The 131,546-nt window shown below is 46.7% G+C and overlaps 1 protein-coding gene across 3 annotated transcripts; it reads right to left on the reverse strand.

The window, feature by feature from the left end:
- Positions 1-53,551: 53,551 nt before the first annotated feature.
- NT5M (5',3'-nucleotidase, mitochondrial) lies at positions 53,552-110,437 on the reverse strand. Of its 3 annotated transcripts, none has more exons than XM_027626624.2 (6): positions 110,007-110,432; positions 106,682-106,782; positions 94,889-94,949; positions 67,016-67,148; positions 64,708-65,628; positions 53,552-59,468 (listed from the first exon to the last, which is right to left on the reverse strand). In XM_027626624.2, the coding sequence occupies exons 1-5, from the start codon at positions 110,274-110,276 to the stop codon at positions 65,486-65,488; spliced, it is 708 nt and encodes a 235-aa protein (XP_027482425.1). In that variant the 5' UTR covers positions 110,277-110,432; the 3' UTR covers positions 53,552-59,468; positions 64,708-65,485. The 3 variants fall into 3 exon arrangements, with proteins under 3 accessions (XP_027482425.1, XP_027482426.1, XP_027482427.1); XM_027626625.2 differs by having other exon boundaries at positions 53,609-59,468; positions 67,034-67,148; positions 110,007-110,425; XM_027626626.2 differs by lacking the exon at positions 53,552-59,468 and having other exon boundaries at positions 65,586-65,721; positions 110,007-110,437.
- Between the last annotated feature and the right edge of the window lie 21,109 nt (positions 110,438-131,546).

Genomic DNA, 131,546 nt, shown 5'->3' on the forward strand with positions numbered 1-131,546 from the left:
GCGCCTGGGTGGCTCAGTCGTTAAGCATCTGCCTTCGGCTCAGGTCCTGATCCCAGGGTCCGGGGATGGAGCCCCGCGTTGGGCTCCCTGCTCAGCGGGGAGCCTGCTTCTCCCTCTGCCTCTGCCATTCCCCCCGCCCCCCCCCCCCCCGTTCTTGTGCCTTCTGGCTCTCTCTCTCTGTCAAATAAATTAATTAAAAAAAAAAAAAAGAAAGAAAAGTGTCTTTAGAAGTCTTGCACGCTACCCCTCTGGAGAGCGACGTTCCTTTTTCTTGCTGGCTCCCTCCCTTGTATACAAGCTATCTCTGATAAACTCTGCCTGCTTTCTTTCTCTCAAGGTCAATGTTCATTCTGATGGCATTGAGACTCAAGAACCTGGTCCTGGGGGTCCAGTAACAGGTATACCACACTTTGTTGATCCATTCAAGTGATGGACACTCCTGATGGACAGCCGCTTACTGGGTGGGAGTTGAGTCAGGGCTCCCCCGACAGATAGGGTGCAGCTTTCCAGTCCTCCCAGCTCTGTCCCCTCACCGAGACTGTGGTTGGGCGTTTATCATTGCTCTCACACATCTGTTGTCTTATGGAAGAGTATTTCTTGGTTTCCAGGTCTCTAATAAAAGCAGAACAAAAGGTCAACAGAGACAGTCATGTACTTCTCTTCCATCCAGCCGTCGCGCCCATGAAGTTCCCACCCGGACCCTGTGGGCATTTGGAATTGGTCTGGTTAAACTCATCATTTAAAAAATGACATTAGGGACGCCTGGGTGATACAGTTGGTTAAGCATCCAACTCCTGGTTTTGGCTCAGTCGTGATCTCAGGGTCGTGAGATCGAGCCCTGCGTCAGGCTCCGCTCTCAGCATGGAGTCTACTTGGGTTTCTCTTTCCTGCTCCATCTGCCCCTCCCCACTCTGTTTCTCTCTCTCAAATAAAAAAATAAATCTAAAAAAAAAAAAAGACATGGGGGTGCATGTCTGGTTCCCTCTCCGAGGACTCCCTAGCTGGTTGATGTTCCTCTTAAAGAGCAGGAGGGAAGGAAGGCATTCAGGGAAGGAGATGGTGCCAGGTTGAGGGGGCCCAGTGCCCATGAGAGAAGAGGACACATTCCTAGCTCTTCCCAGGAAGGAGGCAATGAGGCCACAGTCTCCGGGCTTCCCTTCCCTCTCTATCAGCTGGGAGTGAGAAGGGCCCAGACCCCCACTCTGGATGTAGCATGTGCCCAGAGCTCCACTCGGCTCTTGCAGGCAGCCCCCAGGTGTGGAACGCCAGGTGCTACAGAGAATCCCTTTCATGGACGGGAGCACAGTGGGTTAGGACTCCGGTCCAGTTCTTCCTGCCTGTAGTTTGTTCCCGACCCAAGGGATTCCCAAAGACCTGTCCCTGATGAGGGCTCACTGGGACTCCCAATTAAGGGCAACATGATCTGCACTGTGCATGGCTGTTTACCTATGTCATTATAGTCTGAAACTATATCCTACAGTTGGGGCTTTTTTGGGAGTGTGTTTGTTTAAAAATAGCCTTTTCTCCCGGACTATACTGATAGCTGTGATAGGTAGTAATTTGATTTTTAATCACCTTAATGGATGATGCAAAAAATTGGCAGCCTTACGGCAGTCCCCAAAATGTTTTTTCTTTGTTTCTTCATTTTTATGAATCCAGAAACCCTTAAACTGGGAATCACCCCATACCACAGAGTGCTTTAAGCCTGTCTCATTTTGATCTGCAGAAGAAAGCTGTAAAATGCAGAGGCTGGGTGTCTATCTACCTCTCCACTTTACAAATGACAGACTCCACCCGATTGGATGATCTGCCTGAAGTCCCTGGCAGGTCCTCAGCAACCCCCACCTCCCCACCCTGCTGCCTCTGAAATCTCATTGGAGATCACCATTTCGTCAACATCTTCAAGGTCTAGGGACTTGTAGATCAGTGACGAAGTGGCAAGTAAGGGGACTTCATCTTAGTCTTCTGTTACTGGCGAGGCAGCTGAGCACTGCCCTCCCCTCTGCCGTCCCATGATGGGGACACAGTCAGGGCCAAGGGAGGCGAGTGCTGACGCAAGCACCCTGAAGTTAACACCCTATGCTCTGGCTCACGCTGGTCCATTTGGGAGCCATGCCAAGAACTCTGTCTTGCTTTGTAGCTCGTGGGGGGAACAAAACGAAACTCTTGGTTCAGTCTGAGGTTTGCAAATTAGCATGCATTATTCCTGGGCGTTAGGTTCCATTGAAACCTCTGGAACAAGGAAGCGGGTAACCCTGCAGGCCCCCAGGGACTGCTGTGCCTTCTGGTGCAATTGTCTTTAATTGGCAGAAGGACAGCATTCTCTGCCTTTTCCTAACTCCTGGTTTTTCGCGAGCAGATAAACAGCAGCGCTGAGTCAGAGCTAAACGATCGCCCACTCTTATGGCCTTTGGTGGGCCAGGGTTGGGGTGGAGAGAAGCAGGCACGAAAGCTGAGCTAGTCCTCCTACTGGGATGCTCCTGGGACAAACCGATGGGACGTGCGTTAAACCTATGGGATGTGCGTTTCCATCCTTCCTTACAACCAGCCCAGATTGCCGCTTTGTCCTTTCTTTTGGAAGTGCTTAAAAGCTCCAGCTGAGGGTTTCCCTGGCAGGTCACTGTCAGGGTGGTGGGGGGCCATGGATTCCTACTGATAGCTTAATCCCTAATTGTTCCCTGTCTTCTTATCACTGGCATGGCACAAACCCCAAGTGGGAGACGGGAAAAAAGAACCCATTTTGAACCTATTCTGTGAGACACCTCTTCCTGGTCCACAAGGCGGGGGTGGGAAGGAGAGAGAGAAATGGTGGTGAGGACTTGGTCCCCCAGTGATCTTGCAGTGCCTGATGCTGGGAAATTTGGCTCCCTGGGAGGACCAGAGTGTGAAGGGTGGCTGAGGAGGTGGCATTGTCCCTTACAGGGGAATGAGAGAAGGCTTCCTGGAGGAGGTGCCATCCCCGTGAAGTCTGGAAGGGTTCCAGGCAGAAGGAAGAGCTTAAACGAGAGCAGGTAGCTAACTTCCACTTAAGAAATGGCAGTGGGAGAGAAATCAGGAAAAATAACTGCCTGGAAAACATTGAGTGGTGAATAAACACATGAATCAGGGAGATGCAAATGAAGACCAGAGGACGCTCTCTTCTTACACCCACTAAATTGGCAAACACAGAAATCTACCGTGGTTTGGCAAAGATTCGGGACAACAGGAATGCTCACCCACAGTCAGTGGGTGTAAACTGTTAGGGGCACCTTGGAGAACAACATAGCATTGTGTTGTCAGCTGGAATGTTCACATTCCCCGTGATGCAGCGATTCCTCTCCCAGGTGTTCACCCGCTTCGGGCAGCGCCGATCACCGTAGTAAAGACTAGGTTCACTGGAGGGAGGGAGGCTCACACATGGAATCCGATGCAGCAAGAAATGAAGGAAATGAGCCTGGTCTTCTCTCCCCAAACAGATCCTGGGCCCAACCCTAAATCAATCATTTGGGCGGAGGGGGGCGGGGCATAGTATATGCTAATTGCTGAAGCCAGGCAGGACTCCCTTCTGAGGCCCCACCCAAAACTGAAGGGCTGGGCTGAGGGTGGGGGGCAGTGGGTCCCCGGAGGAAGGCAGGACTGGGGGGGGGTACTGTAGAGGACACTTGTTGGTGCCCCTCCCAGAGCCCTCCACAGGTTGCTAGGGTGCCTCTGTGCCCCTGTCGCAGCTGGTGTGTGTTCTAGGACTCCTACTTGGGCTCCTGGAGCGCTTCCCGTCCCAGGGGAGGGCTGTCCCTGCGCCCCTTCCCAGGGCAGCCTGTGGCCAGTGACCAACCCGTGAGGGGAGGGGAACCCCAGCTCCCTTGCTTCGGGGCAGGACAAACTAGGGGGTGCGATTTGCACCCAAGAGCTGCCACAGGGTCAGGCCAAGGCGGGGACCCCTGCAAAATCTCACCCTTGGTTTCCTGCCCTTCCTTCACTCCCTGGCCAGGTTTCTCCTAGAAGCCTTTGACTCTTTCACTCAGCCTCTGTGTCTGGGGGAGTCCAGGTGCTATTTTATCAGAAGAGAAGTGAACAGAGACTGAGCTATCAACTCGACAGACGCCAGGAGGAAGAGCAGCGAGAGCTCGATTTTATCAGCTTGGAGGAACCGCCAACCTCTCTGGACTTCAGCCTCGTCATTTAAAACCAAAAGACACAACCAGGCAGTTTACAGAAGAAACTATGGTCCGTGGCCAGGAAACATGGACATCACACAGTGTCGCAATCAGAGAACCCAAAATATTTCTCATCTGTCAGAAGGCAGGGGTCAGAGTGAACATTCTCCCCAGTTTAGGCAGGGTGTGGGGAGGGGGGCCCTATCCTACTTTACTGATGGAAGTATAAATTGGTGTAATCTTTTGGGAGGGTAATTGCACAGTATCTATAAAAATGCTAAGTGTGGGGGCGGCACCTGGGTGGCTCAGTCAGGTAAGCATCGGACTCGACCTCAGGTCAGGTCTTGATCTCGGGGTTGTGAGTTCAAGCCTGGCATCCAGCTCCACCTGAGTGTGGTGCCTACTTAAAAAAATAATGTTAAATGGGAAAACCCTTTGACTTAGCGATTCCATCTATGAATGTATGATGCAGCAATATCTGCACAAGAATGCAAAGACATGTGTACAAGTATATAAATTCAGCACTGTTTGCGATGCCAACCACTTGTGAACAACCTAAATGTCCTTCAGTTGGGGGTTTGGTTGAAAATGGCAGAACAGGGGCCCCTGGGTGGCTCAGTCCGTTGAGCGGCCGACTCTTGATTTCGGCTCAGGTCATGATCTCAGGGTTGTGAGATCCAGCACCGTGTCAGGCTCTGCACTGGGCGTGGAGCCTCCTTAAGATTCTCTCTCTCCATCTCCCTGTCTCCCTCCCACCACCTTGCTTTTGCACGCTCCCCCCCCCAAAAAAAATAAAAAAATAAATAAAAAAATAAAACTGGCCGAACATTCCTGAGATGGAACATTAGACGGCCATTAGGAAGATAGTAGTCAGGCTCTGGGTCCCGTGGATGAAAGTCACCCACGACATACGACCAAGTAAAAAAAGCCAATTGAAAAGCAGGGTAGACAGTGCAATTCCATGTTTGTAAGAAGTATTTCTAAACATAAATATTATAAGTTAGCAAATGCATGAAGCACAATCTGGAAGAATATATACCAAGCTGTTTTAACTGTAGTTCCTCTTGGGAATAAGGCTGTCAATCTTCTAGACAGTTTTTGGATGCTTTTGTAGTATTTCTTTGAATTTTTTTAGGCACATGGGTCACTTTTGCCATTTTTTTGAATTTAGAAATTTAAAATAGGAGTGCGTGCCTGCTGAGAGCTATACTACAGATATCGCTCTCTAGTCTTCACAAAAGCCTTACTGAAGTAAGAATCACTGCTGCCCCATTTTTACAGAAGAGGAAACTGAAAGCCAGAAAGTCCCAGAAGTCACAAGTTGCAGAGCCAAGACCCAACCCCAGTGGCCTGACCCCAGGCTTCAAACTCTTAACCATGATGCTCCCTTGCCTCAGCAAAGAAAAGTGAGAGTTTATCCCACTTTGGTTATTAGCCCCAGAACTCCTTTCTTCAAATAAAGTCCTGCTTGGAAGCCCAGTTTGTCAAGCAGATGAGAGGGAACTGCTCTGGTAAAGAAGTGAGCCTGAGAGAAGCCATTCTGCTCTCTCTGGCCCCTTCCTTCACCGCACATGCCCTCCCCAGGCCCGGAGGGGGTTCCTAGGACTCCAGTTTGAAAATTGCTAAGCTAGGTGACTGGGAAGGCCCCTTCTCTCTCTCTCTCTCTCTTTTTTTTTTTTGACACACCGCCAGGATTCTAGTAATACTGCTCATTGAAAGGGAAGATGAAAATGTGTTACCAGGCCATTCAAAATCAAGTGAAGGGTCATCGTGCTTTAAATAAAGAAGTGTCAAGTTGCCCGTGATTTAGCCTCAACAAATAGATGGAAACATTGCTCTTTGCAGAAAGCTTTTGTGCGGGCAACACTCTTAGCTTGGTGAATGCTGTTTTGATAAAAAAGAAAAATCTAGACCCTCACCATCACCAGCCTGAAATAGCACCTCCCTGCACCCCCTCATCTCCTCCACCCACGCCACCCACACTTTATTTTTTGTCTTTTCTCAGAACAGGTGGCAATTTCTGTCTTGTTATGTTCACGGCCATGTGCTAGATGCACAGTAAATGCCTGTTGAAGGAGTGAATAAACAAATGAACAAATGAACACAGGTTTGATTGATTTTCATGCAAATGGCACCAATAGACAGTCCTTAGCCACACTGGCTCTGAGACTTGAGCAACAAATCAATAGGAGTTTTGGATTTTAACTCATGAATAAAATAAATATCCATGACTCCAAGCTGCTATAAATGGATGATTGCATAAAGAAGTGGGGAGGAAGGGACATTTCTTCCTTTCTGAAGAGGTCCATTTAATAAATGTGGAAGGAAGAAGGGAAACAGCAAGTCGCCATGAGAACATTCCAGTATTAATGGTCGAGGAGGAGTTTCACTCATGGGTGCTAAAACTAGTGAGAGAATGGTTAAGGAGAAACAAGACTTGCACAGTTGTAAAGTATGTCCCTCCCAAATGTTTACTAATTACAAAGGAAAAGAATAATAACTTTACAGTGGGAGAGACCTGGCAGACACCGCTTTAACCAAGTGGTCAAGGTTAACCTCCTCAGCAATGGGACACCCTGATACCGCGTAACTCCGGATGTGAGGCACCGAGAAGGAGATACATCATCACGTATGTGACACTTTTTCCAAAAATGCATAGCCTCAGTCTAATCATGAGAAAACATTAGACAACATGAGCAACATTTTACAAAATATCTGACCAGTGCTCTTCAAAAATGTCAAGGTCATGAAAGACAAGGAAAGACTGAGGAAGTTTTACTGAGACCGAGGAGACGTGACAACTAAAGGCAGTGTGGGATCTGGAACAGAAAAAGAACATGGTATATAGGGGTCAGCAAACCACAGTCTATGGGCCAAATGTGGCCCTCTGCCTGCTCTTGTAAATAAAAGTTTATTGGCACACATCCAATCCCATCCATATCCGTATGGTTCATGACCACGTCGTTGCTACAAGAGTAGCGTTGAGTGATTGCAACAAAGATCACATGGCTCACAAAGCTGAAAAAAACTACGTGGTCCTTACAGAAAGTGTTTGCTGACTCTTGCGTTAGAGGAAAAGCTGATGAAATCCAAGTAACATCCATGGTTAATAGTATTTTAACAGTGTTTATTTCTGCGTTTTGAGACTTGTACATTAGGCAAAACTGGATCAAGGTTATATGGAAACTCTACTATCTTTGGAACTCTTCTATAAATCTAAAATTATTTTAAGGGCCTTGGTGGCTCAGTCGGTTAAGCATTTGCCTTCAGCTCAGCTCGTGATCTCGGGGTCCTGGGATCGAGCCCCACATGGGTCTCCCTGCTCAGCGGGGAGCCTGCTTCTCCCTCTCTCCCTTTCCTCCCCGCTTGTGCTCTCTCTCCCTCGCTCTCAAATAAATAAATAAAAAAATTTTAAAATAAAATAAAATAATTTCAAAATTGAAAAAACTGTTATAAAAAACAAATAGCCCAGATGCTTGGGCAAAGGAGGCTAGGCTCAAAGCCGGCCCTGGGGAGTCACTGTGGGTGTCGGAAGAGGGACTTCTCTCACTTGCTTCGGGGTTGCAAGACCCAGAAACTCAGCCCAGACTACTCGGGGCACGGGAGGGTGTCATTCCAAGCTAAAGGGGCAGGTGTAGCTGCACCAGGAACCAGGACCTTGAAACCAGGACAGCCACGGTGTGTGAGTGTGTGTGCGTGCCCGTACTTCTGAGTGTCTTTCTCTGTATCTCTGTATCCTGAGGTCTCTCTGTTCTCCGGGTGTCTCTTTTGCTCTTACCTCTCCTAGTTGTCTGAGCCTCTCCTTGTCCCTTTCTGCTCTTTCCCACTTCTCTGGTCTCTTTGTGTCTCTCAGTGTCTCTGTCCTGGCCTTTCCTTGTGTCCCAGCTTCTCCGTGTCTCTCAGTCTATCCCTTTTAGTGTATCTCCCTATGCCTCAGTCTCCCCCTGTTCTCTCTGTCTGCTCGCACATCTTCTTGCGTGTCTGTGTTTCTTCCCATTGTTGTTAAATTCCTCCCCAGTCTGTGTCTTCCCGGGTCTGCCGTGTCTCTCTTGTCTCATGAGGCTCCTTGTCTCTCTGCCTCTCTCTGGACACGCCCAGCATCCCTCTCTCCACACACTGTGAATGGCCCTCCGGGGGGCAGAGCCACAGAGCTGCTGCCCCAGTGGAACACTGGGCTCAACTCAATATTTCCCAGAGACGAGATCTAGCTGCCCATCCCAGACCAGAGTTCATGCCTGGCCCAGTCAGTGGTGACCGGGGGCAGTCATGGGGCACAGCCTGACCACTGGGGCCTGCACCTGGAAGGGGGATTATTAAAGCAGAGAATACCCCAACACTGTGGTGCGGAAATGACCAATCTAGCAACAGGTAAATGATCCATCAGAGGGAGGGGGAGAAGAAAATAGATGTTTAATGATCACATTAGTCTCTGTAACAAACGACCACACGTTTAGTGGCTTATGACAACAAACATTTATTTTATTATATCCTGAAGGTCAGAGCCCAACACAAGTAGGCAAGTTTATGTTCCTTCTGGAGGCTCTAAATGGAATCCATTTCCTACCTTTTTTCAGCTTCTAGATGCTGCCTGCATTCCTTGGCTCAGGGCCAGCAGTGGTGCACCTTCCAATCTCTCTCTCAGAATCTGCTCCCATCCTCACTCTGTCCCTCCTATTTATTGAGAAATGGAGGGACAGAGTGAGAGGGAGAGAGAGAACCTTCTCTCTCTCTCTCTCTCTCTCTCTCTGACCTCCTGCCTCTGTCTTTTAAGGACCTCTGTGATGATTTTGGGCCCACCTGGATAATCCAGGATATTCTCCCCATCCTAAGATCCTTAACTTAATCACAGCTGCAAAATCTCCATGTAAGGCAACATATTCCCAGGCTCCAGGGATTAGGATGTGGACATCTTTCAGGAAGGGAGATCATGGTTCAGCCACCCACACTGATCATCCACTAAGGCCAGACATTTTGCATACAGGATGCCTACCCTACCTCTGGCCTCATGTGCCCATTCCAGGAAGGAAGATGAAAGAAGAAGGAAGGAGAAGCAGCTCTGTCAGATAAGGAAAACCTTTCCCGCAAATCATTAGCAGGTTTCCACTTGGGTCTGACTGGCCAGAAATCTGTCCATTGGCATTGAATTTTGTCAATGCTTTTTCCGTATCAATTGAGATGAATATGTGATTCCCCTACCCTAAACTTCATTCTACTAATGTGTATTACATTGATTTTCACATGTTGAACTGTCCTTGCATTCTGGGAATAAATCCCACTTGGTCATGGTGTATAATCCATTTTTTTTTTTTAAGATTTATTTATTTGAGAAATGGAGGGACAGAGTGAGAGGGAGAGAGAGAACCTCAAGCAGACTCCCCGCTGAGCACAGAGGCCAACGTGGGGCTCCTTCTCACGACCCTGAGATCACAACCTGAGCCAAAATCAAGAGCCAGACACTTAACCAACTGAGCCACCCAGGCGCCTTTATAATCCTTTTATATGGTGGTAAATTGGTTTGCTAGTGGATTTTGTTGAGGGTTTTTGCATCAAAGTTCACAGGAGATATTGATCTGTAGCTTTCTTTTCCCATAGTGTCTTTGCCTGGCTTTGGTATCGGAATAAGACTGGCCTCTTAGAATAAGTAAGGAAATCTTCTCTCCTCTTAAATTTTTTGGAAGAGTTTGAGAAGGATTGGTGTTCTTTGAATGTTTGGTAGAATTCACCAGTAAAGTCATCTGATCCGGGCTTGTTGTGGCTGTTGTTGGGCAATTTTTGATTACTGATTCAATCTCCTTACTAAAGATGTGTCAGAATTTGAACCCGGTTTTATATACTTTCACAGTCTTTGGTTTTATGACTATGTTTACTCTGTGTGAGTGTGTGTGCAACCGCAGATAACAAATCCATTAGGACTGTGTGTGCTTTGAGGGTACAGACTGTCTTATTCATTGTTTTACCCCCAGTAATTAGCGCTCAGTAACTATTTGCCCAGAAACAAACCATTTTCCCCAACACCTTATGCAAAATGACATATCATCCTCCAATATTTATGGGCCCTCCTTCACCACATCTTAGGTTGCACCGAAAGCGGAGCCTGCAAGAGGGCCCTGGATGCAAGGAGTTTATCTGAAAGAAAGGTGACCCCAGGAAGGGAATGGGGACATGGGAGAAGCCATTAATAGCTGTGTTCATGAGTGGTCAGCAGCTGTGAACGCTGGGGTGCATTCCTGCTAAGGACACCCTGGGACCTGTCTCTGCACAGTGCGGAGGCCGGGACACTGGTTCACCGACTCCGGATTCCTGATGGTGAGGGCGGCCCCCAGGGGAATTAACTGTCCTGATTTTCAGAATTGTGCCTATTGGGGGTGGGGGTGGGGGTGGCAGAGAGGTTGCTGAAATAAAGAAAAGAGACTCAAGCACTCGACTTAGGGTTCTAGCTCTCTACTGTTGCCAACAAAGTACCCCCAAAATAGTGCCTAAAATGGCAAGAGTCGTTTTGCTATCATCTCTTAGAACTCTGGAGGTTGGCTGGGCTCAGCTGGGCGGTTATCGCTCAGGATCTCTCCTGCAGTGATAGCCAGGTGGAGGCTGGGGCTGGGAGCGTCTTGAAGGCTTCTTTCCTAACAGGTCTGGTGGCTGGTGCTGGCTGGTAGCTGAGACGTCAGTGGACGCTGTCAGCCAGAACACCTCCTGTGGCCTCTCCGAGTGGCTTGGGTTCCAACAGTGAGTGTCCCAGGAGAGCCAGACAGAGTTACCTCATGACCTGGCCCCAGAAGTCACATTGCATCACTTCTGCTCAGGTCCCAGAGCGCGCAGATTCAAGGGAGGAAACAGAGCTGGCCTCTTTGTGGCGTGAGTGCGACCATTTTGGAAGTCTTAAGCACCACAGGCAAGTGGCTGACACATGTTGGGTACTGGCGCAGCGAGTGCCCTCAGACAGACCGAAGGACACAGGTGAGGGGGCAGCAAGCACCTCCTCTACTGCCCCTCATGTGTGGTCTCATGTGTTTGAGTCCCTGAGCAGCTCCACTGTCCTCTGATGAAGTATATCTTTGCATCACTGATAGTCGCCAAACGTGTGGATGAACAATGGGTGTGGCTGGGTCACCCCTTTAACTGGCACAGAGAGGACAGCAGGGGCAGCTGAATGGGGGTGGTGGTTATGTTCTGGACATTTCTCCAGAACATGACAGATGGGTGCAAATGAGGAGCTAGGAGATCTGGATTCAAGGCTACAAAAGGGAAGGACCCAGCGAGCAGGAGACCTGAGTTCTAGCTCCAGTTCTGACCGTGGGCATGGCCTGACCATTCTGCACCTCCCAGCCAGACTTGAGGCCTAAATCCCCTTCTAAGCTCTAATGCGCTTGATGCTTCATTAGCGACTAAGAGTTACTTGGTCCCAGAAACTCTGATGAGCTCACAGTGGGGTCGTGTTAGTTTGGGGGGACCTTGCTGGCCACAGAGCTTGCATCGCTAATTACAGATGAGGAAACTGAGGCTCACCGAGCCCCTTGCTTGTGATATCACCAACAGGAGGGAGAAAGGAGATGTTCAGGCATTCCTCCATGTGTCAGACACCACGCTTGGAGAGTCACAAATACCAACTGTTCAGTCGTCATTGGAACCCTGTGAGTCAGATCATGTGTCCACTTTACAGATGAAGAAACCGAGTCTTGGCAAGTTGAAGTGATAGTGCCCAAAGTCGGGCAGGGAGTAAGGGGTGGAGCTGATGTCCACTGCCCTTCAGGCTTTTCTCATGACAGTGCATCCAGGTTGGCTAACTCCCTCGAACTTTCCTCTCTACGCAAGTCCCTCCCAATTCCCAGAGGAGCAGGGGACCCACTGCCAAGTTGGTTATTTCCCCATGTGCCCACAGAGATCTGGGGTGGGGGTGGGAGGCAGGGACGGCATTTTCTCCTTGGGAGACCCGTAAGTGTGTCCCCCTCACACGTTGGGGATTTTCCATCGGAACCGATGATCCGGCTATTTCAGGGAAGGCTTCTACATCAGAGCAGTGGGGAGTGAATGCAGCTCTGTTTGTTTTGCTTTTTGTCTCCTTTTTCCCAAGATGTGTTTGGCAATAGCATATGAGCCCCGTAATCCTCCCTCTAGCCCTGCCTCAGCACAGCGTGTCCCTAAGGACGCCAAAGGTCGCCAGACAAAGTGGGGTGGGGTTAGCTCTGAGCTGGCTAGACACAAAACCTCCCATGACACCATTAGGAGTTACATCACTGGGACAGGCAGGTGCCCCAGACAGCACCAGGCCTGGGAGGGACTCAGGAAATCCACCTCTGCTGGGGCTTGGCTACACCCCGGGGAGCCCCAGATGCCCCAGAGAGGAGGCTGTGGCTCTACACAACCGATCTCTGCCTCCAACAGGCCTCTCTGCCTTCCCCGCTCTTTTCTGTTTTTTTTTTTTAGATTTATTTATTTATTTATTTATTTGACAGAGAGAGAGAGAGAGACAGCAAGAGAGGGAACACAAGCAGGGGCAGTGGGAGAGGGAGAAGCAGGCTTCCCGCTGAGCAGGGAGCCCGATGCGGGGCTCGATCCCAGGACCCTGGGATCATGACCTGAGCCGAAGGCAAACGCCTAATGACTGAGCCACCCAGGCGCCCCATGCCTTCCCGGCTCTTATAAGCATCTGTGTACGTTCTGTTTGGAGAGACAAGTCTAAGGGGGGAGGGGGTGCAACCCATCCAGTCTTCATCGCTCCCCTGGACAGGATAGGAAGCAGCCCAGAGAGGGGACAGGGTTGCCCAAGGTCACGGGGAAGTGGCCTCTGCCCACCATGCGCATTCTCCACCCACCAGGAGCAGACCCACGTGGGGATGGCCCACCAAGCTCATCTTGTTGCTGGCTGACTTGTCAGAACTGACTCTGGTTTAAAGCAATTTGTGCTTTGTGCCCCATCTCTCATCAAGAACCGAAACTAGGTCACGGGGAGGGCTAGACGGAGGCGTCTCATGTCTGTAGGAGCCCAGTAGGGCTTCTTGGGGTCACCTCTGCAGGAGACCTGGCTTCCTCTTCCCCCACATCGCACGGTCTCCTGGTTCCTAGTTCCCCACCACGTGGGTAAGAGGGGTCACACAGCCGCACCTGCGGGCCTTCCAGTGTTGAGCCTTAATCTCCCGCCATCTTGGAGTCGGGGACTTAGAGACACAGTCGTTACAATGCTTCCCATTTTCTGGATGCTGCCCGCTGAGTCCTGGAGTCCTTTCCCGGTCCACAGTGCCTTGGATCCTCAAAACAAGCAGGGGGCCGGGGTGGTGGTGGTGGAAACCACCCTTTACTGAATGCCCACTGTGTCCCCGACACTCAACTCTGCACCAGCTACCTCCGTTTTGCCCTCATAACAACCCCTACGGGGCTCTACACGCCTTGTTTTCTGGCTGGGGAACTGAGGCCCACATTGGTGACACAGTCGCCATGCTGCCGCGGGCTTGCGGGTCAGAGCTCATGGGATGCCAACACCAACAAATCTGCCTCATTGCCCCGACTCTGGATTTCCTCAGGGGCGGCTGGAAGGACAACCAGAGGGGTTTGGGGTTAGGAGATGGAGATGTGGCTTCAAGCCCAGCTCTGACACTGCCTACCTTCCAGACCTTGGGCCAGTTCTACAGCCTCTCGGACCCTCAGTCTCTTCCTCTAGAAAATGGGAATGACAGTGCCCATTTCTCAGGTAGTCGGGCAAATTAAGCCCAAATGCATAAGGTGTTATGTGGACAGACTTCAGCCCTGGCCTGTGTTGTTGCATGGGTTAGAGTCATTGGTCACTGGTCACCGTCCTGAAAGATTGCCTGGTGAGGGGCTGGCTAGGCACAGGCCGGCAGACCCTTGGCAATAGGGCCCAGAGGTAGCTACTCTCCTTCGGGAGCCGATCCTTACCCACCCTGGCACTCACGGGGCCAGCAGGCAGGGTCCTGGCCGGAAACAGGGAGCTCACACTTGAAACGGGTGACCACGGAGTGTCTAATAGGGCTGTACCAGTAAGCACCACCAGAGGAAACCAGTGTGCCCTAGGGCCGGCAAGCGTGGGGCCTGCCACCATCCCTAAGCCTGAAGGGTAAGAAGGAGCAGATACTGGCCCCCAGGAAGAGCAGCAGTCTTCAGCAGACAACACAGCCCCCACCTGCCCTCGGTTTGGCAGCGAGAGGGTGGAAAAGCACCCCAAACTCTGCACATCCTGCATCATTCCTTCCCCTGGCCAGACCCCATGGGCAGCCAGAGTGCAGGGGGCTCTGGGCGGGCCAGCCTCCTGGGGCAGGGATGGGTGGCAGCGCATGGACGGGAGCAGGGGGTGAGGTGGGGACAGGGAGAATGTGCCCCCACCCCACCCCTGGCCCTGGGGTCCTTTCGTTTCACTGCCCCAGTGAAGCAGGTGGCTTCCCCGGGCTGCCAACGTGCAGCTTGGTTTTCTTCTCTCTCCGCCCACCTCTTTCCCCCAAACCCCTATTTCGAATCTGCAGTGTTAATTGAAAGGCAGGGCCTGCCAAATTGCCCTCAGAGTGCAGAGAGAGGGAGGAAATTTGCGTACTGCGGGGGTGGAAATGGGGGCGCGAGGGAGGGGGAGCGTGGGAGCCTCGGAGAGGCGCTCCCAGCCACTTAGCGCAGAGCGGGCGGGAGACTGGGGCTCTGGGGCGGTGCCCTCTGCAAACATCCTTCAGGCCCCCCTGGCCCAGGCTTCTGATGTTTCCCTGTGACTACACCTGAGGCTCAGTGTGGACACAAGGAAGTTGATTTTTCCCGGGCGTATTTTTAAAACCTCTGTTTGGATGGCCCGTTGCTATTCTGGGCACTGGAGCCTCTTTTCCGGCTGCTTCTGATAAATAATCCGAGGCAGGCCAACTAGCTAGACACCTGCCCTCCACGGCCTGCCTCTGGCCCAGGTTCTTCATGGTTTTCTCATTTCACCCTCTGCTGGGTGGGAAGCCTTGGCTCCCTTTGGCCGCTGGGGAAGTAGAGGTTCAGGAACCTTGCAAGACCCGTCCCTTCGGTCAGCGGGTGAAAGGGCTGAGCTTAAATCCCCGGCCTGGCTGGAACCGGGGCTCACCATGTGTCCACTCCACCTTGCTTGCTGGTTTGACCTGCAGAGTCCTGAGGCCCCTCAGTTCTTCTGCCTGCCCAGAGCCCCTCCAGGAGCCTGCATCGGCTGACCCACATGGCCTGACCCAGGGCTGATGCTCAACAGGGAGTAAACACTGGAAAACGTTCCTACTTAGAAATTCATAGCCCAAACCTGAAACCAGAGCCACAGGGTTTCCTACTAGCCATCAGGGAAGGGATCGGCTTGTGCAGCGCTCTTGCAGTACTAGCTGGTAAATCGTTTGAACCCTGCCCTATTCTGTGACTAGCTCTGTAGATTGCTGGGGTCACTGCTCATTTGCTTTCTTTTTTTTAGAAGATTTTATTTATTTATTTGACAGAGAGAGGCACAGTGAGAGAGGGAACACAAGCAGGGGGAGTGGGAGAGGGAGAAGCAGGCTTCTCGCCGAGCAGGGAGCCCGATGCGGGGCTTGATCCCAGGACCCTGGGATCCTGACCTGAGCCGAAGGCAGACGCTTAATGACTGAGCCACCCAGGTGCCCCCATTTGCTTTCTTGATCAGTTTTTTTAAATTGAGATAAAATTCACACAACATGAAATCAGCCATTTGAAAGTGCACAACTCAGTGACATTTACACATTTGCAATGTTGGGCAACCAGCACCTCTGTCTAGGTCGATGGATTTCCCTGTTAGGAACATCTCGCGGAAACACTATCACACAATATTTGTTCTGGTGCGACTCTGTTCTTGTCTCTCACTTAGCATGACGTCTTCAAGGTTTGTCCTTTTTACGGCCGGCTAACATTCTATTGTGTGGAGACGCCGCTTTCCCGGCTCAGGGTGCTGACCCGAGGCTCCCGAGCTATGCTGGCCCCACAGGAGTGAGTGGGTGGACCTCAGCCCCAGGTGTGGGGGTGTTGCTCTGTAGCCTTACCAGGCACGTGTGACCACTGTGATGAACCAGACTGCATGTCTCCGGGCCTTTCCAAGGTGCCGCCAGGTGCCCCCAACCCCCACATTCACACAAGAGCTGATCTTGGTCCGTGTGTCTCCAGGAGCCCTGCCACCCCCAGGGCTGCCATATACAGCTGTGCAGGTTGTTTCCTGCCCAACGGCATCCTTCCAAGGTGGCAGTGGTAGTAGAAATCAAGCTCACACTGTCTTCCAAGCCCTGCACCCTTGCGACGGCATCTACCTTTAGGGGATGCATTTTCTAGTTCACATATGGGCATCTTGTGGGCACTGGCGGGGTGTGGCCCTCACTCCAAGCCCCCCCCCCGGGACAAAGGCAGCTCCTGCCATTCTTCTACATTCACTTGTGACCTTCCTTCTCCCCTGTGGATCTTCACCCGCTGGACCTAGGCTCCAAAAGTTATGAACACCGCCCGTGGCCATGGGTCACCCCCCAGCCTGCCGGTGCACCTGACGGTGTAAATGACTCTCCAGCCCCCACCCCCACCTCACAGCTTCTGGCCTTATCCACCCTGGACCCCCGCCTTCAGGAGTTCTAGCCTCCTATGCCTAAGCTTTTCTGGAGTATCAGCACCTTCCAGTGGCTCCTGAGAACTCCCTTCTGCCCTCCAGACCCAGGATTTGGAGCTCAGACGCCCGATGAGGCCCCTACCGGCTCCCGGCCCCGCTCCTCCCCGGGCGCTGTTTACCTGGGATGGGCCCCTGCGGCCTCTCGAGCATGCTCAGTACACACACGTGTGCCCTGTCACGGAGTGGAGGCTCCTGTGTAAACACTCTCCATCTGGACCTCACACACCCACATCCACATGCTCACTGTGCACAGGTTACGCATGCACATGTGGGGCTAGTCTTTCCTTCCCTTCACACCTGCCTGGGGGGGTGTCTGTGGTTAAGTCTGACCACGAGACAGACCCCACGAGCATACTTACACCTCTTAACCGAGCTGGGAGGCCCAGCGATACAGGTGCATCTGCCTTGTGGACACTGTGCTCTGGAAATTGTGAACCTCTTAAAGGCCCCTCGAGGATGACAGGCTGGGCCCAGGAGCTTAGCAACTCTGGGTCCTGGGGAAGGTGGGAAAACCCAAGGGTGAATCAGGAGACTGGGGAGGCAAGAAAAACTTGGGGGAAGAGGCCCCTGGAAGGTCCTCTGGCCTGATTTCATGGGAAAGGCATGCCCACCTCTGGGTGCTGTGGTGTTCACGGTCTCCTGTGAGGAGCTTATTCTGGCTGATCTCCCAAGGGCTGCAGGCCCTTCGGGGGATGCCCCGACCATGCACATGGTGGTGGGGGGATGAGAACAGGGCAAGGCCACATCACAGGGCTCCTGATGGCGGTCCCCTAGCTAGCTGCCTCTCTTCCTACGGGAGGTAAGGGGCAAGCTCTGTGGATGTCTGGTGGAAAAGCATAGCAGAGTAGGGAACAGCCAATATAACAGCCCCGAGGCAGGACCGTGAGCTCTCGGGCCAGGGCAATATCAGCAGGCAGAACACGCATGCAACCAGGCCAGAAGGAAAACGGTGGCCAGGGCACCTCGACCCGTCTGGCCAGTATGAGGACTCTGGCTATCCCGAGGGAGGTGGGAACTCTGGGAGGGCTTTGTGCAGGGGAGGAAGGACTCTGCTTTTAACTGGACCCTTTCCTCTTCTGGCATGGGGGCAGGCTGCAGGGACAGGGCAGGGGTGTGAGCAGAGAGACCACGCAGGAGTGCGAGGAGAAGGTCCTCATCAGCTTTAAGAACCAGAGCCCACAGGTTCAGGATCCAGAGTCAGGCTCCCGGGAGAGTGTGAGCAGGGTGCAGAGGGGGACCTGGGAGGTCAGGGTAGAACAGTGGTGAGGGACACGGGTTCCAGCGTCAGGCCACCTGGGTTCAAGGGCCCCAGTGTCCCCTAGCCAGTGTGCGACCTGTAGGCAAGCTTGTGTGTTTTTCTGCATCTCCATCTTCCCATCCCCCACCAAAAAGTGAGTAGTGGTAGCTGAGACATGGTATCAGCCCCCCAGAAGCTGGTGGGCGGCTGTCTGGGGATCTGATTCTGATTTTGTCTCCAGCTTTATTGAGGTATAACTGACAAAATTGTTAAGATATTGAAAGTACACATCAGGATGATTTCATATGCATAGGTTTGATTCTAATTTCAGGTGAACATGCTACAGGTGAGGGGGGTCAGGGCCAGACTTGGGGGGACAAGGAGGTGCTCACTCTCAGGGTTGGGCAGAGGCTCTGGTTTTCTCTGCTCAAGGCTTTGACCTCTTAACAGTTCCTCTTCCTTCAAGTGCTCAGGCATTTTCATTGTTCTTCCTGATGAGCCCCCTCTCCTGCAGCTGTGGGGAATATAATAAGAATAGCTTTGTTTGTCCCCAAACATTATGTTCCCAACTGGAGCCCTGCCTACTTGTTTTTCTTAAAGGCAGCATTATCTGGCTGACTTGAGTTTATCTTGTGGTCCACTGTGACACTCAGATTTTTTTCTGCTTCTAGTTGCAGCCTGAATTTACAACTTCTAAATGTGTTTTTTGGAAAATGTGTCTCATGTTCCCATTTCGATGGGCTGCTCACCCCTGCAGCGGGTGAGCTGTGCCTGGCAGCCTCCCCAGAACCATGTGGAGGGACAGGGGAGACATTCCCTGAGAGAAGGGAGTCGATAGGTGGTGCTGATGCCAGAGCCTGGGCAGAGAGGAACAACACCGGCCCACACAACAGTTGAATGGAACTCGCCCCCTACTGGACGCCCACCTCACACCCTTTGGAGTGGGCAAAGAGAGTGGGGGGTAAGGGAGGCCTCCATCTCTGAGGTGCACTGGATGCCCTCCCTGTGTCCCCCACAGAACTCCAGTGTGACCTTGGGGGAGGATGGGGGATTCGTTTATTCTCTTTGAACCTCCGATCCTTCTAGAAAATTAGTAAGTGGAATGCCAACTCCCTGCCGCTCTGAACAGCTTCATTCCAACATGGACCTGTCAAGTGTCCAAGCAGTTCGGAGAACAGCAGAACACTAAATACCAACCTGTGGCGGCACAATTATTGTTATTATTGTTATTTCCCCTAAAAGGGGGATAATCACTGTGACCTACTTAGGGGAGCTATTGTAACTAATGGCTTTGGAGGGCTGCAGAAATAGCAAGTGTCAAGAGGGAGGCAGTAGACTCTGGGCAGAGAGAACGCCTGTGTGCGTGGAAGCCTCTCGCCTCCCTTCCTTTACCTTGGTCAAAGGCCTGGGGAGCCTTTCTGGGCAAAGTGGCTCAAATGTGTCAGGCCCCGCCTGGGTACTGCTCTGCGCTCAGCCAGGGCGTTAGCCACTCACGGTGGCTGAAGCGAAATGGGACATTTGCAGATACAAGAGGTCTTGTGGTTCTGAACGCAAGGGCAGGAATGAAGTCAGGCCTCCCTCTGGAAGGCCCCAAAACCAGGGCCTCAAATGGCATCAGAACGCCCCCGTCCCCTCTGCGTGTTACATTCCTCGTTTATTTATTATTTATTTTTTCGGATCTAATCTTATTTTTATTTTTATTTTTTGATTACTATATAATGTATTATTTGTTTCAGGGGTACAGGTCTATGATTCGTCAGTCTTACGCAATTCCCAGTGCTCATTTTTATCGTTACATACAACAAACACACAGCTCAGAGCAGAAAATAACGTGATGAACACCCGCATACTCACCAACGAGTTTTATCTTCTTCATATTTGCTTCAATTTTTCCTTTTTTTTCTCTTTTTTAAGATTTTATTTATTTATTTGAGAGACAGAGCTAGCGCGAGAGAGCATGAGCGGGGAGGAGAGGGAGAAGCAGACTCCCCACTGAGCAGGATGCCCTAAGACGTGGGGCTCGATCCCAGGACCCTGAGATCATGACCTAAGCCGAAGGCAGATGCTTAACCAACTGAGCCACCCGGGCGCCCCTTTGCTTCAATTTTACATAAAGAAATTAAATTCAGCGGCAGCCCCTCTGTGCCCCTCCCAGCCCCACGCCTCCTCCCTCTGAACCTGGACGTGACCACTGCTAGGATTCTGGGATTTGTTATTCTCGTGAGTGCTTTCATGCTTCTACGTTCCGTGCATATATGTCCGTAAATGTTACCTCTTATCACTCTGTGTGCTTACATACATCTTCTAAAGAGCATCCCACTGGATTTACCTCCTGTAGCTTTTTTCCATGTCACATTATGTGCAAGGGATCGCTCCAAGCTGGTGGAGGTGGTGGTAGTTCTTCAAGTTCACGGCAATACTGGATTTGGTGGAATGACCGTGCCACCATGTTGCCAGTCCTCTGGGAAGGGACATCAGGTCGTCCTTAAGTTCTCACTGACCAACCTGTTTTGGCTGGAGCTTCCTCCGAAGGCGGAGAGGAGGCGAGGGCTTGGGTGCAGGCCGCTGACTTGGGAGGTGCTGACGGAAGGATGTGGGGAGAGTGAAATACTCAGTCTCACGATGATCTCCTGCTGTGCAACAAATTACCTCCAGCTTGGTGGCTTAAAACAATTATCAGCAGATTAGAGAGCCCAGAAATAGACCCACGAAAATAATGAGTAATTCCAGATTGACTGGTTAAAGGTTACATTCGTGGTTTAGGCTGAAACTACATTTAAGTTAGATATTAAGTCATGTTTTTCTGACGTGGGGCTTAGCACAAGCAGTTCCATTTTGAGTCTGTTGCTTCTTTGTTAATAATACGTGCATAGTTATTCCATTATTCCCATATCCACCGATGTATACTGAAAACCATGAGTTTACATGGAAGCCTTCATTTCCAAGTGCAGTGAAGGAAAATTTAATGTTTTTTTTTCCCTCTACCAGCCTAGGTTTTCCAGCTGGGGCCCTGTAAATTAGACTGACAAAAGACAGGTTAACGGGGCGCCTGGGTGGCTCAGTCGTTGAGCGTCTGCCTTCGGCTCAGGGCATGATCCCAGGGTCCTGGGATCGAGCCCCGCATCGGGCTCCCTGCTCGGCGGGGAGTCTGCTTCTCCCTCTGCCACTCCCCCTGCTTGTGTTCCCTCTCTCGTTGTCTCTCTCTCTCTGTCAAATAAATAAATAAGATCTTCCAAAAAAATTAAAAATTAGAAAAAAAGACACGTTAACAAGAAGAACAAAAACAAAAACAAAACAAACAAAAAAACAGGAGTTTATTAGCAGGTACATCCAGCATGCACATCTAGAGATGAGTAACGAAAAGGGGTGGAACATGGGCTCATGTGGCATGTTGACAAAAGGACAGTAAATTTACGGATAAGTGACAAGACAAAGGAAAAGGACTTTGAACTTCCAGGGCAGCGAATTGTGGGAAGGTAAGTGTATGGGGAAACAGATGGTAAGGCCTATTTAGTGAGGTTTATTATGTGGATTCCTCTGGTGCCTTCTCTGGACTGATAAGGGTCTGGAGTTGTCTCTGGTGATTAACTTCTGTCCTTCCTCGTAGAGAGGGGAGGGGGCACCTTAACAAATTTGTGTATTATTTTTAACCAAGTAGGGGATGGCAAAGTGCTTTTTGGTATCTGCTTCTCTCAATTGCCTTCAGCTCAAAATAATCCTTCTGCCAAAGTGGCATATTCAGGGTGGCATGTTGTGTTACCCCTCACAAGCCAGCATCTCAGGGTTCATCTGGGTTTCTCCCTTTCCATATTCCTAACTCTGTCCTCTAACAACGAGGCACCCGGCTCCCAAGACCCTCCCACGCTACTTATCATCGAGTCCCCCAAGCAGAACCAGGTCCCAGCTCAGCCCCTGCCCTCCTCATCCTGCTGAGGCTTAGACACCTGTGCCGGCCTCCCTCCACCTGCCGCCCCGTCCTTGGGCTAGAAACCCGCCTCCGCGTCCAGGACACCGCGAGGCACTTGGCCAAGATCCCCAAGGAGCAGGCAATGTTCCTTTTCTCCAGCTGCCATGAGCTCTGGGAACAAAAGATCCCTTGGGGAGGCTAGTTTGGGGCAGTGAGTTTAGTCTCTGCAGCAGACCAACAGAGGATTTGAATACATCCTCCCCACCTTCCTGACCAAACAAGAGTGTTCATTGGCGAGAAGTGTGTTTAGGCAACTGTGGGCTCGCAATGCACAGCCTGTGCTAGACACCCAGCTAGTCAGATTCTAAAACTCTACCCTTAGAGAAGCCCTTTGGGTTCCCTATTCAAATGCAAATGGCCCTAAAGAGAGGTGATTCTTGAACTGAGTGGAGGCAATGGAGGAGAGTGCCAGGGCCACTGGGGGGGCCCCCCTCGGCCCCCCCCCCCCCCGCTATTAGCTCCCCAGAAAGGGGTTGATTGTTAACTCGAACTGAATCCTGCTCAGAGCTGGAGCGGAGATATGGGGGTGTGGAGGGAGGTGGAAGGCGTCTACTTCTGGGATCAAGAGGCTCCCCTTGCCCAGCTCAGCTACCACCCTACAGGGTGGCTGTGGGCACTGCACCACTTGGCCTTTTCCATCTGCAAAATGGGGGTGGTAGACCCCTTTGAGCTCTCATGTGGTTCTGCTTGTATTGTCTGGGACACAAACCTCAGGGTGAAAGTTCTTTCTCAGAACCAGCCAGGCCACAGGGCAGGGCTCTTGGGACACTGACCCCCAGGCCTGTGGGAAGTCACCCTGTGCCACGTGTGGTGGGTGGTGGGTGGCCTGGGTGCAGGACCCTTGCGAGGGCATGGTGCTTGGCGGGGAATCTCTCAACCACGGATCCGGCATCTGAGAAGGTCTGTGTGGAGCAAATAAGCGAAGCAGGGGATTGAGTGAGGAAAAGGGGTGGCTGTAAACCACCCCACTGTCAAGGATAAAGTGTGTGGGGAGGCGGAGTCATTAGCAAGTCTTTGATTTATTTTCTAAACAGTAGTACTGGGGCGCCTGGGTGGCTCAGTCGTCGGGCATCTGCCCTCGGCTTAGGTCACGATCCCGGGGTCCTGGGATCGAGCCCCACATCAGGCTCCCTGCTCCACAGAAAGCCCGCTTCTCCCTCTCCCACCCTCCCTCTGCTTGTGTTCCCTCTCTCACTGTGTCTCTCTCTGTCAAATACATAAATAAAATCTAAAACAAATAAACAAAGATTTTATGGGCACCTGGGTAGCTCAGTCGGTTAGGCGGCTGCCTTTGGTCCAGGTCATGATCCCCAGGGTCCTGGGATTTTTGAGCCCTGTGTCAGCAGGGAACCTGCTTCTCCCTCTCCCTCTGCCCCTCCCCCTGCTGGTGTTCTCTTGCTCTCTCTCTCGCTCTCTCTCAAATAAATAAATTCTTAAAAAAAAAACCTTTGGGAATTTCATATAATTTTTGGAACACTTACAGCATTTACACACATAATGTAATCTAAGAAGGCTTATCACTATTTGTTTGACAGTGCTTCCCATGTAACTTAACATACCAAATAAACTAGATTAATTAGTCAAGAGACTCTATTTAGGATTTTACTTTCTGGGCATCTGTTGAAAATAAATGAATGAAGGAATGAACAGGCGGCCGGCCAGCCAGCCAGCCAAACCAAGCAGCCAACCAACCAACCGACTGGCCAACCAACCAAGAAACATCTCAGAAAGTTTCAAGGCACGTGTCTACATAGGATCACAGATCATTACAAAACTTAAAACTTTATTATCTGTTTTACCAAGGTGGCCACAGGAGGTTCTACAGAAGGTTATACAGTTAGCAAAATTTAGCTCCTTTAATATTGAGAAGTTTTCGTTTTCTTACATAATTAAAGACCTGATAAAAATGAATATAGAAACCTTGTTTTCCTGGGCAGGTAAAGAAATTTTTTTTTCTTTTTTGCTTAAAATTCCTTCCTTCCTTCCTTCCTTCCTTCCTTCCTTCCTTCCTTTCTCTCTTTCTTTCAGATTTTATTTATTTATTTTACACGGCGGGTGGTGGGGGCATACCATACAATTCACCCACCTAAGGCATACCATTTGATAATTTGTAAGATACCCACAGAGTTGTGCAACCATCACCAGTTTTATAACATTTTCTTCACCCCAAAAAGAAACCCTGCTCGCAGTAGCTATGCCCCTTGGCAATGGCCCATCGACTTTCAGTCTCTATGCATTTGCTGATTCCGCACCTTTCATATGAATGGAATCATACAGTACGTGAGTTTCTACGGCTGACTTCCTTCACTGGGCATAACAATTTCATGTTAGCATGTAGCAGAAGTTCCTTCCTTTCTAAGGATATTCCATTGTATGGATAGACCACATTTTGTTTATCCATTCATGCTGGCGGACATTTGGGTTCTTTCCACATGTTTGGCTCTTTTATGGCGAATAATGCTGCTATGAGCATTTGTGTACCGGTTTCTATGTGGTCTTTCTTTCTGAAAAATAGTTCATTGTTGAGTAGATCCTACAGGCTGCTTGTACAGAATCCAAGGTGTCTGTGCACGGGAGGTCCCGGCCCAGGATGACGGAGCCCCGGCCTCACCCCATCCCCTCCCTCCTCTTCAGGAGCCAGAGCCTGAGTCTCTCTCGGGCTCATGTCCTCAGATAGGCCTCACATCACAGCGGATGCCGGTACTTGACTGCACCTCAAGTAGGGGCATCCCACATGGGCTCCTCTTCCCCGAGGGACTAATGGCTTCATCTGTCCACTCCGTGAGGACAGGGCCTTGATCTGAGCAGGGACGGAGGCCCTTGTATTCTGTGATGATGACGCCCATCGGGACAGGACGTCCCTCGGCTCACAAAGCATCCTCACGTCTCTCAGAGCCTCGGGCCCCGCGAGGACCTGAGAAGCACCAGGGGGAGGATTCTTGGCCCCTTTTTGTAGACAAAGAAGCTGGCACGGCTTTGCATGTTCCTCCCAGCCTCTTACCCCCCTGGAGTTCTGAAGAGGGGGACAGCGTCTTGGGGGGCGGACTTCAGAGGGGGCAGACCTGGATTTGCGTTTCCCCCCTGGCTCTCCAAGGCCCGGCCCTCTCCCCTTGTGACATGTGCCTGCCATCATGTGAGGATGAAACGAGACAGTGTGGGTGGAAATGCTCTGTGCACGTTGAGGTGCAGTTGCTCGACACATGGAAGCTGGGGTCACTGGAAACCCAGCCAGATATGGAAGGACCCCATGTGTACGAAGTATCCAAAACAGGCAGATCCATGGGGACAGGAGCTGGGGCACGATGACGGGGAAGCTGCTAATGGGAACGGAGCTTGCTTTTGGGGAGGCGAGGACATTTGAGAGCGAGGCAGATGTGCACTGAGTGCCAGCGAATGGTTCACCGTACAATAGTCGAAACAGTACATTTCACATCAGGTGCATTTTACCTCCATTTTTAAGAAAGAAATCCAAACCAGAGACAGAACTGCGTGGTCCCAAGGAATCCATCTTTGTGTGCTTGGAAGCTGCAGACAGATCCGAGGGTCAGTCCTGAAAGCTGTTTTGAAGCGTGTGAAGCAAATAGTGGGGCTGCTGCGGGGACCTGTGTCACCTGTTCCTCGTTTTACTGGCAGGACCGACCAGTCTTGCTGGTTTCTTCACAGCATATATCCATCAGGGGCAGAGAATCACACTGGGCCCTGTTCACACCCCCTCCCAGGAGCCTCCTGCAAGAAGTCACAGCCCCGCACAGCCCCCCGGGGCAGGTTTCGGGCCCCCTCTCTCCACCACCATCTCTCCATCTCTCAAGTGGGAACAGGACCTAGTCTTCTAAGTCTCTTCTTGCCCCACATTCTTGCTGCCATTTCCACAGACAGCCCTCACGCCCCTGCTCCCCGTGCACTGGGCAGGGATGGCGTTCTAGAAGTGCACGCGCTGGGGGGCAGGGACCAGCGGCGGCTTCAAGGGCCGGTGGCTGTGTACAGTCAGAAGGGCCTCTGCTGCCCCCCATCTTGAGCAAGGGGCCCTGCGGGTTCACTTCTCACTGAGCCTCAAAGATGACGCGGAGACTGAGCCTGTTTTGCCCAACACTGTCTCCCTGACATACCTGTGGGATGCTTGCCTGCAGTAAACATGCCCCGTTGCTTGAGTGAATGACGGAACTTGCAGGCACCTCCCCAGCCTTCTTTCCTCCCATTCTGCTGAGTGCGGTCAGGTCCTCAGGCCTTCAGCTGCATTCCCAGGTCTGACAGTGGAAGGGGGTGGGATGGGCGTGGACCTGTGGGGGGAGCCCTAACACCCTTGGCGTGGGAGGGCCCAGTAATGCCCCTCTCCCGCTTCCAAACAGCCTGGCCCGGCTGGGTGTGGGGTAGGGGTACTGCCATCCTCACCCCATCTCTGGTGGGACCCCCCCGCAGGGCCAGAGGATGGTCTTGCTGGGAGGAAGATATGCCCTGGGGCTCAGGGGTGGAAGGGGAGGGAGGCTTGGTTTCCCAAGCTGACTCGGCCAAGATGCCCAGCGTGGGAAGGGACTTGGCAGGGCACAGAGATGATTGTGAAAGTTCGGTGACGCTGTTTTACAGTGTCTCACTCAGTAAGATGCCCCGGGCATTGGGAAACCCTCCCCTCTACTCCATCACCTGTGTCTTCAGCTACAACCCAAAAGCGCCCAACAACAGCTCCCAGTTTGGCAGCTCCTCAAAAAGCTAGACACCGAATTACCGCATGACCAGCAATTCCACTCCTAGGGATACACTCATAAGAATTCAAACCAGGTGTTCAGAGAAAAGTGCGTACACAGATCTTCATAGTGGCACCGATTGCCAGAGCCAGAAGGTGGCACCGAGCCAGATGGGCATTGGTAGATGCACGGACGGACAGAATGGGGTCCAACCTTCCATGCAACAGACACTTACCCACCAATGAGAAGGGATGAAGTAGACACACAGACACTGCAACATGGATGGACCTAGAAAGCATTACGTGGAAGAGAAGCCAGACACAAAAGGCCACATATTTTATGAGTCCATTTATATGGAAATATCCAGAATTGCAAACCCATAGAGATCAACTGCCCTGGGAGGGGTGGGTGGTTCACCATTTACTTTTGCCCTGTGACTTTGGGCAAATCACTGAATCTCTCTGTGCCTATGGAATGGGCGTGATGCTACACCGTGTGACGGTGGGATCGAGAAAACGAAATGACCTACTATTTGCAAAACATATAGAGTCACGCGGTTCATGCATAATATTCTGTTGAATGTCTGCGCTTTTCAGTTTATACAGACTTTCAGGAAAGGCTTCAATGAGAAGACACTGGACCTTGAAAGACAAATGGAATTAAATAGGTGGGGAGAGTGGGGCACCTGGGTGGCTCAGTGGGTTAAGTGGCTCCGTGGGTTAAGTGGGACTCTTGATTTCGGCTCAGGTCATGATCTCAGGGTTGTGAGATCGAGCCCCTCGTCGGGCTCCATCTGTGCTGGGCATGGAGGCTCCTTAGGATTCTCTCTCTCCCTCTTCCCTCTGTCCCTCCCGCACACGCTCTCCCTCTCTCTCTAAAAGAAAGAAAGAAAGAAAGAAAGAAAGAAAGAAAGAAAGAGAAAGAAAGACAAATAAATAGGTGGGGAGAAGACACTCTGTTAGCCATCACGCATGGTGGGGCCAAGTCCTGGGCTGGGCATTTTACAGCTCTTCTCTTGGGGATGTAGGAGTCCCCAACATCCATCCGGCAACTGCTATCATTGTACCTAGTTTACAGAGGTGGAACTAAGGTTAAAAACTTGCCTTTGTTTTATTAAGGTTAAAAATTTGCCTAAGGTCCCAGAGTGACCAAGTGGTAGAGCCAGGCTTAGAACCTGGTCTGTCTCAATGCCAAGAGATCCTCAGTAGCTCACAGAGGACTGTCCTGGGGGGAAGGGGTGGGGAGGGCAGGTTTTTGACAAGGGGATGGTGATCAAGTGAAGTTTCTGCAATTTGGTTACCCACACTCTTTCTTTTTTTTTTTATTTGATTGTATGAAAGACAGAAGACCAGTAATTCTACCCGTATTTCCTCGAGAGAAATGCAAACATATGTCCACACGAAGACTCATGCACAAATGTTCGAGGTAGGTTTATTCAGAATCACCCCAAACTGAGAACATCTCAAAGGAACAACAGATGAATGGGTAAGCAAATGGAGGATATCACACAGTGGCGTACTATTTAGCAATAAAAAGAATGACCCATGAATTCACACCGCGACCTGCATGGATCTCAAAATACATATGCTCAGCAGAAGAAGCCAGCTCCCTTCCCCACAACAACAACAACAAAAAAGACACATGCTTCATGACTCCACAGACATGAAATTCTAGAACAGGCAAAACCAGGCAATGGTGGGAAAGACCGGAACAGGGGCTGTTTTCTAAGTGGGAGGGAAAAGGGAAGGAAGGAGGGCAAGCTTTCCGGGCAATGGCAATGCCCTATGTCTTGAAGGAACTCAAGCTACACGAGTGTGTGCATTTGTCAAGACTCACTGATTGCTAGCTACCCTTTCAGGGTCAATTTTAACATTGTCCATTTCACTGTATGTAAACGTCACCTTTTAAAAAAGAACAGTTGGGGGTGCCTGGGTGGCTCAGTCGGCTGAGCGGTTGAGTCTGCCTTCAGCTCAGGTCGTGATCCTGAGGTCCTGGGATCGAGCCCCGTGTCCTCTCAGCGGAGAGTCTGCTTCTCCCTCTGCCCCGCCCCGCCCCCGCTCATGCTCTCTTGCGCGTTCTCTCTAATAAATAAATAAAATCTTTAAAAAAAAAATACGGAAGAACTGTTAACAAATACTGACCTCCAGTTAATGACAAGCATGTGAAGTGTGGGGGGGTAAAGTACCCTGACGTCCGCAGCTTCCTTTGAAATATATCAAAAAATAAGATGGGCAGCTGGAGGGATGGAAAGACACACGGATGTATAATCCCACAAGGGCAGTAGAGTATCAAGGATGATAGCTGGTGGGGATATGGCTGTTCTCTGAAATTCTTCCAGCTTTTTACATGTTTGAAATATAATACAGAGTTGGGAGAAGGAAGGGTGGGTGACCAGTGTCTGGTTTCCTCCCTGGGGAAGGAAAAAAGGGTCGCCAACCCTTTTCTCACACCCAAATGTAGAACCCCCTCCGTGTTCCTGGGAATCATCAGCCCTACAGCCCCAGGTGGGACTGACTCCACCTCCCTGATCGGGGCAGAGGCCTGAGGAAGGGACCCCACAGGCTTTTCTGGCGGGAGGAAAACACCGCTGGTCCATCCATCCCCATCCCAATCTCCCACTTCTTCTCCGTCTGTCTCTCCCCTGTCTTTCCAAACGTGACCCTCTTGGGCCTGGCCCCAGCTGTGCTGGCACCACCGTGCCTACAAACAGGCCTGACACCTGCTCTGAGCAGCACACGGCTGGTGTCACCTGCGACAGTGAGCCGCAGACTGCAGGGAGCACGGTCCCCCACCTCCGCGTCTCGACCCCCCAGGCCCCCAGTGCAGGGTAGGAGCTTCACACTCCAGTCTGGCTTCCCTGCTTGCCATGTGCCTTCCCTCCCAGTTTTCTCCCCATCACCTAGAATGGTGCCCCAGCTGGGAGCCCAGACACCTTGGCTTCCTCCATCCCCCGCCGTCATGCAGGATGGGCTCCAAGCGGCAAGCATGTCAGCTGACTTTGGAAAAAGCCTTCCTTCAACCTTGCTCCCGATGCCTCCCGCAGCCCTGCTTGATGCCCAGCATTTCTGCCCCCATCCTCAGGACCATCAGAGACTGTGGGGCCTGAAAGCACCGGTGGAGATCTCCTCTTCTTGCCCAACATCCACGTTCCGCAGATGGGAAACTGAGGCCCACGATGGGGCCTCATCTCTCTGTCCTCTTCTGATACACAAAGATAACAGAAGGGTCTCCCTCATGATGTTGCTGGGAGGATAAAATAGGGCCTGGCCGTGGCAAACGCCCACAGACACTTGGTTGAGAATGTGCTGTTGTTGCGCCCATTTTGCAGATGAGGCTCAGAGAGGTTAAGGCACACACTTGCCCAAGGGCATATACAAAGCAAAAAAGCAGGGTGAACCCCATGCTGAAGGGACCCAAAGGGCAGAAGGGGTGGTGGATAAGGTATGGGGTGTGCAGTAGCCCAAGCGGCTCCCGGGGCCTGGCCCCAAAATGGGGAGAAGGGGTGGGACTGGCCGGCAGCTAGGAGTGGCTGACATTTACAACTGTGCTTAATGTTCTTGCTCAAACCGAGGGAGCCTTTCCCTCCCTAATCTGCCTGGCATTACCCAGCCTTGAAATGGTGGCAATTACCCCCAGGGTTGGGTAAATGGCTGTGGGAGGAGGTGAAAAGCTTCCTTGCTCTGAATCAGGCAGCCCGCCCCGCCCCGCTCCACCAGACACCCCCGCTGCCTGCCTCTACAGTCTCACTCTCTGTGTTTGTCTCTCCCTGGATCCTACATTACAGGCTTCAGTAAGGGGCATTACAAGCCTCTCTGGTCCCTGGTCTAGGAACGCCACCCCGGCCAACACTGCAGAGTGCCTCATCCACACCAAGAATGCTTTTCCCATTCTCATCCCCTCCTCCATTCAAGCTTCATAGCAGACTCATCATTTCTCTCCTGGGGAGACTGAGGCTCAGACTTAAACAAGTTGCCCAAGGTCCCCCAGGAAGGACTCAAGCCAAGACTCAGATCCAGGAGCCCTGCCTCCAAGCCCCCCACTCCTTCTCCAGAAACAAACACTCCCCACCCAACCTTGAGCGGTGCTACCACCTGGGCCTCTGAGACAGGTAGCAAGGAAGCAGAGAGCGCCCCCCTGAACGGTCAGTGACCTTGCCCGGGTTGCGTGGCTATCAGCCTCAGTGTCTTCATCTGTAGAATGGAACTGTTTGTGTATCAGTGTCCACAGCAGCACAAACCATGATCCCCTCCAAATGCAAACAACCCAAGTGTCTATCAACAATTAAATTGATCTGCAAGATTTGATCTACCCAACAACGGAAGATATTCAGCCAGAGAAAGGCATGAATTACTGACATACACTATAACATGGATCAACCTTGAAAACATGATGCTAATTGAAAGGAGCCAGTCACAAAAGGCTACATGTTGGATGAATCCTTTTAAGTGAAATGTCCAAGATGTTGGTGAGGACGCAGAGAAAAGGGAAACTTCTACGCTGTTGGTGGGAATGCAAGCTGGTGCAACCACTCTGGAAAACAGTGTGGAGGTTCCTCAAAAAGTTGAAAATAGAGCTACCCTACGACCCAGCAATTGCACTACTGGGTATTTACCCCAAAGATACAAACGTAGGGACCCGAAGGGGCACCTGCACCCCGATGATTATAGTAGCAATGTCCACAATAGCCAAACTGTGGAAAGAGCCAAGATGTCCTTCGACAGACGAATGGATAAAGAAGGTGGGGGGGATAGATAGATGATAGATATAGGTAGATATAGATATCTATCAATAGATATAAGTATTTCTATCTCTATTATCACGGAATACTACTCAGCCATCAAAAAAAAAATGAAATCTCACCATTTGCCACAACATGGAAGGAACTAGGGGTATTATGCTGAGTGAAATAAGTCAGTCAGAGAAAGACAATTCTCATATGATCTCTCCGATACATGGAATTTAAGAAACAAAACAGAGGAACATAGGGGAAGTGGGGGGAAATAAAACAAGATGAATTCAGAGAGGGAGACAAACCGTAAGAGACTCTTAATCATAGGAAACAAACTGAGGGTTGGGGGAGGGGAAGGGGATGGGGGATGGGGTAACTGGGTGGTGGGCATTAAGGAGGGCAGTGATGGAATGAGCACTGGGTGTTATATAAGGCTGATGAATCACTGACCTCTACCTCTGAAACTAATAATACTGTATTTGTTAATTAATTGAATTTAATAAAAAAAATTAGATGAAGTGTCCAGAAGAGGTAAATCTATAGAGAGGGTAGGTTGCCTAGGGCAGGGTGAATGATGGCTAAGAGGAGCTGCGTCTCCTTTGAGAAGGATGCGAACGTTCTAAAATTGATCGTGGTGATGGGGGCGCAAAGCCTTTGTATACTTTGAGTGGATGAATTCTATGGAATGTGAATTATCTCTCAATAAAGCTGTTCAGAAACAATAATTAATGTCTACCTCTTAGTGCTTCCGGGAAGATGAAATAAGATGACACAAACATGGGGCATAGCACAGTGCCTGGCACAGAGCGAGCTCACAGTCAACATACCTATACCCTAGCTGCTCGGTGTGGTCTGCAGACCAGTGGCAGCACCTGGGACCGTGTCTGAAAGGCAGAACCTTGGCCCTCCCCCGGCTGCATCAGAATTCACATTTATTTGAGTCCTGTGCACGGTAAAGTTTGAAGAGCACTGAAATGCGAGGGTAATTCTTCCATTATTCTACGGCAAGGATTCTCAAATTTGAGAGCACATCAGAATCCCCTGGAGGGCTTGTTAAAACATGTGTTGCTGGGCCCCACCAGGAGTTTCTGATTCCAGAGCTCTAGGGCTGGGCCTGAGAAAATGAATTTCTACGGCATCGCCAAGTGATGCCGAGGCTGCTGGTCCAGGGGACCCACTCTGAACGCTGCAGTTCTGTGGTGTCTCCCAGCCCCATATGGGTGGCTAACCACGCAAGAGAGCAGGTATAGCACAGGCCTTGGGGACCAGTGGGTCTCCACCCTGTCTGCATATGGAAGCACCTGGGGAATGCTCACAGTGCCCACACTAGGGCACCACTCCAGACAAGCTGAGCAGAATCTCAAGGTAAAGCCTGGGCATCAGCATTTGGAAAACTGGTCTGGCGATTCCTGAGTGCGGTCAAAGGTGAGCTGCTCGGGTGCTGCCTAGAGGGGAGGCCTTATTACCAGTGCTCTCTCCTCACTGGGACCCACGGCACAGGGGTGTGATCAGGGCCTCACACTCATGCTCCATCCAGGCCTAGACCCTCGGCGGTCTGCTTCTGGTGATGCGGGATGACCAGGTCTGACTCCCTGTGCACAGGCAGAGATGCTGCTCAGCGCACAGTGTAGCCTTTCTGGTTCCAAATATGAAAGAGACCGGAGGCCAGGCAGAGGCCCCGGCACAGAAGGAAACAGAACAGGCTGAACTGAAAGCTGACGGCCTCCACGGCTTTACCTGCAGAGCTTTTCAACGGCCGGGCTGCCTCTCCAACCCACTTATTAGAAACTCCCACTAAGAACTATTCTTTTGCCTGGATCGGTGGGATTTTTCCTCCCCTCTCTATGGAACAATTTACATTAAGCTGCCTCTAAATAGAGCTCTTTAAGACAGGATTTGGTTAAAGTCATCCTGTGTTTAATGGGCTGGGGGCTGGATGGGGGCACTCTGGCACTAATTGCCTATTAGTCCACTTGGAGTCCAGGGCCATTATTTCTGCAGCTGCCCACAACTGGTTTCTCCTGGGCCTGACCACTGACTTGCTGTTGTCTGCCACCATCTATCAGGAAGATCAGTGGCTCTGGTGCTCAGCCTTACCGGAAACTTTCTTGGAAGCCCTGTCCCCACTGGTTTCTGCAGGCCTCTCTTAAGCTAGGGGGCTTCCTTGGGAAGCTGCTGGCTTCCTGGAAGGCAGAGAGGACTAATGAAAAGGGAGGTAGGTACTCAGGGAGCTGGGAGGCAGGACATAGGCAGGAACATGGAGTCTCCTGTGTAAATGAATAAAAACTAGGTTTAGGGGTAGAGACCCAAGGAACCACTAATTCATGCAGCCCCTTTGAGCAAATTAGGAAAAACACCTCTCTCTGTTGGAGCAAGCATGGTGGGAAGAGCACAGCTGATCTGAGCCTTGTTTCCTGAGCCAGGCGACTTTTGCAGTGCACAACCTAAACAACTGCACAAGGGAACCTGTGGATTCTCCTGCCTCTTCTCCTCTTGGCAGCAGGACAGTACTGCACACAGGCAAATGGGACCATTAACTCATCAAATCCTCATCAAATGTACTGAGCTCTGTGTTAAGCTCTGGGGGGTACAGCTGAGAAAGGTCTTTGCATTTCAGATCCGGTCTGTTGACAGAAACGGACTCAAAAACCATCCCTTGCAAAACAAGGTCATGGTGCAATGTTTGGGAAAAGGAATGAGTTAAAATGAGGCCAGCCAGGCACTGTGCTAAGGGCATTATCATGAGTGCTCTCATTTAATCCTCTCAGCAACTCTGGGCTGTAGAAACAGAATTCACCTATGGCTCCAAGGAGACATATTAACAAAGTGACTACAGTGCCTTAGAGCTAAGGGAAAATCAAGAGGCCCCCAAAGGACAGCCACAGTGAGAAGCTTTTACCACCCATAGAACTGCCCCTCTGTGAGACACATGGCCCAAGGCAAGGAAGGGGAAGGAGCCAGGAAACAAGTCCCTGACTGCTCCCTCCCTCTGATCTCTGATGGCACCTCCCACTGAAGCCAGAGGACACAGAAATGCAGCCTGAGGTGTGGGCATCCAGGGCCACAGACAGAGCAGAGAAGGGTAGAAGCTGAACCTGGAGCAGTAAACATCATTAACCTTATTTAGGAGATGAAGAAACAGAGAAACTAAGGCCCAGATAGATTCAGTAACTTGCATGGGGTCACACAGCTCATAAGTGGCAAAGACTGAAGAGGTAAACACCATGCTGAGCTTCCAGAAGTACACGGGGCTGTAAAGGTCCAAGAGAGAGAGGGCTCTCCCTGAGAGGAAAGGTCAAAAATGACTTCCCCAGGAGCTAAGAGCTAAAGGCAAAGTAGGGGTGGGGGAAAGAAAAGGGTGGAATAAAGCTACAGGCAGAAGTGCATGTGCAAGAACCCTGGGGCAGGAGAAATGATCGTTGTTTAGAGAAGAAGAGGGGTGGGGCCAGCAGAGGGGTGGGAGAGCTCAGGGAGGCCACACAGGAAAGGCTTCCCCAGCAAAATTCATCAACTAGGGGGACGGGCACGGGAGAGCTTCAGTGAGGAGCGACCTGAACTAGTCTGCATTCCAGGAAGATCGCTCCAGGGTGAGGGTGGGAACTTAAGGAATAGTCTATAGGTGAGGAGGCTGGTGGCCTGGGCTTGAAGGCTGACTACAGAAATGGTGGACTGGACAGACTCAAGCTGTGCAGGGAGAGGAATTATCAGTAAGACCCAGGCCCTGGGATGGAGGGGGTGGGAGACCAGGGTGGCTATTAGATTCAAGGCATGGACAAGTGGAGAGAACTTGCTGCCTTCTACTGAAAAGAGGTGGGGGTGGGGAGCAAGCTTGGGGAGGGGTGCATACCAGGCAAGGTTCTTAGTTGCAAACAATAAAATCCATGTCAGGCAATTTATTAAAGATTATAAAGGGATGGATTGATTAAAGTGTAAAGCCAGTTTGCAGGCTCTTCAGGAGGGGCCAGAGGCTCTGTCCAGATTGTGGGCCCAGAAGAACACAGCACCAGTGCCCAGAGCCAGACCCTGCAGCTTACACTGGATATTACAGCTGGTACAACTAGACCCTGGGTATCCTGGTGGCCACCCTCACCAGAGTGGCTCCTGGAGCTTCTGCAGCACCTCACACAGGGTTGTGTGACCGGCCAAACCCAGATCATGTGTAGATGCCTGTTTGCAAGGAACTCTGGCAAGCACATTTCTCTCTTACCACACGGAAATACCCCCAACCTAGAAAGGATGTCAAAGGTGCTAGCCAGCCAAAAAGTATGACCGGTGTTGACCAGACACAGGTATATACGAGTTCTCTTTGGGTCATGTGAGACATGCAGTGGCGGTATCAGTAGTTCTGGGTACAAATACTGGCTAGAGCTCATGGGGAGGTCTGGGCCATGTCATTTAAACCACTTTCCCCTCAGAGATTTTAAGCAAACTTGAAGTGTTGTTTACAAATTGTGTGATGAGTTTTAAACCTCACTCAGATTATGGTTAAAAAATATGTTGATACTCAGGTTCTATGGATTTAAGAAGTTGTGTTTTCAGTAGTGGCCTAATTGATGTATTGATTTTTTTACTTTAAAAAATGTCAAGACTCACTAATATTTGCATTTAGGGTGGGCTGGACAAATTTGAATCTTGAATTTGAATTTGGGAGTCATAGAATTTCTCATCTGGAAAGAGCTGCAGAGGATTGCACCCATAGGCACAGGTTTGTCCACATCAGGTCTGGATCAGTGCAGAAGGGGGCACCACTCAGTCCTCAGTCAGCCCCTGCCTCAGACCTGGCTCCACCTCTGAGGTTCAGTGTAAAATGGGGATAAGAGTCCTGTGTCCGAGGGCTGCTGAGGAGTAAATGAGAAAATACAGACAGTACTTGGCTCAGGGCCTACCTGCACATACCAGGCAAAAATCAGTGACCAGCCCTCTGTTCCACATAAAAACCCTTCAGGTATTTGAAGGGAAGTATCCAAATGAAAAAAAAATTAACTATATCACCTATAATAGCATCAAAAACAAAACAAAACAAAAAAACCCTGTATGAATAACTTTTTTTTTTTTTTTTTTTTTTAGTGAGTGAACCTCTAACACTTTATTTAGCTTTCAGGCTGGGTTCTTTAAGACCTCTATTGTTTATTTCCTGTTTCTCAGGGGTAGGGCCTTAACTTCTATAGGTTATGTCTCAAATAATACCCTTTAGATAACCAAGATGCTGCTATATTATAAAAATGAGTTTCGTGACTGCTTCTATCTTTTTTTTAAAAATTTTTTATTGTTATGTTAATCACCATACATTACATCATTAGTTTTTGATATAGTGTTCCATGATTCATCGTTTGTGCATAACACCCAGTGCTCCACGCAGAATGTGCCCTCTTTAACACCCATCACCAGGCTAACGCATCCCCCCACCCCCCTCCCCTCTAGAACCCTCAGTTTGTTTTTCAGAGTCCATCATGGGTCTCTCTGTATGAATAACTTTAGTGAAAGATATGTAAGACCTCTACACTAAAAATTATGAAACATTATTGAGAGAAATTTTTTTAAATAAATAGGGAAACATACTATGTTCTTGGAATGGAAGATTCAATGCTGTAAAGATGTCAGGTCTACTCAAATTGATCTGTAAACTCAACATAAACCCAATTAAAACGTCAACAGGTCTTTTTTTTCTTTTAGAAACTGAAAGGTAATTATAAATTTTTATAAAAATACAGAGCCTAGAACAATCAAGGCAATATTTTAAAAAAGAACAGAATGGGAGGACTTGGATAAGCTGATATCAATCAAGACTTGCTGTAGAGACTGAGTTCAAGATGGCAGAAGAGTAGGAGACCTTAGTTTCATCTGGTCCCAGGAACTCAGCTAGATAGCTACCAAATTATTCTGAATGCCAGCGAACTCAACCAGAGAGCTAAGTGGGACTTTAACACCACACTCACTGCAATGGACAGATCATCTAAGCAGAAGATTAACAAGGAAACAAGGGCTTTAAATGACACACTGGACCAGATGGACTTCACAGATATATTCAGAACATTCCATCCTAAAGCAACATGATACACATTCTTCTCGAGAATAGCTACAACTCTACAAATAGAAAAATGACCACTTTCTGCAAGAATAACAAGACAGAAAAACTCACCTCAAAAAAAGAGCAAGAGGCAGTACTGACTGCCAGGGACCTAATCAGTATGGACATAAGTAAGATGTTGGAACTAGAGTTCAGAATAACAATTATAAAGATACCAGCTGGGCTTGAAAAAAAAAACCATAGAAGACACTAAAGAATCCCTTTCTGGAGAAATAAAAGAACTAAAATCTAATCAAGTCAAAATCGAAAAGGCAATAAAAAAATGGAGGCTGTAACTGCTAGGATAAATGAGTCAGAAGAGAGAATTAGTGATATAGAAGACAAAAGGATGGAGAATAAAGAAGCTGTGAAAAAGAGAGATAAATAACTACTGGATCACGAGGGGAGAATTCGAGAGAGAGGTGATACCATAAAGTGAAACAATATTAGAATAATTGGGATCACAGAAGAAGAGGAAAGAGAGAGAGGGCAGAAGGTGTATTGGAGCAAATTATAGTGGAGAACTTCTCTAATCTGGGGAAGGAAACAGGCATTCAAGTCCAGGAGGCACATAGAACCCCCCTCAAAATTAATAAAAATAGGTCAACACCCTGATATGTAATAGTGAAACTTGCAAATCTCAGAGACAAAGAGAAAATCCTGAAAGCAGCTCAGGACAAGAGGTCTGTAACCTACAGGGTAGAAACATTAGACTGGCAGAAGACCTATCCACAGAGACCTGACAGGCCAGAAAGGACTGGCATGCTATTTTCAGGGTGCTAAGTGAGAAAAATCTGCTGCCAAGAACACTTTATCAAGCTAAGCTGTCATTCAAAATAGAAGGAGAGATAAAAAGCTTTCAGGACAAACAGAAACGACAAGAATTTGTGATCACTAAACCAGCCCTGCAAGAAATATTAAAAGGAATCCTTTAAACAAAGAGAGAGCCCAAAAGTAACATAAACTAGAAAGGAACAGAGACAATATACAGAAACAGTGACTTTACAGGTAATACAATGGCACTAAATTAATATCTTTCAATAGTTACTCTGAATGTAAATGGGCTAAATGCCCCAATCAAAAGACGTAAGGTATCAGATTGGATAATAAAGCAAGACCCATCGATATGCTGTCTGGAAGAGACATTTTAGACCCAAAGACACCTCCAGGTTGAAAATGAAGGGATGGAAAACCATTTATCATGCTAATGGACATCAAAAGAAAGCTGGGGTGGCAATCCTTATATTAGACAATTTAGATTTTATTTTATTTTTTCAAATTTTTGAAAAAAATTTCAAAATTTATTTATTTATTTATTTATTTATTTATTTATTTATTTGACAGAGAGAGACACAGCGAGAGAGGGAACACAAGCAGGGGGAGTGGGAGAGCGAGAAGCAGGCCTCCCGCCGAGCAGGGAGCCTGATGCAGGGCTCAATCCCAGGACCCTGGGACCATGATCTGATCTGAAGGCAGACACCCAATGACTTAGCCACACAGACGCCCCTAGACAAAATAAATTTTAAACCAAAATCTGTAATAAGAGAGGAGGAAGGACACTATATCATAATTAAAGGGTCTATTCAACAAGAAGATCTAACAATTGTAAATATTTATGCCCTTAACATGGGAGCAACCAATTACATAAACCAACTAATAAGAAAATTAAAGAAACACACTGATAATTATACAATAATCGTAGGGGATTTTAACACCCACTCACTGCAATGGACAGATCATCTAAGCAGAAGATCAACAAGGAAACAAGGGCTTTGAATGACACACTGGACCAGATGACTTCACAGATATATTCAGAACATTCCATCCTAAAGCAACATAATACACATTCTTATTTTTTAAGATTTTATTTATTTATTTGACAGAGGGCGAGACAACAAGAGAGGGAACACAAGCAGGGGGAGTGGGAGAGGGAGAAGCAGGCTTCCCGCCGAGCAGGGAGCCTGATGTGGGGCTTGATCCCAGGACCCTGGGATCATGACCTGAGCTGAAGGCAGACGCTTAACGACAGCCACCCAGGCATCCCAATACACATTCTTCTTGAGTGTACATGGAACATTCTCCAGATTAGATCACATACTCAGTTGCAAATCAGGTCTCAACCAGTACCAAAAGACTGGGATCATTCCCTGCATATTTTCAGACCACAATGCTTTGAAACTTGAACTCAAGCACAAGAGGAAATTTGGAAAGAACTCAAATACATGGAGGCTAAAGAGCATCCTACTAAAGAATGAATAGGTCAAGCAGGAAATTAAAGAAGAATTTTAAAAATTCATGGAAACAAATGAAAATGAAAACACAACTGTTCAAAACCTTTGGGATGCAGGAAAGGCAGTCCTAAGAGGGAAGTAGATAGCAACACAAGCCTTTCTCAAGGAACAAGAAAGGTCTCAAATACACAACCTAACATTCCACCTAAAGGAGCTGGAGATAGAACAGCAAATAAAGCCTAAACCCAGCAGGAGAAGAGAATTAATAAAGATTAGAGCAGAAATCAATGAAATAGAAACCAAAAGAACAGTAGAATAGATCAACGAATATGGAGCTGGTCCTTTGAAAGAATTAATAAGCTTGATAAACCCCTGGCCAGACTTATCAAAAAGGAAAGAAAAAGGACCCAAATAAATAAAGTCATGAATGAAAGAGGAGAGATCCCAACCAACACTGAAGAAATACAAACAATTATAAGAACATATTGTGAGCAACTCTATGCCAACAAATTAGGCAATCTGGAAGAAATGGATGCATTCTTAGAGACATATAAACTACCAAAACTGAAACAGGAAGAAATAAAAACCTGAACAAACACATAACCAGCAAGGAAATTGAAGCAGTAACAAAAATCTCCCAACAAACAAGAATCTAGGGACAGATGGCTTCCCAGGGGAATTCTACCAAACATTTCAAGAAGAATTAATACCTATTCTTCTGAAACTGTTTCAAAAAACAGAAATGGAAGGAAAACTTCCAAACTCATTCTATGAGGCCAGCATTACCTTGATCCCCAAACCAGACAAAACCTCACCAAAAAGGAGAATTACAGACCAATATCCCTGATGAACATGGATGCAAAAATTCTCACCAAGATACTAGCCAATAGGATCCAACAGCACATTGAAAGGATTATTCACCACAATTAAATGGGATTTACTCCTGGGCTGCAAGGGTGGTTCAACATCCAAAAATCAATCAATGTGATACGCTACAAAAATAAAATAAAGGACAAGAACAATATGACACTCTCAATAGATGCAGAAAAAGCATTTGACAAAGTACAGCATCCTTTCTTGATCAAAACTCTTCAGAGTATAGGGATAGAGGGAACATACCTCTATATCATAAAATCCATATATGAAAAGCCCACAGCAGATATCATTCTCAATGGGGAAAAACTGAGAGATTCCCCCTAAGGTCGGGAACACAGCAGGGATGTCCACTATCACCACTGTTGTTCAACATAGTACTAGAAGTCCTAGCCTCAGCAATCAGACAACAGAAAGAAATAAAATGCATCCAAATCAGCAAAGAAGAAGTCAAAATGAAGTCACAGATGACATAATATTCTATGTGGAAAACCCAAAAGACTCCACCCCAAAACTGCTAGAACTCATACAGGAATTCAGGAAAGTGGCAGGATATAAAATCAATGCACAGAAATCAGTTGCGTTTCTATACACTAACAATGAGACAGAAGAAAGAGAAATTAAGGAGTCAATCCCATTTAAAATTGCACCAAAAACCATAAGATACCTAGGAATAAACCTAACCAAAGAGGCAATGGATCTATACTCAGAAAACTATAGAACACTCATGAAAGAAATTGAGGAAGACACAAAGAAATGGGAAAACATTCCATGCTCTTGGATTAGAAGAACAAATATTGCTAAAATGTCTATGCTACTTAGAACAGTCTATACATTCAATGCAATCCCTATCAAAATACTATCAACTTTTTTCACAGAGCAGGAACAAATAATCCTAAAATTTGTGTGGAACCAGAAAAGACCCTGAATAGCCAAAGGTCTGCTGAAACAACAACAACAACAACACCAACAACAAAGCTGGTGGCATCACAATTCTGGACTTCAAGCTCTATCACAAAGTTGTAATCATCAAGACAGTAGATACTGGCACATAAACAGATGCATAGAATGGAACAGAATAGAGAACCCAGAAACGGACCCTCAACTCTATGGTCAACTAATCTTTGACAAAGCAGGACAGAAAGGGCCACCTGGGTGGCTCAGTAGGTTAAATGTCCAATTCTTGATCTCAGGGTCATGAGTTCAAGGCCTCGGTTGGGCTCCACGCTGGGCATTGAGCTTACTTAAAAAAAAAAAAAAAAGCAGGAAAGAATAGCCAATGGAAAAAAGTCTCTTCAACAAATGGTGTTGGGAAAATTGGACAGCCACATGCAGAAGAATAAAACTGACTATTTCCCTACACCATACACAAAAATAGACTCAAATGGATGAAAGACCTAAATGGGAGACAGGAATCCATCCAAATCCTAGAGGAGAACACAGGCAGCAATCTCTGTGAGCTCTGCCACAGCAACTTCTTGCTAGACACATCACCAAAGGCAAGGGAAGCAAGGGCAAAAATGAACTATTGGGACTTCGTCAAGATAAAAAGCTTTTGCACAGCAAAGGAAACAGTCGACAAAACCAAAAGACACGGCATGCCTGGGTGGCTCAGTTGGTTAAGCGTCTGCCTTTGGCTCAGGTCATGATCCTGGAGTCCTGGGATCGAGTCCCACATCGGGCTCCTTACTCAGCGGGAAGCCTGCTTCTCCCTCTGCCTCTGCCTGCCGCTCCCCTGCTTGTGCTCTCTCTCTCTCTCTGACAAATAAATAAAATTTTATTTAAAAAAAAGACAACGGACAGAATGGGAGAAGATATTTGCAAATGACAAATCAGATAAAGGGTTAGTATCCAAAATCTATAAAGAATTTATCAAACTCGACACACAAAGAACAAATGATCCAATCAAGAAATGGGCAGAAGAGGGGCGCCTGGGTGGCTCAGTTGGTTAAGCGACTACCTTCGGCTCAGGTCATGATCCTGGAGTCCCGGGATCGAGTCCCACATCGGGCTCCCTGCTCAGCAGGGAGTCTGCTTCTCCCTCTGACCTTCCTCTCTCTCATGCTCTCTACCATTCTCTCTCTCTCTCTCAATAAATAAATAAAAATCTTAAAAAAAAATAGGCAGAAGACTTGAACAGACATTTTTCCAAAGAAGACATCCAAATGGCCAACGGACACACGGCATAGCCATGCAATGGAATATTATTTGGCAATAAGAATGAATAAAATTCTGACTCATGCTACTACATGGGTGAACCTTGAAAACATTATACAAAGTGAAAGAAGCCAGATACAAAATTCCATCTATATGAAACATGCAAAATAGGGAAATCTATTGAGACAGAAAGTAGAATGGTTGCTGAGGCCTGAGAGTGAGGGAGGGATGGGGATAAGGGTGTGATAGCTAAAGGGTATAGGATTTCTTTTTGAGGTGATACAAATGTTTTTGAGGTGAGGCAAGTCTTAAATTGACTGTGATGATGGTGCTTGAATATCTTACAAGCCACTGAATTGTACACTTTAGATGGATGGATTGTATGGTGTGTGAACTATTTCTCAATAAAGCCATCTTTTTTAGGGGTGTCTGGGTGGCTCAGCTGCTTAAGCGTCTGCCTTCGGCTCAGGTCATGATCCCAGGGTCCTGGGATCGAGCCCCACGTCGGGCTCCTTGCTCAACAGGGAGGCTGCTTCTCCCTCTGCCTCTCCCTCTGTGCTCTCCCCACCCTCTCTCCCTCTCTCAAATAAATAAGTAGAATCTTCAAAAAAGTAAAAATAAAAATTTTTTTTAAAAATGAGAGTATTTTCATGATCTTGGAGAAGGTAATGCTTTCTTAGGACACTAAAAGTGCTAACTATAAAGAGAAAAATGATAAACTGAACTATGCTAAATTAAGAATGTTTGTTCATCAAAGACGTTATTCCGAGAGTAAAATGGCGACCCATAAACTGGGAGAGTATACTGCAACACATATCCAGAATATATAACATCTCCTAATTTTTAGGTTAATTTTTAAGTCCCTTTGCCTATTCTGGATGTGTCTTGATTTTGAATCCCTCCACCAGCCTGGTTGTGTAGACACTGCTAATGGCTGTGCTAAAACCCACCAACAGCCCCTCCTTCTCTGCAACTCCCTACAATAGAGCCTAGGAAGCCCCAAATTCACTTCCCCAGTCTTCCTTCCAGTTAGCATGACCATCTTATCTGGTTTGCCCAGGGCTTGTCCAGTTTTAGCACCAAAAGTCCCTGGCAAACCGAGATGGTTGGTCAACCTACCTACCTACAAGTACAAGTGCCCATATGACCCAGTTCTGGACCAAGATCTAAATGAAAGTCCCTTCAGAAGCACCTGGAAAGGCCCCTGCATCCCAATAAGAGGGATGACATGGGAAGTGAGCTTGTAGGTTTGATCTGTTCCCCACCTCCCTGCCTTGAACGTGGGTATTATTCCTGGGGCTATGGCAGTCATCAAGCAACAAAAGAATAAAAATGAGCACACCAAGGAGAGAAGCAAGAGTACAGATGGAGCCTGGCTGCTTAGGGAAACATTGCTGGACAGTTTAATCGTGCCAGCCGCTGGGGGACCCCAGGCTTCTATTTGTTTTATTCACCATTGGTTGCATTTTTCTCTTACTTCCAGCCAAAAGCATTTCTAACATTTTTTCTTCATTTGTTGTGATATCTCTTAAAATTCAGCACTCAGAATTGATCTCAACATCCACTTCCCTCCCCTTCCTCCCCAATAATCCCTGATTCCAATTGAGATCCATATGGTCCTGGTTCCACACCTGGATCCTAGGGCAAAACTAATTACAGGACTCAGTCTATGCTAACTAGAACATTCCATCCCTGGCCAGCGTCAAGTTGGTCCACTTGGAGTCACTCCATCTTGGGAACACTCCTGAACCTGAGCATGGGGCACATATCCCTGGGAACTCCAACACCCATCATAGGGCCAGGAGGAACTCCTCCTTCTCCCTAGGACAAGTATCCTCTGCAGAAGGCAGGGCAGAGAGACAGGGAGCAGGACCTGAGAGACCTCACTGAGCTTGGAGCAAGCCCTGCATGAAACAACACTGTTCGGGATTTTCTTTTCAGATACTTGAGCCCATGAATTCCCTTTCTTGTTACTTGAAAGTAACATAACAGACACAGCAGTTCCACCAACCTCTTTGATATGGATAAAATACCTATAATACCTTGCTATGGTCACATTAGAGTTTTAGCAGTTATGTGTCCTTATTGAATTATCTCCCAGCACTTCACCGCACTCCAGACACCCATTTCCTCCCATGTGAAATAAGAAGCCTGGATTAACCCTTCCGCTCCAGCAAGCTGCTCAGGGAGGGTCACCACGGCCCCAAGCCCCACGAGTGAGCAGGCAAGCTTGAGGATTGACTGGAGCAGGTGAGGCCTGCCTTCCCCTAGATTGCCCCTCTCCTGGGTCCTGCTACCAGTCACAGCAGATCACCCCAGGACAGCCCTAACTCCCCTCCAGGCTTTGCCTATGCAGTGCCACTGCCTGTAAACCCCTCTCCACCCTGCCCTCCTGGGAAGTCCAGCTCAAAAGCAGCTTTCAGTCCCTCTGTGCGCAAGCATTTACTCCCCACTCTGGCTTCCCATGGCATTTTGTTCAACCTTTCCTAAGACCACATTCATCAATACCTTATATTATAAACTTGTCACAGGTATAAGTTTTCCCACACCATGGGTCATACATCACCTCATTATTTTTGTTTTGTGAACTTTACATTTTTACTATGGTAAAATACACATAACAAAAATTTTACTATTTGAACCATTTTTTTTTTACCTGCTCCATTTCTGACCTGGGCAGGTTCAGCCCTTCTTGCACAACCTGTTGCTTCTGGCCTCAAGTGATCCTCCTGCCCCAGCCTCCTGGACTGCTGGGACTACAGGTGTGCAGCCCTGTGTCTGGCTTAACCATTTTTAAGTGCACAGTTCAGCAGAATTAAGCATATTCACATTTTTGTGCAACCATCTTTATCATTCATCCACAGAATTTTTTCATCTTCCCAATCTGAAACTCTGTCCCAGTTAAATGCTAACTCTTCATCCCCTTTCCTCTAGCCCCTGGCAACCACCATTTCACTTTTTGTCTCTATAAATTTGACTACCGTAGGTGTCTCATGTAAGTGGAATCACACAGTATTTGGCTTTTTTTCACTTGGCAGAATGTCCTCAAGTTTCAGTCATGTTGTAGCAGGCGTCAGAATTCCTTCTCTTTTTCAGACTGAATAATATTCTCTTGGATGTGTAGACCATATTTTGTTTATCCATTTCTCCATCAATGGACACTTGCATCATTCCCACCTCTTGGCTGTTGTGAATAATGCCTCTGTGAACATGGGTGTATAAAAACCTGTCTGAGTACCTGTATGCAATACTCGTGGGTTTTTTTTCCTTTGTTCTGTGAATGTGGTATATCATATTAATAGATTTTTGTAATCATCCTTGCATTCCTGGTATAAATCCCATTTGGTCATGGTGTATAATCCTTTCAATATGCTGCTGAATTCAGTTTGCTGGTATTTTCTGAGGGTTCTTGCACCAATATTCATAAAGGATATTTGTCTGTAGCTTCCTTGTAGTTTCTTTGGCTTTGGTTTCAGGGTAATGCTGGCCTCATAGAATGAGTTAGAAAGTGTTTCCTTCTCTTCAAATTTTTTGAAACATTCAAGGAAGATTGATGTTTGTTCTTCTGTAAATGTTTGGTAGAATTCACTGGTGAGGCCATCAGGTTTACGGCTTTTGTCAGGAGGTTTGTGATTACTGATCTGATCACCTATTCAGATTTTCTATCTCTTTGTGATTCAGTATTGATAGGTTGCATGTTTCTAGAAATTTGTCCACTTCATCTGGCTTATCCAATTCATTGGAGTAAAGTCATTCATGGTTCATAGTACTCTCTTATAATCAGTTTTAATTCCCTAGAATCAGTAGTAACGTCCTCACTTTCATTCCTGATTTTAATAACTTGAGGTCCCCCCCCACCCCAGTCTCTCTCAGTCCCTCTAGCTAATGGCTTGTCAATTTTTAAAATTTTCTTATGTTTTGAAGAACCAAATTTGGTTTCATTGATTTTCTCCCTTGTTTCCTATTTTCTATTTTATTGATCTCTTCTCTAATTGTATTTCCTTCTTTCTGCTAGCTTTGGGCTTAGTTTATTCTTCTTTTTCTAGTTCCTTAAGTTGTCACATTCGGTTGATGACTTGAGATCTTCCTTCTTTTTTAATGTAGTCATTCACAGCTATAAACTTCCCAATTAGCACTGCTTTTGCTGTATCCCAGAAGTTCTGGTCCGCTGTGGTTTTCTTTACATTCATGCCTCTTTAAAGTCATTTGAAATCCCATTTGAGCAACCACTTACCCATAGATGAGGAGAAGTCAGAACCAATTAATTTTGGGATCTCTTCCCTCCCAGGCCCACAGAACAGATGAGAACTTGGCTACTCCAGGACTACATGGGGCAGGTCCTGACTCTCAGGTGCAGGGATCCTCAGCTGGCATCACCCCTTGCTCAGACCACACTGAATGTCTGGTGGCCTCCAGTTCTCCCAGTCTCCAAGTGCCCAATGGCCCGGTCGGGTTCAGTCTTGGAGAACCCAGCCCTCCATTCCTGCTCCTTCTCAAATTTTTGGTGATGTCTCCAAGTGCCTGACAGCTTTACCTGCTCTTTTCCCGCCCTAGAATCCAAAAATCTTTTCCCACACCTGGGAGTCAGAAGGGTATGGACCCTTGTCCCAGGTGGGGCAGGGGCCCTTCTGGACAGGGGACCTGCCCTCTCTTCCTTATGAGGCTTTCACAGCATCACACAGTGAAGAAGCAATTTCTCAGTGTGACAGTTTACTCCAAAATTTAACTAAACCTCCGGGTTTTGAGTTATTTGTTTATATACTTTTCACTCCAACTCAATTATATGTACCTTTGTCTTGAATCCTCTTCCCCCCAAGGCCTGTAAGTTACTAAACAAGTGTGTCCAGAGGATGAATGAATAAATGATGGATGCCTGGAGTTGATTTTTTTTTTTTTTTAATCAGAGATGGTGTTAGGAGTGGTGGAGAGTAAGTGTCTCCAGGGATGGAGGACAAACAAAAAAGTGTGCCCTGCACACTGGGATGGGGTCTATACTGTCGACCTCAGCTTCTCCTTATGGATTGTAATGCTCACCGCTGATCCCTGTTCTTTCCTCATTGGCCCTAATCCGTCATATCATACCCACTGCCTCATCTGTCCGTGCAAATATCTGGGCAAAGCAGGGTCAGATATTATAACCAGAGAGGTCCCCTGTGTTTCTCAGGGTCATACCGCAAGGGTGGAAGAGCCAAGACCTTCCCAGTCATCGCTGACACTGAGAATACCGGATGATGCAGAGTAGCAGGCCCCACCCTGGGTCCTTCAGCATGCATGATCTCTCCTCATAACAGAAGAGGAAGCTGGGCTCGTAGAGAGGACGTCTCCTGGCCAAGGTCAAGCAGTCAGCAAGCAGTGGCAGCAGCGGCAGCATTTGAACCCAGATCTGGCTGACTCCTACGCCAGCGCCTAACACAATACTCCCCTACCTCAGTGCAGCCCAAGCCTCTCCTCTCCTTTTAGAGAAGAGAACTTGAGAGGTAAACCAGAGCGGTCAAGTGTCCTGCCCAAGGTCACACAGCTAAGGAAGACACAGCCAGGGTTAGAAGTTGCCCGATGCCTAATTCAAAGCCCTTTCTGGGCACCCATGCTCCCCCAAAGTCCACAGCGAGCAGCGTCAATCTCTTCTTCCGTTTGTTGAAGAGCCTAAAGGGGACCTCAAAGTGTGGGGCCGGGAACTGGGAACTGGCTCTTCCGGCAGCCACGCGGGCGTCGCGGTCTCTCCGAGGCCGCCTGCTCGCGGGTGCCGCGGACGGCGGGCAGCACAGGGGCGGCGAGACGAAGGTGCTGTGGGTGCGGGCGCGAGGCAGGAGCGAGGCTCGGCGTCTGGGGCCCGGCCGGTGCGCGCGTGGCTCACTCGCAGCCCGCACGGTCACAGTCACTCCGGCAGGTGCACGCCAGACAGTCCCTTCCTGCCCAGCGCTCGTTGTTGGACCCCGGGGGGCCCGTCCCAGTGTGCACTTCTCCCACCTGGAGCGTGGGCGATCCAGGCCAGCCGGGAAGTCAGGGGGCCCGGGTTGAGCTGGGGTCTGCGCGCTCCCACCCCCGGAGTCCCACCTCCTGGCTGCGAAAGCAGATGCCTCCCCGGCACCCGCGTCCTGCTTCTCCACTCTAGACCCTGGGCCCTACGCCCCCGGGAGCAGCCCTCAGCTAATGACCCCAGCTCCCTGCCCCTCGGGGTTGGGACAACCTGATGCACGCTGAGAGGTCTCCCAGAGGTCCTGGGAAGAACTGAACCCCAAGTGCACACAGTCGTAACCGGCTAGTCCCTACACACTATAACTGAACCCCCTTTTCTTCCCCCTTCTCATTTCCACTTCCCTATCCATGCTCCTTGGAATCACTTTCCAGATACACTTCTTGCATTCAGATCTTTGTCTCATCATGTGCTTTGGGGAAATCCACCTAAGATAGGGAATTGGCATTGTAGTAAGAGCTAGCACTAAATTGATTGCTGACCCAGACTCTCAACAATACCATGAGGAATCTTTGTGATTATTATTAGTTTTTATCGTTGCATCAGTCAAAAGAGTTATTTCATGCTGCAGTAACAAACCACCCCCAAATCGCAATGGCTTCATACCACAAAGGTTAGGTTTAGTGGGAAGGGTCTCTCTCTTCACAGAACTTCAGAGCACAGAGTAAGAGGTGTTTAGTGTCTTGTGACACCCCCATCTTGACATGAGGCCAAGTCGGACTTGGCCGACTTGTAGAGCTGCACAGACTCAGGCAGGACTAAGAACCACACATGGTTTTTTTGCCTCCAGGATGTGTCAGCTATCACTTTTGCTTTGGTTTCCCTGGTCAAGGCGCGTTGGCCACACCTCCTCTGGGGAGCGAGGGGGAAGGGATGGAAGTTCTGGTGAGCACTAGTTAAGCTGATCAGAGCCATCATCTTGCCATCACTCACTTGATAGAAGAAGCTCCCAGAGCCCCAGAGAAGCCAGCTCAGCAAAAGGTCCACAGCTACCCAATGTCAAAGCCGCCAAGAAAGTGGAAACCTCATTGCCTTTTCTGTCCTCAGCCTCAGGTTGCTTTGCACATTCGATTGCTCCAAAGTGAGTTCACATTCACCCAGATTCAAGGGGGAAGGTGAGGTCACATTGCAGAGAACATGTGGGAAAGAGAGATTGGTGTGGCCACCACATCCTGCAAAGGGAGAGGTCATGGGGGTGAACCCTGGCCACATCCGGGCGACTCTGTTCCCACGAGGGGAGCTGAGAGGCATCATTGCTCCTCACCAGGACTACCTCAGAAATCACCTTGTACAGGTGGCCCCCCTACCCTGCGTGTCAACTCTCATGAATTTTCCGGTACCTGAAGTGCTCAGTTAATATCTGGACTAGAGTACATGAAACTTGGTGGCATTGAAGGGACCCTGAGTCTCATCAACTACATACATTTTTTTGTGACTTTGGAGTCCCACCACTGCTGTCTAAAGTGAGCAGGGTGAGCATTGTTACCCCCTCCCCCACCGCCTTTTGACAGATATGGAAACAGACCCAAAATGTTGCAAGGTCAAGACTAGGACTCAGGGATGCTGATCCCTGTCCCCACAGCCTCCCAACCCACTGCAAGGACCCTGGCAGGACCCCTCCTCCAGGTTAAAAGTGGAGCTTTTTTAGGGGAATTAGTCAAAAGATGGAGAGGGACAGGATGTTGAAACAGAGAAAGGAAGCTGCCTCCCCGTCACACCTGTCTCCTGCAGGGAAAAAGTTCTTGAATCACTCAAATTTAAACAAGAATCAACTTGTCCGAATTTCTCTTTATCACATAGTAGAAACTGAGGCACAGGACAAGAAGGGGGTTGGCTAAGGTCACACAGAGGGTGAGTGGCAAAGTGGGGGCTTGAGCCCGGTTTCCAAAGCCCCTGGGCCCTCAGGGTGGCGGGGGGGAGATAGCATGCACTTCCGTGAGACAGAACGCAGATGTCATCCTGCTTTCCAAACAGAACAGCTGGGAACCCGACTTTTAAATTTTTTAATTTTTGTGTCTTTTTAAATGTTTTCGTCAGCCATCCCCAGGGCTGTAAAAATAGAGCTGCACAGACGCAGGCAGGACTAAGCCAGGAGCCAGCCTGAATATTCAACTGAGGGGTGCAGAGCTTCGGAAAGCAGCAAAACCCAATGAATTAACCAGTGTCCCTGAGCAAGGTGGCTGCCTTGTTCCCACTTCCTGTTGCTCCCTCCCGGGCCCTCAAACCAGAGGAGACAAGCCCCTGTCAGAAAGGGAATGGGCTGGGTCTCTAGGTTCAAGGGAGAGTGGGTCAGAAGTCCAGTGGGGCTAGAGGAGACAGCTACCTTGGGATCACCTCTTCCAGGGAGCCTTCCAAGGTTTCAAGAAGGTGTTTCCCCTTCCAGAAGAGCTGTGGAGACCTGATTTCTCTTTCTCCCTGTCTGGCTCCCTTAAGCACACTCTTTGGCTTAAGAGTGGAGGCCCACCCAGGGGGCTGCCCTACCCAGCCTAGGAATTCAGGGATATAGCAAGGACACAGGTCTCTCAACCTCACCTAACCCTGGTTTTTATCTCTCTGTGAGATTGGATGGTTAATTGGAACATCTAATTCATTTATGGGTCCTGTGGACAATCACCAGGCACCAACCAGTCCCTGTGTCAGGTACAGATAAGGCTAAGAAGGACAGTCTGACCTGGAGGACACTTACAGTCACCCAGGGAGATAAGGTGTGGGCAGGTCACTGTAATAAGCTGGCTGATAGCTAAGGGTGCCATAACAAGCTAGGGTCACCAGGTAGGGACAGGGTAGAGGTTCTGCCTACCTCTGCCTCTTCCTTCACCTGCTTCCTGTCCCCATCTACACTAGCCACCATATGGGCCTTGTTTCAGTGCCTGCCTATCAAGACCATGTCCCTCCTGCCCCAGGGTCTTCACACATTATCCCTTTCCCCTCACCCCTACCACCTCCTCGGCCTAGCTGACTCCTGTTCCTCCTTCTTGTCCCAGTTTATATGTCTGTCCCTTCCTCCCTTCTGCCCTCACTCCCTCTCATGGAATCCACAAAGCAGTGGGTAATCATCAAGGTGTCCACCATCAGGGACCTGATCTTCAGCTACCTGGATCCAGAAACTGTTTTCCAGGGACTCCAGTGGGGAGGAGTTTCTGGGGGCTGGAACCTGGGAGACCGCTGTATCCACGGGAGAGCCAAGGTCCCCCAGCCAGTTGGATTGCTTGGGTGCAAGGTCCTGGTGTCCACTCAGTGCTGGCATATATGCCTTGGGGCTCCCGGGGCCTCCTGAGCATCCTCGGTGGCCACCCCTACTCGGAATCCATACAGGGAAGAGAGTGGTGTTCCTCATGGCCCACCACCACCTTCTCCTTTGCTTGTGTGGCCTATGCTCAGGAAGGCAGGGATGGGGTCTGCCTTCCCCAGCACGATCCTGCACCTAGGACAGGGCCCAGCATGCTGCAGACCTCCTTTTTGCCTTCCGCCCTCAGGGATCAGCTGGAACCTGAGCCAGAGCCCACGCTGAGAAGACAGCATGAGGCCTGACTCAAGTCTAATGCAGCCACAGATGAACGCCCAGCCTTCCTGCCAAAGAGGAGGAGAAGGAGGCCCACCAAGAGGCCAGTCACTGCCCCTGGAGGCTGGTTCTTCATCTGGAGGAAGGGCTTGTGGAATGGCCACCAGCCGGGTGTTTGTGTTATGTTCAGGCTCCAGCACATTGACACGTGGGCATGTGGGCACCCTCCCCCGCCTCTGTGTGCTGCCTGGGTCCTTGATGGGGCTGAGGATTATACTCACTGTTGGGGTGTACCCCTTCACTCGCAGCCTGCCAATGGGGACACAAACCATCTCACCAAGAAATTGCATGTGTTCCAGTCACACTGGAGCAAGATCATAATCTCTCAGCTATCTGTCAACTCCCCCAGGCTCAGCAGGCCCTTAAGGGCCACAGTAGCCAGGAAATATGGGATCTGATGACAGCCAGCCCTGAGAGGACCCTCATTCTGACCTTACCCCCCTGAGAGAGGCACTTCTCTCAAGAGCCACCATCTCTCCTACATCTGTCTGTTCTGGAGCCCAGGTCCTAATCTCTGACCGTCTTTTTTGAAAGTCAGAGGGGTTTTCTGTTGTTCCCAGGAGCCCAGCGATCTGTCTTAACCCCTGAGGAGACAGACTAACTGTTTCAAGCCTATACTCCGCCCCTTTACTAGCTGTGTGGTCCTGGGCAAGTGGCTGAACCTCTCTGAGCCTTGGTTTCCACATCCACAAATGGGGACAATACTAGTACCTGTCTCAGGCCTTGCTACGAGGATGAAGTGGGACAATATGCATAGTTAGACCAGCAGCACACAGTAGGTGTACCATCCTTACCCTCGTGACCTGTGGTCCAGGTGCCAGCCTGAGGCGGGGGCTTGTCACCTGTTGGGACCCATGCTGCAGGGACACTGAATGTCAAAGAAAAGAGGCAAGCACAGCTGGAGCAGACTTGAGAAAGAAAATGCATTGGGAGGTCCGAGGGGTCATGCAGGCCCTGGGGGAGTGGGTCTGGAACCCAGGAAAGCAGATGCAGCTGCTGGGGGTGGGGGGCAGGGAGCTGTCCAGGAATGGGGTGCTGAACGTAGAGAGGAGGGGCCAGGAAAAATCCAGTCTGTTGTGGACTTCAGTTTGGTGGTTCCTCGACAAGTTAAGCATAGAATTACCATATGACTCAGGAATTTTGCTCCCAAGTATACACCCAAAAGAACTGAGAGCAGGTGTTCAAACAAAACCTTGTACATCAGTGTTCATAACAGCACTAGTCACAACACCAAAAGATGGAAACAATCCAGATGTCCTTCAACAGACGAATGGTAAACATTAAAATGTAATCTATCCACACAATGGAATATTATTAGGTCATAAAACAGAATGAAGTCCTGATGCTTGTTATAGCATGGATGAACCTTGGAAATATGCTAAGTGAAAGAAGCTGGACACAGAAGGCCACTGTTGGATTCTGTTCACATGAAATCTCCAGAATAGACGAATGCACAGATGGAAAGTAGACTGGTAGTTTCCAGGGGCTGAGGGAGGGGAGCATGAAGAGTGACAGCAAATGGGTTTGGGGTGATGAGAAAGTTCTGGAACTAGATGGTGGTGCTGGTCGCGGCAGCATGGCAAATGTACTTAATGCTACTGAATTGTGCATTTTTTAATGGTTAAAATGACAAATTTTATGTTATATGTATTTTACCACAATTTTAAAAAGTCAACCCATTTGGCCACAGGCTGATGTCTTCTTCTGGTCCCTTTGCTGCCTCACAGGTTTCCTGGAGAACTGGGCTCTTCCTTCATTCCTGGACATCACACCATGGGAGGAGAGGCTGGACCATCGAGTTCAGGACCTTGAGATGGGAGGGTGTTGACCACTCCCTGGCTGCAACCATCAGCCACCAACCAGCTGTAGGGCCATGGGTGACCGGGGCAACCTCTCTGGGCCTCAGAGGCCCTATCTGTGATGGCAGGGTTGGACTAGAGAGGTGTTCTCAGATAGTCTGTCTCTCCTTTCTCTGAGAGCCTAGATGGAACCACGTGTCCGGTCCTGACTTGTGGGAGCATCAGAATGGCCAGCACAGTCTATCCCAGGACCTCTTGCCCAGGTTTCCGGTGGCCCCAGAAGCTCTGAGGCCAGCACCCTCCCCACTGCCAGGCTCTCAGAGTCCCCCCTTTCTAATTCGGGAAAGTAGCCCAATATGGGAGTCAGGGATTCTTAAAATTTCCTGGATCATAGACTTCCTTAAAGTCAGATAAAACCAACAGACTCTCTCCCTAGAAGGGTACACAGAGCAGGGTTAAGAGCACCTGTTTATGGTGATTTATGTTCTTCATATGGTTTAAAGATTGAGAGCAGTGTTGGCATCAGATGGACCCAAGTCCAAACCCCAACCCTGCTATGATTCACTATCCCTATGTACATCCTGGGTTTTCCATCTGCAAAATGGGTGCATTCATAGCACCCACCTCAAGGATTAGATCATTCATACACACCACTTGGAGACGCATGGCACTCACTAACCATTGGCAAGCCCAGACTCATCTGCTCTGCGCCTTCCCTACACTTGGGAGACAATCCCTCCCAGCTCTCACCTCCTCAGCCAGGAGAGGCCTCCCATTATCATCTTGTCCTTGCTCTCCCTGCCCCTTGCCCCGCCTTCCAAATGTCATCTCTCATAATTGTCTTGCTCTTTCCCATTCCCACTGCCAGGGAAGCAACGGTTCTTGCATGTGGTCTTACAATCCCACAACTCTGCCATTGGCTCTTTCTCCCTTTTCTAAGGAGATGATCATATTGTCTACAAAATAATTTGCTTTATATTTTCTTTTTCGAGACTTCAATTTCATGCCCAGTCCCTGTATATTTGAAAATAGTGTAATTTCTTTTTTGAACTGTATATATAAATATATGTATAAAATACATATTTATACACACATATATGTGTTCCTTATTTCTGCCTCTTTGATCTGTCAGTTTCTGAGAAAAAATATATTCAACTTTCCTGCTCTAATTGTGAAATTGCCCCTTTCTCTTTATAGTTCTATCAGTCTTTGTTGTAAACATTTTGAAGCAATTTTGTTAGGGGCATACAATTTCATAACTTTTATTTTGCTGGTAGATTGTCTCTTTTAGCAACATGAGTCCAACTTTGTCCCCTTTTAATGTTCTTCTTTGGATTCTGTCTCGTCTGATATTGATGTACACTCACCAATATTCCTTTGTTAGGACTCATGTAGTATGTCTCTTTCTATTCTCCTATGTACACCCTTCCTGAGTCGTTACCATTTATATGTGTCTCTTGAAGGCAGGATTGTATTTTTTATCTGTGAAGATTTTTCTTTAAATTTTAACCCATTCACATTTATTGCCATTTTTAAAATGTTTGAACTTATTCCTGATATTACTTATGTTTTCTATTTCTTATGTTGTTTTGTTTTTTCCTCTGTTGATAATATCTGTGATCTTAGCTCCAGATTGTAATTAATTCTTACACAATCAACACTTACTTAAATTTAATAAATTTTATTGGTTCTTGGCTAAGCATTGTTTCTTGTATTTCATTTCTTGGATTAATTTTTCTTCTTGCTAGAGCACATCAATTAGTATTATTTTTAAAAGGGAGTTTTTTTCAATGCTAAACATTCTAAGAAATCACATGTCTTCAGGATGTGGTTTTCTTACATTTAGCTGGGTATAGAATTCTGAGTTTGAAATTATTTTCCCTTAGATTTTGAAGATAATCACTTTCTTCTTGTTTCTAGTATTATGTCATTTGCGGGTAGCCTGGTTTTTGTCCGGAAATATTTAGAATTTATTATCCCCAGTGTTCTAAAATTTCAATACTCTGTCCAGTAGTGAATCTCTTTCATTCATCCTGCCTGGCACTGGTGACCTTTTTTTTTTTTTTTCTAAATTTAATTTATTTATTTGACAGAGAGAGAGAGCACAAGCAGGGGGAGAGGGAGAGGGAGAAGCAGACTCCACTGAGCAGGGAGCCCGATGCAGGGATGCGGGACTTGATCCCAGGACCCTAGGATCATGACCTGAGCTGAAGGCAGATGCTTAACTGAGTCACCCAGGCGCCCTGATGACCTATTTTAGTCAGAGTTCTGGGACACTGTCAACCTCAACCCTGGACAATTTCTCCCCCACATTCTTGTCTCCTTTTGGACTAGGAAACAAAATTTCGTTCTTTGGATCTCCTTGTCCTTTTAGTGGTGCATTCTAGGAGTCCTCAACTTAATCTTCCAACCCACTATTGGCTATTCAGCTATGTCCATTCTGCTATTCAGCCTATTATTGGTTTTTTTTTTTCCATGACTAGATTTTAATTTTCCAAATTCTTTGATCTTTTGGAGGGTCCAATATTCTACTACATCTAAGGATACTGACCACACCTGTTCTAAATTATTGTTCTGGCTACATAACTCCCTTTCCTTGGGTATCAATTCTCTTGTTTAGGACTTTGATGCCATCATTCATGGGCTCATCCTTGTATCTGAGTTTCACTCTAGCTGAAGACACCAAATCGATTTCCCACAGCCTGCCTTCCCTCATTCGGGGGGGGGGGGGGGGGGGGGGAAGAGAATGTATCACTATGCAATCCCTAATGTTCTGTGCTTGGGGGTCTCCATTCTCCCTGGGTGTTACCAGCTTTCTGGGACACTGCCTATCTCTTCAGCTATAGCACCCACACTTGCTTCTCCCCAGTTCCCCAAAACACAGATACCAGAGTTCTCTGCTTGGCCCAGGTGTGTGTGTGTGTGTGTGTGTGTGTGTGTGTGTGTGTGTGTGTGTGACATGCATGTGGGTGGTAGGGAAGAGGGTTCAACTCACCTGGTGGCTCCCTAAACAGTTAGTTATTCTGCCAGGAGCCCAAGGCCCTCTTGAGTCCCCAGATCCCCCCTCCAGGGCCTCTGGCCACCCCTCTCCCATGGCTCCCTCCTTCCATCAGCCCCAGTTGCCTTCCACCTTTAAGGTGTTAGGCAGTTTCTGGTTCACCAGTGGCACCATTCCTGTTTGTCATGTTGTTGGGATTTGGGACCATGTGGGGAGGCTTCAGTGTGAGTCAGCAGCCACTTGACCCCCTCCACTTGTGTGTGCCTGGGGGTGTTTTCCTTTCCACTCAGAGCAGCAGCTCTGGATGGCGGGAAAGGCAGGGCCTTCGGAGTTGGGTGGAACCCAGGCTCCACTTTCTCAGCTGCAGTTTTCACAAACTTAAAACCAGATTATCCTGGTCTGACTTCATAGTTGTGTGGGAAGATTAATGACGTGATAAAGTGTCTGGAGTACACTCCAGAAATGTTGGATCCTTTCCCTCTTCCTCCTCTTTCATCCACTACACAGGAAACGCCTCCCTAGAAGTTTGAAGCTAGTGGTTCAGGCAGTTAGTGCTGAGGAGGTCAGAAGAGGGAGATGTCCCAGGGGGCTAGGGCAGTCTGCAAGAACTTTCTGAGGGGTGGCAGAGGCAAGCAGGGGTGAACTGAGTGGAGAGGAAAGGGGGGGGGTTGCAGGCTGTGGGGGTGGGGCAGGATAGGAGAACAGGAAAGGGCCAGGAGTGGGAATGTTGAGCAAACAATGGTAAGCCTTGTTTCCAGTCAGAGGCCACAGGCTCAACTGCCACCAGAGGCCGGGAGATAACTCAAGCGTGTGGACAGGCCTGGGTCATGGAGCGAGTGGAGACAAATCCTCCAGCGCACACAGGAGTGAGCACATTCATCCCGAAGCTCCGCTCGGCACTGCCCAACCAGAACAGCCACCAGCTGTCCCCGGCCGGACTGGGGGCACTTGAGTGGGAGGGTGTAAAAGTTCTCCTGAAAAAATGTTGTTAGCCAATAGCCCATGCCTCAGGACTCCAGCTTGTGCCTCTGGTTTGTGTGGGGTGCCTTGTGAAGGAGGGAAGGCAGCAAGCTTGGATGGGACCCCACAACAGTGCCATCTCCATGAGAACAGGGGACCCATAAGGTCTCTCAGCGCCTGCATTCTCCCCTAGCCAGGCCCGCCCAGGACTACAGTCTCCCACCTGCTCTCTCCCTGGAGCCTGAACTGCTTCCTTAGGTGAGGGTTAGAGCTGATGCCATTCATCCATCTACTCAGGAATCAGTAGCTGAGGTCCCCTCTGTGCACAGCCCAGGCTCAGCCCACACGGGTTTCCAGAGCATACAGGGGTATCAGAAAGAGATGCACCTGGGTGGCTCAGTCGGTTGGGCGACTGCCTCCGGCTCGGGTCATGATCCTGGAGTCCCGGGATCGAGTCCCGCATCGGGCTCTCTGCTCCTCAGGGAGTCTGCTTCTCCCTCTGACCCTCTTCCCTCTCGTGCTCTCTCTCTCTCATTCTCTCTCTCAAATAAATAAATAAAATCTTAAAAAAAAAAAAGAGAGAGAGATGCTGGTGGCTGGGAACACCAAGAGAGGACCAGAATACGGGTCAGGTCTGGTCCAGGAGGCCGACTACGCTCTGGGGACCCCAGAGAGGCACGGAGCAGCCAGAGCTGGTCCTCTGGCCCCATCCTGTGGCCATGGTGTGAACTGCAGATCCCGCGCTCCAGCCTGCATCACCGGTCTGTGCACAAAAGAGGATCCCAGCCAGGGAGGATGCTGCAGAATCTGGGAGAACACCGTTAACATCACAGGCTGCACCTCCTAAGCCCCACTTCTCCCCTGACCTCTAAGTTTTAAGTACCCTGATTTCTGTCCCCTGCCCCAGCCTATGCTTCTGAACCAGCTTTGTGGAATCTAACCCAGGATTTTAAAAATTTTATCCGAATTGCCAACAGGGCTGAGGTGTTCACTGGACAGGTGATTTGGTTCCTATTTCTATGCGTTTCTATCCATAAGAGTCATTTCGTCACAGCCCCAACGTTATCTTTGGAGGGCTGCCACTCTGGGACTTGTGCGGATGTGTTCATCTCCGAGGCCTGGCCCCCAGGCCTGGGCAGCTCAGTCAGTTAAGCATCTGTCTCTTGATTTCGGCTCAGGTCATGATCTCAGGGTCGTGAGATTGAGCTCTGCTTTGGGTTCCACAGTGAGCGTGGGGCCTGCTTAAAATTCTCTCTCCCTCTCCCTCTGCCCCCCGCCCGCACTCCTCTCTCGCGCTCTCTCTCACACACACACCCCTGCAACCGCAGTCACTAACTCGAACCAGCCCTTCCTTCCTGCAGATGGCGCAGGGCTGGGAGGGACGGCAGCCTGCCTCCCCACCAGGAGGTCGGAGGTCGGGGTTGGCAGAGAAACCCTCTGGCAAAGGGCAGCAAACAGCACGTGTGAAGACATGGGTAAGATGCATTCCAGCGGCCGCAGAGGTCCAGGGTATCTGAGAGACACGGGCAGGGCCAGGTCAGGGAGGGCCTTCCTGGAGTGCTGAGGAGTCTCCCCCTTACCCTCAGGGAGCCAAAGCTGGCGTGGGACCTGCACAAGCTCCTGACTCGGAAGCAGGATGCCTTTTCTCTTCAGGCCCCCTGAAGTCCCTGAAGGTGGCTGGTGTTTGAGGTTTGTGGCTGGAGACAGGGCATCCTGCCCACCAGGCAGGCTGGACAAGGGTCCTCGGCCTGACACCCAGGCCCCCCCCCCCCCCCCCGTCCACAACAGCCCAGGAGGAAGAGGCAAGAAGAGCTGGTCCAGGAGGGCCAGCACGGAGCTTAGGGAATTTGGCCCTTCCTTCTTCTTTCCCAGCAATTGCCTGTGTGGGAATCACTACTGTCCCCAACCTCCCCCTGCCCCCCCAAACACAATTTCAAGAGTGGGCTGTGCTGCCACCTGGTGGCCAAGCCAGGATAAGTGCCCCTGGTTCCCATCAGAGCCTCCAGAGCTGACAGCTCGGACCCCGGTGGGGGGGGAGGGTCCCCACCACCGATTTCACTAACTTGTTTCACAGAGCAAGTCCGTTTTCTCTAGGGAGGAATAAACGTCCTTATTTCCTCCAACCCTTTCTTATGCCACCATGGAAGCTGACCAGCTCTGGAACAGGCTGAGAGAGAAGTGGCTTTGCAGAGAGGTCCCACAGCAAGCTGGTGGCAAACCCAGTCCCAGACTCCCTGTTCCCAGGCCCTCCCACTGCCAGGCTGCCCTCTGGCTCTTCCCTGCAGGCTCTGGGAGCTGACTTCAGAGCCCATCTCTGCCCACTGGGTGGCCCAGGGCTTGTCAATTAACTTCTCTGAGCCTTGCTTCCTGGGCAGGTTGTGGGAGAAACCAAATACACGTAAGCAAAACTCTATAGATAATACCAAGCAGATACATGCTTGATATTAACTATGACTGCTAACGATTTTTTTTAGTTGCCAACTAAAACTAACTCAGCCTCTTTCCACCTAAAATGGTCTTCTTTGGTCTCTCAGGCTGTTTCCCCCCGAAGCATTCAACTCTAAATCCTCGCTCCCCGGAGGGGCTGAGATCCCCTCTTGCTCTTCAGAGGGTCTCCCTCATTTCTGTCCCGGCCAAGAGGACATCTGGATCCAGGAGCTGGCTTCTGCTTGGGGCACAGGTCAGGTCTCATGTCTCCTGGCTTTAGGCCGTGAGCCTCACCCTACCTGCTTGCACTACCGAGTCCCTGCTTCAGGGGTAATGAGGGTCTGCTGTCGGCCCAGCCAGGTTGGGTGGTCCCCCTACAGCCCTCAGCCCCAGGGCCACCTGGCCTCTCCTTGGCGCCCAACTAATGGGCTCCCAGCCAGGGTCCTCCTCCATCTGCATCCTCTGCACAGACATGGAGGGACCCCAAGTTCATTCCCTTCTGGGCCAGAGGGAGAGCCGGGATCTTGGGGGCCACCTTGGCCTCACCTGCTCAGCGGCTCCCCTGCCTGTGAAACTGGCCTCCCCAGCCAGGTGGGTTGGTTGCTGGAATTTCTAACATCCCTCTCACACCCCTGATGCACACACTTGCGAGAGGGTGGGGGGGTCCCTTCCCAGGACCCTTCCTGCTCATCCTCGCTCCAGCTGTGGTCACTCATCCCAGTACCAGCAGGCCACTTTCTCTCTAGTGAGTACTGACCCAGGCCATTTCCTCCTTCTTGCTCACCCCATGGGCTTCCTGTTCTGGACAACACGTGCCTGCCTCTCTGTGGGGCAGTGGGACTCCTGGCTTTGCCTGAATGGCAGGAATGCAGGGGAGGACCACTGGCAAATCAGGGGCCACAGGTCACGTACCAAGTGTCATGCATGCTCTGTTATATTCGTCCTTCTGCCTGGCCTGCAGGGGAGTCAGTGAGCTTCCCCCTCAACCCTGCCCCCCCTTCTCTTCCACCTCTTTCTCTTCCCACCCTCCCCATACCCCCTTCCTCGGGCTTGTGACTGAGGGCCAACTCAGCCAACTCTCCTGACTTCTAAGCAATGCACAGGTCTGGCCTGAACCTTTCCCACCTGCCCTCGGGTCTGCTGCAGGCTAAGTGCCTGAATACTCACCTTCAGATGGAGGCCCATCCCTTGAGCACTGACTCAGCTTTCACCACGGACACCTGAGCACTTAGGGCAGTCCAGATCAGAGGACAGTGTCATGTAGAGGTCACAAGCCCCAGAGCACACAGTTGCCTGGGTTACAATCCTGCTGGCACCACTGACCCAGCATGGCCTCAGTCGGGACCCCTGACTCTGCTGAGACCACAGCCCCGTCAGTTAAGTGGGAGTGACCGCAAGAGGGTGGTTATGAGGCCATAGAACATGCTCATCAGCCTCTGGAACACTATAAGTGCTAAGGAAATGATCACTGCTAAGGTTATGATTTTGGAATGGGTCCCAGTGGGGACACCATGACCCAGAAGACTGAAGAAACTACACTGAGTCTTTCTGCCTAAAACCCCTGGCTGACCTGGAGGCCGTCGCTCCTTCCAGGGGCTCTGACCCTAGGACCCAGAACATTTCCAATGTTTTCAAAGGGGTAACTCTCCACTTCTGACCAGGGCCACCTCATCTCAGGGCAGGACAAGCTGGCTTTCCTACTGGGAGGGCAGACTTCCTTCACTGCAGTCCATTCAATGGTTCTAAAGCAAAACATATGCCTCTCAGGCTTTGAAGAAAGTCACCTTCATTCTAATTGTGTGTATCCCATTTGACAAGAACAAAAGCATAAAGCCGCGCAGTCCTGGCCTCTGTCATCAGCTGTTGCGGGTGCCCCCCCCCCCGCCCCCGGCACAAAGAGGTGGTGACGGGCCCCACGGCAGAGTGAGTGCCATGGGGTGGGCAGCCGTCCATGCTGGTTACCTGCCCAGGTTCTATCTCCCACCTCCCCTTTCTCTTCTCTGGCTTCCAGTTCTATGGCTTCCTCCCTCCTACACTTGCTTCTGCTCCTCGGCAACACCCTCCAGCCCCAGGGCCTCTGCACCGCCTTCCCTCAGCCAAGAGGGCTCTACCCTCTTCTACCCAACCCTCGGGTGATGCCCCCTGCTGGAAGGGGCCTCTCCGGGACCTCAGGCAGCCCATGGCCCCACTCCACTTGCCCCCCACCCCTGCAGCCCCCAGACCTCTCCTGGAGCGCTGGGTATAATTACAGTGAGTTCTGGATGGCCTGTCTGCGGGGGCCACATTCCCAAGCACTGACTAAAGCATCCTTGCCCCGCAATTATTTTTTCTCCTTTAAACGAATCAGGCAGCTGAAGTGGTGAGTGGCTACCTCAGGGTGAGTGAGCTTCGATGAGCAAAGAATGAATTCAGCGGTTTGTAGCTTTGGAATTTTTTTAAACTGGCCTTTAAAAGTCCTGGTGGCCATCAGTTGAAAAGGAAAGGTTTGGGGAGACTCGGAGCGCAGCACCCTTGCCAGAGCTCCGTGAGGAGCAGATCTAGAATGAGACCCTGCCACGGGCTGGGAGCAGACAGCTGGCAGATGTGAGGGAGGGAGTCCCCGAGAGGGGGCTCTGTGCCCTGGCCTCCCGCCCTACCCCTCTGGCCAGGGAAGAAAAGGCTGCAGGAGGTGAGCAGGCAAAGGGGTCTCACTGCCCCCAGCAGGGCCCAGGCGGGAGCAACTGTCTCCCTCTGATGGAGGTGGCCTGTCCCCCAGATGTGGGGCTCTAAAGCTGACCTCGGGGGACAGGCTAGGCCAGCGGCGCCAGCATCCATGGGTCCAGTGACCCCAGCATGAGGATGAGGAGGGGATTCCCTTCACCACTGCCATCACTACACGAAATAAAGCGTCCCCACATCCACACCCCCCGAGTCCCCACCACACATCCCAGCATGCCTCACACCCTACGCTTGGGACACCCCCTGGGGAGGAACCAGATGTCGCCAAGAAAAGCCTGATGGGATTAAGTTTCTGTCCTCAGCAGAATGAGGCCCCAAGACAGAAATGAACTAAGTGGCTTTTTTGTTTTGAGGGCACCAGGCTGGCTGGGTCTGGTTCACTGCTGCAGCCTTGAGCTAGCACCAGCCCCACGAGCAGCAGGTGCTCTGTGGGTCCCCCTCCCAGCCAGAAGGTCAGATCCGGGGAGAGTGTGGTTCTCACCAAGCCAGAGGCTGCGATGCCCTGCCCATCCCGGGCAATGGGATCTCAGGGGGTCTCCGCATGACCACCAAGCAGGGGGGGCTCTCAGGAGAGGGCGTGAAGGCTCGGTGGGCAGGCCTCTGCTGGCGACTGGGGGGTGGAGGCCACAAGACAGGCCCAGGAAGAAACTACGTTGTGCAGGTGGCACGGTCTCCTGGCCCTTAGACAGTGGCCTTGTCCTCAAGTGGGTGGCAACAGAGGGTCTCCGGGGAGCAGCTGGGGAGCCAGCCCTCCAGGGTCTAACCCCTCCCAGAGCTACAGGCTAGGGTGGCCAAGACTCCCCAGGACGCTGCCCTGCTTGGTCAGGTGACGCAACCCCAAATACACTCTTCGTAGGATGGGACCCGCAGAGTCCCCCCCCCACCCCCCCCCGAGGGCTACAGCCGCTGAGGTGGGGCAGCGCCATGGAAGACCGCCTTTGATCAAGCCGACAGTCCTTCCTTCCTCATCTGGATGACCAAACTGGCCTGAGAGCCACAAAGCCCCGAAGCTCAGCCAGCCCGAGCTTCAGACACTTTCCCCTCACCTTTTCTCCCACTTGACGCCACCCCGTGGGGCAGCCCGAGTGTGCCTGTCACAGGGGCCTCCCAGGAGGCCCCCAGAGATGGGACAACTAGGGCTTCTCTGCAGGGTGGCGATGGGGAGGACAGCAAGTGGAGGGGCGAAGGTCTTCAAGAAAGCCTGGGGAGGTGATGGTAGGTTCAAGTTGCCACTTCCCGGTGGGCGGAAGAGAACAGAAGCCAAAAAGCACAAAAGGAAGGTGACCTCCCCCTGCCCCTTCCCCACACGGCTCCTGGGCTCTCATTAGGAACATGGTATGGGAGAGGAGCAGAGAGTGAGGTGCTCTGAACTGGGCAGGGCAGGAGGGGCTGGAGGCCGGGGCGGGGGGTCATGCACGGCAAGGAGGCACGTGAGGGGGGGGACCAGTCAGCGTGGTGGGCGGCCTACCCAGGGGACCACCATGGCCACCAGCTCCTCCCTCAGCCCATTCCCCCTTGGTCCCACACAGCATCCCCGGCGAAGTGGGCGGTGAGGCCGCGCCCTCCTCAGAGCCCTCAGCAGTGCAGGCGGCCCCCCAAGTACTTACAAGGTGCGCAGCTGGGTGTGCAGCTGGGTGCCCAGGGGCCAGACGCCGGACGATCTCGGGGCAGGGGCTAGAGGGGGCCACATCCTCGGGTGACACGTGAACCGCATTTATTTGGCCGGCCTTCCACAAATGTTCAAGGCTGCTGACTGCTGGGCCCTGTGAGCAGGGCCCCAGGGACAGGGGTGCGCGAAACCTCTGGGCCGGTCCAAGGCCGGGCGGCGTGCGGAGCCCCCAGCACAGAGCCTGGCGTGCCCTGGCACTCGGGGAGTGTTTGCTGAATCCACGGTGGGCCCCTGGGCGGGGGTGGGGAGGGGAGCGGGGCCCGGGCGGGAGGGCAGCGGAGGGAGGGGCTGCGGCCCAGAATGTGAGGACTCGTCCCACCTGCTCCTGCTCGGAGCCCTCTCGCCCCTCCAGCACCTCACTGCCGGAACCCTGGCCGAGGGGCTGCGGACCCGATGGCGGGGGACTTCCCTGAGGGATGGGGGCAGGACTGCTGGCCCTCGGCTCCTTCCGGTCTGGAGCCCGTGTAGCCCCGTGCAGCCTGGCCCGGGCCCGAGGTCGGCCTGCACCGCCTGGCCAGACGTGTCTTGTCCAGGGCCCTTGGGCCAGCCCTGCCCCGAGATCAGTTTAAGGCCTGGCAGGGCTGGGGAGAGCGGGGAGACATGCAGTGGGCCCGGGCCATGTGAGAGGGACCCCCACCCCCCCCCGGGGCGGGGGGCCCTGAGCTGGGAGCCCTGAGGTCAGGGGCCCCGCGGGGGAGCCCAGAGCACAGTCCAGCTCAGCGGGGCCGCTTGCTGTCCAGAATGGCCTTCCAGTCGTCCGCCCACGAGTGCAGCCTGCGGCAGGGGGGCTGCAGCTGCACATGCCGGTTGTGGCAGGCTGTGAAGAGGATGTGCTCCCAGCTGGGGTTTGGCTCGGCCCCTGTGGGCGGGAAAGCAGCGCCTCAGTCCCCGGAGGCCCCCGAGCGTCCTCAGGCAGGCTTCCCAGTCCCCGTCGGTAAAGTGGTGACTGCACCTGTCTCGACACAGGTGGCCAGGATTACGTGAGCCCGGCCACGGGAAGCACGGGGGGGCGGGGGGGGAGGGGGGTGGCACCCGGCGGATGCACCGCACACGGGGACTTCCGTGCCGGCCATCGCGGCAGCCACCATCGGAGGCTGAGCCCTGCTGATGCCCGGCCCTTGCCCTCCCGCGGGCTCAGCCTTCCCGCAGCTTCCCGGCTCTTGGCCGTGGGCCCCACGAGCCCTCCCTAAGCTCCCATCCCTCATGTCCACTTCTGCGCACTGGCACTGCCTCCCTGGCTCCTCCTCGCCCAGGCCTCTCCCCTGCTCCCCCGTGGCTGGACACGGAAGCTGAGCGGGGCGCTGGGGAGCTCCCCCTCCGTGTGCCCCGACTCTCCTTGTGACACCGCGTGGTCTGGGAGGTCAGGGAGGTCAGGGGTGGGCACACCCACGAATTCTACCCTCTGGACACTGTGATTAGCGCAGAGATGCACATGCTTCCTGAGGCAGCTCCAAAAGCCATCGGGGAAGCAATATTCTGTATTATCCCACTGAGGGATCCAAAATAGGATTTAACCCCGAAACTGCTGACAGATACTGAGAGGAGAGAGCGTGCCTGCGTACAAAGACAAACCAGAGCAGAGCCGGGAGACAAAGCCGCTGAATTTGGACTCATGTTGTTCGAGCTCCTAGTTTCACCGGGCCTGAAGCCTTCCTAACTCACCTTTCCAAGTAGGTGTGCTGATAAATCTCCCCTCTCCTTTCTAAGCCAGTTTAAAGTGTGTGTGTGTGTGTGTGTGTGTGTGTGTGTGTGTGTGTGTGTGTGTGTGTGTGTTTGCTGGGAAGGAGTCACCTCGAAGCAAAAGGGATAAATACAGTTCCAAAACCACCTTCAACTAAAGAAATGATGCTTTGCTCTTCTGTTTTACATAGTAGCTTCACTCCAAATTGCTCTTGGGGGGAAAATGGCTTTGGTGCTAAAACCAAACATTTGGAAGCCAGTCTGGCCCTCATTTTAGATGAGAAAGGCAAGGCCTCAAGGTATAAAGGGACTCATCTGAGGTCACCCCATGAGTTACCCCAGAAGCTAGGGCCTGCTTCTCCTGACTCCCAGTGGCACCCCTTCCAAGGCTGGATGCTGAGAATAACCTTGTCTTCCTGGTAGGGAAGGGGCTCAGCACTGGGCTTGAGGCTGGAGGCCTAATACACCGCTGGTGATCAAGTGGGGACCACTCAGGGCATGGGCCCTGAGGCCAGCCCCACGTGGTGTTTGTCCCGGTGGCTCTCGGCTCCACACTCGCTCCTCACCTGCCGTAGGCCACTTGCCTGTGATGTCTGGCCTGTCGTCTATGAGAAGGTCGGCAGAGACCACGGTCTTGTCTGTGGCCAGCACAATGTGATCCAGAAAGTCAGAGCCAAAGTGCTTCTCCACCCAGGCATACTGGAACACAAACAGGTAGGGGGAGAAGAGAGTGCCGTCAGACCTGGGCACAGACGGAGCTGGGGCCCGGCCAGGCTTTCTCCAGGAAGAAGGGCTGCCATCAGGGAGATGAGATGATCCCACGGGCAGCAGAGAAAACAGATACTCCAGAGATGGTGTGACTTGTCCATGTCCCCACAGCTCCAATCCTGCCCATGCCTGGTCTACGCAATCCAACACTCATGCCATGATTGCCTTCTCTGATTCCTGTGTGCATGCACTCTGTTGGGCTCTAGGGACAGAGGCGAAGGGGGACAGAGCTCAAGACACATTGAAGCAATTCGTTAGATGCCTCCAGGGAAACTGCCCCCCGAACAGCAGTCTGCAGGACCCCTGACCTGCGTGGGGTGCAGTGCGGTGCGGAGGCAGGAATGGCCCGGGGCTAATGTTTCCAGCATACCTACTCCACAAACACTCACCACCCATCACCTTATCTAAGCCTCAAACAGCCGATGCAGCAGGCAGCATTCTCTTCATTCAGTCCCTTATGCACCCAGGGTCTACTGAGCATCCACGAGGACCTGGGAGCCCCCAGTGTGTAGCAGAGACGCTCTCATGCAGTCCACATTCTACAATGCAGGAGACACAGCACACAGACAAGCAAATTCAGGTGGAACAGGCCTGCCAAGTAATACAGCAAGGAGCTCTGACAGAGGGCAGGGAGAGAAGGCCTCTCTGAGAAGAGACATCTGCAACTGGCTGCGCAGGACGTGGCAGAACCTGGGTATTAAAGGTCAAGAAAGTTCCACACAGAATAACAAATGCAAACGGTGCAGGGCAGGAACACACTGTGGAGTTTATCTGAGTGGCTGGAGTGCAGAAGAGAGAGAAGCAGGAGGAAAGAGAGAGGCAGGGGGCAGGCCAGGTCCCATGGGGCCTCTCAGGCCTTGGTGGAGAGAGACTCCTTGTTCTCAGTCTGCCAGGCTTCTATTAGAGCTTGGTTTCACAAACTATCTATGGCGAAGGACTGATTGTTTTCTTAATTCCCAATTTATTGTGGACCCCTCTGTCTGTAAGAGATGAAATCCATGTCTTCTGCCCATTTCTCGACTGGATTTTTTGGGTTTTGGGTGCTGAGTTTGACAAGTTCTTTTCTTCAAAGAAGACCTACAAATGGCCAACAAACACATGAAAAAATGCTCAACATCACTAGGCATCAGGGAAATGCAAATGAAAACCACAATGAGATACCACCTCACACTGGTCAGAATGGTTAAAATTAACAAGTCAGGAAATGACAGATGTTGGCGAGGATGCAGAGAAAGGGGAGCCCTCCTACACTGTTGGTGGGAATGCAAATTGGTGCAGCCATTCTGGAAGACAGTATGGAGGTTGCTTAAAAAGTTAAAAATAGAGCTACCCTATGACCCAGCAATTTCACAACTAGGTATTTATCCAAAGGATATAAACATAGTGATTCAAAGGGGCACTTGCACCTCAATGTTTATAGCAGCAATGTCCACAATAGCCAAAATGTGGAAAGAGCCCAGATGTCCATCGACAGATGAATGGAAAAAGAAGATGTAGTATTATATATATACAATGGAATATTACTCAGCCATCAAAAAACCCGAATTCTTGCCATTTGCAATGACGTGGATAGAACTGGAGGGTATTAGGCAAAGTGAAACAAGTCAGTCAGAGAAAGACAAATTCCAGATGATCTCACTCATATGTGGAATTTAAGAAACAAAACAAATGAACATAGGGGAAGAGACGGAAAAATAAAATAAGACAAAGACAGAGATGGCGGCAAATCATAAGAAACTCTTAACTCTAGAAAACAAACAGTTGCTGGAAGGGAATTAGGTGGGCAGATGGGGTAACTGGGTGATGGGCAGTAAGGAGATGTAAGTGATGTGATGTGATGTAATGTAAATGATGTAATGAACATTGGGTGTTATATGCAACCGGTGAATCACTAAACTCTACCTCTGAAACTAATGATATACTATATGTTAATTAAATTGAATTGAAATAAAAATTTTTTTAAAAAAGATACGAAATCCAATCATGTGTTTGGATGCTGCATCCATGTCAAATGGCCATGAAAGTTTCCACCCCCATCCAAGTTCTGTGTTTCTCTGGTCTTGGGCTGGCACCTGTCTGTGCACCACAAGTGCAGCAGCTCCAAACATGGGTTTCACTTAGGAAAATGACTCTAGATGTACATTTTCAAAGGGTCATGGTGGCAAATCAATGCCATACAAATAAACTGAAGCTCAGAGAGGTTCAGCGAGTGGCAGAGTCCCGTTCAACACTGGGTCTGCACCTCCAGAGCCCACACACTGGTCATGAAGAGTCCCCAGCAAGTTGTCCAAGCCATCCACAGTAAAATGGGGATGATAACAGTATCGCCTCATGGGACTCCTCTGGGGATTAAATGGGAAAATGTACATAAAAGTCTTAGCCCAGTGCCTGGCACACAGAAAGCGCTCAGTACTAGGCAGCTGGACAAAGGCTTCTCACTTTGGGTCTTCTCTCTCCTCTCCTGTGGTTCTGATGTGTCTGAGCTGCGGGGCCTCAAACAAACCACTCAACCTTCTAAGACTCAGTGTCTTCACAGTGTTGTTGATGTGATTACATTAAATCTATGTCGGACACAGAGTAATGCCTGACACATAGTACTTACTCGATAAATGTCATTATAGTTAAACTTTAATAGCCCCAAATTATATGTAAAAAAGCTACTAGAACAAATACGTTTTTCAAAATAGCAGGATACGGGGCACCTGGGTGGCTCAGTCGTTAAGCGTCTGCCTTTCAGCTCAGGTCATGATCCCAGGGTCCTGGGACCGAGCCCCACGTCTGGCTCCCTGCTCAGCGGGAAGCCTGCTTCTCCCTCCCTCCCACTCCCCCTGCTTGTGTTCCCTCTCTCGCTGTCTCTCTCTCTGTCAAAAAATAAATAAAATCTTTAAAAAAAATGGCAGGATACAAGGTCAATATACAAAAATCACTTGTATTTATATACATTTGGATATTGAAATGAAATAAATAATACCTTTTACAATAGCACCAAAAATATGAAATAGGCTGACTACACACTTAGAAATAGTTCAGATGGTAAATTCTGTTACGTGTACTTTACCACAATCGTCAAATATTTATTTTTTTTAAGATTTTATTTATTTATTTTAGAGAGAAAGAGGTGTGAGCAGCGGGGAGGAGCAGAGGGAGAGGGAGATAATTTCCAGCAGACTCTGCGCTGAGCACAGAGCCCGATGTGGAGCTGGATCCCACGACCCTGAGATCATGACCTGAGCTGAAACCAAGAGTTGGATGCTTATTACCCTACTGAGCCACTCAGGTGCCCCGACAATTTTTTAAATGAAGAATAAAGCTGGAGAATTCACACTGTTTTCAAGAGTCACTATAAATGGGCACCTGGGTGGCTCAGTCAGTTAAGTGTGTCTGCCTTTGGCTCAGGTCATGGCCCTAGAGTCCCGGGATCGATCCCGCATCGGGCTCCTTGCTCAGTGGGGAGTGTATTTCTCCTTCTCCCTCTGCTCCTCCCCCCACTTGTGTTGTCTCTCTCTGTCAAAAAAATAAATAAAATCTTAAAAAAAAAAGAAAGAGTTGAGATGCCTGGGTGGCTCAGTCAGTTAAGTGTCTGCCTTAGGCTCAGGTCATGATCCCAGGGTCCTGGGATGGAGTCCCACATCAGGCTCCTTGCTCAGCGGGGAGCCTGCTTCTCCCTCTGCCCCTCCCCCTGCTCGTACTCACTCTCTCTCTGTCAAAATAAATAAATAAATTCTTTTTTTTTAAAAAGTCACTATAAAACTACAGTAACTGAGATAAAGTGGTATTCACATAAGGATAGATATTTAGATCAAAGGTACAGAATATATTTAAGAAACAGACCCAAAGGTACCAAGGTAATTCAACAGAGAAACGGGGGGCTTTCCAACAGAGGAAAAGCTGGGTGCCCATAGGCCAAAAAAAGAAAAAAAAAATAAGACATAAAACCACACACATAAAAACTTCTATTTTTAACTCCTACTGTATACAAAAATTAACTCAAAATGGACCAAAACCCAAATATAAAACCCAAAATTATAAATGCTGCTCTTCAAAAGCCACAGTTAAGAAAATGAAAAGACAAGCCACAGACTGAGAGAAAATATTTGTTAAAAAGCCCATTATCTGGTAAAGGACTTGTTTCTAGAATAAAGATTTTTCCCAACTCAAACTAAGACAAACAGCCCGATGAAAAATCAGTCAAAAAATGTGAACACTTTATCAAAGAGGACAAATAAGCATATAAGAGATGCTCAACATCGTTCATCATTAGGGAAACACAAATCAAAACCACAATGAGATATCATGAGGAACCCACTAAAACAGCTGAAATAAAAAAGATGGACAATAATAAGTGCACACAAGAATGTGAAGCAACCAGACAACCCATACACTGCTGGTAGGAATGCAAGACGGGACAGCCGCTTTTAAAAATAGCTTGACAGTTACTTTAAAAGTTAAATACACCTGTCATACAAACCAGCCAATCCCACTCTGGCTATCTGCCCTAGAGAAATGAAAGCACACGTCCACCCAAAGATGTGGACATGAATGTTTATAGGAACTTTATTCACAGAAGCCAAAAGCTGGGAACACCCCAAAAGTCCATCAACTGGCAAATGGATAAACAAATGATGATTACAGTCATATGGTTAGATTCAGCAATAAAAAGGAATACGCTCTTGATACATGCAGCAACATGGATGAATCTCAAAAGTATTATGCCTTCAAATGAGAGCCAGACACAAACTATGTAAGTCCCTACTATATGACACTGTGTAGGAGGCAAAAGTTTAGCCATGGAGAACACATCAGTAGTTCACTCTTACCAACAATACCCAGAGAGGGAAGACACAGAGAAAAGGGCTGACTGAAAGGGATACAAAGGCACACTATTTATTTTAAATTTATTTTTTTAAGAGCAGTTTTAGGTTCACAGAAAAATTGATCACAAAGTACAGAGAATTCCCATATAATTCCTGTCCCCAAATATGCACAACTTCCCCCATTACTGACATCCAACAACAGGGTGGGGCATTTGTTACACTCAAGGAACATACACTGACACATCATTATCATCCAAAGTCCATAATTTACATGAGGGTTCAGTCTTGGTGTTGCACATTCTATGGGTTTGAACAGAGGTATAAGGACAAGCATCCACCATGAATAATTTCATTAATCTGAAAATCCTCTGCTCTCCATTTATTCATCCCTCCCTCCCCACCAACCTCTGGCAATCACTGATCTTTTTACTGCTTCCATAGTTTTGCCTTTTCCAGAATGTCATATAATTGGAATCATACAGTATTGTAGCTTCTTCAGATGGGCTTCTTTTCACTTAGTAATATACATTTAGGTTTCTCCATGTCTTTTAATAGCTTGTTGGTTCATTTCCTTTTAGTGCTGAAAATATTTCTCTACCTGGGGCATACCACAGTTTCTTTAACCATGTAGGATATCTTGGTTGCTTCCAAGTCTTGGCTATCATGGATAAAGCTTCTATACACATCTGTGTACAGGGTTTTGAGTGGACATATGTTTTCAACTCATCTGGATAAATACCAAGGAGTGTGATTAGCAGATCATACAGTTAAGGGTAGGTTTAGTTTTGTAAGGATGTGCCGAACTATCTTCCCAAGTGGCTCTACCATTTTGTATTCCCACCAGCAATGAATGAGAGTTCCTGTTGTTACATATCCTCTCCAGCATTTGCTGTTGTCAGTGTCCTGGAATTCGGCCATTGTTTTTTTTTAAAGATTTTATTCATTTGTTTGACAGAGACAATGAGAGAGGGAACACAAGCAGGGGGAGTGGCAGAGGGAGAAGGAGACTCCCCGCTGAGCAGGGAGCCCGATGCGGGGCTCGATCCCAGGACCCTGGGACCATGACCCGAGCCGAAGGCAGACACTTACCTGACTGAGCCACCCAGGCGCCCCATTTTAATAAGTGCATAGTAATAGCTCACCGTTGTTTTAATTTGCAATTCCCTAATGACAGGATATTGAGCACCCTTTTATGTGCTTATTTGCCATCTGTAAATCCTCTTTGATAAGGCGACTGTTTAGGTTTTAAGACCATTTTTTTCAATAGGCTGTCCATTGTCTTATTGTTGAGTTTTCAGAACGCTTTGTATATCTTAGATAACAGTCCCCTATCAGTTGTCTTTTGGAACTATTTTCTCCCAGTCTGTGACCTGTCTTCTCATTCTCTTGACATCATATTTTGCAAAGCAGTTTTTCATTTTAATGAAGCTCAGCTTATCAATTATTTCTTTCATGAATTGTTCCTTTGGTGTTGTGTCTAAAAAGTCATCATCATCATGTCCAAGGTCATCTAGACCTTGCTATAAATTGTCCACTAAGCACTGCTTTCACTGCATCCCACAAATTTTGATAAGCTGTGCTTTCATTTGCACTTCTAGGTATTTTTTTTACATTTCTATTGAGCTCCTTCTTTGAACCATGTGTTATTTAGAAGTGTGTTGTTTAATCTCCAGGACTTTTTGGATTTTCCAGCTATCTTTCTATTACTGGTGTCTAGTTTGAGAACATATATTGTATGATTTCTATTATTTTAAATTTCTAAGGTGTGTTTTGTGGTTCAGAATGTGGTCAGCCTTGATGAATGTCCCATGTGAGCTTGAGAAAAATATGTATTCTTCTGTTATTAAGGTAGTCTCTAAACGTCAATTATATCTAGTTGATTGATGGCATTGTTGAATGCAACCATATCTTTACTGGTTTTCTGCCAACTGGATCTGTCCATTTCTGATAAAGGGATGTTGAAGTCTACAACTGTAATAGTGGATTCATTGAATTCTCCTTGAAGTTCTATCAGTTTTTGCCTCACATATTTTGACACCGTTGTTAAATGGATACACTTTAAGGATTAGCATGTCTTCTTGGAAAACTAACACTTTTACCATTATATAATGCCTTTATTTATCCATGATAATTTTCTTTGGCCTGAAGTCTGCTCTGTCTCAAGTTAAAATAGCTATTCTCACTTTCCTTTGACAGTGTTAGCATGATAATAGATATAACATGCTATATATCTCTTTACTTTCAATCTGTCTATGTCTTTATATTTAAACTGTGTTTCTTGGAGACAGCATGAATGTGGGCCTTGTTTTTTTGACCCACTATAATAATCTGTCTTTTAATTTAGACCATTGATGTTTAAAATGATTATTGGTATAGTTGGATTAATATCTGCTGTATTTGTTACCATTTTTGAGAGAAAAACCATTTTCTTTCTGCCTTTATTCCCTCTTCTATTTCTGTTCTGTCTTCCACTCTTTTCTACCTTTTATGATTTTAATTGAGCATTTTATATAATTCCACTTTCTACCCTTTCTTAGCATATCAAGAAGCATGTACTTTTTTTTTTTTTTACTTTTCTAAGTGGTTGGCCCAGAGTTTGAAATATACATTTACGACTAACCCAAGTCCACTTTCAAAAACACGTTGCTTCACAGATAGTGAAAGTACATTATAATAGCAATGTACTCCTAATTTCTCCCTCCCATCCCATGTATATATCATTGCTGTAATTCATTTCACTTGCACAGAAGTTATAATCGTCAAATACATTGTTGCTAATGCTATTCTGAAAAAACTGTTAGACGAATCAAAAATGAAAATTTTTATTTTACCTTCATTTATTCTCTAATGCACTTTCCTCCTTCATGTAGATTTGAGTTTCTGACATATCATTTCCCTTCTCTCTGAAGAATTTCTTTTAACGTTTCGTGCACGGCAGGTCTGCGGACAACAAATTCCCTCCATTTTTGTATGTTCAAGAACATCTTTATTTCTCCTTCACTTTTTTTTGTTTAAGATTTTACTTACTTATTTGACAGAGAGAGACAGCGAGAGAGGGAACACAAGCAGGGGGAGTGGGAGAGGGAGAAGCAGGCTTCCCGCAGAGCAGGGAGCCTGATGTGGGGCTCGATCGCAGGACCCTGGGATCATGACCCAAGTCGAAGGCAGACGCTTAACGACTGAGCCACCCAGGCACCACTCTCCTTCACTTTTGAAAGAATTTTGCTGGAGAAAGAATTGTAGGTTTGTGGGGTTTTTTTTTCTCAATACTTTAAATATTTCACTCTACTCCCTTCTTGTTTGCATGATTTCTGAGAAGTCAGATATAATTCTTATATTTGTTCCTCTACAGCTAAAGTTTTTTATTCCTCTGACTTCTTTCAAGGTTTTGCCCTCATCTTTGATTTTCTATAGTATGAATATATGCCTAGGTATGGGTTGTTTTGTTTTTGTTTTTGTTTTTCCTATTTATCCTGCTGGGTGTTCTCTGAGTTTCCTGGATTTGTGGTTTGGTGTCAGATATTCATTTGGTGAAAACTTCTCAGTCAATTTTGCGTCAAGTATTCTGTTCCTCTCTCTCTTTCTTATCTTTCCGGTATTCCTATTACATGTATGTTATACCTTTTCTAGTTGTCCCATGGTTCTTGGATACTCTGGAGGTTTAGTTTTTGGTTTTTACACTCCTTTCACCTTTGCTTTTCAGTTTCAAAGTTTCTACTGAGATATCCTCCAGCTCAGAGAGTCTTTCCTCAGCTGTGTCCAGTCTACTTAACAAGCCCATCAAAGGCGTTCTTCATTTCTGTTACAGTGTTTTGAACTCCAGCACTCATTTTTTATTCTTAGAATTGTTTGCTCTTTCTTCAAACTGTGTTCTTGGCCTTTTATTTTTTTTTAAGATTTTATTTATTTATTCATGAGAGACAGAGAGAGAGAGAGAGGCAGAGGGAGAAGCAGGATCCCCTCTGAGCAGGGAGCCCGATGCAGGACCCGATCCCAGGACCCTGGGATCATGACGTGAGCTGAAGGCAGACGCTTAACCATCTGAACCACCCAGGCGCCCTGTTCTTTGCCTTTTAGTATGCCTTGTAACTTTTTGCTGAAAGCCATACAGATGTACTGGGTAGAAGGAACTGCAGAAAACAGGCCTTTAGCAATGTGGTAGTGAGGTGTGGGGAAAGGGACAGCGTTCTCTAGTTCTGTGATGAGGCCTCAGTCTGTCGATGAACCTGTGCCCCTGGACTGTGAGCCTTGCCAGTGTTTCACAGTGCTTCGCTCTTAAGTGGGATAGGACAGCTAAACGGGCAGGAGGAAAGGTCAAGTTAAGTTCTGATAAAACGTCAGCAATTTAGGCTTTTGTAAAACAGTTTTTGTTGAGGGTAGGCCTTGTTAATAAGAATAGAATATTCTGGCACATTTCAAAATAGTTACTTTTTCCTCCCCCTACCAGAAGTGCAAGGGAATTTTTTTTTCCCGAGCTTCACTATGAGAACCTGGTAAAGCTCCTAAAAGCAAAACTCACAACAGTGTGGGGGCCCCCGATGACTGGGGCCCGAGAGGAAGCATTTTGACTGTGGTGGTGATTATCCTTTAAGGAAGTAAATTTGCTGAGTTTCAATTATATCTTAATAAACAATGCAAAAAATATATATATAGCAATAAGGCAAATGTTAAGGAATTTGAGATTTCTGCTAAATTGCCACCCAGAAAGGTTTTATGTTTATTTCCATCAACCATATCTGAAAATGCAAACATTTACCTAATACTAGTTATTGTAATTTTTGAACAGTTATCCCTAATAGGAAAAAAAAAATCACTTCAAGTGTAATTTCTTTCCTAATAAAGTTAAGTGCTCTGCGTGTAAGTTCGCTGTAGGTTTTTGCTTTCAGGGAGCTTTCTATTCACATCCATAGCCCGTTTATCTCTAGGGTGTTCACCGTTTCCCATGGGTGTAAGAAGTGTTTCAAGTCATCCCCATGGCAACAGGTAAGTCCATTTGGGTCTTTGTCACTGTCTTGGTTTAGGTCCCCCTTATAGCCCATCTGGATCACCACAGCAGGCTCTATGTGGCCTCCACTGATGAACCCCTATACTGCTGCAACGAGTGTTCAAAAACACCAATGGGATTTATGACAGCTTTGTTTAAAAATCCTTCAAAAGCCTCTCAGTGCCTGTAGCCTCAAGTACAAACTCCTGATTACCAAAGGCTCCCTGCCTGCCTATTCAGTCTCATCTCTAGCTTCTCCCCTCTCATCCCGAACCCCCCCCGCAAGCACCATCTCCCTCCCATGCCTCTCTCTCCTTTTCCCCTACACCCCACACTCCCACCAAGATCCCTGGAATTCCTCTTTGCCTTTGTACATGCTGTTCCAACCACTCCAAGCTTGCTCTCCCACTTCTTTGTCTTCTCACCTCCGTGATTCGACTCACTTCCTCCTTTGCCCAAGAAGCTGACCCTGGCTTCCTCCTCTTGTGTGACTACAGAGCCTGTGACACAGACTGATAACCACCTATCTTCCTAAAGCAGAGACGGGGCATTTTGTAAACATTGTAGCAGATTATCGCTCAGTAAATGTTTGCTGAATGAATGCCAGCCAAAAAAAATTTACACTTTTATTGCAAAAGTAATGGCTTATCAAATAAAATTTGGAAGATCGAGGAACGTTAGAGAAAGAAACATCTGTAATTGGCTCTATTTCCTTCCCCTTTTTAATTTACTATTTTAAAAAACAGTTCTAATCAAACTGTATAGGCAACAGGCAACTTTAATAATTTTTTATTGTTATGTTAATCACCATACACTACATCATTAGTTTTGGATGTAGTGTTCCATGATTCATTGTTTGTGCATAACACCCAGTGCTCCACGCAGAACGTGCCCTCTTTAATACCCATCACCAGGCTAACCCATCCCCCCACCCTACCTCCCCTCTAGAACCCTCAGTTTGTTTTTCAGAGTCCATCGTCTCTAATGGTTCGTCTCCCCCTCCGACTTACTCCCCTTCATTCTTCCCCTAACAGGCAACTTTAAACAAAACTTATTTTTCTGGGATCCAAGAATGCAGAAAAACTAATCAACCATAGAATTGTCTAGGGTTTCTAGTTTGAGAAATGTGTGTTGAAGTCCATTCTTTATTGCTGGACAGGAGAATTTGGAGACAGAAACAAGGGGATGACACTTACTGCTAGCAAGCATAGTGTCAGGTGCTTTATGTAAATTTCTTCTTCAACTTATTTTTTTAATTTACATTTATTGAGTTATAATTGACATATAACATTGTAGAAGTTTAAGGTGTATAATGTGTTGACTTGATACATTTATATAATGCAATTTGATTACCAGTCAATTTTAATTATGCCCATGGAAGGTATTACTACAACTGTACTGACAAAGAAGCCAAGTCCCAGAGAGGTGAGTTGAGAAGCTCACAGGCGGGGCCACAGATCCAGAGGTGAAAGTGTGACTCTCAGGTTCAGCCAGGGCTCAGAGAGGTCAGGTGTCTGAGGGACACCTCTAGGGATAAGTCAGGGCTTGGACAAGCTTCATTCATTATGTTTATTAGCTGCTGTTTTGAAAGAGAGGCATTGCTCATTATTCACCTGATTACAATTTCACTTCCTAAAAATACTTGGGGATAAAATGAATGTAGAGCTATCCAAGTGTAAAATGGTGTTGCCATTCCTAAACCAGAATCTGTCAAAATGACTGAAACTGAATCCAAACTACATGTTAGCAAAAGAATCACAAGAAGGACTTCCAAGGGAGGTGATCTCTCAAGACCTACGGTATGAGCAGCAAACTCATAAAACCAGTCACTGTAGGAGTGAAGAATTTAGTGTGAGGATGATGAATGTGAGGAGGCGGATGCTGATGAGGATGGTGCTGAGAAAAGACAGGGGGCAAAACACCCAAGGTAGTGACATGGCCTGGAGCAGCTCCCTGACACCTCCTCACAGCCCTCTCAGAGCCATGTGGGTCCACAAGCAAAGACGCAGCTCAGAAATGAAGATCTGTGAGTTAGACATGGTCGTTGCTCGTCGGATGTTGGGTGGAATCCCCCCAAAAGTCTTGCTCTGCTCAGATGTGCAGATCCCAGGACAAGCCTCAAATCAGGGAGGGGATTCAAGTCCTGGGAGATGGTGGGGACATGCCATTACCCAACGACAGGTGTCATCATTACTGGCCTACTTCATTTAGTGAAAGATGTGAAAAATGGTGGCATTAAGCCCAAGATTTTCAGGGAAAGTGGCCTGACCCAGGACCCAGTACAGGTATCGTGCACTTCTGTCCACAAACCCAATTAAGATGATAAAATAACCACATCTAAGCAGAAGAATAGAGTTGGTTTTGGAACTATCAGCCATTTGAACAATTTTTTTTAGCTATAATTCACATACCATAAAATCTACCAATTTAAAGTATACAATTCAGTGGCTTTTAGTATATCCACTATACCAAAACATGGCCTATCTTGCTAAATGTTCTTCGTGCACTGGACTAGGACAGATATCTACTGTTGTTGTGCGAGGTGTTATATAAATGTCAGCTTGGCCAAGCTGGTTGTCAATGCTTGTTCAAGGGCTTCTACATCCTGGCTGATTTGGGGTGGGGGGGCCTACTTATTTTATCAGCTATTAAAACAGGGATATTAAAGCCTCAGATAAGAATTGTGAATTTGTCTATTTCCCCTTGCATTTCCATTAGTTTTTTTTTTAATTTGATTTATTTAAACTAAAACAAGCAAATTGTTCACCCATTTCTCCCAACCCTCACCTCTTATAACCACCAATCTGTTCTCTGCATTTATAAGCTTGGATTTGGGGTTTTTGTTTGGTTTGTTTGTTTTTATTGTTTTTATTATTTTTTTAAAGATTTTATTTATTCATTTGAGAGAGAGACAGAGGGAGCACAACCAGGGGGAGAGGCAGAGGGAGTGGGAGAAGCAGACTCCCTGCTGAGCGGGGAGCCCGACATGGGGCTTGATCCCAGGACCTGGAGATCATGACCTGAGCCTAAGGCAGACACTTAAACATCTGAGCCACCCAGGCATCCCTGTTTGCTTGTTTTTAGATTCCACATATAAGACATCATACAGCATTTGTCTTTGTCTGACATTTCACTCAGCATAATACCCTTGAGGTCCATCCATGTTGTCACAAATGGCAAGATTCCATTATTTTTTATAGCTGAAGTCATATTCCATTGCATATGAGAACAAAATTTCTTTATCCATTCACCCATCAATGGACACTTAGGTTGTTTCCATATCTTGGCTATTGTAAATAATGCTTCAATACACATAGAGGTACATATATCCTTTCAAATTAGTGTTTTTGTTCTTTTGGAATAAATACCCAGAAGTAAACTTGCAGGATCAGATGGTAGTTTTATTTTTAATCATTTGAGGAATCTTCATTCTGTTTTCCACAGTCGCTGCATCAATTTACATTCCCACCAACAGTGCACAATAGTTCCTTTTTCTCCTTATCCTCACCAACACTTGTTATTGCTTGCCTTTTTGATAAAAGCCAATCTAACAGGTGTGAGATGACATCTCATTGTGGTTTTGATTTGCATTCCCCTGATAATTAGTGATGTTGAGCTTCTTTTCATGTACCTGTTGTATATCTTCTTTGGAAAATGTCTGTTCAGATCCTTTGCCCAGTTTTTACTCAGATTGTTTGGTCTGGGGGTTGTTTGGTTTTTGCTTTTGAGTTGTATGAGTTCTTTATGCATTTTGGATATTAGCCACTTATCAGATATATGATATGTAATTATTTTCTCTCATTCAGGCGGTTGCCTTTTCATTTTGTTGATGGTTTCCTTTGCTGTACAGAAGTTTTTAGTTTGATGTAGTCCCACATGTTTGTTTTTGCTTTTGTTGCTTTTGTTTTGGTGTCAGATTCAAACCATTGCCAAGAGCTATGTCAAGGAGCTTACCGCTTATTTTTCTTCTAGGAGTTTTATGGTTTCAGGTCTTACATTCAAGTCTTTAATCCATTTTGAGTTAATTTTTGTGCATGGCATAAGATAGAGGTCCAGTTTCATTTTTTTGCACGTGGCTGTCCAACTTTCCCACCACCATTTCTTGAAGAGACTGTCCTTTCTCCATCGTATATTCTTGGCTCCTTTGTCATAAATTGACCATATATGCATGGGTTTATTTCTGGACTATTAGTTCCATTGACCTATGTGTCTGATTTATGCCAATACTATACTGTTTTGATTACTATAGCTTTGTAATATAGTTTGAAATGAGGGAGTGCGACACCTCCAGCTTTGTTCTTCTTTCTCAAAATTGCTTTGGCTATTGGGGTCTTTTGTGGTTTCAAATTTTCGGTTTGTTCTAGGACTGTGAAAGTTACTATTGGAATTTTTATAGCAATTGCACTGACTCTGTGGATTGTTTTTGGGTAGTATGAATATTTTAACAATATGAATTCTTTCAATCCATGAGTACAGAATATCTTTACATTTATTTCTGTCTTCTCCAATTTCTTTCATTAATGTCTTATGGTTTTTTAATATATAGGTCTTTCACCTCATTGGATAAATTTATTCCTCAGTATTTTAGTCTTTTTGATGCAATTGTGAATGGAACTATTTTCTTAATTTCTCTCACAGTTCATTATTAGTGTAAAGAAATGCAACAGATTTTTGTGTATGATTTTGTATCCTGTAACTTTACTGAATTTATTAGTTCTAACAGGTTTTTGATGGAGTCAGTAGGTTTTTCTATATATAATATCATGTCATCTACAAATAGTGGTAGTTTTACTTCTTCCTTTCCAATTTGGATGATTTTTTTTCCTTGTCTAACTGCTGTGGCTAGGACATCCAATATTATATTGAATAAAAGTGTCAAAGTGGACATCCTTGTCTTGTTCCTGATCTCAGAGGAAAAGTTTTCAGCTGTTCACCATTAAGAATAACATTAGCTGTGCATTTATCATATATGACCTTTATTATGTTGAGGTACATTCCCTCTACATCTGCTTTGTTGACAGGTTTTTTTTTTTTTCTTTTATTAAAATGGATGTTCAGGGGCACCTGGGTGGCTCAGTCAGTTGAGTGACTCTTGGTTTCAGATCAGGTAATGATCTCAGAATCGTGGGACTGATCCCCATGTCAGAATCTGCACTCAATCTGGAGCCTGCTCGAGGTTCTCTCTCCCTCTCCTTTTGCCTCTCCCCTTGCTCACACTCTCTCTCAAAATAAATAAAATCTTTTAAAATAAATAAATAACATGGATGTTGAATTTTGTCAAATGCTTTTTCTGCATCTATTGAGATGATCATATACTTACCTGTTTTGTTAATGTATTGTATTATATCACATTAATTGATTTTTTAAAATTTTTATTGTTATGTTAATCACCATATATTACATCATTAGTTTTTGATGTAGTGTTCCATGATTCATTGTTTGTGCATAACACCCAGTGCTCCATGCAGAATGTGCCCTCTTTAATACCCATCACCAGGCTAACCCAATCCCCTACCCTCCTCCCCTCTAGAACCCTCAGTTTGTTTTTCAGAGTCCATCATCTCTCATGGTTCATCTCCCCGTCCAACTTACTCCCCTTCATTCTTCCCCTCCTGCTATCTTCTTCTTTTTCTTTTTTCTTAACATATGTTGCATTGTTTCAGAAGTACAGATCTGTGATTCAACAGTCTTGCACAATTCACAGCACTCACCATAGCACATACCCTACCCAATGTCTATCACCCAGCCACCCCATCCCTCCCACCCCCCACCACTCCAGCAACACTCAGTTTGTTTCCTGAGATTAAGAATTCCTCATATCAGTGAGGTCATATGATACATGCCTTTCTCTGATTGACTTATTTCACTCAGCATAACACCCTCCAGTTCCATCCACATCGTTGCAAATGGCAAGCTCTCATTCCTTTTGATGGCTGCATAATATTCCATTGTGTGTGTGTGTGTGTGTGTGTGTGTGTGTGTGTGTGTGTGTGTGTGTATCACATCTTCTTTATCCATTCACCTGTCGATGGACATCTTGGCTCTTTCCACAGTTTGGCTATTGTGGACGTTGCTGCTATAAACATTGGGGTGCATGTACCCCTTCGGATCCCTACATTTGTATCTTTGGGGTAAATACCCAGTAGTACAAATGCTGGATCGGATGGTAGCTCTATTTTCAACTGTTTGAGGAACCTCCATATTGTTTTCCAGAGGGGTTGCACCAGCTTGCATTCCCACCAACAGTGTAGGAGGGTTCCCCTTTCTCCGCATCCCCGCCAACATCTGTCGTTTCCTGACTTGTTAATTTTAGCCATTCTGACGGGTGTGAGGTGGTATCTCATTGAGGTTTTGATTTGGATTTCCCTGATGCCAAGCGATGTTTAGCACTTTTTCATGTGTCTGTTGGCCATTTGGATGTCTTCTTTGGAAAAATGTCTGTTCATGTCTTCTGCCCACTTCTTGATTGGATTATTTGTTCTTTGGGTGTTGAGTTTGATAAGTTCTTTTTGGATTTTGGATACTAGCCCTTTATCTGATATGTCATTTGCAAATATCTTCTCCCTTTCTGTCAGTTGTCTTTTGGTTTTGTGGACTGTTTCTTTTGTTGTGCAAAAGCTTTTTATCTTGATGAAATCCCAATAGTTCATTTTTGCCCTGGCTTCCCTTGCCTTTGGCGATGTTTCTAGGAAGAAGTTGCTGCGGCTGAGGTCGAAGAGGTTGCTGCCTGTGTTCTCCTTTAGGATTTTGATGGACTCCTGTCTCACGTTTAGGTCTTTCAACCATTTGGAGTCTATTTTTGTGTGTGGTGTAAGGAAATGGTCCAGTTTCATTCTTCTGCATGTGGCTGTCCAATTTTCCCAACACCGTTTGTTGAAGAGACTGTCTTTTTTCCATTGGACATTCTTTCCTGCTTTGTCAAAGAGGAGTTGACCATAGAGTTGAGGGTCCATTTCTGGGCTCTCGATTCTGTTCCATTGATCTATGTGTCTGTTTTTGTGCCAGTACCATACTGTCTTGATGATGACAGCTTTGTAATAGAGCTGGAAGTCCAGAATTGTGATGCCGCCAGCTTTGCTTTTCTTTTTCAATATTCTTCTGGCTATTCGGGGTCTCTTCTGGTTCCATACAAATTTTAGGATTATTTGTTCCATTTCTTTGAAAAAAGTGGATGGTATTTTGATGGGGATTGCATTGAATGTGTAGATTGCTCTAGGTAGCACTGACATCTTCACAATGTTTGTTCTTCCAATCCATGAGCATGGAACGTTTTTCCATTTCTTTGTGTCTTCTTCAATTTCTTTCATGAGTATTTTATAGTTTTCTGAGTACAGATCCTTTGCCTCTTTGGTTAAATTTATTCCTAGGTATCTTACAGTTTTGGGTGCAATTGTAAATGGGATCGACTCCTTGATTTGTCTCTCTTCTGTCTTTTTGTTGGTGTATAGGAATGCCACTGATTTCTGTGCATTGATTTTATGTCCTGCTACTTTACTGAATTTCTGTATGAGTTCTAGCAGTTTTGGGGTGGAGTCTTTTGGGTTTTCCACATACAGTATCATATCATCTGCAAAGAGTGAGAGTTTGACTTCCTCTTTGCCGATTTGGATGCCTTTGATTTCTTTTTGTTGTCTGATTGCTGCGGCTAGGACTGCTAATACTATGTTGAATAGCAGTGGTGATAGTGGACATCCCTGCCGCATTCCTGACCTTAGGGGGAAAGCTCTCAGTTTTCTCCATTGAGAATGATATTCGCTGTAGGTTTTTCATAGATGGCTTTTATGATATTGAGGTATGTACCCTCTATCCCTATACTCTGAAGAGTTTTGATCAAGAAAGGATGCTGTACTTTGTCAAATGCTTTTTCTGCATCTATTGAGAGGATCATATGATTCTTGTTCTTTCTTTTGTTAATGTATTGTATCACGTTGATTGATTTGCGGATGTTGAACCAACCTTGCAGCCCAGGGATAAATCCCACTTGGTTGTGGTGAATAATCCTTTTAATGTACTGTTGGATCCTACTGGCTAGTATTTTGGTGAGAATTTTTGCATCCATGTTCATCAAGGGTATTGGTCTGTAATTCTCCTTTTTGATGGGGTCTTTGTCTGGTTTTGGGATCAAGGTAATGCTGGCCTCATAAAATGAGTTTGGAAGTTTTCCTTCCATTTCTATTTTTTGGAACAGTTTCAGGAGAATAGGTATTAATTCTTCTTTGAATGTCTGATAGAATTCCCCTGGGAAGCCATCTGGCCCTGGGCTTTTGTTTGTTGGGAGATTTTTGATGACTGCTTCAATTTCTTTAGTGGTTATAGGTCTGTTCAGGTTTTCTCTTTCTTCCTGGTTCAATTTTGGTAGTTGATACATCTCTAGGAATGCACCCATTTCTTCCAGGTTATCTAATTTGCTGGCATAGAGTTGCTCATAATATGTTCTTATACTTGTCTGTATTTCTTTGGTGTTGGTTGTGATCTCTCCTCTTTCATTCATGATTTTGATTTGGATCATTTCTCTTTTCTTTTTGATCAGTCTGGCCAGGGGTTTATCAATCTTGTTAATTCTTTCAAAGAACCAGCTCCTAGTTTCGTTGATCTGTTCTACTGTTCTTTTGGTTTCTAGTTCATTGATTTCTGCTCTGATCTTTATTATTTCTCTTCTCCTGCTGGGTTTAGGCTTTATTTGCTGTTCTTTCTCCAGCTCCTTTAGGTGTAGGGTTAGGTTGTGTATTTGAGACCTTTCTTGTTTCTTGAGAAAGGCTTGTATTGCTATATACTTTCCTCTCAGGACTGCCTTTGCTGTATCCCAAAGATTTTGAACAGTTGTGTTTTCATTTTCATTGGTTTCCATGAATTTTTTTAATTCTTCTTTAATTTCCTGGTTGACCCATTCATTCTTTAGTAGGATGCTCTTTAGCCTCCATGTATTTGAGTTCTTTCCGACTTTCCTCTTGTGATTGGGTTCTAGTTTCAAAGCATTGTGGTCTGAAAATATGCAGGGAATGATCCCAGTCTTTTGGTACCAGTTGAGACCCGATTTGTGACCTAGGATGTGATCAATTCTGGAGAATGTTCCATGGGCACTAGGGAAGAATGTGTATTCCGTTGCTTTGGGATGGAATGTTCTGAATATGTCTGTAAAGTCCATTTGGTCCAGTGTGTCATTTAAAGTCTTTATTTCCTTGTTGATCTTTTGCTTAGATGATCTGTCCATTTCAGTTAGGGGGGTGTTAAAGTCCCCCACTATTATTGTATTGTTGTCAATTTGTTTCTTTGCTTTTGTTATTAATTGCCTTATATAATTGGCTGCTCCCATGTTAGGGGCACAGATATTTACAATTGTTAGATCTTCTTGTTGGATAGACCCTTTAAGTAGGATATAGTGTCCTTCTTCATCTCTTATTACAGTCTTTGTTTTAAAATCTAATTTGTCTGATATGAGGATTGCCACCCCAGCTTTCTTTTGGTGTCCATTAGCATGGTAAATGGTTTTCCACCCCCTCACTTTCAATCTGGGGGTGTCTTTGGGTCTAAAATGAGTCTCTTGCAGACAGCATATGGATGGGTCTTGTTTTTTAATCCAATCTGATAGCCTGTGTCTTTTGATTGGGGCATTGAGCCCATTTATATTCAGGGTAACTACTGAAAGGTATGAATTTAGTGCCATTGTATTGCCTCTAAGGTGACTGTTACTGTATATTGTCCATGTGCCTTTCTGATCTATGCTGCTTTTAGGCTCTCTCTTTGCTTAGAGGACCCCTTTCAATATTTCTTGGAGGGCTGGTTTCGTGTTTGCAAATTCCTTTAGTTTTTGTTTGTCCTGGAAGCTTTTTATCTTTCCTTCTATTTTCAATGACAGCCTAGCTGGATATAGTATTCTTGGCTGCATATTTTTCTCGTTTAGTGCTCTGAAGATATCTTGCCAGTCCTTTCTGGCCTGCCAAGTCTCTGTGGATAGGTCTGTTGCCAATCTAATATTTCTACCATTGTAGGTTACATATCTCTTATCCCGAACTGCTTTCAGGATTTTCTCTTTGTCTCTGAGACTCGTAAGTTTTACTATTAGATGTCGGGGTGTTGACCCATTATTATTGATTTTGAGAGGGGTTCTCTGTGCCTCCTGGATTTTGATGCCTGTTTCCTTCCTCACATTAGGGAAGTTCTCTGCTATCATTTGCTCCAATATACCTTCTCCCCTCTCTCTCTTTCTTCTTCTTCTGGGATCTCAATTATTCTAATGTTGTTTCGTCTTATTGTATCACTTATCTCTCGAATTCTGCCCTCGTGATCCTGTAGTTGTTTCTCTCTCTTTTTCTCAGTCTCTTTATTTTCCATCATTTGGTCTTCTATATCGCTGATTCTCTCTTCTGCCTCATTTATCCTAGCAGTTAGTGCCCCCATTTTTGATTGCACCTCATTAATAGCCTTTTTGATTTCGACTTGGTTAGATTTTAGTTCTTTTATTTCTCCAGAAAGGGTTTCTCTAATAACTTCCACGCTTTTTTCAAGCCCAGCTAGTATCTTTAAAGTCATGATTCTGAACTCTAGGTCTGACATCGCACTAATGTCCGTATTGAGTAGGTCCCTGGCTGACGGTACTACCTCTTGTTCTTTTTGCTGAGGTGATTTTTTTCGTCTTGTCATTTTGTCCAGAGGAGCATAGATGAATGAGAGAACAAAATGCTAACAGGTTAACAACGTCCCCAGCAAACATACTCTACATAAATTAGAAAAGACCTGAAACCCGGGGAAAAGAAAGGGAAAGAAACAAAAAAGAAAGAAAAAAAAAACAAAAAGATAAAAAAAAACAGAATACAAAAAAAGCAGAATATGATCAAATATGTTCAGGCTAGTGCATAGATCAGTGCCACACACTAGATTTTGGGCGTATTTTGGTCTGTTAGAAAAAAGTGCCTCCTAAAATTTTAAAGGAAGAAAGACATATATGTACAAAATAAGGGTTGATACAATGAAGGGATGGAAGATGACTGTAAAGATGAAAATTATAAAAGATTTTATAAAAGCAATTGATAAGATAAGAAGTTGTTTGAAAAAAGAAAGAAGATTTAAAAAAAAAGAAAAAGAAAAAGAAAGGGAGAGAATGTGATCGGGCAGGAGACTAGAACAGAGCCATACACTAGTGATTTAGGGTATATTTTGATCTGTTAGAAGAAATTGTATCTCAAAATTTTAAAGAGAGAACAACTTATATATATATGCCAAAAATAAGGGTAACTACTATGAAGGGATAAAATATGACTCTAAAAATGAAAAATAAAACATTTTTTAAAAAAGGGATTGATAAGATGTTGGTTGAAAAAGGGAAAAAGAAAAATAAAAAAAAACAGTTAAAAAAATTAACTTTGATGAACTAATGAATCATGGTAAAAAAAAAAAAGCCATGAATTCTATGTGCGGTGTTCCCCTAGTGCTGGAGTTCTCCTGTTCTCCTTGATCGGTAAACTTGGTCTTGGCTTGCTGGCTGTTCGTGCTGATCTTCTGGGGGCGGGGCCTGTTGCCGTGGTTCCCAAATGTCTTTGCCGGAGGCTGAATTGCCCCGCCCTTGTTGGTCAGGGCTAAGCAAGCTGCTCGGGTTTGCTCTCAGGAGCTTTTGTTCCCCGCAAGCTCTCGGTACAGCTTTGGAGGACCAGGGTGAAAATGGTGGCCTCCCAATCTCCGCCCGGAGGAGCTGAGAACTCGGGCCCCTGCTCCTCAGTGCGCCCCCAGAGAAAAGCAGTCACTCCCGTCTCCCCGGTCTCTGGCTGCACTCTGTGCTCACCCGGCCTGTGACCGAGCGTTTCTATCTCTGGCACCGGACCCCGTGTGGAGTCTCCAAACCCATCAGATCCCTGCGGTGCGCTTCCGCGCCGCTCCTCCCCGGGGAGGAAGGGGAGTTTCCCCGGATCTGCCGCTTGTTGGGTCCCTGCTGGAGGAGCAGTGGCCCGACTGGGCCGCGGATCCCAGTTTATGGCCACCCCGAGCTGAGAGCCCGCGCCTCGGCTCCGTCTCTGCAGCCGGCTTCCCCGCTCTGATACCTGGGAGCTCTGCTGCACTCAGGCACCCCCGGTCTTTCTGTGACCCCGAGGGTCCTGAGACCCCACTGTCCCGCGAGGGTTCCACCCCCTGCTTAGCCACTGGAGCGACGTCCCTCAGCGGAGCTGACTTCTAAAAGGTCCGATTTTGTGCTCCGCGGCTCTAGCACTTGCCAGAAGCGGCTGGCGGAGGCCCCCTCCCCCGCCGTCTATCCTCCCGAATATCGCCTCGGATTCACTTCTCCGCACGTCCTACCTTCCAGTAAGTGGTCGCTTCTCTGTTCAGAGAGTTGTTGCTACTCTCCTCTTCGGTCTCCTGTGGAGTTCGTAGGTGTTCAGAATGGTTTGATCCCTATTCAGCTGAATTCCTGAGACCAGACGAAATCCAGTCTCCTACTCCTCCACCACCTTGCTCCGCACCCCCCCCCACATTAATTGATTTGCAGATGTTGAACCATCCTTGCATTCCTGGAATAAATCCCACTTGATCATGGTGTATAATCCTTTTACTGTATCGTTGAATTCAGTTTGCTAATATTTTGTTTAGGAATTTTGCATCTATGTTCATCAGGGATATTGGCCTTGAATTTTCTTTTTTGTGGCATTCTTGTCTGGTTTGGGTATCAGGGTAATGCTGGCCTCATAAATGCGTTTGGAAGAGTCCCCCTTCAGCCCCCTTCTATTTTTTGGAAGAGTTTGAGGAGGGTTGGGATTAATTCTTCTTTGAATGTTCGGCCGGATTCACCAGTGAAGTCATCTGTCATGGACTTTTGTTCTTTCGGAAGTTCTTGATTACTGACTCCACCTCCTTGGTAGTAACTGGTCTATTCAGATCTTCTATTTCACCATGATTCAGTCCTAAAAGGTTGTTTTTCTAGGAATGTATCCATTTCTTCTACATTGTCCAATTTGTTGGCATATAATTATTCTTAGTGGTCTCTTACGATCCTTCATATTTCCGTGGTATCAACCACAGTTGTATCAACTCTTTCATTTCTGGTTTTATTTGAGACCTCTCCTTTTCTATACTATAAAAGGCTTTTTCCCTTTATTTCACTTGATAGTCATTTTTAGTATATAATTTACATACTATAAAATTCAGCAATTTAGAGTGTACATTTCAGTGTTTTTTTCAAGTAATCCCCTATGTTGTACAACCATTGCCCATCTAATCCCCAAAAGTTTCCATCTTCTTCCTAAAAAACCCTATGCCAATTACCATGAACAGCCAATTATTTTCTAAAAAGGAGTTTGGGCCAAAACATACCATAAGCCCCAGTTTTAGACTACTGGGTAGCACACAAAGTGGGAGGTACCACCAGAGAAAGTTCCTGAATTGCTGGAGTGTGGCTCTACCTGCTCCTAAAAGAACCTGTGGTTTCTGCTGGTGGCAAGAGAAAGTGATGCACCTTTTAGTGTAAGTCTTTTATAAGAGGTTCAAGTTCTGGGAGCAGTTGGACAATTTGGTGTGAAATGTGTGAAGAAATTTAATTCATTATCTACATTTTTTTACTTGAGTTTAAGTGGAGAGGCTCGATGATGGGGTGGAAATGTTTAATGTTTATTCTTAAGATCAACCACAGCATCTGAAAGACATATGATCAGGAGACCCGACTTCAGATGAAAAGAACATGTCCCACTGTTACAACCAAGCATCTCACTTAATCCCACCTGTGATCACTCACCTTGTGGAATGAGGGAAAGTAACAGTAAAATGTCATGCTGAAGTATGAAGAATTTAACATGGATTTTTTAAATCTCCTTGGGGGGAAAACCTAGTAAACCATGCTGAGCTCTGAGTCAGGTGGAATTAGAGAAGGGGGTGAGCATAGCACAGAGGTACAGCGTACAGGCTCTGGAGCCAGACTGCCCAACTCTGACTCACCATGTCTTGCTGCCAACCTTGGGCAAGTTACTTAACCTCTCTGTGCCTCAGTTCCCTCATCTGTAGAATGGGGATAATAACAGTACCTACTTCATAGGGCTATTATTAAGGCTAATGGATCATTACAGGAGAAGCCCTTGCCTGCATTACTACCAACTCACGAGTCAGCTACTACTGGGCAGGTTTGGGTTTAAAATGTCAGCAAGCTCCAGCCAGAATGAAGGTTCTGATAAACTAAATGGCACCTAAGTCTGACTCCTTAGGTATGATAAAGAAGTTGACCTCTTAGCAATTAGGCTCCCCTCTTTTGACTGGGTCTCGAGAGGAATCAACTAAGGAGAAAAGCTCCCACTTCGGCTGCCCAAGGCTGATGCTGCTCTGGGGGGCAGGAGCAGAGGGAAGAACTCTGTGAGAGTTCTGGGTCTTGAGCCCCCACTGGGACCACCATGAGGGTAAAACATCCATCCTCAATTGATGTCCTGAGACTAGCCCCCGCACTCCCCCACCACAGGCACCAGGCAGAAGAATCATCAGCACCCGTCTGCCCCCAGCCTCAACTAGCCAAGGATGCAAGGTCCATCTACCAGGGATGGGACAGAGCATGGATGATGGGAGAGGAGGTGGTTGGGGCTATTTTCATCTCTTCACAAGATACCGTTGTCTGCCTTCCCCACTGACTTAGTTCTGGGGCAGGGGTGGGGGTTTGGAGGTGACAACATGGCTGGGAGATAAGTCTGTACCCCAGTCTGACCCCAATCCCACAGGTTCTAGGGCTACCAGCCAACACAATTCACCCAAAGTTCCTCAAACATACTCCGCATTTTGCTGGCTTCATGTCTTTGTTCAGTGTCCCACTTCCTCCACTGACCAACCGTACGTGGCCCGGCCTGGCCCCTGGGTGGGAAGGGTGCTCTGGTGGCCGCCAGCACAGTGGCGACAACATGCCCCTCCCTGCAGTGCGTGTCACAATGTGCCCTCCTTGTGAGAGCCAGGAATTCTACCTCCTGGAATCTATCCTATGGACATAATCACATGGAGATGTAGGTACGAGATGACTTCAGCTCTTAGCAATCATGTTTTTGAAGAATATTTGGTGACAGAAAAAAGGCTAAAACTCCATGAAGGAGAAAAAGGATATTAAACCACATGAGATTCAAGTTTTATTAAAATATATGTATTATATTTAATATGCATCAAAGAAAAACTAGAAAGAAACACCTCAAAATATTAACAGGGTTTCTATCACTAAGTGGTAAGTTGGTAGCCGGGGTTTTGTTTTTTCCCCTTTGTTTGGTCAGGGCATCCACTATCCACTAATCACGGCGCCCCTTCCTCTGATATCAGCACCTCGATTTTTCTCTGCAAAGACCCCTGTCCTTAATGCGACATCAGTCAGGATGCCTATGCTCCCCTGGCCAAGTGCCAGGAGTGTGACCTGAGCTCAGCTGGGAAGCCTCCCTCCTGGGAACGGGAATCCTGGGCAGAGACACCCACAGATGGAGAATGAACGGCGCTGTGGTCTTCTGCGAGCACGTATGCTTGGGGAGACCGCCTACCGGCTCTGGCTCCCAGCCTGCTTGTCAAGGGGCTGCTCCTTCAGATTCTCCTGTGATTCTCTGAGCAAACCAACAGTGTCCTAATAAACTCTACTTTTGTTCAAGTTAGCTGGACACCATTCACGTTGCTGCAACTGAAGGGTCCCAAGTGATATCCTCTGCCCACGTGTTCACTGGACTCCAAACCCTCGGCAGGGAGCATGCGCTGCTAGTGCGAGCGGCTCAGGGGCACAGGCTCTGGGATGCACAGCTCTGGACCGAGCCCCACAGCCTGTATGATCACGAGACCCAGGAGACAAGCTGCCTTGCCCCTCTCAGCCTCCTTCTTCATCTGTCAGACCAGAGGAGTCCTCTGTTTCACAGGGAGTTGCTGTACTGATTATAAAAAGTATAGAGCTTGGCACATTGGAGGCAAATATTATTACGAAGATATGTTTGATAAGCTTCTGTTGAACAAATGAATCTATTCATCTGACACAAATCCTGAGTGCTTACAGCACGCCAGGCACGGGGACCCACAGTCAACAAGACAGACACGGTTGCTGCCCTCATGGGCTTGCAGTCCACTGGGGAGACAGACAGGTAACAGGACATAGACAAAGATGCGAACCCATTTCAAGTGTTTCTACAGGAAACAAGGGCTGAGGGATGGAACAGCAAGGCAGAGAAAGAATAAGCTTTAAGATATGGTCAGGAAATGGGGGAGGGCAGCTAAGTGAGACCTAAGGGATGAGGAGGAACGAGGCACACAGGGGGTCCCCGCATGTTTAAGGGCACAAAGTATGTCCAAGAAATAGGAACATGGGAGCATCGTGAATGCAGAATCAGGAACTTATGATAGAGAGGTGGCTGGGAGGGGCTTGGCAGGTTTTGACGAGGAGTTCATGTGTGTGTGTATGTATATATTTTAAAAATTCTATTTTTAAGTGCAGTGGGAAACTGTTAAAAGGTTTTCTAGTAGGGGGCTAGCATGATCTACTTTACGAAAGACCTCCACTGGCTCTGGGTGGAAATGAACAGGCAGTGTAGAAGGCTCTCTGAGTGGTTCTGGGAAGAAATGCTAAGGTGGTGTGATGGAGCAAAAGCAGGCGGACGCCAGGTACCCGGAACAGGTACCCTGAACAGGACACACAACTTGCTGATGCACTGGGTGTGAGGGGTAAAAAGGGTGTCACCAGGATGGTTCCCTGGCTTTCAGGCTCAGAGGCTGGTGGACGATGCCAGTCTACCGAGAGGGGAGGGACAGACATGGGACGGGGATGTCAGGAGCCCAGGGAGAGACACATCAGTTGACACATCTTCCTGCAACAAGCCCTGGACGATCACCCTGACGGCCCACTACAACCACAGCTGAAACAGGTGCTCCGGCTCGATAGTTACTCATACTTAAGGGTGCACCTGCAGGACTTGTTAAAACACACTGGGCAGCTCAGAAGTTCCCAGGAGGGGCTGGAGAACGTCCACTTCTATCAAGTTGTTAACTCCCCTGAGTTTAGCTAAACTCCCGTAAAAAGTCACGGGGATAACCAGGGAATGGGGCGCGGGAGCACGTGATGACTCGGTGGCCGCCAAGCACCTTCCGTAACACCGCTGTTAACTACTCAGTAAGGGTGAGTCCCCATTCCATTTAACACACTCCAAAGGCATTTAATGTTGGCGGACTGTGTGCATCTTGTTTCTAATACGGAGTTGGAGAGGGAGAGATCATGTGAACACACTTGAGAGAACTCATGCCTAAAGGTCTGTACTGAGCAAGCACCACCCCCCCGGGAGGAGGGGGGTAGTGGGGCCCCCAATCCCGCCTTCCTGGACTGGGGAGGCTGCTCCCACTTCCCCTGAACCCACCTCCTGTGCAAATGCCCACCTCCTGGGCAACACACCATTCCCATGGGTTTGGCCACCACAGGTTCCCAATTTCCAGAAAAGCCTCAGTTTTAAGTAATTCTATTTGCAACAAGGATGAAGACACGAGTGTGTGGTGAAGCGCAATGTAACCGTTTCACCTTTGTAAGACTTTTGCATAAATACATTCACGCACCCTAATGTTTGGGTTTGGGTTGCCTCCAGTGCCTCTCCCGACACGTTTTCTCTCCCTGCCTCACCCTTCATGAGGGATGTCTCACTAGCATGGGGGTGGTCACCTTCCAGAGAACCTGGCATTCTCATCAGGCTCCCTGCAGAGAACGTGCTGGAATGTCAGACTGGTGCTAGTGAAGGTCTTTGGGAGGGGAGAGCCAGGCAGACGGACAGGAGAAGAGGCAGCAACGGGGCCATCCCAGCTGCCGAAGGCCTCGCTGTGAGGCTCTGCACCCCTCCCCCGGGGTGTGTTGAGCGCTAGCACCCCTTACCTGTGACACGTGGGGTCAAGATGAGAGGAGGCTGCAAGCAGGCTGCAAATCTTACCTTCTCGTAGGGACAGTACTTGTACATCTTCGTGGGGCTCGTGCAGATGAAGACATCAGTGCTATGAGAAACAGGAAGGACAGTCAGCCTGAGCACCCACGTCCACGCGGCCTTCGTCACTCCTGCCCCCCTGCCCTGCAGGCGTCAGGCCCTCCCAGGCCTGCCCCCATCACCTGGAAACCGGAAAACCCACGGCCCCGCACTGCTCTCCCAGCCAGACACATCCCGTCCCCCAGCCCTGAGCAGCCACATGTGACCTCTCCTCTGGCCCAGTGACCCGCTCAGGGATGGGCGTCCATGGATGGCAATTCTGCATGGCCGGAACCCAGAGCTTGGCTGGGCGAAGCACCTGCCCTCTCTGGAATCTGAACAGGGAAATACTGAGAGAAAGAAGCATTAGCAATGAGAGACGCAATAAAGGGGTGCAGGGCAAGTCACTTGAGGGAGACTCAGGGCCTCGTGCAATACAAAGCAAAGAAGCCCATGAGAGTCTTCTGGTAAAGTATGTCCGCCAAGCCCTCTGGCAGAGGGGGGAGGGGGAGGAGCCCCCTCCTCGCAGCCAGCCTAAGCTCCCACAAAACGGACAAGGGCTCTGCTGAGGATCGCCCCCTCCCACAGTCTGGTTCTTCTGTGCTGGTGAGAGCGGGGGAGCTGACCTCAAGGGCCTTGTCCCCACAGCCCAGGGGCCCCAGACCCTCCCCAAAAGAGCCATCTGGTCCCGAACGTCCGCAGAAAGCCACCATCTACCACTCTGCGGACTGAGCCTATGGAAGACTAGATTTTCTGGGCTCCTTCGCTCTTTGACAAATTAGTCCCGAGAGTCCTGCCGACGTCAGACTGCCAGGTCCCTCGGCAGAGAGCACGCTCCTTCTCGTTACCTCTCAGCACTGCCTCTGCCAACCACACTGTCCCCTTCAGAGACACAAGGTGAGGAGGGTCTTCCTCGCCCCCCCTTGTCACTTCCAGGCCATTCCTCCTGTTAGAGTGGGTGGTTAGTTAGGTCCTAACGGGGTGCGTGGAGGCCGGCAGAGGAAGTCATGGTCAGCTAGGAGGAAAGTCAGAGGCCTGTCCAGGCAGCACTCCAAAACAAAACCACAAGCAACCGGATCCCACCAGACAGGCCCAAGACAGCTGACAGAGTATCATTCCTTCATCACGCTCCATTGCCATACTGCCCTTGAATTCTTTCTCCAGAGGAGACCAAGAGCCTCCAGCGACATCATTTGGTCAGGCTAGGTAGAGGACTCAGGGGCCGAGGTCTCCCCGGTTCACCCAGCGACTGCTTCAAAATCCCTAACTTGGCGAGGCCCGTGCCCCACAACCACGGGCGTGCTGCCCTTCCCTGCTGCTGTCACTGTCCTCCCCACAAACACGTGCTGACATCTTCGCTCCATCCTTCAGCCTCAGCAAGACAGACAACTCCCTTTCAGTTGCACGGGAGGAACAGGCATCCCTCCTTACTCTCAAGGCGAGCCCTTCATTTGCGTGCAGTATTCCATCCCCTGATCTTCGCAAGGAGGAAATGCGCTGCCACATTCCCTTTTCCGGGATTGTGCTTCCCGACAACTGAAACCTGTTGTGCTCTCTCTCATCTTAAAACATACACATACACACACACGACGTTGACCTCACACCCGCTCCTGTGCCATCCCTTCTCTCTGCTCCCAAGACATCCCAAGTGGCCTGCACCTGTGTGTGCTTTGATCCACCCCGACCTGGAGTCCATGCCCTCTACTACCCAGAAAGTGCCTGTTGTCACCAAGGACCCTCATGTCACCATAGCCAATGTGCACTCCCCTTTCTTTGGCTCACCAGCACCCAGGTAGCCCTGTCCTCCTCTGTGAGAGCTCTTGGTCCTGGCATGCCTGCCCATCGTCGGCCACCCCAGGCATAATCTCCCAGCCGCCCTGGTGATTCTGACCCTCAGGGGCTCTTCGTCTACACTCCCTGCTCAGCAAAGTCATCAAGGGCTTTATGCACCATCTTCATGCTGGTGCCCCCAACTTCACCTTCACCATCCAGCTCCGTCCCCCGAGTGCCAGGCTCACGTCCTTAATAGCCTACTGAATATCTCTGCGTGGACATCTCGCCAACACTCGTTTTTTTCCAAAATGGCACATATGGTTCTCCCCACTCGCCAAACCTGTTCCTTCCCCAGTTGATGGCACTATTATACAGATCTAGATGCTCAAGCAAAAAAACCTAAAGATCACCCCTTTTCCTACCCTTTCCCCTTCCCCAAGATCCATCCCCAGACCTATGGCTTCTTCCTCCAAGGTGTGTTTCATTCCATCAACTTTCTTCCATGGTCGCCACCCCAGTCTCAAGGACTGCCACCTCTCATGGCTCTTCAACTTCCAATTCTGCTCCCCGCTGAGCCTTTCTCCACCCAGCATCCAGACTGATTTTTTTTTTGAGATTTTATTTTTATTTATTTGAGAGAGAGAGAGACTGCGCGAGCAGGGAGAGGGGCAGAGGGAAAGGCAGAGGAAGGGAGAATCTGAAGCCGACTCAGCGCTGAGCACAGAGTCCAACACGGGGCTTGATCTCACAACCCTGAGACCATGACCTGAGCCGAAACCAAGAATCAGATGCTCAACTGACTGCACCACCCAGGTGCCCCTGGACTGATTATTTTTAAACAGCTTCATTAAGGTATGATTGACACACAATAAACTACACAGCTATGATATGATAAGTTACATGTGAAACACAGATCTCCACAATCAAGATAATAAATAACCCCCTAAAGTTTCCTGGCACCCTCCTGTCATCTCTCCACCTGCCCCTCCTTGTTCCTACCCCACCCCTGGGCCCCAGGCAACCACTGATCTGCTTTCTGTCACCACAGATCAGACTGTACTTTCTAGAATTTTATATAAATGGAAACACAGAATATGTACTCTTTTTTGTCTGGCTTCTTCCATCCAGTAAAGTTATTTCTGGGACTCAGTCATGTTATTAAATGTATCCATAGTTGGTTGTTTTGTTTTTTGTTTTTGAGCAGGCTGATTTTTTAAAAAACAACTTCATGGAGATATAATTCCTAAACCATCACAGATGCCCATTTTCAGTTTGTAATCCAATGAATGTTGCTACATTTACAGACTTTGACAACAATCACCAGAACACTTTCATGCCCCCAAAAGGAACCTTGTGTCCATTAGCAATTACTCTGCATTCTGCCCTTGGCCTTAGGAAACTACCAACCTACTCCCTATCTCTGTGGATTTGCCTGTTCTGGATATTTCACATACATGGAATCCTATAATACACGGTCTTTTGTTACTGGCCTCCTTCATTTAGGAAAACGTTTCCAAGGGTCACCTGCATTGTAGAATGTACCCGGGCTTCACGCCTTTGAATTGCTGAGTACTATTCCATTGGATGTGGATGGATGGGCCTCATTTGTTCATGCATGTATCAGCTGACGGACACGTGGACCGTTTTCACCTTTTGGCTATTACGAACAACGCTGCTAGGAACATTCATGCACAAGTTTTTGTGTGGATGTGTGTTTTCATTTCTCTCAAGTATACTCCCAAGCGTGCTACTGCTGGGTCATATGGTAACTCCATATTTACTATTTGGAGGAAATGTTTTCCCAAGTGCTTTCCACAGCAGCCGCACCATTTTCCAGTCCCACCAGCAGTGATAAGGGGTCCAAATGCTCTCCATCCTCAGTGACACGATTGTCCTTTTTTTTTTTTATTATAGTCATTCTAGTGGGTGTGAAGTGGTATCTCATTGTGGTTTTGATTTACATTTCATTACGGACTACTGATGTTGGGGCAAAATTTCATGCATTCATTGGCCATTGGCATATCTTTTTTGGAGAAATCCCTGTCCAAACTTATCACTCCAAGCCCATGTTTTTGTAACATAAGTCACATCATTCAGTCTTCAATCATCCGCCAGTGGACCATCCCTCCCATCCCTGCCACACTAACTGAATTCTAGTCATACTGGTCTCCTTCAAAATGTCACTCAAATAAGCAAATCCTTGCCCATATCAGGACCTCTGCCCTCTGGCTTCTTACTAACCAGTTCATTCTTAACATGAAGCTCTGAAGTCACATGTCACCTCCTCCCCATCTGAAGTAGCCCTTTCCGCATTTAGTCTCAAACACATCGGCTATTTCCTTCATCAAGCTTACTGCGAGCTAAAATTAGTTCTCTGTTTACTTGTCATCCTCCGCACCATAACAAAAACCCCTCAAGACCCAAGACCTTAGGCTAGGTGTCTTAGTTACAAATATATGCCCAGTGCTAGCACAGTGCCAGGCACATATCAGGTGACACAAAATATATCTGTCTACTGCGTGAATGAATACATCGCCTCCTATGCCAGGCTCCTCAACTGTAGGTAGGTTGACAACACTGACTCCATCTTGTTCATGTCCACGTGATGACCTCCCTTGGGGGTACGTGTTCCAGGCCCCTGGGAGATTAACGTATGCCCGGCCCGGAAAGCGGGAAGGCTTGTTCTGATCTCCCCTAAAGTTGCTTAGGTAACTAGTAGAGATAACATAGTTTCTTCCCCCCTCTTTCGGCACACAGGTGGCACCATGAGGTCTGATAAGTGTTAGACCCTTTGCCCTTACCATAGTGCCCCCTGTACATCCCCTTGCCCTATAAAATCTATGGCTTAAGATTGGGACTTTGCACAGAATAGATGGGCAGCTCTGGATCCTCACCCGCCTGACCCCCTGTCAGTGTTACCCTGAATAAAATTGAATAAACTGTATGGAGTCTCCAGTCTTGAAGTACTTTCTCAGGGCGCCTGGGTGGCTCAGTCAGTTAAGTGTATACCTTCGGCTCTGGTCATGATCCCAGGGTCCTGGGATCGGGTCCTGAGTCGGGTTCCCTGCTCCACAGGGAGTCTGCTTCTCCCTCTGCCCTTCCTCCTACTCATTCTCCCAATCTCTCTCTCAAATAAATAAATAAAATCCTTTTTTTTTTTAAAAAAAAAAAAGAGTACCAAAAAATAAAAAATAAAAAAAGAGTACCTTCTCAGTTTGGAGGATGCTGTATTATCCTCCCTTTAACTTCTAATGATAAGTATTGAAAGTCATGTTTATTAAACACAGGTGTAAGCACATCTAAACTTATCCTTCTAGATGAGTGGTGTTAAGTCGTCCCCCTAGGATGTCAAATACTTGTTTTGGCAAATACCACTACTTCTTAATACATGTTTAAGAGCTATACATAATATAACAACTATGGGGAAAAGATCTATATGAGCAAAAACTCAAGCAAAAACACCAAAATGTAAGAAAGCGGTGGTTTCAAACGAGATTGTAAATGATTTTTTTATATTTTAATTTTCCAAAATTAACCATAAGCTCTACTTTTTTAAAAGATTGTATTTATTTGACATACAGAGACACAGCGAGAGAGGGAACACAAGCAGGGGGAGTGGGAGAGGGAGAAGCAGGCTTCCCGCGGAGCAGGGAGCCCGATGCGGGGCTGATCCCAAGACCCCGGGATCATGAACCTGAGCCGAAGGCAGACGCTTAACGACTGAGCCACCCAGGCGCCCCCTCATAAGCTCTATTTTCTTTAAAAGCAAACATTTTTTTCCCTTAGGGAAGCCAATTACAGTCCCATCAGAAAGTACTCATTGCTTTAGACATCATGAGTTCCTTTTATTCAACATATATTAAAATCCATCATATTCTAAGCACTAGGGAGATTCAGATAGGAATCATTTATTTGCTGACATTGGCTCCAAATCAGTTTTGGCTTTTCTTTTTTTTTTTTTAACACCAAATGCCCCTTTCAAGGATAAGTCAGGTTGATGGAGGGCATTTTATATGAAATATACTATGCTACTTATTATGGGGGAACATCTGCTTAAAGGATAGTATCTAAGTATCTATCAAGTTTAAATGCAAAGAACAGACTGAGGGTTCCCAGAGAAGTTGGGGGGGTGGATGGTGAAATAACAAAGAGTATTAAAAGTACAATTATTGTGGGGCACCTGAGTGGCTCAGACGGTTAAGCATCTGACTCGGCTTCCGCTCAGGTTATGATCTTAGGGTTATGAGATCGAGCCCCTGCATCAGGCTCTGCACTCAGTGCAGAGTCTGCTTGGGAATTCTCTCCCTCTGCCCCTTCCCCTACTCGTGCGCACGCACTTCTCTTTCTTCCCCAAATAAATAAATAAATCTTTAAGATTATATTTATTTATTCACAGGAGACAGAGAGAGAGGCAGAGGGAGAAGCAGGCTCCCTACTGAGCAGGGAGCCCGATGCAGGATTCGATCCCAGGACTCCGGGATCATGACCTGAGCTGAAGGCAGACGCTCAACCATCTGAGCCACCCAGGCACCCTAAATAAATAAATCTTTAAAATAAAAGAGTACACTTATCGTAATGAGCCTGAGTAATGTATACAATCGTTGAATCATTAAATGGCCCACCTGAAACTAACATAACACATATGTTAATTATACCTCAATATAAACTATTTTTAAATGCACATGCCTTTGGGGTGCCTGGGTGGCTCAGTTGGTTAAGCAACTGCCTTCGGCTCAGGTCATGATCCTGGAGTCCTGGGATCGAGTCCCACATCGGGCTCCCTGCTCAGGAGGGAATCTGCTTCTCCCTCTGACCTTCTTCCCTCTCATGCTCTCTCTCTACCATATTCTCTCTCTCAATAAATAAAAATCTTTAAAAAACAACAAAAAAAATAAATGCACATGGCTTTGATTCAGCTAGCCCACTACTGTACAGAAATATTTGCCCATGTACATCCACACTCACTGCAGCCCTGATATACAGGAAGAAATGAGAACCGACTTAAATGTCTCTGTGGAAATTGTTACCTACATGATAGTATGTGGTGTACAATAAAATACTACGCGGCAGTTAAAACAATGAGATAGTTCGAACGTGTTGTTATGGAAAGAGAGCGAACACATATTGCTAAGTGAAAAAGAAAAAGCAGTAGCATAATATAGAGGACTACAATCCTATTTTATAAGCCACAACTATGACGTGAATGTTTCTTCAGCAGATGCCTGAGCGTGTACCATGTGCCAGGCAGCACCCTAGGGACCGAGACAATCCCTGAACTCAGGGAACTGACATTTGACAGAGGAAGGGACAAACACAGACACAGAACTTCAGCTTAGCCTGGGGAATGCGGCAGAATGACTAACTGGGGACAGTGGCCTCTACAGCTACAGCAGGATGGCCTCTTTGAGAAGGTGACACGCAAAGTGCTCGGAGTTGAAGGATTAAAAACAATGTGGCCAGGGGTGCCTGGGTGGCTCAGTTGGTTAAGCGTCTGCCTTCGGCTCAGGTCATGATCCCAGGGTCCTGGGATCGAGCCCCACATTGGGCTCCTTGCTCAGCGGGGAGCCTGCTTCTCCCTCTCCCTCTGCCTGCTGCTCTGCCTACGTGTGCTCTCTCTCTGTCAAATAAATAAATAAAATCTTAAAAAAAAAAAAAAAAAAACCAATGTGGCCACACCAAGTACTTGAGGAGAAACACCACAAGAGGATTTGTTAGGAACAAAGGCTGTGAGATCAGAAACGAGCTTGGCCTGGAATAGGGGAAAAGAGGTCAGAGGGTAGCATGGCCGGGTCGCAGACCACCTCACAAGCCTGGCTGAGTTAGGGTTTTATCTGAGTGCAAAAAGAAGCCAAGAGAGAGTTTTAAGAATGGACCCACAAGAGCAGAATTTGGTTTAGAAATACCACTCTGGCTGCTGGATAGAACAGATACGTTGCAAACCTATAGACAAACATGTATGCAAGTGCTTTGAGAAGGTCTGGAAGTGTACACCCCAAATTGTTCACTAGGACAGGAAGAGTGGCATTGAGGGAGATGTACACGGGGAGAGAGGGACAAAATGGGCAACTCACATTTGTTTCACGTATGCTCCCACCGTTTGAGTGTTTTGTAAGAATATACTCAGGTATTACTGAATTAAGGGTAGTCGCCCCTGAAGATATTCCAAGGAGGCTCTTCAGGATGTGATGTGAGGCCCAGGATGGTACAGCCGCCTGCCCAGTGCTTCCGGAGCCAGGACACAGCCTGCCAGGGAGGCGGTTTTAGATTTTAGGACAGCGGGCAGATAAGGTGTTTGCTCACTGTTCCCCTCCTACTGGAAACCCCTTTGCCTTCTCCACCTGGCAGATTCCTTTTCATGTCTCAGCACAGCAGCTCCTGTGTCACTGCCTCCCCTGGGGAGTAGCCCTGCCTGTCTCCATCCGTACATCTACCACAACGCTTTCAGAACTCTGTTCTAGTCATTCGTTTCCTAGTGAACTTCTCCAAGGCCAGAACTGTCTTTTATCTACTTCTGTATCTGCAGCATCTGGTATCAGGGCCTCGCCCATAGCAGGTGCCTGACAAATATTCCTTCAGTAACATTTTAAATCTTGGCCGCTGTCTACTTCAGCACCAGACACAAAGCTAGCCACTTAGCTATGGACTAGACCCCTGTCTCTGTCCACACTTTGGGCATTGACTGACCTTGGAAATCTACCCCGTTAAGAGCCAAAATAGAGGTAAAAGACCTGTGGTATGGTCTAGACTTGCATTTTCACAAAAGTGTTCACAGGGAAGCTGTGGGAAAGAGTGTTCTGGACTAGAATACATATGAAGAAAAGCTGCATCCTTTGCTACCCCAGTGAAGAGGCACGATACATATTAGCAAACCTGAAGCCCTTCAAAGTCTTATGGTAAAGAAACCTCCTTAATCCAATGTCCCCCGCACTGTTTTGGTTAAAGAACGCTTTTTTTGTTGCATACCTATTAAATCTTGCAGAATAATAACAACCGTGGCTAACGGTTACTGAGCACCTACTGTGTGCCAGGAGCTATAGTGAGGCGTCTCTCATTCCCCTCATTTTACAGGTGAAGAAACTGAGACCCAGAAAGCTTAATAACTTGCCCAACGTTTGAGGATTAGATTCTGGAAGAGTCCGGGCTTGAGCCTGGGCAGCCTCACTCCAGTTAGGACATAACCTTATAGCCCCTATGCCATCTAGCACCCCAGGATACAGTTGGTTGAATGTGGTCCAGGAAACGCTGATCCAGACACAAATAGAGCTTTGAAAAGCTGCAGTGCAAATGCACATATGCTTTGCCTCTCTAGGCTCTTCCTGCAGATGCAAGAAGTTATACAACAGTACTCCACTATCAGTCAAGTTCAAATCATAAACCAGAACGAAATATACTACTCTGCACAACCTGAGTCAAGTCTAAAAATCAATTACCAAACGAGTCTATGATTCAACTCAAACTCTAAGCATTTGGTGTTCCTCTGATGCCCATTTACCAAGTCAGAACTTTGAACGCTGATGATATTTGGAGGCCTTTATACATGGCACAATAAAGACCGAATTGGACCTTATGTTTGATTGGTCTTTCAGGTGGGTAAATTCAATCAAAACTGTGACCAATAAAAGTATATACAGGCCTAGAAATAAATCCTAATATTGATGGTCAGTTGATGTTTGCCAAGAAAGCCATGACAATTCAATGTGCGGGGGGGAGGGAGTCTTTTCAACAAATGGTACTGAGAAGTGGATTTCTGCATACAAAGAATGAGGTGGGACACCTTCCTCACACCATATTCAAAAATTAACTCAAAATGGATCAAAGACCTAAATGTAAGAGCAAAAACTATAAAACTCGTAGAAGAAAACATAGGAACAAGTCTTTGTGACCTTGGATTAGGCAAACAACCCTTAGATACACACCAAAAACACAAATGACAAAAGAAAAAAAACAGGCGCGTGGCTCAGTCAGTTAAGGGTCTGCCTTCGGCTCAGGTCATGAGCCCGGGGTCCTGGGATGGAGCCCCGTGTCAGGCTCCCTGTTCAGTGGAGAGTCTGCTCCTCCCTCTCCCTCTGCTCTGCCTCTGCTCATGCTCTCTCTCAAATAAGTAAATAAAATCTTTAAAAAAAAAGAAAAGAAAAAAACCAGATAAATTGAACTATATATCCACATAAAAATTTTGGGTTTCAAAGGATACCATGAAGAGACTAAAACAACAATCCACAGAATGAGAGAATATATTTGCAAATCACATATCTGATAAGGGACTTATCATCTAAAATACATAAAGAACTCTTTGTGTGCCTGGGTGGCTCAGTTGGTTAAGTGTCTGCCTTCAGCTCAGGTCATTATCCCAGGGTCCTGGGATCCAGTCCCTCATCAGACTCCCTGCTCCACAGAGAGTCAGCTTCTCCCTCTGCCCCTCCCCCACTCATTCTCTCTCTCTCTCTCTCTCTCTCTCTCTCTCTCTAATATTTTTTTAAAAAAATAAAATGAATAAAGAACTCTTAAAAAAACAGCAAAAGATAAATAACCCAACTGAAAAAAATTAGCAAAAGATAATTCTCCAAAAAACATAAACATATGGCTAAAAACACACAAGAACATGCTCAAATCATTAGCCATCAGAGAAATGCAAATCAAAACCATGATGAGATACCCTTCACACCCACTAGGACGGCTAGAATAAAAAAGACCACAAGTGTTGGCAAGGGTGTGAAGTTGGAAACCTCATACATTGCTAATGAGAATATCAGATGGTACTGTCGCTTTGGAAAACAGCTTGGCAGTCCCTGAAATGTTAAACATGGATTTACCACATGACCCAGTGATTCTGCTCCTCGGTATAGACAACCTATATGAAAACATACAACCACAAAAAAACTCCTACATGAGTGTTCACAACACTATTATTCTTAAAAAGCAGAAACAATCCAAGTGTCTACCAACTGATGAACAGATAAACAGAATGTGTCATATCCATACAGAGGAATATTACTCAGCAATGAAAGGGAATGAAGTACTGATTTGTGCTACAAAGGAGATGACCCTGAAAACACAATGTTGCATAAAAGGAGCCAATCACAAAAGACCACATAGTGCACTATGTGAAATGTACATGGAATATACATGAAATGTCCAGCACAGGCAAATCTACAGAGCCCTAAAGTAGACAGTGGCTGCCTAAGGCTGCAGGGGAAGGAGAGGGAAGGGGTAGTGACTTGGTAATGGGTATAGGGTTTCTTTTGGGGCTGATGAAAGTCTTCAGAAATTGACTACGGTCATGAATGCACAACTCTGCTGTGGACATACTAAAAACCACTGAATTGTACACTTTAAATGGGTGTAGGGTATGTGAATTATATCTCAATACGGCTGTTGTTGTTTTTTAAGTCCTCAGGGAAGCACATCATCTGTAACTGCTGATGGATTTTAGTGAACGCTTATGGAGCTGGGGCTTCAGCTCCCAGAAGCAGCCACTTCACTAGAACAAAACAGAAATAGCTCACACACTACTCCTCCTGCTGCTTCCTCACCGAGTTTTCTTGTTAGGTTTCCTTTAGACCTCTTTGTACTCCTTCCTCGGTTCCTTTCCAGTGCTTACCACAGTCTGTGATTATCTCGGCTTGTGAGATTCTTTGTTTAATGTCTACTCTGTGAGCTCCATGAGGGCAGGACCATGTTTGTTCATCTCTGTATCACTGGTGTCCAGCAGCATCTAACGGTTGGTTCTCAGCTATTTGCTGATTAAATGCACATCCAGCACCCAGTCAACCAGGTCCAATTAGACTCAATATTTTCTCCTGTTACTGGATCAAAACACCTCACTGGTTTACAAGCTAATACTGTTTCACTCAGTTAGGGTGTCACCAGGTTGAGTACCAAAGAAACAAGCATGGGCCTGTGCAGGGGTGAGGAGAGGCAGAGGGCGGGGAAGAGTAGGGGAGGCCCCGGCAGGGGGAAGGCACAGATGCTCAGACGGGAAGACAAACTTACTTTTCTAGGTTGGCCATCTGCTTCACAGCTTCCACAGCCCCTGGCAGAGGCTCCAGGTCAAGAAAGAAATTTTCTGATTCCCATATGCTAATGGCCTTCTCCTAAGAAGATGAGAGAGAAGTGGGTGACTTCAGGGGACTCAGCACATTGCCTCATCACAGGGACGATGGCGCAGCTGGGAAGAGCTGTTGACAAGAAGAGTGTGAGCCTTCCACGTTCCTCCCCCAATACACACACACATACCCAAGGTCATATCCTGGGGGGACCGGGAAATCACATGGAGCATGTGTGTGTTCCAGCCCCTCTCCAGGGGCTCTGACTTCTGCAAAGATCCAGTAGAGATCAGCCAAGGAGTCAGGAGCAATGGATCCCAAAGCCTGCTCTCCTTGAGGCATGGCTAGAGCCATCTGGGACCAAAGGCAAGTCATCATGAATCATGCGCTTGCTTGATTCTAATGGCCAGAGACATCGCAGAGGCTCTGCGGGTGGACCTGGTCTTGCCATGGCGCTGAAGTCCTTAAATTCAAGAGCTGGAGGAACTCAGAGATTCTTAAGAGCACTACTGTGCCATGTGGGGTAAGGGGGGCCAGGGAGGGCGGGTGGAAGGCCAAATGAGCAGAACTCCAGGTTCCTCACCCGTATCAACTGGAACAGCTCTGGTATCTGTCTTAGGCATTGGTATGTCATTAAGTACTTTGTTTAAAAAGTATTCTGCAGCTTTTAAAGTCTGAAAACCAAAAATCCAGACTCTCATTGTTCATATGAGAAAATCAAGGCTCTGAATGGGGAAGGGATTTACTCAATGCCACACAGCGGAACAGTGGCATTACTGAGAGCTGAACACCATCTCCTGACTCCGAGGCTACAAGCTTCTACCTTTTGTCACCAGCCTAAAATCAAGTTTGCAGAATGCCACACTTTTCCAGGCCCAGGACAAGGGGAGGGGAGACAGACCCTGGCCTCCGAGGAACAGGAACCTACAACCCATGTGTGCAGCAGGAGCTGTCTCTCCCAGGTCAGAACCCGCACACTCTAGAACAAGCACCACCACCACGTCCCACTTAGAGGCGGAGCGCCCTGAGATCACACTGGCATTATTCTTGTGAACTATGTGGGCTGAAGCAAAGGAGTACTGATAGTTAATATATGGTCTCTCTTGTTTGACCCTCACCTCCCACGAGGGGCAAGAATCACTATCCCCAGTTTACTGATAAGGAAACAGGCTTACAGAGGATTGTTTTCAAGGCCACTTATGGGTGATACTGTCAGAACTTGACTCAGGGCTTCTGACTCACCCAGAGGCAGGGGGACGGGGGGAAAGTGTACTTGACGGAGGAGTAAGAGGTCCTGGCCCTGGCTGTGTGATCTCGGCCTCACCACCTTGCCTCAATAATCAGCATCCCGGCATCCCCTCCCTCCTTCCATCACTAACTTGGCTCTGAAACCCTGATCAAGGCACTTCTCTCTCTGGGCTGAGTTCCTCAACTGTCCTAACAGTGTAGGATTCTAAGTCAGTTAAAATGAGCTTTGCCTTCCACCTCTGCCCTGATTACCTCTGCAAGCCCTGTGAAGATCAAAGGGGTTACCGAGAGAGTGATATTTTGTAAAGCAGAAATGCTTACATAATCAAGGTGGGTTGGTTCATTGGTTGTTTTTACCTGTAGGTGCCAGGCCAGCTCAGCCAAGGGGAGACCCAGGGATGTCCTGCTGTGGGCTATGCTGGGGACACGGGGCATGTGTTCATCTACTAAAATCCTGTTTGCTGCAATGCTCCCAGAAGCAGAACTCAGTAGGTCACTCCCAGAACACTGCATCCTTAGTGTCCCAAGAGCTCCGTTCCTTTGCCTAGTCCTTAGAAAATGGTAAAATTATCTCCTTAGATGTGGAGTCTGCACATCCGTACAAAGGAGTTCAAAAACCACTGTCCTTTTCAGAGTAGGGGGTGGGCTTTATTTCCTCACCCCAATACACTCCTGGGAGGAAATAAGGGGCCCAGACTGCCAATACTGTGCACTGTCTATAAATGAACAGCCACATAGAGCAGGGCAGTCTGTTACGAGACCGCAAAAATTACTAGGATATTCTCTCCAGCTTGAAGTCGGTAATCAGGTATTAGAGCTGGGAGAAGTGAGCACACAGAACTCGGAGAAAGTCGCCTTCTGAAGTGCATGGTGTTGATGAAGCGCCGTGGTGCCTGGTTTTCTTTCTAACACTTGCCTCTCAACAAACCAATTATTGTCAAGTTACTTTTTTAAGTCAAAAGATGTGTCACTTGTTAGAGCAGGACAGAGAAGAGGATTTTGGGGTGGGGAAAGCTAAATGTGCCTGGGAAGGCAGACAGACTTGGGCTGGAATCCTAGCTGAGCCCCTTACTAGCTATAGGACTTGGGACAAGTTTCCTCATCTGCATCATGAAGATAATAAATGTCTACCTCACATGGGAGACAATGCAGTCAACCTGTGGATACAAAATAGGCTCGAATATTATCATCATCACACTTCTGGTGGTGACCTTGGGCGGCCAATCAAGGGATGCCAGAAAACATCCAGCCTCTTTAAGTTTGTGCAAGGCAAAATCCCGTTCCTTTCCCGAAATAGTTTAAACTCACAAACTAAGCCATCTGTCTCTAAACATGCCTGGATATTTCCCCTCCATCCATCCTGGACTCAGACAGCAAAGCACAGCGGGAGTCAGGGGGATGCGGTGGGCTCAGGTTCAGCAGGGCCACCAAAGCAAGAGGATAAACCAAGGAGTTGAACCCACCCCATCTTGACCACTGACTCATTGTGTGATGTCCAGAAAGTCACTCAACTTCGCTGGGCCTCAAATACTGGGAGCTATGCATTCATGGAAAAGGACAAAAAAGAACGGTAAAGACACTCATCAAATTAGTGAGCATGAAGAAATGGGCATGTGACTGTGGCAGGGGTGAAAGAGGACTTTACTTGTAACGTTTATTTCATTTTAAAAAATTTCAAGACTTGCGGCCAAATGCACCAAAAATTAAAGAGTCAGCTTAAGATAGAGTTCGTATTTTACGCCTCACATTCTCCTGACTTTTGAGAAGCCCTCGATGACAGCCAACAGTTCCTGAGCGCTGGGCTGCGCAGGGCGCGGCGGCCCCGGTCCTCCCCGGCCACCACCACCACCACCACCTGCCCGTTTTACGAGAGGACCACCCCGAGGCTCGGGGAGGTGACCCCCACCCAAGGTCACGCGGGCTCCCGGCCCAGGGCTGGGAAGGAGGGCCGCAGTCCTGCCGGGCGCGGGTGGGCTCGGGGCCCCCCAGAGCGGGAACGGGGCCCCGGGGCGGGGGATGCTCACGCTCAGGCCGGGCTGCAGGAGGCCGTACTGCTCGGACAACCAGAAGCCGCGCCGGTCCTCCAGGGCGATGAAGGGCTGGTCGGGGAAGCGCGCGCGGAACTTCCTGAGGAAGCCGCCCTCGAAGTCGGCCAGCACGCCGTCCATGTCCACCAGCACCCGCAGGGCGCGGCCGCACTCCCGGCCCGCCGGCCAGCCCGCCCCCCAGCGCCGCCCCGCCGGGAACGCCGCGCCGCGGGGCCGCAGCGCACACCAGCCGCCGAGCCGTATCATGGCCCTGGGCGGTCGCTCGCCGCGGGCGCCGGGGCCTGCGCCGCGCCACCCCGCCGGGCCGGGCCCGGAGACATGACAGCGGGGGCGGGGAAGAAACCCCTGCCGGCCGGGGCGCGCGAGGAGCGCGGGGAGCGCGGGGAGCGCGGGGCGCTGGGCGCTTGGGGCGCGAGCGCGCAGGCTCTGGCCCCACAGCGAGGCTGCGGCACGCGCCCCGGCGGAGGCGGGGCTCGGGGGGCGTGGCTTTGGGGACCGCCCACAGTCCCAGGCTCTCCACTCGCATCTTCTCCCAGGACCGCGGGCCTGGGCTCCCCCCTCCCAGTGCAGCAGCGAGACCGCCGGAGCGGTGTACGCTGATGGAGCGAGGGGCTGCGTCGCTGAGCACTTACCGTATGGGGCCGTGGGCAAACCTCGCAAGGTTCCTGCCATCCTGGAATTTACCTTTAAGAAGAGGAGACAGACAAGCGTACACAACAGGCAAAAAAAAATTTTCAGCGGCGCCTGGGTGGTTCCAGTCGTTAGGCGTCTGCCTTCGGCTCAGGTCATGATCCCGGGGTCCTGGGATCGAGCCCCGCATCGGGCTCCCTGCTCGGCGGGAAGCGTGCTTCTCCCTCTCCCATCTCCCTGCTTGTGTTCCCTCTCTTACTGTGTCTCTCTCTGTCAAATAAATAAATAAACTCTTTAAAAAAATTAAAAAAATTTGTCAGAGGGTGACAATAGTATGAAGGAACCAAAACAGGATGGGGTGCACTCGGAGAGCCTCCCTGCTTTATAGTGAACATCTGGAGAGAAGCTGATACTAGTAGGACAAATAAATACGTTGCAAACATCACAAAGCCTTAATAAAACTGGTGATTTTCAAATAAATCTATAAGCATATATTGTTTTGTACGCTGGTATTGATTGCTTTTTTTTTTTTAACAGAAGGGGGAACAAAGCAGCATGACGTGATGATGGAGAGGTGGGGAGACTGGCAAGGTGGTCAGGGAAGGCCTCTTGCAGGAGGGGATGCTGGAGCAGAGACAGAAATGACGAGAATAGAGGGTGCAAGAACCAAAGAGACCTATTAGTCCAGACAACACAAGCAGCCAGCTCAAAAGCCTCAGAGAGTGGGGAGGCCAACGGAACCACAATTTTCATTCTTATAATTCTTTGGTACAGGCTTGTTGAACATCTCCTGTGTGCTCGGTGGTGGATATCAAGCAGTGAACAAAGTCCCCACCCTCACGGAACGGACATTTTTGGATCTGCCCAAAATTATGGTGAAGGAAGGGTAGGGTATTCCACTCTCAAGCCAGAGAGGTAGTCAGGGCCACAAGGAACCAGTGCGGCACAGTTCAAAAAGTATTTGGGCTGTGGTGTCCCACGGACCCATGCTCCAGCCCAGGCACACAGTAAGTCCTCAGCACCCTCACACAACGGGTTACTCTCATGGCACCTCCTGGATTCAAGAGAGGAGACCAGGTCTGATTCATCCCTGTGTCCTGAATGAATGAATGAATGAATGAGATCCCTGAAGGAACCTTTTCCGGTTATTCTCTGACCCCCTAGCTAAGACACCCCACTGTGTTTCTCCATCTTGATATTCATTAATTATGTCACCTTGTTTTTCTTCATAATTTTATTACAAAAGTTTTCACACAGAAAAGTTGAAAGACTTGTCTGAGGAAGATACATATACCCACCACCTGGATCCTGCAGTTAACAGTTTGCTATATTTGCTTTACCGTACATTGGTGTGTCTCCCGATCCCTCCGTCAGTCCATCTTATTCTTGGATGCATTTCAAAGTAAGCTGTAGACAGCAGTATACTTCACCCTCAACATATCAGCCTCTGTAGCTTTAAGCGAGTTCAACGTATTTAAACGTAAGTCTTACAAATGAAATGCACAATCTTAACTTCACCATTCTGTGACTTTTTGACAACTCATCCCTGGGGATGCATTCCTAGGAAGATATGGAATAATGCTATCCAGATACAGTAGCCACTGTCCACATGTGGCTGTTGAGTAATTAAAATGTGCCTACTGCAGCTGTGGGACCAAATTTTCCATTTTACTTTACTTTAAATAATTTAAATAATCCACAAGTCTGATGGCCAATTTGTCAAACAGTGCAGCTACAGAACTTCTCCATCTTCCCAGAAAGTTCCTTTCTGCTTCTTCTCCATCAGCCCCATCTCCCACTGTTCTAATTTTTTTCACCATAGTTGAGTTTTGCCTATTCTAGAACTATAAATGGAATCCTATGCTGTGTCCTTTTTTGTGACTGACTTCTTTCACTCAGCATGTTTTTGAGTCATTTGTGTTGTTGTATCAGAAGTTTCTTTTATTGCTGAATATTTAATTGCATGAATGTATGTCAGTTTGCTCATTCTCCCACTGATGGCCATTGAGCTGTTTCTAGTTTGGGACTACTATGAATCCACACAAGTCTTTGTGTGGATTTTTTTTTCTCTTGAGTAAATACCTGAAAGTGGAATCATCAAGTCCTAGGAAAAGGTATGTGTTTAGTTTTATAAGACACTGCCAGAGGGGCATCTGGTGGCTCAGTCAGCGGAGGATGCGACTCTTGATCTCAGGGTTGCGAGGTCGAGCCCCACGTTGGGTATAGAGGTTACTTAAAAATAAAATCTTAAAAAAAAAAAAAAAACCCTGCCAGATATTTTTCAAACTGTGCCATTTTACACACCCACAAGCGATGTATGGGAGTTCTGTTTGTCCCACATACTCACCAATATTTGATGTTGTCAGTCTTTTTAGCCATTCTGGTGGGTGTGTTGGTGGTATCTCATTGCATTCTATCTTGCATACATCGCCATGTTTTGTTTTTTATTTCTAAAATGATTTGCTTTAGGGGCGCCTGGGTCGCTCAGATGGTTAAGCGTCTGCCTTCAGCTCAGGTCGTGATCTCCGGGTCCTGGAATCAAGCCCCACATCGGGCTCCTGGCTCAGTGGGGAGTCTGCTTCTCCCTCTCTCCCTGCTCATGCTCTCTCTCTGTCTGTCTCAAATGAATAAATAAAATCTTTTAAAAAAATAAAATGATTCGCTTTGTTGCTTACTTGTGGGGTTTTATTTTTTGTCTTCCCCCTTTAGAATGTATGTTGCGTAGGGGTAAAACCTTGTCCAGTGTGTTTAGTTATATGTCCCTAGTGCTTAGAACAGGGCCTGGCATATAGTATGTGTTCAATAAATTCATTCATGCATGTATTCAACAAATAGTTTTTGTATGGCTTGAACACAGCAGGTATCGCTAATCCCATTTGACAGGTGAGAAGACTGGGACTAAGGGACCAGAGGCACAGCCATGTTCAGCATAGCTGATAATAAATGGTAATCAGAGCTGACATATATGGATGCCTACCTACTCGGTCGGTCAGGCACCATCTAGGCTCTTGGTGTGAATCATCTCACTTATCCCCACAAAGTTGCCGTGAAGAATATTAATAATAATCCATTTTAAAGGATAAAAACACTGAAGCACTGAGAGATTAATAACTTGCCCCTTGGTGTTGGTCATTGGAAACAAGTGATTTTGATATTTCTCCCTTCAAGGGCTGGAGCTGAATTCCTGTGCCCTTGGATACGGACTATATTTACTTCTGCACTTCTGATCAATACTATCGTGGAAATGATGGTTTGGGACTTCCAAGAATAGGTCATAAAAGACATCGTGGCTTCTCTCTCTCCCTCCCTCTCTCTCTCTCTCTCTCATTTCTCTCCCTGCCATGTCTATGGACACTGAAGCAGCCCCATGGAGAGGTCCCCAGGTTAAGAAACTCAGACCTCCTACCAACATCCAGAGAAGAATGGAAGCTCCGCTGATGATAGTTATGTGAGTGAACCATCTTAGCAACACACCCTTCCACCCCAGTCAAGCTTTCATATGGTGCAGCTTCAACTGATATCTTGACTATAATCTCCTGAGAGACCTTGGCTCAGAACCACCCACCTCAGCTGCTGTCAGATTTGTAACTCAGAAGTGTGAGATAGTAAATGTTTGTTGTTTCAAGCCTCTAAGTTTGGGGGTAATTTTTACCCATCAATAGCTCACAAATACACTAGGTCACTAGTAAGCCTTAGAACTGGGATTTAGTTCAGTCCAGTCAGACTCCAGTTGACACAATATACATAATGACATCTATCCTTAAATGAGTGTCTCTCACGCACCAGGCTCTGTGAAATGGTCTCCATGCATTAGTGGCTTTGATTGGAGCCCAGTGCCTAATCTTTGCACTGCAATGCAATTGCACTGGGGGTGATTGGGGGTGCAGGCTCTGGAGTTCAACTGCCTGGGTTTTAATCCTGACTCTGGCACTTATCAGTTGTGACTATCTTTAAATATTACTTTGACATGTCTTTAAATATCACTTAGATTCCCTCATCTGCAAAATGGAAGTAATAGTAGCACCTGCCTCCTAGGGTTCTTGTGGAATCACATGACTATTTACACTTACAGCATTCAGAACCGAGTCCTGCACATTGCAGACACTCAGTGTATATCTCAGTTGTATTATCTTGAGAGTCATTGACATTGTGTTACCTGATAGTTGTTTTCTATCAAACGTGGGCAAGCACTTTATTTTGTTGTATCTTCACAATGACCCTATGAGGTAGGCATCATCATTTCACAGGGTAGACATAGCCTCAGAGAGGAGAAGTAACTTTTCCCAGGTCACACAGCTAGTAACTAACACAGTTGGTCTGTGACTCAAGCCTGTATGACTTCAAACCAATCCTTCCCATCATATGATCTTCCAATCTCTGCATTAAGCTAGATTTTCTGCTAACTGGTTAGGGTGGAACAGAGAACTGCCAAGGGCGCCTGGGTGGCTCAGTCGATTAAACATCTCACTTGATTTCAGCTCAGGTCATGATCTCAGGGTCATGGGATCGAGCCCAAAGTGGGGAATCCATGCTCAGCGGGGAGTCTGCTTGAGATTCTCTCTCTCACTCTCCTTCGGCCCCTCCCCGCTCTTCCTTTCTAAAATAAATAAACCTGGGGCGCCTGGGTGGCTCAGATGGTTAAGCGTCTGCCTTCGGCTCAGGTCATGATCCCAGGGTCCTGGGATCGAGTCCCGCATTGGGCTCCCTACTCCTTGGGAGCCTGCTTCTCCCTCTGCTTCTCTCTCTCTCTCTCTCTCCCCCTCTGTCTCTCATGAATAAATAAATAAAATCTTTAAAAATAAAATAAAATAAAATAAAATAAATAAACCTTAAAAAAAAAAGAACTCACATTTATTGGGGGCTTGCTATATGCCAGGCACTGTGCCAAAGGCTTTCCATATGTTTTCTCATTCACTCACAGGCCAAAGCAGTGATTCACCACATATTCCCCCAGGTTCCTCCCTACGCTTGGCACAGAAAAGGCATGCAAAGAGTTCTTGTTGAATTAAAAATAGCCCAAAGTGTACAAGAGTTGATTTTTATGATAAAAAAGATTATTTTGCCCTATTGGTTGAGGACCTCACTTGCCAAAAATACCGTCTTTGGATAAAACAGATGAGGATCTCCTGACTGGCACCCCGACCCTTGAGCCTGTATCTTCTTCCACTGTCCAGGCTAATGTTTACTGGGGATCCCTCCCTGCCAACATGGTGCCCGCAAGAAGAAAGTTTAACATCTCCATGGTGGTAGGGGACAGAAGCTTGGATCCGCTCACTGTTCTTGCTTTCTCTACAGGGTATAGCTGCTTATACTTGTCCTGACCCCTAAGCTGGTCTACACTGAGGTGCTTGTGACCCCCTGAGCCTTTTGTGGTGGCCTGTTTGCCCCAGCTGTTGAAGACTGTGGTCCTGGCCTTTTGCCTCTTCACAAAGTCCCCACACTGCAGCCTCCATGTTCTGACCACTCTGCTTGCAGCACTGGGTATGCGTGAGTCACAGCATAGCCTGTGCAAGACACTACCTCAGGTCCACTTAATGCTAGACACCTCCCTCAGATATTGCAGGCCTGCCAGTGAAGGGCTACACTGACCCAGCGCTGAGTTAACATGACCTGTCTCAGAGAGGGCTTAACCTCTTCCCTGTTGATGCCAGGGGAGCTCTGGGAACACTGTGGTTTCTAACTGACCTACCCCTGAGACTTCCAACTCAGGGTGAGAAGAAGCCAGGGCCAGCATCTGACTCTTCCCTATTTAATTTTCCTCTCAAGCTCCCAGTTCCAGAAGCTTTTCCCATATCGTTCTGTGGGTTGTCTTTTTACTTTCTTGGTAGAATCCTTTGAAGCACAAAAGTTATAAAATTTGATGAAGTCCTTTATTTTTTCTTGGGCAGAGCATATTTGAAATACACTCTGACAAACCTTCCCTTATCGGTCAGCTGGCTTCTTCCTAGGTATCTAGAAACTCCCTTTGTATAGAGGTCTCTCCAAAGCATAGAACACCATGCTTTTCATTTGATATAGAGAGAGAATCTTTAGAATTTAAAAACCTTAACCAAGGGATAAAGAGGAAGAAGCCAAGAAAGTAAAAAGATAACCCACAGAATGAGAGAAAATATTTGCAAATCATGTATCTGGAATAGGACTTTTACTCAGAATACATGATGAGCTCTTACAACTTCACAGTAAAAAGACAAATAACTCAATCATAAAGTGAGCAACATGCATGAATAGACATTTCTCCAAAGAAGGTATGGCCAAGAAGCACAAATGGCCAAGAATCACAGAAAAGACACTTCACATCATTGCTCATTAAGGAAATGCCAGTCCAAACCACAGTTAGATACCACTTACACACCTACTAGAACAGCTAAAATTAAAAAGACTGAAAATTCTGAAAGCAGCAAGAATGTAGAGCAACAAGAAATCTCACACATTACTGGTAGGCTTGTAAAATGTGCAACAGCTTTGAAAAATAGTTTGGCATTTCCTGGAAAAGTTAAACTTAGTTACCATATGACCCAGAACTTCCACTCCTTGGTATAAACCCAAGAACACTGAAAAACTATATCTACACCAAAACTTACACACGAATATCCATAAGAGCATTATTCACAATAACCAAAAGGTGGTAACAACCCAAATGCCTATCAACTGATGAACAGATAAACAAAATGTGGTATATCCATGCAATGGAAGAGTATTCAGCCTTGAAAAGGAAGGAAATTGTGACACATGCTACAACATGGGTGAATCATGAAGACATGCTAAGTAAAAGAAGCCAGACGTAAAAGGTCACATATTGCATAATTTCATTTATATGCAATGTCCAGATTAGGCAAATCTATAGAGATAGAAAGTAAATTGATGGTTGCCAGGGGATCAGAAGAGGTAGGAGGGAATGGGGAGTGAGTGCTAATGGGAATGCAATTTCTTTCATATGCATATGAAGTGTGAAGAAAATATTCTGGAATCAAATAGTGGTGATGGTTGAACAACCTTGTAATATACAAAAAACAGCTGAATTATACAACTAAATTGTAAAAGGGTGAAAGATTATGGCATGTGAGTTACATGTCAAAAACTGAGAAGAAAAGATATACTATGCCCTGAGTATATATGTTTCATAGTTCCTTAGATATGAAATAGATAGAAGATACCATGACATTTATAGTCCAGTTGGTTCTTATGTAAAAATTAAAGGCTCAAAGATTTTAAATACTAAGATCTTTGAGTGTTGATTAGCTGTTTTGTTTTAGTTTTTGTTTTAGGATTTTAAAAATTATCTTTGCCTTTTTCCTCATCTTGAGGGAAAGAATTAATTTTTTTCACCCTTAAGAATCATGTTAGCTGTGAGCTTTTTGTAGACACTTTTTTTTTTATCCAATTAAGCAGTTCCTTTCTATGCCTAGTCTTCTGAGAGTTTTTTAAAATCACAAATGCATGTTGAATATTGACAAATGCCTTCTCTGCATGCATCAGTTTATATGATCATATAGTTTCTCTTCTTCAGGCTGTTAATATGATGGATTACATTGATTTTCAAACAATGAACAACTCATGCATTCCTGAGATTAACCCAGCTTAGTCATGGTTTGACTTTTTTATCTATTGCTGAATTCAATTTGCTAATATTCTGTTGAGCTTTTATGTGCCTATGTTCATGGAGGATATTAGTCTGTAGTTTTCTTGGAAGTTTAAATTGTTGATTTAAGAACTTCTTTTATAATATAATGTGAAAGGCTATACTATTTTCTCTAAGGACTGCTTTAGCTGCATCTCACAAATTTTGATTTATTATATTTTAATTTTCATCCAGTTCAAAATATTTTCTAGTTTCCCTTGAGACTTCTGCTTCGACCAATAAACTGTTTAGAAGTGTGTTCTTCCATGTCCAGGTATTTAGAAAGTTTCCAGTTATCTTTTTGCTCTTGATTTCTTCTTTAATTCCATTATTTAGAGAACATACTTTGTATGATTCCAATTCTTTTAAGTTTGTTAAGGCCTGTATTATGACCCACTATATGGTATGTCTTGGGGAATGTTCCATGTGCATTTGAAAAGAATGTGTATTGTGCTGTTATCGGATGAAGTGTTGTATTAAATATCAATTAGATACAGTTGTTTGATGGTATTATTCAGTTTTTCTAGTTCCTTGCTGATTTTCTGTCTACTTGTTCTATCAATTACTTACCAAGTAATGTCAAAATCTCCAACTATAATTATGGATTTGTCCATTTCAGTTTTTTCTTATCAATTTTGGTTCATATATTTTGAGGTTAAGTTCATACACATCTAAGATTGTTATATACTTTTGATGAATTGACTCTTTCAGCATTATCTTTATCTCCGTTAATTTTCCTTGTAGGATATATCACTACAGAATCTACAAATATTGTAAGGATAATAAGAGAATACTATGAACAACTCTCTGTACATAATTTTACTATGTTTGATATTAATATAGCCACCTCCAACTTTCTTTTGACTAGTGTTTCAAGGCATATCTTTTCCCATCCTTTTACTTTTTATCTTTGCATTAACTTTTAGGTGAGTTTCTTGTAGATAAAATATACTTGGATCAACTTTTTGATCCATTCTGACAATCTTAATTCTGTAATTGGCACATTTAAACGATTTATATTTAATGTAACTGTGCATGTGATTGGATTTAAGCCTACCATTTCATTATTTGTTTTCTGTTTGTTTCCTCTGTTTTTCGATTCTCTGTTTTTTTTATTTCCTGCCTTCTTTTGATTATTTGACTTTTTTTTAGTATTTTTCATGTTTCTATTGAGTTTTTTTTTTTACTAACTTTTTAGTGGTTACAATATAAATTAAGGATTACAATACATGTTTAACTTTTCATATACTACTAGGAATAAATATTTTACCACTTCGAGTAGAATATACAAACCTTACCACTATTAGGTCCATTTACCCTCCCCTTTTCTGTTGTAGTTGTCATATTTTACATCTACAAACACTGGAAACCCCAACAGACCTTATTATACATTTTTTTTCATCATGATAAGTACACTATTTAGTCCCCATCACCTATTTCCCCTATCCCCCACCTACCTCCCCTAAGTTAAGAGTTTATTTCTTGGTTTTTCTCTTTCTTTTTCCTCTGCTCATTTGTTTCTTAAATTCCACATATGAATGAGATGATATGGTATTTGTCTTTCTCTGACTGACTTATGTAGCTTAGCATTATACTCTCAGCTCTATCCATGTTGTTGAAAATGGCAAGATTTCACTCTTTTTTATGGCCGAGTAATATTCCATTGTATAAATATACCACAACTTCTTTATCCATTCATCTATCAGTGGATACCTGGGCTGCTTCCATTGTTTGACTATTGTAAATAATGCTTCAATAAGCATAGGGGTGCCTGTAACCCTTTGAATTAGTGTTTCTGCATTTTGGGGGTAAATACCGTGAGATTACTGGATCATAGGTTAGTTTTATTTTTATTTTTTTGAGGAGCATCCATATTGTTTTCCACAGTGGCTGCACCAGTTTGCATTCCAACCAACTGTGCAAGAGGGTTTCTTTTACTCCACATCCTTGCCAACACTTGTTTCTTGTGTTGTTGATTTTAGCCATTCTGACAGGTGTGCAGTGATAATCTCATTAGAGTTTTGATTTGCATTTCCCTGATGATGAGTGATGTTGAGCATCTTTTCATGTGTCTGTTGGCCATTTAGATGTCGTCTTTGGAGAAATATCTGTTCATGTCTTCTTTTGTTGTTGTTTTATTTTTTATTATTTTTTACATGTTTCTTTTTTTCTTTTTTCTTTTCTTTTATTATGTTATGTTAGTCACCACACAATACATCATTCGTTTTTTTTTTAAGATTTTATTTATTTATTTGACAGAGACATAGTGAGAGAGGGAACACAAGTAGGGGGAGTGGGAGAGGGAGAAGCAGGCTTCTGGCCGAGCAGAGAGCCCGATACAGAGCTTGATCCCAGGACCCTCAGAGCATGACCTGAGCCTAAGGTGACGCTTAATGACTGAGCCACCCAGGCACCCCCATCATTAGTTTTTGATGTAGCGATCCACGCTTCATTGTTTTCGTATAACATCCAGTGCTCCATGCAATACGTGCCCTCCTTAATACCCAGACTGGAGGAGATTATGCTAAGTGAAATAAGTCAAGCAGAGAAAGTCAATTATCAAATGGTTTCACTTATTTGTGGAACATAAGGAAGAGCACAGAGGACATTAGGAGAAGGAAGGGAAAAATGAAGGGGGTGAAATCGGAGGGAGAGATGAACCATGAGAGACTATGGACTCTGAGAAACAAACTGAGGGTGTTAGAGGGGAAGGGGGTGGGGGGATGGGTTAGCCTGTTCATGTCTTCTGGCCATTTTTTAATTGGAGTATTTGGTTTTTGGGTGTTGAGTTGTATCAGTTCTTTATATATTTTGGATACTAGCTCTTTATCAGATATGTCATTTGTAAATGTCTTCTCCCATTCAGTAAATTGGCTTTTAGTTGGTTGATTTTTTTTAAAGATTTTATTTATTTATTTGACAGAGAGAGACACAGCGAGAGAGGGAACACAAGCAGGGAGAGTGAGAGAGGGAGAAGCAGGCTTCCCGGCAAGCAGGGAGCCCGATATGGGGCTCGATCCCAGGACCCTGGAATCACGACCCGAGCCGAAAGCAGACGCCCAACAACTGAGCCACCCAGGAGCCCCTAGTTGATTGATTGAAGAGATTGTCTTTTTCCCATTGTATATTCATCCCCCCTTTGTCTAAGATTAATTGACTACATAGTTGTGCATTTATTTCTGGATTTTCCATTCTATTGCATTTATATATGTGTCTATTTTTATGCCAATACCATACTGTTTTAATTACTACTGCTTTGTAACTTGAACTCTGGAATTGTGATACCTCCAGTTTTTTTTCTTTTTTCAAAGTTGCTTTGGCTATTCACAGACCATATTATAAATTTGGCTTTCAAGCATTATATATATTTTAAAGAATTTGAGAAGAAAAAAGTCCAAAAATTGGCTTTACATAGATAGTCACCATTTCTGTTACTCTTTCTTCATTCCTAAAGTTCCAGGTTTCCCTCTGGTATCCCTGCCCTTCCATCTGAAGAACTCTCTTTGGATTTCTTTTAGATCAGGTCTACATGTGATAAATTCTTCATTTTCTTTCTTCTGAGAATGTCTTTATTCTGTCTTCATTCTTGAAGGGTATTTTTGTGGGATGTAGAAGTAGGTGTTGGCAGTTCTTTTCTTTCAGCACTTGAAAAATGTCCCACCATCTTCCGACCTCCGTGTTTTCTGATGAGAAATTTGAAATCAATCTAATCATTCTTTCCCTATATGTAGTGCTTCATTACTCTTTGGCTGCTTAGAATATTTATTTTTGCCTTTTATTTTCAGTTGTTTAATTGTGACGTGTCTGGGGATGGATCTGTTTGAGCTCATCCTGTTTGGATTTTGATGAGTTTCTTCAAATTGTAAATTTAAATCTGTTGCCAAATTTGGAAAGTTTTAGACCATTATTTCCTCAAATATTTTTTTCCATATTGTACTCCTCCTCCTCTCTTTCTGGAATTCTAATGATATAAATGTTAGACCTTCTGGGTATTGTACAGGTCCCTGTGGCTCTGTTTATGTTTTTGGGTTTTTTTTGTTTTGTTTTTTTTTTTTTGGTCTCTGTTGTTCAGCTTAAACTATCTTCATGTTCACCAACCCTTTCTCCTCTCATCTCCATTCTATTATTCATCCCATCCAGCATTTTTTTCTTTCAGTTACTGTGTTCCTCAGCTCTACAGTTTCTTTTTGGTTCTTTTTCAAATCTTCTATTTCTCTGACAAAACTATCTTTTCATTTATTTCAAGTCTGCTCATCTTTTCTTTTGGAACATGGATACAATGAACTTAAAGTCTGTCTGATAATCCCAACACCTGTGTCATCTCTGAGTTGACATGATGACTGTCTCTTCTCTTGTTAGAATTTGACATTTTCAGGGTGCCTGGGTGGCTCCGTCAGTTAAGCATCTGCCTTCAGCTCAGGTCATAATCTCTAGGTCCTGGGATCAAGTCCTGCATCAGGCTCCCTGCTTAGTGGGGAGCCTGCTTCTCCCTCTTGCTCTACCCCTCCCTCCCACTCATGATCTCTCTCTTTCAAATCAGTAAATAAAATCTCTTTAAGAAAAGAATTTGACATTTTCATGGTTCTTAATATGTCAAGCAATTTCGGATTGTATCCTGAACATTTTGAATATTGTGTTATGAGACCCCTGGTCTTATTTAAGTCCTGTGGAAAATGTTGATTTTTGTTTTGTTTTGTTTTGTTTTAGCAGGCCATTGATCATGTTAGCTCCAATTCACCATTTTCTACCAACCTAATGTGCACTACAACTTCATTAGTTCAGTTTTCAAAGCTGTTGCAGTGCTATTCAGATCTGTCCTGTGTGCACCACCTAGTTGTCAGTCTCAGATCTGGGAAGTGGTCTACCCCACAGTTCAGTTTCCAAAGACTTTGTTGTACAGTTTAGGGGCCAATTCATCCATGCATTACTTGGAGGTGAGATCATGAATTCATACACAGCTTTATGGGATCACTTTTTTGGTGTGTATGATTTCCTTAATACCTTCCAGTCTCAGGGTGATATGCCTTGCCATAGTTTGCTTCATCTTTTTTGTGTTTGGGGTTTGTTGAGCTTCTTGAATCTGTAGGATTATTGTTTTCATCAAATTTAGAAGGTTTTCAGCCATTATTTCTTCAAATATTTTTCTGTTTCCTGACCACAAAGACCCCAACCTTCTGCTGTAAATTCTATTATTGCCTCTATGTTATGCATGATTGGAGTTCCTATGGTTGGGGAAACAAAGACACATCATAACCAAATTGCTCAAAACCAGTAATAAAGAGAAAATATATTTTTAAGACTTTATTTATTTATTTGACAGAGAGAGACACAGCAAGAGATGAAACACAAGCAGGAGGAGTGGGAAAGGGAGAAGCAGGCTTCCCGCTGAGCAGAGAGCCCTATGCGGGGCTCGATCCCAGAACCCTGGGATCATGACCTGAGCCGAAGGCAGACGCTTAATGACTGAGCCAGCCAGGCACCCCAATAAAGAGAAAATATGAAAAGCCTCCAGAAAATAAAGACACATTATCTACAGAGGAACAAAAATAAGGATGAAAGCAGACTTGTGTCAGAAACAATGGCAAGTGACACTTAAAAATGGGGAAAATGACTTGAATAGACATTTCTCCAAAGAAAATATATTGATAGCCAATAAGAATATGAAAAAGATACTCATATTACTGATAGTTAGATAAGGCAAATCAAAACCACAATGAGATACCATGTGACACCCATTAGGATGGCTATCATAAAATTTAGTTTTAAAATAGAAAATAACAAATGTTGGTGGCGATATGAAGAAATCAAAATTCTGTTCACCATTAGTGGGAAATGGTATGGCAGTATCTAAAAAAATTAAAAATAGAATTACTATATAATCCAGCAATTCCACTTCTGGGCATATATCCAAAAGAACTGAAAACAAAGACTTGAACAAATATTTGTACACCCTTGTTTCTAATGGCATTGCTAATAATAGCCCAAAGGTGGAAGCGATCCAAGTGTCCATTAATGAAAGAATTAATAAACAAAAGGTGGTATATCCCTACAATGGAGTATTATTCAGACTTTCAAAGGAGGAAATTCTGACACCTGCTACAACATGGATGAACTGTGAAGACATTATGCTGAGTGAAATAAGCCAAGCACTAAAGGTCACTCAGTATAGGATTCCATTTACATGAAATGTCCAGAAAATAGGCAAACCTATAGAGACAGAATGTGTGTTACTGGTTGTCAGGGGCTGTAGGGAGGGTAGAATTAGGACTAATTGCTAATACATATGGGGTTTCTTTTGGGGGCGATAGAAACACTCTGGAATTAAATAGTGGTGATGGTTGCACAACACAGTGAATATATTAAAACTCACTGAATACACTAAATACACTAAAATGGTAAATTTCATTAAATGAATTATATATTTGTTTAAATGACTATAAAAATAGGATAAAAGAAAACAGCCTTTTACAATATATAAAGCTTCAAGGAGAAATTCACAATTATTGTCAGAGATTTTTAAATATCTATCAAAAACTGATAGAACAAGTAGACAGAAAACCACTGAGGATATGAAAGACTTGAACAATGCTGTCAACCAGTTTGGCCTAATTAACATTTTTATAACACTCTACATAAACAACAGTAATGTATGCACATGGAACATTTATCAAGGTAGGCCATATTCTGGGCCATGAAAGAAACCTTAACACATTTAAAAGGATCCAAGTCATACAAAGTGTGGTTTCTGACCACAGTGGAATTAAATTAGAGCTCTGAAAAATCTCCAGGTGTTTGTAAACTAAAAACACACTTCTAAATATTACATGGAGCAAAGAATAAATCAAAAGAAAAATTAGGAAGTATTCTGACCTGAATGAAAATTGAAATACAACATATCAAAATTTGCAGGGTGTCATTAAAGCAGTGGTAATTATTGAAACAGATGTTTCACTCAAGAAGATATATAGATGGCAGTAAGTACATAAAAAGATGCTCAACATCATTAGCCATCAGGGAAATGGAAAATAAATCTACAATTAGGTATCACTTCATATCCACTAAAATGGCTAAAATAAAAAAAGACTGGCCATAGCAAATGCTGACAGAGATGTGGAGGAACTGGAACTCTCATACACTGCTGGTAGAGATGAAAAATCGTACAAACACTTCAGAAAACATTTCGGCAGTTTCTTAAAAAGTTAAACATACAACTACCATGCTATCCATCTACTCCACTCCTGGCTTTGTATCCAAGAGGAGATAATTATGTTCATATGAAAATTTGCACATGGATGTTCATAAAAACTTTATTTGTAATAGCCCAAAAGTGGAAATAACCTAAATGTATCCATCAACATGTGACTACATTGTGTACTACATAAATTGTGGTACATCGATATAATAGACTATTATTTAGCAATTAAAAAGGAGCAAATTAATGACAAATGCAAAACATGGATAAGTCTTAAAGTAATTATGGTCAATAAAATAAACCTGACAAAAAAGAATATATACAGCATGATTCCATTCATATAAAATTCTAGGAAATGCAAACTAATCTATAGTGATTGAAGTCAATCAGTGGTGGCCAGGGAATTGGGATATGTGGGGAGGAGAGATTACAAAAGGACACTTTTGGGGGTGATGGAAATATTTACTCTCTTCACTGAGGAGATGGTTTCGTAGGTGGGTACATAAGTCAAAATGTTTTATCAAATTTTTATCAAACTTTAAATGTGTGGAATTTTTTGTAGATTATACTCCAATTTAAAAACAAAAGTTTTATCCAAGAAATGGAAAAAAAGAAAGAAAACATAAGTGAAAGAGAGACAATATTCAGATTGCTATTCAACAATGCCAAATCTAGGTGTTTCTTTTTTTAATCTGCAATTAGTTCCTCCCTTAAAGTTTCCAGTGACATGGTTTGATAAATTCCCTTCTAAAATTAAAACGGCTTAAAGTCTGCCTTCTGTCACTTGCAACGCAGAGTGGAAGGAATGCAAACTGGTGCAGCCACTGTGGAAAACAGTATGCACGTTCCTGAAAAATTCAAAAATAGAACTACCTTACAATCCAGCAATCACACTACTGGATATTTACCCAAAGAATACAAGAACACCAATTCAAAGGGATACAGGCACCCTGATGTTTATAGCAGCATTATTTACAATAGCCAAGACATGGAAGCAGCCCAAGTGTCCATCGATTGATGAATGGATAAAGAAGATAAATGATGAATACTATTTAGCCATAAAAAAGAATGGAATCTTGCCATTTGCAATGACCTAGGTGGAGCTAGAGTATAATGTTAAGCAAAATAAGTCAGCAGAGAAAGACAAATACCATATGATTTCACACATCTGTGGAATTTAAGAAACAAAATAGACAAGCAAAGGGGGGGAGTGAGTGAGAGAGAGAGAAAGAGAGAGAGAGGCAAAGCAAGAAACAGACTTAATAATAGAGAACAATCTAATGGTTACCAGAGGGGAGAGGTGGGAGGGGTTAAATAGATGATGGGCATTAAGGAGTTCACTTGTCATGATGAGCATAGCGTGATGTATGGAACTGTTGAATTACTATATTGTACACCTGAAACTCATATAACACTGTATGTTAATTAACTGAAATTAAAAAAAAAAAAGACTGGGATGCAGCCTAGAATGGAAATAGAATATGGGTGCAAGGTATTAGAGGGTATCAGTTACCTTTTGGAACTTTAAAAGTAGAAGTGGAAGGAAAGGAGAGTAGATCCTTCAGAAGATAGCTAGGAAAGCTCTTCACTGACCTAGCTCTATACAATGCACAACTTGCTTAGATGAGCTTGTATTGTTAACATATAAAGGCCATCCTGCTTTGTAGGATCACTATGATGTTGGCATGTACCATCATGAAAAGGAGCCTGGACTGGGATTCTGGCAAGAGAGGTCACCTCTGCCACTAGTGTGCTGTGTGACCTTGGGCAAGTTCGCTCCTCTCTGGCCTTCATTGACTCATCAGTCATAGGCAGGGATTGACAAAATGGTCTCACACAAATCATCTTCGAGTCTGTCCATCTTCCAAACAAATAACCAAACAAATCAATTCTGCATGTGGTGGTGTGCAGAAACTTGGGCCTGCTAAAGTGATGGAAGAAGGATGGTGAATCTGGGAATATTAAGGTGTGTTGGAAACCAGTAAACTTAGATCACTCTATCGTAGGAAATGAAGAACTATTGGAAAGCAGATTACAAGGCAGTAGGGTTTCTTTTCACCCTCCTACCCCACATGCTCAGTATACTCCAGCTATTATGGAGGGTTCCTACTGTCCCACTGATGGAAACTGAAGGCCTTTTCCATCCCCACATTTTCCACTTGCCCAGTGTACACAGTGAATGGAAGTCAAGCTCTGGAGTCAGATGGATATAGATTTAAATCCTAGTTCTGCCAGTAACTAGCTGTGTATCTTTGGCCAAGCCCCTAAATCTCTCTGAGCATCAGTTCCCTCTTCTGAACGATGGAGAATGTATCAAATGACGGTAGGCTAGGTTAAGCTGCAGCAATAATCAACCCCAAAATTTCAGTGGCCTAATGAAAGTTTATTTCTCATTCATTGTTGTAGGCAGCATCTAAAATGGCTCCCAGCAAGCCCTCCCTTCTGGGAGTCATACTTTTGAAAAATCCCTGCTCATGGGTAATGAGCTGGACCTAGGTTACAAAAAAAACTAGGACTTCAGTATTGCTGCTGCTTCTTCTGCTTCTCCTCCTCCCCCTCCTCCTCCTTCTTCTTCTTCCTCTCTCTCTCCCCCACCCACTTGCCATGGTATGAGTGGCCTTATGGAGAGACCCAAATGGCAAGGAACTGAGGGAGATCTCTAGCCAACAATCAGCAAGCAGCTGAGGTCCTGAAGCCTGTGAGTAGTTGAATCCTTCCAATAACCACATGAATGAGTTGGAAGCCAACTGTCTCCCCACCAAGCCTTCCGATGAGACCATAGCCCTGGACAACACCTTGATTGCAGGCTTGTGAGAGACCTGAGGTAGAGGTACCCAGCTAAGCTGTGACAGAATTCCTGATCCACAGAAATTGTGAGATAATAAATGTTTCTGAAACACTACATGTCAATCCTCTAAGTTTTGAGGTCACTTGTTACATAGCCACATGTCCAAAGTGGTCTGAGAAGGGGTGCTTGACCTACTCTAGTCAGGGACCCATGCTGATGGAGGCTCCATCTGCCATGATCACCCTGACAAGGAGGAATTGCACACTGACTCTTAAAACTCCCACCCCAAGAGCGACACATGCCACTTCTACTTGTGTTTCATTGGTCAGTGAAGTCACACAGTCACACCTAACTTCAAAGGAGGGTGGAAGGAAAAATCAACACAATATTTGTGAATAGCCCCTACGCCTCCCACAATAAAATCTGCCTTGAAGGATTTTTGTGGGGACCATTAAAGTGCTGTATCAGGATGCTTGCAGCTACACATAAGAGAAAACACCATGTGAACTTAAACAAAAGTTTAAGCAATCAAGGGAATTTTTTGGCTCATACTTTTTGGCAAAACGTCTAGAGGCAGGATTACTGCAGGTAAGACTGGATCCAGTTACTCAAAGATGCAGACAACTGATTTCTTTGCCTCTCTTCTCCATATTTTGAGATATTAGCTTCATTCTAAACCTTGCTCCCCTCAGTGCTCCATAGTGGTTGCCAGAAGCTATAAGCTTCCCTGCTCAATTCAGCAGGGAAGCGTGGTCACAGGAGTCTTGAGCTTTCCGCTGATTGGATCAGCCTAAGTCATATGCCCAAGGTGCCTTGAAGGGAATGGTGATGGCATGTGAGGACGGTTTCCCTGGGTCACTTGCTCAGATCTCCAAGTCAGTTTCCCCAGAACCGCATGGATCTCCACATAGAAGTGGAGGGTATGGATAGTGCTTACACAAGTGCCTGACACTGTTTTTTTCTCAGCATTATCTACTATTCCTTCTTTCTTTCTTTCTTCTTTCTTTCTTTCTCTTTCTTTCTTTCTTTCTTTCTTTCTTTCTTTCTTTCTTTCTTTCTTTCTTTCTTTCTTTCTTCCTTTCTTCTTTCTTTCTTTCTTTCTCTTTCTTTCTTTCTTTTTCTTTTCTTTTTCTTTCTTTCTTCTTTCTTTTCTTTCTTTCCTCCTCCCTCCCTCCCTTTCTTTCTTTTTTCTTTCTTCCTTTCTTTTTCTTCCTTCCTTCCTTCCTTCCTTCCTTCCTTCCTATTCCCTTCTTTTAAGTCACTTCACTTGGTAAAGCCATTTCAGTGAGGGGCATGTGGCTGGCTCAGTTGGTGGAGCATGTGACTCTTGATCTTCGGGTTGTGGATTCAAGCCCCACGTTGGGTGTGGAGATTACTTAAAAAAATAAAATCTTTATTTAAAAAAGGTATTTCAGTGATGAATTTGCAAATATCTACTGGATCTGAAGATGCTTTGTGAATTGAAAAAGCTAGACAAATCTAAGAGATTATTACTATTTTTATAGACAAGCAGTACTCAACTGAGACAAATCAGGATCATCCTCCTTCACCATATTTTAGCCACAGTGGCATTTTTTTTTTTCTTTTCCAGAAACACACCAAGCTTGTTTGGGTCTTAAGATTTTTGTATACCATGTTTGCTTCTCTTTCTCTTGAAATTCTATTCCCCTGGATCTCTTTTAACTGGCTCCTCTCATTCTTCAGACTTCGGAAGTATTTCCTGACCTTCCTGTACCCAATCACCATGTGACTTTCTTCATAGCACGTATTAACTATCTGAAATTATTTTGTTCATTTGCTTGCTTATCGTCTTACTCCTGAAACCAGAACTTTGGGTAGGCAAGGACTTTCTGTCTTGTTTACAGACACATCCCCAGCATCTAGCACAGGACTTGACACATACTAGCCACAAAGTAGTTGTGTGTTCAAAGAAAGTAGGAACAAATGATTAAATATAGCTTCTCCACCAACTGCCGGGCCTCTGTTTGTTGTAAGGCGTGTCTCAAGTAATTGCCAGATTTTACAAATGACTAGCTTTAAAAAAGACACAAATTAGAATATATTCAAGGTTATCCCTGTAAGCACCTCTCTTTCAGTCACTTCATTCTGGAGATGGAGGGGAAAGGGTAGAATGAGTCTTAGCTGTTTTGAAATGAGTGTAATTTGTCTCATGGCTCCTCTGTGCCAATTTAGCATGCATCAGAATTATCTGCTTATTTACCTCAGATTACAGGGCACCACCTCAGAGTTCCTGATGCAGTAAATCTAGAGTAGGGGTTCAAGAATTTGCATTTCTGGGCGCCTGGGTGGCTCAGATGGTTAAGCATCTGCCTTTGGCTCGGGTCATGATCCCAGGGTCCTGGGATCGAGTCCCACATCGGGCTCCCTGCTCAGCGGGGAGCCTGCTTCTCCCTCTGCTTCTCTCTCTCTTTCTGTCTCTCATGAATAAATAAATAAAATCTTTAAAAAAAAAGAATCTGCATTTCTAAGAAGTTCCCAGATAGTGCTGATGCCACTCTTTGCAGAATTACTTGGGGGAACAGCTGTCACAATCGAAATAGACAACACATTCTAAAGTAGGATTAGTAGCTTTGGCTATTTTGAATTACTGTAGTGCTTTACTCCTCCGCAACATTTTTTGGCTTTCACTAAAATCCATGTACATCCATAGAAGTGTGTCCTATAAGTCAAAATATCCATCTTGTGTGTTGCAAAAGATCAAAGATTCAGGGCCAAATGCTGTCATAGAACATTCAGGGGCATTTCCATCTTAGAGTACAAGTGTTAAAGTCATTCATCTAAATATGTCCCAAATTCACCAATTTATTTCAATTCATACTTCCAAGATACTATTATTATTATTATTATTATTTCATGTCAACTACTACGATATCTTCCTAAATGGCTCTCTAAAGTCATCCATGTGGAGCCAGACAAGCTTTTCTAAATACAAATCCAATGATGCTACTTGCTTATAGGAAACTCTCACTAGTTTCCCAATCTTCTCAAGGAAAAGTCCACTATCTTTAAGACAGCTGACTTGATGTGGTCACTGTCTACCTTGTAGCCTCATCTCATACGACTCCCCCTAACCATCATCAGCTCCTTTCTGTTCCTCAATGTCAGATAGCAAACTCCCTCCCACCACAAGGTCTGACCACATGCGGTTTTCTCAGGAAAATTCCATCTCCCTTACCTTACTGATTCCTACTCTTTCTTCAGAACTCAGCTTGTATCATTCCTTCAAGAAAGCCTTTCCTATTGTTCTCAGGCTAGGTCAGTTTCTTC

The sequence above is a fragment of the Zalophus californianus genome, chromosome 16 (genome assembly GCF_009762305.2).
Source record: "Zalophus californianus isolate mZalCal1 chromosome 16, mZalCal1.pri.v2, whole genome shotgun sequence".
NCBI lineage: Eukaryota > Metazoa > Chordata > Mammalia > Carnivora > Otariidae > Zalophus > Zalophus californianus.

Coding starts and splice junctions, on each gene's coding strand:
- NT5M (XM_027626624.2), bottom strand. CDS start 110,276: ATGATACGGCTCGGCGGCTGGTGTGCGCTGCGGCCCCGCGGCGCGGCG. Junction 106,783..110,006: donor TCCTGCAGCCCGGCCTGAGC/GTGAGCATCCCC, acceptor TCATCTTCTTAG/GAGAAGGCCATTAGCATATG. Junction 67,149..94,888: donor AGTACTGTCCCTACGAGAAG/GTAAGATTTGCA, acceptor TTTGTGTTCCAG/TATGCCTGGGTGGAGAAGCA.